This window comes from Brassica napus, chromosome C7 (assembly GCF_020379485.1).
Source record: "Brassica napus cultivar Da-Ae chromosome C7, Da-Ae, whole genome shotgun sequence".
In the NCBI taxonomy this organism is placed as follows: domain Eukaryota; kingdom Viridiplantae; phylum Streptophyta; class Magnoliopsida; order Brassicales; family Brassicaceae; genus Brassica; species Brassica napus.
Genome location: NC_063450.1, coordinates 17,918,587 through 18,061,914, shown reverse-complemented (window position 1 = coordinate 18,061,914; position 143,328 = coordinate 17,918,587). Strand labels below are relative to the sequence as shown.

Below are 143,328 nucleotides of genomic sequence, written 5' to 3'. Positions count from 1 at the left end.
CTAGACAAAGGTCCCGACCTTGCAGACGTCGCTGCCTATCGACGACTTGTTGGACGTCTTATCTATCTTGCTGTTACTCGTCCAGATCTTGCTTACTCGGTTCATCTCGTAGCTCAGTTCATGCAGAAGCCTAAACTTGCTCATTGGAATGCTGCTTTACGTGTTCTACGCTATTTAAAAGGGAATACATGCCAGGGTATCCTCCTTCGCGCTCATACTGATCTCAAGTTATCTGTTTGGTGTGACTCCGATTGGTCAGGCTGTCGCACTACGCGTCGTTCTCTTACTGGATGGTTTATCACTCTTGGTGGTTCACCCATCTCTTGGAAAACATAGAAACAAGACTGTGTGTCACGCTCCAGTTGTGAGGCCGAATATCGAGCTATGTCGTCCACTGTTCAGGAGGTCCTTTGGATAAGTAATCTTCTTCGAACATTTGGCATTAACTTTACTCTCCGATTCCTTTGCATTGTGATAGTAAGTCGGCGATTTACTTGGCTGCTAATTCAGTTTTTCACGAGCGTACGAAACACGTTGCGAACGATTGTCATTTTATACGGGATGAGATAGTCAAAGGTGTTATTGAAACCAAACATGTTTCTTCTCAGTCTCAACTTGCGGACATCTTCTCTAAGCCACTTGAACGGAAAGGATTCGATGAGTTTCTTCCCAAGTTGGGAGTTCTTGATCTTCACTCTCCAACTTGAGGGGGGTATTAGAGGATATAGACGAATATGTTAATATCATTTTGGATATATCCAAATATGTTAATATTCCTGTAATCTAGATGTACATATCTTCGGTTATTAGGAAACCTCGTATGTATATATACTTTGGTCTTTTGACCTTGATCAATACAAGAAAACCATTATCATATTCTAGGTTTCTTGACAGTAGTAGTTAGAGAAAAACTACTACAAGTATGTGTTGTATTGTTGTAAGAAAAGATATCCAATTCTAATAAGAAAAAGAGTTAGAGAAAGAAAAGATGTAGACAACTAAAGCTTACTCTTTTCTCTCTACAAGAACAACAAACACCAACGAGAGTCAAGAGAGAAGTACGTGCTTATGTGTTATGATGATACACAAGTAACAACAGAGAGTGAAACAGAGTGAGGAAAAAAAGGCCATGCCAAAGAGCAAAATGTCAACAAAAGATAATATTTTCTCGAGAGAAAGTAGACACAGCCAAGAATCGTTTCTCTGGGCGAAAAATTCTTACGCATTTGTGATTCCGGTATTTGGATCATAAGCACATAGTGTATGAGAAAAACACACTTAGAAGCAGGTATTTGATTGTTCACAATTTTAGCGATTAGATTTTGCTGCATAATAAGGTTATGTTGCAAGGGACGAAAGTTCGTTGTGAAGGGTTAAACGAAGATGACAATGTTGCTAGTTACAACTGCCTGCTCTGGCTTTTTATTTCTATAACATATACTTCTTTTTAGTCTTTTACCTTGAGGGGTAAAAGTTCAAGACAATAGTTTTTATTTTTACTAAGAGCTCAAGACACTGGATTTTTTGCTCAGGGATTATGTCCAAATGATAGAAAGTGAAGCTTGTTATCAGTGTTCATGAGATTTACCACAAGCTTCACTTACAATAGTCTCAAAGCACACACATGACAGCAAGTGAAGCTTGTTCTTTGTTTTTCTTAAACTTTAGGACCTCAATAGGGATTACGTCATCTGCTATATGCTATATGAAACTCCCTGTCTGTATTCAAGGAGACTCTTCTCATAAGATAATAGCTAAATTACTAAAGCTTGTAACCAAAATAAGAGAGAAAGGACCAAAATTTCTTAGATATAAATGACTCGTACATAGCTTTGTGCTGTCTATTTTGTTTCTTTTCTTATCAAACTTAGTTTTATTCTAAACAAATTGAAATAGTTTTTTTGTAATCCATGTAAGAAACAGTAACATCATGCGTGATTTAATTTAAGTGTATATATGTAACATGAGGTTTGGTTATACACTAAACAAACATCAACGAAAAGAACAACATTTATGATTTCGTATTAATTTGAAGGTATTCTGGATTTATGGAAAGGTCCGACTAATCTTTAAAAAGAAGTTGCATTTCACGAATGAACTTTTTCGGATATTCCAATGCACCATAAGCAATTGGCCTATAATGTGGCCACGAAATGGAATGTAATAAGGTGTTTTTGAACCCAGGTTGCTTAACAACCCAAATCTCGCTTGCCACTACACCACCTCACGTGATTAAACAACATCTATGATATGTGCTGCATTTTTGATAATCTTCAACCCAAATCATTTCAGTTCGATAAAATTCGTTGTTATAATGTTTCCTTTAACTTGTTTTTGTAAGTTACTAAGTTGTTTAAGTATATATAATTGTGTAACTTATCTCCTATATATTAAAAGAGAAGCATTATAACATTCACTACAAGAAAACACGCCGAATTCCGACGGAGGTTCCGACGGACACCAATGTCGTCGGACATTTGTGACGGATTTGTGACGGATTACCGACCAAATCCAAAAAATGAAGTCGTCGGAATTCCGTCGGTCATTTCCGACGGAATTCCGACGAAACAAGGGTCGTCAGAATATTCCGACGACTTTTCGACGACATTCCGATAAAAAATGTAACCGTTGTAGTCGTCGGAAGTTCGTCGGTATATTCCGACGAATTTCCGACGACATTCCGATTAACAGTAAAGTCGTCGGAATTCCGTCGGTATTTTCCGACGGAATTCCGACGAACCATGTGACCGTTGCCGACAAATATATATGACCGTTGTATAGCCGTTTGAGATTGGACAATACCGACGGAATTCCGACGGACTGCTTTACATCCGTCGGAATTTCGTCGGAAAGTCGTCGGAGGTCCGTAAGCAATTTCCTATAAATACAACCCCTCCTCATTCAACTCATTCACACTTCATTCTCTCTTCATTCTCTTTAGTCATAACAATTCCGTGAAAATCATGTCTTCAGAAGTTTATTATCGTTCGTGGATGGATAAACCTCATTTGGATCCGAACACCAATTTGCTTACGGAAGAATACGTTCAAGGGATTGGAGAATTCATGAGGCTTGTTCAACAGCAACCGGATGCAAAAAGTGGTATGTTAAGATGTCCCTGCTCTTCTTGCAATAATAATAAGGTTATAAAAGAATTTGATGTTTGGACTCATTTGTATATGAAAGGGTTTTCACGTAATTATAAAGTTTGGTACCTTCATGGGGAAACTGGTTATGAATATGGTAGTACTAGCGAACCTCAGCCTGTTAGTGAACTTCAGCCTGATATTAGGTTAGAAGAATCTAGAACGGATATAGATTATGGTGTAGGTACTGAGCAGATGGTACATGATCATTATAGAGGGGAAGAACCAAACCCCGAATCTAGGAGATTTTTTGACATGTTGGATGCAGGAAAACAACCTTTGTATCAAAATTGTAGAGATGGTCATTCAGTCTTATCATCTGCAACTAGATTAATGGGTATTAAGACAGACTATAATTTGGCTGAAGAATGTATGGATGCGATTACTGATTTTGTCAAAGGTATTCTACCTGAGGATAACCTTGCACCGGGTTCATACTACGAGGTTCAGAAACTTGTTGCAGGTCTTCAACTACCGTATGAAGTGATAGATGTATGTATTGACAACTGCATGATCTACTGGAGAGCGGATGAGACACGGAATGTATGCAAATTTTGTGGGAAACCTCGTTATCAGGAGACGAGGGGAAGAGTTCCGATCCCATTCAAAAGAATGTGGTATTTGCCTTTGACGGAAAGATTGAAGAGGTTGTATCAGTGTGAGCGCACAGCAAAAGCAATGAGATGGCATGCAGAGCATTCCACAAATGGTGAGATTAGACATCCTTCAGATGCAAAGGCTTGGAAACATTTCCAGTCAACATATCCAGAATTTGCGGAAGAGAGAAGAAATGTTTATCTTGGATTATCTACTGATGGTTTCAGCCCATTTGGAAAGCATGGAAGACAGTATTCTCTATGGCCAGTTATTGTGACACCGTACAACTTACGGCCGAGCTTGTGCATGCGACGAGAGTTTTTGTTTCTCTCAATTCTCGTCCCCGGGCCAGATCATCCTAAAAGATCACTAGATGTGTTTCTTCAACCACTAATATATGAGTTGCAACAACTATGGGCGCATGGTTTTGAGACATACGATGTTTCGCGCAAAGAAAACTTTCAGATGCGGGCAGTACTTATGTGGACAATAAGTGACTTTCCAGCATATGGTATGTTATCTGGATGGACAACACATGGGAAGCTATCATGTCCATATTGTCAAGATGACACAGATGCTTTCCAACTAAAGAACGGAAGGAAAACGTGTTGGTTTGACTGTCACAGACGATTTCTACCACCTGATCATCCATACCGCAGGAGTAAGACTTCGTTTACGAAGAACAAGCAGGTGTTTGATGGTCCACCTGAGGAAGTTAGTGGGAAAGATTTGTTGAAGCAGTTTAGGTATTTTGATGCAGAAAGGACGCCAGATGTAGGTGGACATGAAAACATTCGAGTCAATGCGGTTGGAGAGCTACATAACTGGCACAAAAAGAGTATTTTCTGGGATCTGCCATATTGGGAGAGTCATCTATTGCGGCATAATTTAGATGTCATGCATATTGAGAAGAACTTCTTCGATAATCTGATGAACACAGTCCTTAACATCCAAGGTAAAACGAAGGATAATTTGAAGTCAAGGTTGGATTTAGTCGATATTTGTGATCGTTCTGAACTTCACGTTGATGAGAACGGTACGGCCCCTTTTCCCATTTATCGGCTGGATGGTGCTAGAAAAGAAGAGTTCTTTGATTGGATTACAGATAAAGTGAAATTTCCTGACGGATATGCATCAAATTTGGGGAACTGCGTTGATAGAAGCGAAGGAAAGTTTACTGGCTTGAAGAGTCATGATTGTCATGTAATTATGCAGCGCCTCCTTCCGTTTGCTTTTTCAGCATTATTGCCACGTAATGTTCATGAAGCAATTGCAGGTATATTATATTTTTACAATTTAATTTATTTTTATATTTAACAATTATGCTTATAAAAACTTAATACTTACGAAAATTATGTCTTTTATCTATGTAGGGATTAGTTTTTTCTTCCGCGACTTATGCAGCAGAGTAGTGACTGAAGAGGGTATTAATAATTTGAAGACAAACGCACCAGTCAGCATGTGCAACCTTGAGAAGATATTTCCTCCATCATTCTTTGATGTAATGGAACATCTTGCTATTCATCTCGCAAGAGAATTGGAACTTGGTGGTCCTGTGCAGTACAGATGGATGTATATTTTTGAGCGTTATATGCATCATCTGAAGAAGATGGTCAAAAATCAAAGCAGGGTGGAAGGATCTATAGTGGCACAGGTGATCAATGAAGAAACTGCAATCTTTGCTGAAAATTATTTTCCACCAGAAGTGCATACAAAACACCGAAGACCTGCTCGGCATGATGATAGAGGGGAGAGAGCAACATATCATGTTACTGTCCCAAGCATGTTCAAGGAAATAGGACGACTTAGTGGAAAATTCACGAAGCGGAGACTTACGGACACTGAGCACGCTCATTTGCAAACATATTTGCTCACCAACTGTGAAGATGTTCTACAATATGAGAGGTAAAAATATTTATTCATTTATTGTTAGATTAATATTCAATAAATTTATTTCATATTGATAATATTTTTGTATATAGTGTATATATGGCGGAGTTGCGTATGACTCACAGGCATGCAACAGAAGATGAGCTTCGACAACTTAGAGATAACGGATTTGCTGCGTGGCTTCGTAGTTATGTGAGTCATATATCATATTACCCTATGCAAATGATTAGTTTAAATTTAATATATATAAACTAATTAACTTTTCAATCATATATGTTTTTAATTTATAGGTGAATGATGGTTTGGCCAGAGGTCTTGTGTTCGATGATTGGATACGCGAATTTGTGCAGGGACCTGTGGTCAAATCATATCCTAAATTTTGTACGCGAGGATATGCATTCACAAGGAAAGGTCATTCTAAGACAACATATGATGCTGGTGTTTCATCTTCTTCTGGTGACGATGTCTACTACGGCAACATAAAAGAAATATTGGAAATCCAATTTCCTGGAATGGTTGGATTGCATTGTGTAGTATTATATTGTGATTGGTAAGACACCACCCCAGATAGAGGAGTGAAGATTGATGCGTTTGGTGTTACATCAGTTCATTCGCGGCGGAAACTTCAATATTATGATCCCTTCATTCTTGGTTCGCAAGCTGATCAGGTATGTCAATCTATTCATAATTTTTTACCAATATAATTAATTAATGTTATATATTTTACTAATACTTGTATAATTGATATGTATAGGTGTGCTATATCAGTTACCCTCGGGTGACGTACAGAGACGATCCATGGGTTACTGTAACGCAAATCAACCCAAGAGGACGAGTGGATGGAACTTCTGATGATGATGAACCATTGCAACCAGAGTCTACCAGCAACGCCCAGGCAGTTGAAGATTTGGAAAATGTTCAACTCGTTGAGAATTTGACTGTGTTTGGACATGATGCTGTCGTACATTCAGAGCCAGAAGCCGAGGTTGGGGAGTTTGATGAAGATTCAGAAGATTCTGATTAGTTTTTTTTTTTTTTTTTTAATTGGTCCGTCGGAAATCCCTCGCAATATACCGACGACATAGCGACGACATTGGGTTTCATTGAAATTTGGAAAGGTCGTCGGTAATTCGTCGGAATATACCGACGACATTCCGACGAACTGGACAAGTTCGTCGGAATGTCGTCGGTGTATTCCGACGAATTACCGACGACATGTGTTTCTATAAAATTTCAATCATAAAAATCAATAAATTTAGGTGCCAAAACTATGAAAATAACACATAATAAGTGTTTAGTATAGTATTAGATCGCAACCGTTCAAATATAACAACTCATTAAAATATTTATGTATGCATATCATTGTTTTCATAACATCTCATCTTAACATTATATACTTATACAATCATATTTATATAAGCTTACACTACAAAAAATGTTGTTGTGTAAAATCGTGTTATAAAACATTTTTATTGTTAAATCTTTATGCAAATACTATATATATTATCAAAGATTTGGATTTTGCATTTACAAACTTGAAATCAACACCCTAAACACTAAGTCGTCGGAATTCCGTCGGAATTTCAATTTGCCCGGGAGAACCAAACCGCTTGAAAATTTTCGCGAATCGGCATTTGGTATATTTTAATTATACCGACGGAATACCGACGAACCCGTGTCCGTCGGAATCCTCGGATATAATAACCCTTCTTCTTCCTTCTTCGTTATCTCCGCGGCCTCTCTCTCTCAAAACGCAAACTCTCCGGCGATTTCTCCCCCTCTCCGGCGATTCCGGCCTTTCTCCACCTCTCTTCACCGGCGAATCCTCTCCTCACCCTCATATCTCTTCCCCAAGCCCCAAATCATGTAAGAATCATCCCAAACCTTTTTTTTTATCAATTGTTTAGGGTTTTGGAAGTTGATCTCGGATTTTAGGTTGTTTGATTGAAAATTTTAGGATTGAATGGATAGTTTAGGATATATAAGTTAGAATTGTTGTTTGGATTGTTGTTTTAGTTTTTTTTGGAACATTTTTTTATTTTTAAAAACGTTTTTTTGATTTTTAAAAACGTTTTTTGATTTTTTAAAACGTTTTTTTTTATTTTTAAAAACGTTTTCATGTTTCCAGTAATGAAATATATATAATAAAACGTTTTTTAAATTTTTAAAAAATATTTAAAAACATTTTTCTATATTTATAAATTTTTTATAATTTTGTATACATATATATATATATATATATAAATCATGTATAATAAAAATTTTAAAATTTTTTATAATTTTTTATAAGTTTCCACTAATAAACTATGTATAATAAAACGTTTTTTAAAAAAAATATAAATATTTAACAACATTTTTCTTCATTTATAAATTTTTAACAACATTTTTCTATATTTATAAATTTTTTATAATTTTGTATACATATATATATGTATAAATCATGTATAATAAAAAATTTTAAATTTTTTTATTATTTTTTATAAGTTTCTAGTAATAAACTATGTATAATAAAAGGTTTAATAGTTTTTTTTAAAACGTTTATAAAACCTTTTGTAAATATATAAATGAAAACATTAAAAATAGAAATGATTTGAAAATATGTTTGATGTATTAATTTTTTTTTTTTAGGGCCGAGGATGAAGCCCGCCCCGCAGCCCGTCTTCGACGTAGTTCGGTGAGCAGTTCCCGTGCATCGGGATCGTCTCATGACTCGGTTCCCGCATATATTCCCGCTCCAGCTCCCGCTGCCCCTCACGCTGCTGCTCAACAGGATCCGGGGGTCATGCCGGTTCATCTATTGGTTCAACAACCAGGTCGAGAGCATCTCCCGTTTCTCCAACCCAACCCACGACGAGGCCATAGCACTTGGTTAGTATTTTTTTATTTGTACCGTTATATTTTTTCCTTTAATTAACTTGCTAACTTGTATTTTTTTTAAAGGTTCACCAAGTCGAAAAATGGCATTAGCCGGAGCATCAACCAGATGATGTACTCCATGCTCCGTTTTGGATATCCAAAGTGGAGTGTGATCCCTTCCGACGAACGAGAGTTGTGGTTTCGTCAGTTTGCGGTATAGTAACTCTTCATTTTTTTAAAGTTTTTACATTTTTTAAAATATATTTACTTATTAAATTGTGTTTGTTTTGTAGCAAGAGTTCAACTGGCACTCCGATCTTACGGAAACAGTCCGTAAGAAATTCAACGAAAAGGCCATGGACTCTTACACAAAGCAGATAAACGCGTGGAAGACAGTTTGGCAGAAGAACAAGAAGCCACGGTTCATCAACGGGACGGTGTGGGAGCAGTTGATAGCTCATTGGGAGAAGGAAGAAACTGCAGAGACGTCTTCTAGGAACTCCAGGAACCGGAAGAGCGATCGTGGCGGGAAAGGTATGTATGTGCACAACCTCGGCGCTTGCTCTATGTCTACTAAGGAGGATGAACTTGTAAGTTTTTTATTATTATTTATCTTTATATTTTTTAAATAAATATTTTATATATTTCTTGGCTAATAATGGCGGTTTTTTTAGATCGAAGCAAATGACGGTAATCCCGTTGATCGTCTCCAACTCATTAAGGTGGCTCACACTAACAAGACGACGGGTCAAATTCAGGACCCCGTGATCAAAGGTGTAGTTGATTTGGTGGAAGCTGAAATAGTTTCTCAATCTCAGCCTCTCTCTGATGACGGCGACTCTACGGGAGCTTCAACCAACCTGTCTCTATTGCAAATAAATGAGATGGTTGAAAAGGTAATTTTTTTTATTAATATATTTTTTTTATAATGTCGATTACTTACTTGTCCCTATTTACTTACTTTAAATATTTTTGTAGGCGGTTCCTAAAAGGAAAGGAGGCCGTTTAGTTGGGTTGGCCCGTCGTGCTTCTTCGTATCCGGCATCTTCTTCGCAAGCTCCGTATGCCGATCCCATGATTCTCGAGGAGCTACATGACAAAGATGAACGGATTGGGGCATTGGAGGAGCAGAACACCACTATCCTTTCGGAGAATGCCACTATCCGTTCAGAGAATGCCACTATCCTTTCTGAGTTGGCATCCCAGAAGAAGTTCAACACCGAGATTATGCAGAAGCTAGATCGTTTGATGTCTTCGAGTTCATCTTAGTTTATTTCGGCTTTTTAAAACTTTCGGAATGTTTTTTTTTCTATCTCGGTTTGTATGAATTTTAAACTTTCTGAATGTTTTTTTCCTATTTCGGTTTGTATGAATTTAAATTCAATAATATTATTAGTTTTAAATTTCTGATTTTTTTAATTTATTAATATCAAAAAATATATAAAAATGCAAAATTAATTCGTAAAAAAAATGGGTATATACCGACGGACAATGGTCGTCGGAATATACCGACGGACATATATCCGTCGGAATTTACCGACGAACCACATTTCGTCGGAATATACGTAGTTTTTCCGATGAACTCTGGTCTCGTGTGTCCGCATCGTAATATCGTCGGAAGTTCGTCAGAATGACGTTTCTCGGTATTCGTCAGAAAGTCGTCGGAAGTTCTGACGAAATTTCGACAAATTTTTTTTTTTCCGACGAAACGATACCGACGGACGGGTTCGTCGGAAATTCGTCGGAATAGACCGATTCCGGCGAATTTCCGACGATTTCGGCCATCAGAATCCCCATGTTTTCTTGTAGTGATTTGAGGTAGCCACATGTCATCACCACAATGATTCTTAGATACTTTAGAAAAATATGTTGGTTCATCTAAATATATAATATTTTTTTTATTAAACTAACAATAATACTTAAATATATAAATAAATACTTAAAAATTTTAAAAATAGTTTAAAAATAAATTTCGATTTTCAAAAATAAATTTTGAAAAACAAATTCGAAAACAAATTAAAAAAAATATTATAAAAAGTTCAAATTTGAAAAAGTATAATTCGAAAAGATAAAAATAATTATTTTTCTTTTATTTTATTTTATTTATTTATTTAAATATTATATATATATAACAAAAGTATAAGAGTCTTTTGCCACTTATTGAAGAATGTATTTTTAAAAATGTCTCTTTAGTGGTGTTAAACATGAATAATGGTAACAAAAAAGTGGTAAACATGAAAATTCTCCAACCATATAATAAAATTTTAGATTTTTTCGTATATGTTATATTTAATTTTTTTAAAAAGTCTCACATTGAAATTTTTATGAACCATGATTTAAATTTTTTTATGACAAAATACAAATGATTATAAAATCATATAAGCAGGAAGACTCATTTAATAAATATAAAGATTAAAATATATATATATATATATATATATATATATATTTAATATCTTTTAAATTAAACTATATGCCATAGAAAATACATAAATATTTTAATTTTGAAGTTTTGAACAATTTGTTTTGATAAAATATTTGAAGAAATACTTACAACTTAAAATTTAAATTTTAAAATTTGCATTGAATGTTTTTAAAAATTAAAAATTACTAAAAACTCTTAAACATCCCATAATGAAAATTTTATTATCAATGATTTAAAAATTTTGTTATAAAAAGATGCAAATCATCAAAAAACCATTTGAATAGAACTCATTATTTATTATATATCAATATTAAAATGTATTATATATCTGTATATATATCATTTAAATTTAATTATATATAATATAAATAGAAAAAGTGATTGTTTGGATTAACAAAATTTATTTATGTATCCTCACAAATAATTATATATGTAATTGTGACTGACTCTTAATTATCAATTATATATATATATATATATATATATTATTTTATAATTATAATATATAAAATAACATATAATACGTAAAATAATTATATATACAATGTCTTAATCTAGTACTTTTATAAACATCAATAAAAGCATTAAATAGGACCTTATTTACCTCATAATCGTGGTGACTCGAGTAAGGTTGTGATTAGAGACACTCATGTGGTATGGTTTTATTATATATTTTTTGGTGCAAATGGTTTTATTATATTAATGGTGGAATTGAATAAAAGTTACCTGTTGTTCAAAAAAAAAATGAATAAAAGTTACCATTCAAACAAAATATAATGGGGTTTTTTAAATAGAACTCAAAACTTCAAGTCAAATGCAAATGCAAATATGACCTCACTTTTTTTTCGAAACTTTCCATTTTTCTTATTCATCTTAAAAGTTCAAGTTATTCTATTTTAGTATAGATCATGAAGAAAGATAATGTAACGACCCAAATCTCGACCCGTCCACAAATAGCCACCATGAAAGAGAAGCCATCCTCCCATCCGAAAAGAGAGAGTAGAGCTCTGCAGATACGTTTTGGGGGAATAGAAGAAAGATCGATCAAATATGAGTATTTCGAAGCTAAATTTTGAGGTTATGTTCTACACTCATAGATCTATGTGTATCAGAAAGCAGATCGTCATTTGGAACTTTTATCTAAGAGTTATGGTTGTTTCTTTGGGACTGATATCTACAGATCGGATCCGCGAACTTTCAACTTCATCAGCGTTTTACCGTTGATACAGAAGGAACCAGGGAACGGGCGAGATATCATTGGAAAGATGTCGATGCCAGCTTTTCAGACCATCTATCCGATCGTCAAATCGACATACAGTTAGAAAGTTATTGACGTTTCTTCTTGGCGAAAAATAAAGCTGTTGAGTTGCAGAGACAGTTCCGACCAGTCTCGGTGTAAGTGAGAAACGGTCGACAGAAACAAAATCTTTCAGTCTAGAAATTTTTCAGTAAGTATTTAATTCTCTTATCTATCATCTCCTGAAAGCGGATCGTTATTCCGAGTTATTTTCTGAGAGTTATGCTTGTTTTCGTGAGAGATGTAGGTGCAGTTTGCGTTTACGACCAGCCTGGAAATGAAGCTACTTTGGTAAAACAAATGGTGTTCGATCGGACTAAACTTAGTGCCTATGGATAGAGGACATATAGGACTACATTATGACCGGAGGGATCGAAAAGTTAACGGTCAGTTCTTGAGTTATTCATCTGTTTGCTCTATGGTTCAGTTCTGCCAGAATATCTTATTGATCTAATTTCAGAGAGTTCCGGAGTTGCTTTGTTAGAGCCGTCAAGGTCCATTCGGCGTTTCCTCAGGTTTCTTCAGAACATGTGGCAAAGGTGAGGGTCTATTCCGTAAATCCCGTACCAATCGTAGTTTAGATTTCGAATCATGATCCGTCTGTTTGAATTGAGTCTTGATTGTTAGTTAGTTCATTCACTGTAAACTGGAACTAGGGGTCTAGAGGATTCAACCGTTGATTGATTGCGTGATGTTAAGAGATGCGATATATATATGTATGTACACATAGCTATGAGTAGGGACTATGTGCGAGGGCGGGGGCTCAGAGATGTTTGGGCTAGCGACGCTACTTTGTTTGTGCGGGCAGGGGTTCAGAGACGTCTGGACTTGCGATGCTACTTGTGCGGGCGTGGGGTGCAGAGACGTTTGTACCCTGGACGCTACTTGAGAGGGCGGGGGTACAGAGACAGACTGTACTAGCGACGCTACGTATTATATATCCATATGAGGAGATGCGGAGTGTATGGACTATCATCGCATTGTTTGTGTTGTGTTTGTGTGATGCTTTAGGCGTCTTGTTTGTTCATGTTAGAGCTAAACTTCCATAGTGGGAGTTCTATTACTCAAGTCAGTGGTTTGCGTGTTTAGCATCCCATACCTCACGGAGTAACTCCCATGTTACTCATCCCTCCTATTCCTTCCCCTTTCAGGTGAGACTGACGAGCAGGAGTGATTGCTATCAGACTGGTGTTTTGAGAGTTTTATTTCCTTTCTTTTTCAGACTTGCGGTTTTATGCTTTTACCGATATTTTCGAGATTTATTATGTTATTTGGATTTATGGCTATTTATTGGATTTATGGCTTTGGAGTCGACGTTTGAGAAGTAATAAATGGAGATTTCAGACTTTTTATTTATTTAAGTTATTTCAAAAAATACGGGTGTTACAATTTGGTATCGGAGCGGGGTTCCGTCCCGGCTCTGACCCGGGATGGCGATTTGTTGGGACGTGGTTTCGACTCGGTTTTGACTCAGTTTTAATTCGGTTTAATCGATTTTAAAAGATTTTTGAATCTGGAAATTTGGGAGTTTTAAAAGAAGAAAAATACAGCACCTTTCCGTTCAGTGAATTTTAATCCAATTGTCTTTTTATTGACGATGAGTAAAACTCATCGTCATCCGCTCTCTAGTTAACAGGGTTTCAGCCAGATGTTCGAGAGATGGATGATGTCACAGTTTGATAGATTGCTCCGGTGTGTATCAGCTTCGTCTGTCGTGTTTGGAGATTGTCCGCATGTGGATATGTGATGTTGTTGCCACCACCCAAACTTCAAGCCATCGCTCCACGAGTTTTTGTTATTAGAGATTATGTGGTACGAGATGTGAGCCATGAGTTGGCATGTGTTATTCGTGTGTATGAGTATATTTACTGCCTTGGAGGCATGGTTATTTTGTAAACTCGTGGGGATCGCTTTTGGATTGGGTGCGACAGCTTGCGTTGTGTGATATTGGAGTTACGCTTGGTATGTTTTCCAGTTTTTGGCAGTGTTGATCATTTCAGAGATGTGTCAGCTCGGACAGCTGACATAGAAACGCTGGGAGCTATTTATATTGATTGCGGTGTACCAGTTATGCTTGGAGGGCCGATTGGTTCAGAGACTCGTCAGAGATGGAGTTGTGTTTTACGATATCATTCTTGGGATGGACTGGTTATCACAACATCGAGTACTGTTGGATTGCCTGAGGGCAAGAGTTCATATTTCTGGAGTAGAGCAGATTTTAATTGCATACATGCTACATGCAGAGGAGTTATTGGGTATGGGGAGTAAATGGATTTTGGTGATCATTTTGATGGTCAACATGAGTTGCAGAATCTTCTAGTTATCTCAGAGTATGGAGATGTATTTGAGGCCTTTGGAATGGCCGTCACCAGCCAGAGGAGATGTTCTTACGATCGAGTTGGAGTCAGGGACAGCAACGGTTTCACGAGTTCTATACCGATTAGCGCCAGCAGAGATGGCTGAGCTGAATAAACATATGAAAGATTCATCAGACAATAGATTTATCAGGCCGAGTAATTCGCCGTGGGGAGCACCAGTGTTATTTGTAAAGAAAAAAAAATTATGGGAGTTTCAGGCTTTGTATCGAATACATAAACTTGAACATGGTAACCATCATACTGATGAGTTGTTGAATTAGCTGAATTGAGGTTCATGGTTCTCGAAGGTTGTCTTGGCATCAGGACATCATCAGATTGCCATAGTTGAGGAGTGTGTACGGAATGTGGGTTTTTGTATACGTTATGGATATTATGATTTTTGGTGATATCATTTTGGATCGACGAATGCACCGAAAGCATTTGAGAAGCTTATGAATGATGTCTTTCGCGAACACTTGGACAAGTGTGCGATTGTACTCATCGATGACCCCATTGATTTATTCTAGGAGCAGAGGGAGCATGATGAGCGTTTGCGGATTGTGTATTGATGCATGAGGATCAGGTCATTCCATATACATTGCATCAGTTGAGACCTCACGAGACCCACTACCCTATTCATGATTCGTAGTGGCTGCAATGGTATTTGCATTATAGTTTTGGAGATTGTAATTGTACAGGAAGGAAGTTCAGATTCTCTAGGATCATTGGAGTCTGAAATTTATCTTCATTCATTAAAACTTGTACTTGGACAATGCAGGTTGATTGATAGCAGACTACAGTTTGGATATTGCATACCATCTGGTAATGCCAATCAGGTGGCAGATGCCTTGAGTAGACGCAGGAACGATGTTTCAGGAACCAAGGAGGTTCAGGAGATGACTGGGACACTTGCTAGTCTCAGATTGTGTGCAGTTACCGCAAAGGGAGAGACTGCTGGTCTTGAAGCATTGGAGCAGGCAGATTTATTATGAAGGATACACAGAGCTTAGGACAGTGATGATGCTTTGGTTAAGCAGATTGAGATCGAGAGTATTGGATATCATAAGTGTTGAGCGGGATAGTTTTGAGCGGGATGTACCTGTACCGAAACCGAGTTGTGTGTTGGACGATAAGCTGTTAAGAAAAGGGATCTTACAGAAAATACATCACTTGTGTTTCTCTACCCAACGGGAACACCAAAGGGTACAAAGATATGAAGTGTTAACTATAATTGGTCTAGTATGAAGAGAGTTGTAGCTTCATTGCGTCACAGTGTCAGACATGTCAGATGGCTATGTCAGAGGATCAGTTATCTATCATGTTATTTTTGAGCTTGCTTTTGCCGGAGTGGAAATGAGGCATGGTGATTATGGACATTGTTATTGGATTTTTAATCACTATATGTGGAAAGGATGCCACAAGGGTAGTTATGGATAGACTTACCAAGTCAGCCCATTTCCTAAGTAATTAAGAAGACAGTCAGAGCTAATCAGTTGGAGCAGGCCTACATTATTGAGTTTGAGAGGTTTCATGGATGTCAACATTGTATCGTATTGGGATTCGAAGTTCACGTCTACATTTTCGGAGCTATTCAGAAGGAACTTGGGACAAAGATCCACATGAATACAACTTATTATCATCATACAGATGGTTAGTCAAAGAGGACTATTCAGACTTAGAGGACATGCTCAGGGATTACGTCTTACAATGGGATAGAAGATCGGACAGCATTACACCTAGCAGAGTTTGCCTACATCGACAACTATCGTTCGAGCATTGAGATGACACCGTATGAGGCTATTTATGGTAGGCCTTGTCGTATACCACTTTGTTGTACCAAAGTGAGGGAGTGACATGAGTTAGAACTATTAATGGTTCAAGAGATCGTATAGCAAATGGACAAGCTCAAGGATTGGCTTTGGGAAGCCCATGACGGCAGAGGATTTATGCAGCGAAGCGCCGTAAGGATTTGGAGTTACATATGAGTTATCTAGTGTACCTGAAAATAATAACATTTCAGGGAGGACTTAAGGCTCATAAGCTGAAGCAACTAAAACCGAGGTACATTGGACTGTATCCTCCGGTGGAGCGAATTGGAGCAGTTGATTGCAGTTATTTTATCAGCAGTGTATCAGACTTCCATGACGTGATCCAAGTGAGATCAGATTCAGATGAGGATTGACTATCCGAGGTTTTTTTTTGTTTAGGACGGTATTGGACAGCTGACTCAGGATTTGAATTCGAGGTAAGTGGGGAAGAATTGTAACGACTCAAATCTCGGCCTGGCCACAAATAGCCACCATGAAAGAGAAGTCATCCTACCATCCGAAAAGAGAGAGTAGAGATCTGCAGACACATTTTGGGGGAATAGAAGAACGATTGATCAAATATGAGTATTTCGAAGCTAAATTTTGAGGTTATGTTCTACACTCATAGATATATGTGTATCAGAAAGCAGATCGTCATTTGGAATTTTTATTTAAGAGTTATGGTTGTTTCTTTGGGACTGATATCTACAGATTGGATCCGCGAACAGTCAACTTCATCAGCGTTTTACCGTTGATACAAAAGGAACCAGGGAACGGGCGAGATATCATTGGAAAGATCTCGATGCCAGATTTTCAGATCATCCATCCGATTATCAAATCGACGTACGGTTAGAAAGTTATTGACGTTTCTTCTTGGCGAAGAATAAAGCTGTTGAGTTGCAGAGACAGTTCCGACCAGTCTTGGTGTAAGTGAGAAACGATCGACAGAAACAAAATCTTTCAGTCTGGAAATTTGTCAGTAAGTATTTAATTCTCTTATCTTTCATCTCCTGTAAGCGGATCGTTATTCCGAGTTATTTTCTGAGAGTTATGCTTGTTTTCGTGAGAGGTGTTGGTGCAGTTTGCGTTTACGACCAGCCTGGAAATGAAGCTACTTTGGTTAAGCAAATGGTGTTAGATCAGAGTAAACTTAGTGTCTATGGATAGAGGACATATAGGACTATATTATGACCGGAGGGATCGAAAAGTTAACGGTCAGTTCTTGAGTTATTCATCTGTTTGCTCTATGGTTGAGTTCTGCCAGAATAGCTTATTGATCTAATTTCAGAGAGTTCCGGAGTTGCTTTGTTAGAGCCGTCAAGGTGCATTCGGCGTTTCCTCAGGTTTCTTCAGAACCCCTGGCAAAGGTGAGGGTCTATTTCGTAAATCTCGTACCAGTGTAGAATTCTCTCTATCGTAGTTTAGATTTCGAATCATGATCCGTCTGTTTGAATTGAGTCTTGATTGTTAGTTAGTTCATTCACTGTAAACTGGAACTAGGGGTCTAGAGGATTCAACCGTTGATTGATTGCGTGATGTTAAGAGATGCGATATATATATATATATGTATGTACACATAGCTATGAGTAGGGACTATGTGCGCGGGCGGAGGCTCAGAGATGTTTGGGCTAGCGACACTACTTTGATTGTGCGGGCAGGGGTTCAGAGACGTCTGGACTTGCGATGCTACTTGTGCGGGCGTGTGGTGCAGAGACGTTTGTACCATGGACGCTACTTGAGAGGGCGGGGGTACAGAGACAGACTGTACTAGCGACGCTACGTATTATATATCCATATGAGGAGATGCGGAGTGTATGGACTAGCTATATGCTATCATCGCATTGTTTGTGTTGTGTTTGTGTGATGCTTTAGGCGTCTTGTTTGTTCATGTTAGAGCTAAACTTCCATAGTGGGAGTTCTATTACTCAAGTCAGTGGTTTGCGTGTTTAGCATCCCATACCTCACGGAGTAACTCCCATGTTACTCATCTCTCCTATTTCTTCCCCTTTCAGGTGAGACTGACGAGCAGGAGTGATTGCTATCAGACTAGTGTTTTGAGAGTTTTATTTCCTTTCTTTTTCAGACTTGCGGTTTTATGCTTTTACCGATATTTTCGAGATTTGTTATGTTATTTGGATTTATGGCTATTTATTGGATTTATGGCTTTGGAGTCGACGTTTGAGGAGTAATAAATAGAGATTTCAGAATTTTTATTTATTTAAGTTATTTCGGAAAAAACGGGTGTTATAGATAAAGAAAGCAACTCCAAGTTTGAAGTCGGTATAGGAGCTGCAGAAGCTGCGGACCCATCGCCGCTGGTGCATATATTGTGGCGCTTTGTTACACACCCTATTATTTTATTTAACAAGATGCTTTAGTGATGTTATTTTTACCTTAATACATTATGATATAGTGCTAGGAATCATTACAACGATATTATGTATTCGTTTTTTATTACAATTTTGACTATGATTAGGGCTTGGAATCATTACAACAATAAATAAAATGCTTCACTTATGTTGTTTTTACTTTAATACATTATGATATAGGGCTAGGAATCATTAAAACAACTTCATAAATTCAAAACACTTGTTAAAAATATATTTACATATTAATATGGGTATGCGACAAGTAGCCTAATTAAGCATCACCATTGGTTGAAGACCAACGATGATATGTCGAACCAAGTTCCATGAATCTGCATGCTTCTCTAACTATTAAAAGAGTGGCATTCAACTCGTGACATTTTGCCTTATCCATAAACGATATAGTCAAACAAATTTTAAATATTTTCGAAAATGAATACTTGGACCACAACACATAACCATTCCTTATTTAACATTTTTGGAATTGGAGCCAAGCCAAACAATATTTCAACGTATAAGTTCATTGGTTTCAAGAGGTTACATGGTATTTATTTTTAAAATGATACTAAAACACACACAGACACACACTTTTCCACTATAATTATACTGAAATATTCTTATAACATAATTGTTTATCTCATTGGCAGGATAATGCATTTCAAAATGAAGTTGGAGAATGACAGATTCATAGTCCCAATACTATTCTATCATCCGAGAATGCTCGTCCAACAATGGGGTTTTTCCAAGTTAACTCAGAATTTGTTATCAGGAAAAAATGGTACAAAAAGTCGTGAATAAACTTCTTTTTGTGTTAGTTTGATTAATTTTGAAATTTTACGTCTTTTACTAATAACATCCAACTATATTCTCCTGACCCAAAAATCAAATCTATTTGGTAGTTTATCTTCATTTCAATATATATATATACGCATTACAAATAATTCTGTTTAACATATTACCATATTGAATGATGACATTACTTCTTACGGTTTTTCAAACTTTTAATTATCTTCTTTGATGTGTCTTCTCTCTCGCTAGATCGCAAATAGTCAGTGCAGATAAGATCTGTATAGAACTTTGAGGTGTGTACAAGAATTAATAAACAATATAAAGTAGTGAAACCCAAGATTTATAGTGACTAATGTCGGATGTATAATATACTGAACTATTTTCTCAGTTTCACGTGTTTATGTACTAGATTGTGTCAGTTTTTTTATTTTAAGGGTGATTTTGCCCTATATTCATAAGAGCTCAAAAAATTAAGAATAAAACCACTGAATAGTTGATGTGACAATTAGATCCAAACCTTGATATTTCTCTCCTTCCACTCTCGTGCGCGTGAGTATATGCGCGTCACATTGTGTGGCAAACATGACTGAAATATACTATACTATAAACCATATAATATAGTCGAAGCACTTATACAAATATACATGGTGAAAAGAGAAACATGTTACAAATGTTAACAAAAACACCACACCAACAATAATATTCTAGACTATACAATGTATAGGTTAGTCGAAGCAGAAACACACCAAAGCATCTACCAAATTTCTTATGCTACCAATCATAATAGAATGAAACAAAAAATACAATTTAGTTTATCTTTTTAGATCATTTTGTAACTGATAGCAGTAAAAGTGAATGTATAAAAATAAGAGTGGCTGATGAAGAAATGTTGTTGTTGCTACATAAAGTAAAAGAGAAGAATATGTGGTGGGAGGAGGAAAAGAACCTAATGGAGGTGGAAGAGATGACAAGTGGTGACAATGGTCGAAGAGAAGATGTTGGCAGCGACAAAACAATCAGTAATAGAGATGATGACAATAATAGGATCGAGGTGAATAAAGAAGAAAAACAAAAAAAACAAAAAAAAAATGCGCAAGTTAGATATGATGTTGCACAATTTGGGATATAAAATAACCTCAGGCGGGACAGAAGGTTAGCCGATACTATACTATAAAAGTATGTATTATAGTATCTACTAACGTAAACAAAACATCCTACCTACTTAATTCATTGGGGTACGTAAATGACGCCGCCAGAAGAAACACAAGAAACTACTTCGAACCTTAAGGGGATCACAATTGTGGAATTTAGTATAGAAGACTCACATATATGCTAGTTGTTGCGTAAGCAGTTGAAAGTTATTCTATACTATCAAAGATAATAGTACAGAAATGACACAGCTGGTATATAATACAAGAATATAAATAGTAAACAAGAAGATAGTACATAAAATGTTGATACAAATAACCAACTGAAGAGACACAGCTGGTGTACAAATATGACTGAAAATGTATGGGATCCCATTAGCATAATTTGTCTTTAGATGCGACTCAGCCAACTGCCCATGTTGAGCATCTGAAAGAGCTAATTTTATGATCGCTATCCATCCTAAATTGAAGTAATTGTTGAGTATTTTTCGCCCGCCTAGTTGGTTCGTAACTAGCCAACTGCCCTTGCTGAGCATCTGTGATTATAAAATAGAACAGAAGAAGAGAAGAAGATGAGATGATGAGTGGCGACGGTTTTCGAGGAAAAAACAATGCAATTGATCAAGTAGTGACAAAAAAAATATGAGGCAGAACAAGAGATACAATTTGTACAAGAAGAGAAAGATAAGTGTATCATACTATACTGTAATTTAAATATAGTATGGAACATATGACGTGAGATACTGTTCATCTTCCTCAGTCCAATCATCGTATTATTCTTCATATTCTTAAAGATATTGATTCATATGTTTATCTCACTGTCAATGAAATTGTTGATTTACCCCATAATTCTAGTCCTTTATGCTATAAAATCATCTTCGAGTTACCTTGATTTTCTCACTTGTGCTCTGCAATCGCTCACGCCGCTTTGGAAATGGAAGATACTTTGTAACCCTGACTTTGAAGAGCCAATTGATGTCGCTCTGAACAATCGTTATTCACCGACTCAACCATTTTTCTTTCTAACGCACAATCGTCCTATTCACCTAGATTTTATGTTTCGCATGCGAGAGGTTCGTAAGTAAACACACTTTCCAACTGCCAGATTAAAAAGCGACTTTCAACCTTTCACGCGCAGACAAAGGGTATGTTGGAATATTTCGTAAAATTATACAAAATATCGTGTAGCATATAAGTTGTAATGGTTATATAGTTAAATCTTTTTTGCTTTGTACATGTCGCCTAATTCCCTTTATTTTAATTATACAAATAGATTAACATTGATATAAAGAATTATTTTCATCGAATTATTTTCCACTGCACTAGAATCATTAACTCTTAATTATTTTCGTTCATATTATCTGTTGTATTTGGTTTCATTGTAATACGACCTTTTCTACTTGGACTTGTGAGTATGAGTTAGTAGTGTTCGCTCAATCAAATCAAGGTTAACGTTTCATATATCTCTCTAAATTAATTAACTTCACTTTCCCTGTCTTCTTAATATGAAAGAAAATTATGATTATCTAAGAAATGGATTGCCAAAATATTGTCACTTTTTACCTTTAATAGTAACTAGATCTCGATCCGCGCAACCGCGCAGATTTTTGTTTTCATTTATTTTTATATAAATATTTTGTTTTCAATTCTAAATTGGTATATATTATAATATATATGTGTCTATCAATTTCTAAAACATAATAAGTTTACTGTATATTTTTTTCATTGAATAGATTGTTTCAAACTTTTACATGTATTTGTATCTTCTTATATATATATTCAGATTATTATTTCATTATTAAAATCGTAACTATATATATAAAGATTAGTAAAATATTGTTTTATTGTCATATTCAAAGATATTGTAACATTCCACAAATTTATAAAGTTTTTAAAAAATTAAACTTTTCGCTTCATAGATTTATATTATCGAGTAAATAATTAAACATTTAGTTTTTGTTTAATTTTTAAAATAAACTATATAGTTTAAAATTTGTTTTCATTGGTTTACGGTAATAAAGATTAATCATTGTTAGATAATATGATTTTTGTTATTTAAATTTTTTTTTTATAATTTTAAAAGTTAACATCGATAAATATTAAAATATTTAGCATATAGAGGTATAGTATTACAACATTAAATTATATCTATTTAATTTATACTATCTATAAATCCAATAGATCATCTATTGTTTAAATCTAATTATTGATAGCCCAATAAAAATTTCTGGTAGGCCCAAAATTTAAATGATAAGATTAAATATTAAATGTAACATGTCTTTGTAGGAAGGTCCATTTAAAAAAAAAAAACACATGAATCAAAGTTATAACTTCTGTTTTAATATATAAGATTCTTGGCAAATAATGGATTGCCAAAAGTATAGTCACTTTTTTACCTTTGTAGTAATTCTAGGCAAACAATTGACGACTGATTTTTACAAATTATCGGTTGATCGGTACCTTAAACATAACAAGCCTAGTTTTAATGTTAGTTAGGTTTAACTTTTGTATATGTTTGACAATTGTTTTAAAAAAAAATCCCATTGGTTTATACTCTATCTCCCTCTGTTCCCGAAAATAGAATTTTCTAGATTTATTTTTTGTTCCAAAATAATAGATTTTCTTAAATTTTAAGGTATTTTTATTAGTTAATGTTGAAAAATTGTACACTTTTAAGAAATTTTAATTGAAAATATTTGAATTGGTTGAATACTATTGGTTGATATTTATTTGAAAATGTATAATAAAATAAATAATAAATTCAATTGTAAAAAATTAATTATTTTTTTAATATGCGTGAATACTCTATAAAATATTTTTTCGGGAACAGAGTGACTATATTTCATCATGTGCACAGAAAAAAAGGAAATTTCAGTGGATTAATACATTAATCGAGTACACTTACTTTCTGACAAACTTATCAGTGTTTTTATTTTTCATCATGTGCGCATAATAAAATGCAAATGTAATTATGACTCTTAAAAATAATAAATGAGATAAAAACTAATAATGTTCAGGTTGATTACAGCTTTAGTTCATTATTATGATTTGTGAGCTCTAATCTTAGGTACCCACTTGTATTTAATTTTGTATAAAGAGGAATAATTAGTGGAAAGTTAAATGAGAATATTCCCTTAAAGGTGAATGGGGTTGTAATCTTCTTTCGATGGATTATTATAATAACAGCATCTCATTTGTATTTGGCTGATTAAGAATGATTAAGCACTGTCTTCCACAGTTCCCTCCACATAGGATAATAAGAACTTATGTTTGTCTCGACTAATTAGTATTCCCTCCGTTTCAAAAATATGAATAATCTAAAAAAAAAATTGTGTCAAAAAGATATATATTTTATATTTTCAATGCATTTTTCAATGTTTTTAAAACCGGATCAAATACCGACTCGATATAGCTATTGGTTGAGTGGTTGGACCGGTTCAACCGGTCGAACCGATTTTTCTATTTAAAATAAATAAATATATATAATCATATATTTACATGGAATGTAATTTTACATATATTCTATGTTCTATTTTATTAATTAGAAAATACACAGTAACCATAAGTTTAGTTATATATACAGTTAACAAGTGGGTATTAAATCAACTGAAATTGATTAAAAAAACAAATGATGGACCATTTAAATTACATATTTGTTTATCTTTACTACTAAAATTCTTAAATTTTATAAATATGGCAAAATAAGAATAGACTATGAGAGTCAAAAAGAGATTTTTTAACATTTTTCTTTGAAAAATAGAATTAAAAGAAAACCAATTAAATAGTAAAAGTTAAACATTGATTATGAAATATTAAATTTTAATAACAATTGAAAAGACACTAATTATGTGTTGATTTCTTTAAAATCGGGTTTTGAAGTTGAACCGGGTCACCGGTTTTACCAGTTTTTAGCTGGTTTCACTGGTTTTTCTCAAAACTGGGGTTTAAACCGAACCGGACTCGAATTCTTCAATGAGTCACGGCCGGTCCGATCCGGTTTTCAAAACACTGAGTTTTTGTCGACTAATAATGAAAAATTGTGAAATTCAAGAATATTAATTGTATTTTTTAAAGTTTTATTGGTTTTAAAATATAGAAAATATAAAATTACAAAAAAACTATACATTTATAACTAAGTTTTAATAGGTTTTATTAAAAAGTGTGAAATTATTTTGAAACGGACAGAGTATTTACTACTTTTAACGGTGTCACAATTGCTGAGATTTGATTTATTGATACTCATTGTTCTTATGACGCCAACGAAGTAGAACAAGATCCGAAAGTACTGAAATTGTGATGTCTTCTATGTTATTAAATGATAACATTAGTGTCCAGCACGAGCTACGTAAATGTAGAGGGCGGATTCGACATCCCTCAAGGCCCGAAGAACAGACGGCCCAGCCTACTCAGAACGAAACGGTGTCTTGGCTCTACGGTTCGAAACGCGCGTCTAAGCGTCCTCGACTTAACGGTCACTCGAGACAATATGGGCTTCTCAGCCCAACGAGTTAAAAGCCCACGAAGACGACGCAAACTAGGTCACGGGAGAGTACGAGATCAACTATATAAAGGGAAAGGAACGCAACGAGAAAGGGATCCGAAATTACTGATACTCACTGGGCGGCTAGATTAGGGTTTTACCTTTGTTATCTCGCCTTGTTGTATCTCTCCGGTAAAGCCTTCGAGGCTCCGGCATCTTTCCGTTCACGTATTTCCTTTCCTTGTAACCGACGAAACGCTCTTCCGATCTATAATAAGACGTCTTTGCTTAAACCCACCTTAAAATTGAACGTTCTCTCGTTCCGTACCGTTTCCCGATCAAACAGTTGGCGCCGCAAAGCAACGTCGACAAGATGGCGACGAGTAACGACGGCTCTTCCTCTGGAGAAGATCGTAAAGCCACCGAAGTAACGCCGGCGTCCTTCCCTGTGACTCCGACACCACTTCAACCCGCTTCAATAGAAACTATCATGGCGCGCCTTGCGCAGCAAGACGCAGCCCAGAAAGCGGCGACCGAACAAATCGCAGCGCTTGCAAAGATCTTAGCCCCCTCGCTGCGAACGTAGAAGCTTCGACGGCACAGTACCGAAGACATCTGTTTAACACAGAAAGAGCGACTGGTTCAGCACCAATGCAGACCGCAAACCAAGATGTCGCCGACCTTGACGCGGCCCAAACCCCGGTCAGCCTTGATACGCAGACGATAAACGAACTCGCCGCGCTGAAACAATCAGTGTTGGATATAAGCTCCAAGATCCATCATGTCACTACGTCCGCCCCTCAGATCGAGCGAGTCCTAGCAGAATCTCTCCGGACACCATTCACCAAAAAGATAACGACGGTCCGCCTCCGAAAGATGGAAAAGCTCCGTCTTCCAACCTTCGACGGTGTATCCGACCCTTCTGCTCACCTCACATCCTTCAATATCGCGATGCGACGCGCGAACATCTCTGACGAGGAAAAAGACGCAGGCTTTTGTCAACTCTTCGTCGAAACCCTAGAAGGTATCGCTCTTAACTGGTTCACGGGTCTTCAGGAGAACTCCGTTGATAGTTTTCACGACCTCTCGACGGCTTTCCTCAAAAACTACATCATGTTCACCCGACAAGAAGCCACCGCCACAGATCTCTGGAATCTCAACCACGCGAATGGACAGAGCTTGAGAGATTTTATGGAGAAGTTCAAATCAATTGTCTCGAAAGTAGACGTACCAGATCATATAGCCGTGGAGTCGTTAATGAACACCCTCCCCATAAAGTCACCATTTCGGGCCGACCTTTACCGACACCCGACGAGGTCAGTACCAGATGCCATCGCACGATCCAATAACTTCATTCGAATGGAGGAGGATACTAGGGCCAAGGCGGCCAAAGAAGCTGCAGGGAAACAAACCCCCGCCCGGACGAACGACGCTCGTCAAGAACCGCGCCAACATTCCACGAGTGGCAAGCCTACCTAGAGGAAGGGCTACATGAATGCTATAGACGACGCCGAACCATCGGGCTCCGCCGCAATCGCACGAGAGAAGGGGTGGAATCATTGGGATCGAGACACCACCCAGCCAAGGTCTAGCTCCCCTGAACCTGCAAACTCGAACGCCGTCGAGCCGAGTAAGTGGTGTTCCTATCATGAGGTCAAGTCACATGATACGAAGGATTGCAAAGTCTTATACGGACACTTCCTCAAATCCATCGAAAGCGGGAAAATCGAGATTGAATCTCCGCAGAAGCCGAAAAATAACAAGAGTTGGAGCAAAAACAAAGAGAAGAAGATTAGAAATCTCAACCTCGAAGGCGAATCAACTGATGAAGAACCACCTAAGAACCGGCGACGGGTGGAAGTGATACTCCTCCGACAGGCCGATTCCTCGGATGACGAAATTCCGCCGGTACCAACGGACTTGCGCGAAAAATTGGGCAGAAAAACGGAGTCCAAGGATTTACGCACATATCTGAAGCGGAAGGCCGAAATGGTACATAAGAACGAGGCAGACCTCAGGACGTCCCTCGACGAGTCTAAAGCAAGAAAGACTATCCACGCCGGAGTTGCTCTACACCTTCAACCTCAGCCCGCAGATTTACGTGAGCAGATCAATTCCAAAGCCGAAGACTTGCACGCCAAGCTTGGTCAGCCCAAGCAACGTGATTTGCGACCGTGCCTCAAAGCAAAACGACAAGCGCAACGGGAATTGATGAAGGTCACGAACACCCCGCACCTCAACGTCATAATGGGTAGTTCACCCCCTTGCGGGGACTCGGTAAGAGCAGTTAAAGATTACAGGCGACAAGCCATAACCGCCCAAAAGTGGCCTTCGCAAGTCGAAGCAGACCATCAAATCTCTTTCTCGGCGGCCGACACTCACGGCATCAGTATGCCGCATAACGACCCACTCTTAATCGATATCGGAATCGGCGAATGCCAGGTCACGAAGGTTCTCGTCGACACAGGCAGCTCAGTCGACCTCATCTTTCGGGACACGCTCGACAAGATGGGAGTCGACCTGCAAGACATGAAGCCCTCCTCACGTACTCTCACGGGGTTCAATGGTTCCTCGGAACAGATGATTGGGACAATTCGTCTCCCGGTTTACGCAGGTGACGTGACTCACACCGTTAAGTTCTCTTTTATCCGGGCCAAGGCACCCTACAACGCAATCCTCGGAACGCCATGGTTACACTCCATGAAAGCCATTCCCTCCACCTATCACCAATGCGTTAAGTTCCCTGGGAAAGATGGAACGACGCAGACGATTCGCGGGGACCAACGAGCTGCGAGAGAGCTCCTTATCGCCGCGGTCAAGCTGCAACAATCACCTTCTCTCGTCAACGCGGTCACCAAACCAATACATAAGATCTACCCTCAGAAGGAAGAAATCCGCGAGGTTCCCATCGATGGAGACGACTCATCAAAGGTCGTGCGCATTGGCGCCTATCTCTCCGACGACCTGCAGTCGTTAATCATTTCTTTCCTCAAAGAAAATGTCTCGACCTTTGCATGGGTAACTTCTGATATGAAGGGTATAGACCCCGCAGTAACATCTCACGAGTTAAACGTCGATCCGACGTTCAAGCCTATTCGACAGAAGAGACGAAAGCTCGGACCCGAACGGTCCAAAGCAGTGAATGAGGAAGTTGACAGGTTGCTTGACGGAGGCTTCATTGCCGAAGTACGGTACCCGGAATGGCTAGCAAACCCCGTCGTTGTTAAAAAGAAAAACGGGAAATGGCGCATTTGTGTTGACTTCACGGATTTGAACAAAGCATGTCCAAAAGACAGTTACCCTCTCCCGCATATCGACCGTCTGGTGGAGTCGACTGCCGGCAACGAGCTCCTAACATTTATGGACGCTTTTTCCGGATACAATCAAATCATGATGCATGCGGACGATCGCGAAAAAATGGCATTCATAACAGACAGAGGGACGTATTGTTACAAGGTCATGCCTTTCGGCCTAAAGAACACAGGAGCGACTTACCAGCGTCTGGTCAATAGAATGTTTGCCGACAAACTCGGCAACACTATGGAAGTTTACATTGATGATATGCTGGTCAAGTCACTTCGCGCCAAGGACCATCTCAACCATCTACAAGACTCCTTCAAAACGTTGAACGAGTACGGGATGAAGCTCAACCCGGCGAAATGCACCTTCGGCGTCACGTCTGGAGAGTTCCTAGGTTACATCGTCACCCAGCGAGGCATCGAGGCAAACCCAAAATAAATAACGGCAATCCTCGGTCTCCCTAGCCCGAAGAAAACCCGCGAGGTTCAGCGTTTAACCGGAAGGATCGTGGCACTAAACAGATTCATCTCAAGATCCACAGACAAGTGAATCCTGTTCTATGAACTCCTGCGAGGAAATAAGAGATTCGTCTGGGACGAAAAATGCGAGGAAGCTTTCAATCAGCTCAAGCATTACCTAACGACACCTCCGGTTCTGTCGAAGCCCGAAGTCGGGGACACTCTATCCTTACACATCGCCGTCACCTCCTCGGCCGTTAGCAGCGTCCTGATACGAGAAGACCGTGGCGAATAAAAACCTATTTTCTACACCAGCAAGCAGATGACGGAACCGGAAACGAGATACCCAACCTTGGAAAAGATGGCCCTCGCTATCATCACTTCGGCAAGAAAACTCAGACCTTATTTCCAATCACACACTATCGAGGTGCTCTCCAACCAGCCCCTCAAGACGGTAATGCAAAATACTAACCAATCAGGACGGCTAACAAAGTGGGCAGTCGAGCTTAGCGAGCACGACATCGTGTACAAAAACCGCACAGCAGCTAAGTCGCAAGTCCTTGCTGATTTCCTGATCGAGCTAACGCCGGAGTTAGAACAAGATCTTGTGCTGCCAAGTCTGAACTGGATACTGCACGTAGATGGTTCATCTACGAACAAAGGTTCAGGGGCAGGCGTACAACTCCAGTCACCGACAGGCGAACTAATCCGACAGTCATTCAGTTTTGATTTTCCGGTATCCAACAACGAAGCCGAATACGAGTCTCTCATCGCAGGCCTTCGTCTCGCCAAAGCAGTAAAAGCTAAACGGATCAACGCATACTGTGATTCCCAACTCGTGATAAGTCAATTCCTCGGAGACTACGACGTCAGGAACGACAGAATGGATGCTTACTTGAACCTCGTCAAAGATCTCACACAAGATTTTGAATTCTTCGAGCTAACGAAAGTCCCTCGCGGAGAGAACGTATGTGCGGACGCACTCGCAGCCCTTGGGAGTAAGCTACACGACCAGGTGAAAAGGACAATCTCAATACGTAGGATTGAAAATCCAAGCATCAGCCCACCGACGGAACAACTTGCCATTGCAGCATCTGTCACCGATGCCATGGAAATCGACGAAGGGGAACCTCGCGCAACGGAAGGGCAACTCGAAGATTGGCGAACGAAATTCATCGCTTACCTATCCGACGGAATACTACCTACAGAGAAATGGGAAGCAAGGCGGCTCAAAAGACGCAGTGCGCATTACGTCGTCATGGATGGAACACTCCATCGATGGACTGCAACCAAAGTACTCCTTAGGTGTATCTCTGGAGACGAAACAAGGCTGGTCATGGCCGAAACACATGAAGGAGCAGCAGGCAATCATTCAGGAGGACGAGCTCTCGCACTAAAAGTGAAAAGCCTCGGCTTCTATTGGCCAACAATGAACGCAGATTGCGAACCCGATGTCAAGAAATACGATAGGTGCCAGCGACACGCTTCAACCATACACAGCCCGACAGATTTGCTCCACACCTTGACGGCGCCATACCCCTTCATGCGATGGGGAATGGATATAATCGGGCCAATGCCAAGTTCTCGACAGAAGAGATTCATCCTAGTCTTGACAGATTACTTCACCAAATGGGTGGAAGCAGAAGCCTACGCCAGCATTACCGACAAGGAGGTGCAGAAGTTCGTCAGGAAAAACATCATCTGCAGGCACGGGCTCCCGTACGAGATAGTCACAGACAATGGATCCCAATTTATCTCCCACAACTTCAAAGAGTTCTGCGACAGATGGAGAATTCGGCTCAACATGTCCACACCGAGAAACCCGCAGAGCAACGGTCAAGCCGAGTCCACTAACAAGATAATCATCGACGGACTCAAGAAATGGCTCGACTTGAAGAAGGGTTGCTGGGCCGACGAACTAGATGGGGTCCTCTGGCCCCATAGAACAACACCTCGTGGAGCAACGAAAGCCACCCCCTTCTTGATGGCCTATGGGGTCGAAGCGATGGCACCGGCTGAGGTAAACGTGACGAGTTTACGACGCTCCAAAATGCCGCAGAACATCGAACTTAACCAAGGTATGCTCCTCGACGCACTGGATGATATCGAAGAAAAACGCGACCAAGCATTGCTTTGAATCCAAAACTACCAGCACCAAATCGAAAGCTATTACAACAAGAAGGTTAAGTCCCGCCCCCTCGAATTGGGAAATCTGGTCCTCCGGAAGGTGTTCGAAAACACTAAGGAATGGAAAGCCGTAAAACTCGGAGCCAACTGGGAAGGACCATACAAGATCATCGAGGTAGTGAAACCTGGAGTCTACCACCTCAAAACCTCAACCGGCGAAACGGTACCACGAGCCTGGAACTCAAAGCACCTTCGCCTCTTCCACAACTAAAAGCAGCAAAGACAGGTGAACGACCAACGGTCACGTTCACTCTAAAAAAAAAAAAAAAAAAACCGAGTAAATGCGCTCCCAGCCACTTTTACTCGGAAAAACAAAGAACTACGAATGGCTTGATCTTCCGCAAAGGAAGTACGTAGGCAGCCTTAACGGGTCCAGCTATAATAAAAAAAACACACTTCCACGAGAAGTTGCGCAACTCATGCGATGCCTACATAAGATTCGCCCCGGCACTTCGAAACAAACGTACCGGCACTCGCACCCCACAGACGAGTATGTCCTTATCATACACATACTCGCGGGAATCCGGTCGTATCACAGTATTCACTGATACGTCCGAAATGATGACTCCTATCCATTTCATAATTTACTAAGTAGGGTTTTTGGCCGACCGAACACTTAGAAATTGTTCTAAAAGTCGAGGTAGGAACCGTTATCGTTTGAAAATTTATCTTTCACGGTCTGAAGTTATCCAATTTTCACTCGAACAAACCAGGAAGCTTGATAAACGACCCAACGACACCTGATCAACGAGTTGTCGAATTCACAAGTCCGTACGAGCCAACGTCGAGAAACGGCTATATCGCTGTCACGATACGGCATGAATCACAAATTCTATGATCGCTTGCAGTCAAGATATCTGCCGAGTTTCCTACACCTTCTCGGACCGTGACTCCCGGAGTTATCGAACGACCAGGAAGCAATATAAGTAAAACGGAATTCGCAAACAAGAAGAAACAGGCGGAGTCTTAACAAACGAGAGACCGCAATGGGTTAAGTCATAATACATAAAGGGGGGAAGGTTCATCCAAAGTAAAAAAAAAAAAAAGAGAAAAGAAAACAACGACGGAGTCATTCTTCAGGGTCCCTAGCCTGTTCCTGCGCTGCGGCATCGCGGTCGAGAGATGGTTCGGGAAGGTTGGAACGCACCGGTTGACCCGCATCAACGCTTTCAACGCGAGCCATCGCCTCTTCTCCGCGAACCTCAAGCGGACTCTCGGAGGGGTTTGCTTGATCTCCGATTATCTCCCCGCTCCGCGCCCCGTCGAGCTCCTCGCTGGCATCAGCTTTGTCCGGTTCACGACCCTGACCATCTTCCGAATCAGAGACGGAAGAATCAGAAATCTCAAGAACGTTGCTCCGATTCAGGTTCCCAGCAGATTTCGCTCCCCCATCAACGGCTCGCGAGTCAGTAGCGGTCGCGTCAGTCTTCGACGAGTCATCTCCCACGGAATGAGAGGGAGCAGCAGAGGTTCCAGGACGATCAGCGGGACTTTGGAGAACCCCGGCATTCCTTGGATCGATCAAGCGTACGTTAGACCCATGCGGGTCGAGACCCACGAAAGCTCGCATATCGACGAACTGAGATTCGAGGCGAAGTGGAGAAAGGACCAAGTCAGCCTCCGGGATCTCGCCGGGATCAAGCTTCAGAGCTTCCTCCTCGAACTGTTTTTCTCTAGCCGCGAACATGTCGATAGTCTCTTGAGGGATGTCGCGGCCGCCGGCCTTTAAAGCCTCGAGGCAGCTCTTAGTCCTGAACGCTTGACTTTGGGGTAACCGCACCGTGTCAAAAGGTCCACAACGGGTCCACCACTCGCGCAGATTCCCAAAATGCTTGTTGGACTTTGCAATCATCTCGGTCTCGGCCGTCACCCTCTCCTTCGTGACCTCGTAAATCCGCGAATCCCTAAGGCGGTCCAGTTCTTTCTTGTGCACCGCGGCCTTGGCTCCTATCTCCTCCATAAGATTGGCCTTCCGCAGCTCCAGAGCCTCGATGGTAGAACGAGCAACAGAAAGCTCCTCTTCAGCTGTGTCGGCTCTCTTCTTCTGAGCTTTCCTCCGAGCGACTGCGCGATCCCTCTTCTCAGCCATCCTCTCGAACTCCTCCTGCCACTCCGCCTTCCTTCGACGGAGGAGTCTGCTCTTACTCACCACCGTTTTCTTCAGCTTCTCTGACTCAGCAAGCGCTTCCTTCTGCGCAGAGTCATATTTCTCGATGACGAAGTTCGAAACCCCGTCACACTGCAAGACACGAAAACCAAAGAATTTAACAAAGGAAACGAGTACGTAGTAGAAGGAATGAAAGAACCGAAGCAAAATCTTACCAACAACTTGGTGCGAGCGGCGTCAACATACTCATCCTTGAAGATCATGTCAGCGACCGGCGGAAAGGGCTTTAGGCCGCACTTGATCTGGCTAACCAATTCCGCGCATTTGTGAGGAGCGTAGACAAGAGGAGTTGGCCCGTCATACTCAAACGAAACACGGTCAAGAAACTCGACTCTCAAAGTCTTCCTTACAACCGGAATACCACCAGTCGATGGACCAGGGACCGACGTCCCAGGGTTCGATGAAATAGCAACGGGGGAAACTTGGCGTTTGGTCGTCCCTTTCTCACCGGTTTGCTTCGACCTTTTCTTCTGAAGCGGAACCTCGGGTGAGACGCTTCGAGGTTCATCCGCTAAGGCCAAGTTGAGAGAGGGCCCGTCAGTCGGATCAGATGGAGCAGGGGGGAAGCGATTCCGCTGTCTCGACCCGTGACGCTATCCTCCAAAGATAGTCGCTTCTTCTTCTTTCTCTTCTTCGTCGGCGGCTCTGCACCCTCCGAACGATCGCCTCCCTCTGGAAGAGTTGCTTGATCATCATTGACAGGCGGCTCGTCATGGGCTCTCTTCTTGCTCTTTTTCTTCTTAGGAGCAGCGGCAACAACAAGCGAGGACTCGCGATGGTCAGAACTCGCGAGGTTCACGTCGTCAGCGACCAACTCGCTGGGAGGCACCAACGGCTCGGCACGCGACAAGCCAAGCTCTCCCGCCATCATAGCGCTCAGGTCCGGAAGGCCCCTCATTTTTCTTGCTGCGTTGATCTTCTTCTGCTCTTCACCGGTGAACAGCGAAATACGTCTCTTGGTCTTGTTAACCGACGGAAGGTAACTCGAATCCCAATCCCCAGCAAAGGATATGTTAAAAAAAATAATTCATCAAGGAGAGAGTAGAAGCCCACATCGTGACATATAAAAAAAAATGGACTTACTCCTGGAAATACGGTCGATCGAACGGCGAACCCTCTCCCAAGAAATATTTCCCCAGTGCTCTTGAGCGAGTCTCGCGATAGCACGAGCGTTCGCAAGAAACTCTTCCGGGTATTCACGAGAAGTCGGATGGTCGGCTACAAAGAAAAAAGACAGCGAAAATAGAAGGTAGTTAGTACGCGAAGAAATAAAACGAGTTAACGAAAGTGTTCTACCAAGCAAAGTGTTCCACAAGACACGGTAGTCGTCGTCTGGAGGGTCTTCGAAGGCAGAATCGTCGCATTTAACATAGAAATAGGACCTCTGCCAATCGAGCGTCTTATTAGGATGCCCCCTATCACGTTGTAGCTTGGCCGCATTTTTATCGATAGAAGGCCATCCTCCAACGAACTGACGGACGTCAATTCTTCAAAGGTACGAACGCTCAGCGAGGTATCGATCTCAGCAGCCATAACCATCAAAGCAACTGCAATACGCCACGAACCATTCAAAAATTGACTTATCGCTGCATCTCGGTGCCTCGTGTATGCCGTAACTAGTCGGGGAATTGGGAACCAAAGCTTCGTATCGTCACGAAAATAGGACTCGTAGACGCATTGATACCCAACCGGCAGCGACCAAGGCCTTTGGCTCGCCGAAGGAATCAAGAAAGTCACCCCAAATCCGCGGCGCTCCCTCAGGAGCCTCTTCACGCTGTTGGGAGTTGATTGCGTCTTCATAACGTTCTCCCAAGCCTGACTGCTCACATCCGGAGAGCGCAGACACTCGGGAGCTATCGCCGGCAGCTCTTCGAAGATCTCCCCAGGATAGTAGCACGTCGGCATATAGTAAGCAGGAAGGACCCCGTCTCTCGCACCGCCAGAACTGTCTCTATCGCAAGCCTGCGGCTCGGCTTGGTTTCCCCTTACTTCTTGACAGAATGAATGCGCAGACTCGGAAACCAGGATCCTTTGAGACAGATCCAGGCTCCCGGTGTCCATCATTGCGTCATGATGAACCCGTTCGAACTCCTCGAGCGGAACCTCGCCCGCGTCTCTCAAAGGACGAGATACGGTCGCGACCTCTTTCCCTTTCTGTTCGCGAGATAACCTCCCCCCAGATGACATATCACTATCTATATTACAACAACAACCTAGAGAGAGAAGTGGAGGGAAGGAGAGAGAGAATACCTGGATAACGCGGAGAAGAATAGAGGAGGAGAGAAACGATCAAGTATTTATAAGGGAGAGATGAGGTACTTCCCCGAGGCGTCATCATGATACCTACGTGGGCCTGGGAACAGTATTTTAGCCGCCTAGGAAACCGAAACGTCGATTCGGTTTCCCGAAATAACTGGCTCAACTCCTAGTCGAACCAGCGTCTGGGGCAGAATCGGATCTAACCAAACCAAAGCCGGTTTGGTTAGACTTGATCAAACCGCGCGACAGAGCGAAATACTTAACGATGCCTCGTGATGCCCAATCCGGAAATTTATCTTTGAGGCGACCCGTCTGTCCTTCCAAGCCATTAACCTTCTAAATTCATCAAGATCAACGGGACGTTCATCTCGATGAACTGGGGGGACTTACTGTAGAGGGTGGATTCGACATCCGTCAAGGCCCGAATAACAGACGGCCCAGCCCACTCAGAACGAAACGGTGTCTCGGCTCGACGGCTCGAAACGCGCGTCTAAGCGTCCTCGACTTAACGGCCACTCGAGACAATATGGGCTTCTCGGCCCAACGAGTTAAAAGCCCATGAAGACGACGCAAACTAGGTCACGGGAGAGTACGAGGTCAACTATATAAAGGGAAGGGAACGCAACGAGAAAGGGATCCGAAATTACTGATACTCACTGGGCGGCTAGATTAGGGTTTTACTTTTGTTATCTCGCCTTGTTGTATCTCTCCGGTAAAGCCTTCGAGGCTCCGGCATCTTTCCGTTCACGTATTTCCTTTCCTTGTAACCGATGAAACGCTCTTCCGATCTATAATAAGACGTCTTTGCTTAAACCCACCTTAAAATTGAACGTTCTCTCGTTCCGTACCGTTTCCCGATCAAAATTGACATTCATCTCGATGAACTGGGGGGACTTACTTTAGAGGGTGGATTCGACATCCCTCAAGGCCCGAAAAACAGACGGCCCAGCCCACTCAGAACGAAACGGTGTCTCGGCTCGACGGCTCGAAACGCGCGTCTAAGCGTCTTCGACTTAACGGCCACTCGAGACAATATGGGCTTCTCGGCCCAACGAGTTAAAAGCCCACGAAGACGACGCAAACTAGGTCACGGGAGAGTACGAGGTCAACTATATAAAGGGAAGAGAACGCAACGAGAAAGGGATCCGAAATTACTGATACTCACTGGGCGGCTAGATTAGGGTTTTACCTTTGTTATCTCGCCTTGTTGTATCTCTCCGGAAAAGCCTTCGAGGCTCCGGCATCTTTCCGTTCACGTATTTCCTTTCCTTCATTGTAACCGACGAAACGCTCTTCCGATCTATAATAAGACGTCTTTGCTTAAACCCACCTTAAAATTGAACGTTCTCTCGTTGCGTACCCTTTCCCGATCAAACAGTTAACATCCTAAAAACTGCTTTAATCATCGACATACTACTTTTTGCGTCAACACGTAAGCTTATATAGAAAGCTAAAGAGAGTAATAACTTGTTATACAAGTCTCTCTCCAAAACATATTTTAATGAGGGCTCTATCTGCGTACATACCATATACAAAGGAAATTTTTCGTATTCCAATACGGCTGACTCTGAACGCAAAGGCAATATCGATTCAAAAACTTCCTAGTCTACGTATTATAGTCACGACCTTAGAAGAGATGCGTTTAGAATTCGAATCTCAGCAAGCATATAAAAGAGGTGAGAACTAATGGTGAGAGACACGTGACGTGAAGCAGCTGTGAGAGGTTACAAGTGCATTCATATATTGCATTGGACTTGAAAACTAACAAATCAATCATTCATATTTGGAAGTTTGAAGTCACACTTAATCTTCTTCGACCTTGTTTGTTTAACTTACACCATACAAAACCATAAAGCATATTCTTCTTTGTTGTTGATTAATAAAAATAAAAGTTTTTTTTAAAAATTCTACAGACATTTGAACTTTAATCAAATCAGAAGAAAAAACAATTAAAAAGGGGAGGCTCCAGGTTTGATGGGAGAAGAAACAGAGCTGGCAACAGCTATTCACTGATAGATCACTCTCCTCTGTCCCGCACTCTTCTCTCTCTCTCTTTTCTTTTGTTTCTTTCTTTTCGACAGCTTTCATTTTTATCCATCTTCAATCTCCTTTTCGAAATTTGAATCGTATTAAAGTCATATAGATAAAATGTTTTTATGTAAATAATAAATGTAGGGAAAAAGAAAGAAAGTAAAACGCAATTAGTTATCTGTTTATCCACAACAGATTTGATTAAAACCCACAACTATACCATGCCTCTTACTTCTCTTAATAGCAATGTGTGTCCCATAATCGTTAAATATAAAATGACATTGTCCAATAATTGTTTCTTTATCAATTCTCTTATTTTATTTAGTCTCAGATAAAGTTACTTTTTCATCTGAGAATTGTGCTTTGTTTTGAGATCTATATCTCAAATCAATACATCTTTAATGACTGTGTTTTAGATGGAGTTTCAGCACACTTTACCTTCTTCTATGATGAGATTATTTAAGGCAAAGTATTCATCAAACTCCGAAAGACAATTCCTGTTTTATTCTTCTTCTTTTTTGTATGTTGTAGTTTACAATTATAAATTGAATTTGTAAATCTCCATCTTTTTATTGAATAACAGAAGAAATTAAACAAAAAAAAATAAAACTGGAAAAACAACTGTATAGTTGGCTTCCTAAGACTGCTTCACCTGCTCCTATAAATACCCTATCCCCTTTGAAAACCCATCTCACACATCACAATATCCCTCAGAACAAACAAAACATACGAAAACTCTTTTCTTCTACAATTTTAAAAATAAAGCCCTCAACTTTCAATTCTATCATCTAGCCCCCCCCCCCCCCCCCCCCCAAAATGGGCCAGTTCTTGAACCTCACCGTGTTGGTGACCGTTCTTGTTCTAACAACGGTCGGAACTGCTTACTCCGGTAGCTTCAACGAAGAGTTCGACTTGACATGGGGTGAACACAGAGGCAAAATCTTCGGCGGAGGGAAAATGCTCTCACTGTCACTAGACCGGGTTTCCGGGTCGGGTTTCAAATCCAAGAAAGAGTACTTATTCGGAAGAATCGACATGCAGCTCAAGCTCGTCGCCGGAAACTCCGCCGGAACCGTCACTGCTTATTACGTAAGCTTTATTAACGCTCTTAAAAAAATCAGAGACACATTTTTTTATGATTTTTAATTAAAAATAATAATGAAAAATGTTGCAGTTATCCTCGGAAGGACCAACACACGACGAGATAGACTTCGAGTTTCTTGGTAACGAGACAGGGAAGCCTTATGTTCTTCACACTAACGTCTTTGCACAAGGCAAAGGAAACAGAGAGCAACAGTTTTACCTCTGGTTCGACCCAACCAAGAACTTCCACACTTACTCCCTTGTCTGGAGACCTCAACACATCATGTAACTTAAACCTAACACATTTAAAAACTCAACATTTATTTTAATCTCTCTTTCTTGTCTCTAACGTATGTTTATGTTCTGTTACAGATTTATGGTGGATAATGTCCCAATCAGAGTATTTAACAACGCAGAGCAACTTGGTGTTCCGTTTCCCAAGAAGCAACCAATGAGGATCTACTCGAGCCTATGGAATGCTGATGACTGGGCCACGAGAGGTGGTTTGGTTAAGACTGATTGGTCTAAAGCTCCTTTCATAGCTTACTACAGAGGCTTCAACGCTGCTGCTTGTACCGTTTCTTCAGGGTCATCTTTCTGTGATCCTAAGTTCAGGAGCACATTCGCTGATGGTGAATCTCAGGTGCCTAATGAGCTTAATGCTTATGGAAGAAGAAGATTGAGATGGGTTCAAAAGTATTTCATGATCTATGATTATTGCTCTGATCTTAAAAGGTTTCCTCAAGGGTTCCCACCAGAGTGTAGGAGGTCTAGAGTCTAAGAAACAATGATGCCTATCTCTCTTGTTGTTTAGTGCAAATTCTCTTTGTTGTTGGCTCTTTTTTTTTTAATAAATTGATTTTTCTTCATTGGATTTGGTTATTGTTTCAATGCGTATTCATTCTTACGAGTCAATAAATGTGTCACGGGACTCAGGACATTGTCCTAAATAAATTAAAATAAAATTCAGATTCTTGGTTGACGCCAAAACAAACAATACACTTAAGTCTTGTTTTTAACCGAAAAAAAACAAACCAAACCAAAATCAGAAAGACCCAACCAGAACCTAATTGAATATAGTTTTTGTGAGGTATTAGTTAGTTCCTAGCTATATTATCTTAACTGAACCGAAAACCAAAAAAAAAAAACGAGCCAAACCAATCTAAATGTATATCTGACTAATTTTTATATATTTAATATCCAAAATACTAAAAACCCAAAATAACCGAACCAATGATCCAAGCCTATATACAAATATGAATTCCGTCAATAACAATCCAAATCAAAAGGCAAAAGGTATAAAAGCTCACAAGCAAACATGTGGGTTAACTGATTAAGCAACGCCCAATGTTGTTGTTATCTGCAACTTGGTACGAGATCACACGAAATTTGCTTTTGTAGGCTGTGTATGTACCATTGAAGAAGAGGTTATTTTTGAAAAGGTAAAAAAAAAAATTAAAACAGGGTAATAAATATGATCACAAGGACTATATGCATAACGACAACTTGATCTATGATCTATAGTTTCTCTCTTTTTGCTGAAGAGTGACAAATGAAAGTGACAGGTAATACCTTTCACTTTAAAAAAAAGAAGAACATGAAACTGGATAATCCTGAAGACAGTTGAAAAGGGTGCTAGTTGCTTAATAGTGGTTTAGGGGTCAAGTTGGGATGCTTGTAGGATGGTCTTCTCGTGGACGTAGTGAGCGAATTTCACTTTTGCTCGTTGTTCGTTCTGGAGACAAAACATGGAGAGTGAGAATCATGTGTTTCAAAATAGTTTCAACTAGACGTTGTCTTTCACATAAAGCAGAATGATTTTTTTTTTAACTCACGGGGATTCTGCAGTGAACTTGAAGGTCGTCGTTCATTTGATAGAGGCGGCTTTTTGCAAGATCTGCAGCCTCATTAGCTCTCTTTGCAGCTTCTCCAGCCTGTTAAAATAACAATTTTCAGATTCAGCAAAGCAAAGCATAGTATAAGACCATTTAACGGAGTAATAAGCACTGTTTACTTAAGTGAAGATACGAAACCAATAAAGAGATCGATTACTGTGACTAAACCACTAAGAGAACGGTTATGAAGTTTGTTATGAACTCACTTGAATTTTGTAGGATTCATTGTGATCTGCTGAACTCTGTTTCTCCAAGGACTCCTTGAGAAGAGATATTTCTCCAAGAAGATCCAAAACCATAACTTTATCTTGGAGTTGATTCCTTGAGAACTCGAATGCTCTTTCTGCGTTTAGACGGAAGGAGGAGCAGTTCAAACAAGAGCATATCCCTCTACATCCTCTTACATTCCTTTTCAGAATCCCTTTCGAGGGAGAGATGGATGTGGGGGTTCCGGATACAGCAGAAGGATCAAGCGGCTCAGCTGTTAGATCCGAACCATTTGCCTCTACTTGCTCTTCTCTGTTTTTAGCGTCTGCCTTCATAATTTCTTCACCCGCCAAGTTTTGAACAAATGGGTTGTTCAATGCAGATAAAGCAACCTCACTTGAATCTCCTGAGCCAGCAATAGGAGATGAGAACTGGACCTCAGAGCCCAAAGCATTCTGAGGAGTTCCCAAGTTCTTCTCAGTGTCTGGGATGACATGCTTAACTTGAGTTTCTTGTTCCTTGTCAGTATCAGAACGTTCTGGGGACTCAGAAACAGCTTCACACGGGACTAGCTCTTTGTCTTTGTCTTTGTCAGTATCTAATTCTCTAGTAACATTTTCCATCACCATATCCTCTGCCCCTTCGTTCACAGACACTAACATCGGTGATGGAGTATTCCCCCCTGTGTCCTTATTATGATCTGGATGATTAACTGTCTCAAGCACGCCTAGAAAAATCAGCAAAGGCAATGTACCATCAGTATCTAAGTAATCTGTATTGATGCAGCACTATTACCAACTTTGGCTATAAGAATCTAAGAGTTTGTTTATATTGGACTAGAGATAGGCTTACAAGGATTATCTTCTTGAATATCTTTGAGATACGGAAGCATTCTTCTGTAGTTAACGGAACCTGGTGTTTTGAACAACTTGCGCCTAGAGCATGCCTGCTTCGTATCCAAGCGATTCTCAGTGTTAGACAAATGGAACAAAAAGTTTATAACCCAAACATGAAACAACCCCTTGAAATGAAGCTAATAGAAGAAAGTTGTTCTGTGGATAGAATCTTACAAATTTTTTGTTGGGGCTGGACGCAATAACCTTCTTCGAAGGGCTGGTGTTTCCACCTACAGCTGAATGTTTATTGATAACTCCATCCGCTGATTGCTCAACAGCTTTGGTGGGCTCAACCTTCTTCAAAGGGCTTGTGTTTCCACTTCCAAAATATTTACTAACGAGTCCTTCCACTGATTGGGCAACATCTTTGGTGGGTTCAGGAAGTTGACATTCGGCTTTTATCGGTTCACTTGCTTCCTCCTTCTGAACTTCAGCAACTTCCACATTCTCTCCGTTAACATTAGGAGGATTCTGCTCCGGTTTAGAACACTGGCCGGATGGAGTTCCATCTGCAGCTTGCATCAAGTACGGAAGCAGTCTCTTGTAGCTGAAGGATCCAGGGTTCTTGAATAACCTAGCTCGAGAACATGGATGAAGTACCTGTGGAAAGAACAAAACACACCAACAAGAAGCTACTCAGTGAACCATCAACACAAAAAGAGGAGAAACCTTACAATTAACAAATCCACAAGAAATGCATACCGGTTTGTGACAGACAGTAGTACCACTTCTCTTCACTACTGATCCATTGCTCTCTTCACAGATGGGTCCACTGTCGGAATCAAGCGGCGTCGTTTTAAGGAAATATTTTACATGTTCATTTCCTAATCCACCAGCATCGACTTTGGTTCCTTCTTCACCAACTGTTTCACCACCAAAACCATCATCGATCCATATGAGAATAACATAACCGGTTTAACTTCTTATTTTATTGAGACACAATATAACCGGTTTAACTAAACAATGCAACTAGACTTGATTTGATTAATGTGACCGGGTCAGAGATTAAATGTTTTTGCTCGAATTAATCTAACCGTGATGTTATCATAATCACATAATCCACAGGTCATACAGAAATTGCTAACTTATTCTGTTTTTGCCTTACCCAATAAAATGATCCGGTTTCATTAAACCATGTAATTAGACTTGGTTTGATTAATGTAAACTGGATACAGCGATGAAAGATCTAAGAAACTCACCGTTGGAATCACAAAGATGATTTTCAGATTGTTGTTCCTTGGTTTTGAATTCCCAGATCGAGCTCGGGGTAAACACGCGTCTGAGACGCAGATCCTTGATGGTGACTCGAGGATACGTGCGAAGAACTTTCGGGGTAATTTTCCCGGTGACTGATGGCGACTGACTGAAACGCAGTCCGTCTCCGGTCGGTTCGATGCGGCCAGAGCGGTGTCTGTGATACTGTGATTTGCTTGCGAGTAGGGTCTCACTAGCTGAAGAAGACGAGAATCGCATCCTCTTCCGAGAGATCTGAAGAGATTCCGTCATCTTCGTCGACTCAAGAAGAGAGTGAGTGAGAGAGAGATTTATTTTGTTTTTTTTTTATTACGCAGGGAAGAAAGCAAGTGGGTTTATCTGTTGTGTGTGGATTTTTGGCGGGAAACTAGTTGGCGGGAAACTAGTTGGCGGGAAGAGAGTTACTTTTGTGCGGGAAAGAGTGTAAAAGGCCTAGAGAATCTTAGGCCCATCAAGCCTACTATAGTAATGTATTCCTACTATGATTTTTTTTTTTTTTGAACACAGTATTCCTACTATGATAATCACTGAAATTTATGTGTGGGACGGGTTCAATTCTGAACTGAATCCATTTTCTCAGTTTTATTTCAACCGGTTCAATTTGAAAAACCATTTGAACCGGTTCTATGTCGTTGACATTTAGTTCTTCGATTGATTTTGTTGTCTCATGTGCTAAACTGTATCACAGCCCACGTGTTCGAGCTAAATCCCTAAATTCTGGTTGAGGTTGTGGCGAATTTGGCAATGCCTTATACATATTAGGTCGAATTGGCACCATGGCTCACATACCTGAATTTAGTTTCCGGTTTAGTTGAGTCGATCGTAGCCGTGGTTCTAATGTTAGATAATCTCTTATATGAAAATTTACGAGAGTTAATTGAGAATTTATGAGAATTATTTGAGAGATTTTGGTGAAGAACTAAGAGAGATATGTGAGGGAATCTAATAGAGAGAGATAAGAATATTTGAGGAACATTTTTCTTTAGATTGATTTAGTGTATACAATAGTTACATAAATAGATCTAGCAAGGAGAATAAGACAATGATAATGAATAAACAAATGGAGATGAATAAACTAACGAAGACCAGATCTGAGGAAGTCACTTTCGGATAGTGACAACTCTCTTCTCTCTTCATTCTTTAGCATATCATGTGACTTTGGCTTGTTTCCACGCTCCAACAGCTCTATCCAGTTGCCTCCACTTGTTTAAATTCGTCCAAGACTTCAGGAAAGATATTTAAATCAGTCTCACACAATGCTTCAGTTTTCCTGTCCATGATTTCCTGTCCATGATCTCCTGTTCATGATCAATCAGGTTTTTCATGTCTTTACTCTTGCTCTTTATTCTCTTCATGTCAACACTCCCCCTCAAGCTTGACCAAGTCCCTATGGTCAAGCTTGGAAACCATGAAGCATTCCCTCATTAAAACCTTTACTTGGAAAAACCACTTGGGGTAAAAACCAAGCAAAGGAAAAAGAGTAGAACACTTCATGGCAAGAGGATCAGTGACAAGAGATGTCTATGAGTCCAAGCTTAGGATGAATGAACTCACAAACCTTGCTGCTAGCTGCCTTGGTGAATATGTCAGCTAACTGATCTTCACTTCTTGTGTAGCATGGAAGAATCACTTGCTGTTCCACTGCCTGTCTCACCTTGTGGCAGTCCACTTCTATGTGTTTTGTCCTCTCATGAAAGACTGAGTTGGATGCAATGTGTATTGCTGCCTGGTTGTCACAATGCATAGTCATTGGTGTGTTGATCTCAATACCCAAGTCCCTTAGTAGTCCCTTGATCCATATAAGCTAACTTGTGAGCTTCCTCATTGATTTGTACTCTGCCTCAGCACTTGAGCAAGACACCACCTTCTGCTTCTTGCTCTTCCATGTGACCAGGTTTCCTCCAATGAAGGTGCATTAGCCTGTAGTTGATCTCCTATCAACTCTGTCTCCAGCCCAATCAGCATCACAATATCCAACAACTTCAGTACTCTTGTTACATGCCACCATACTCCTTGGTCAGGCGTCTCTCTTAGGTACCTTAAGATCCTCTCCACCATATTCCAATGATGCACCTTAGGAGCTCCCAGGTGTTGACTCACTTGATTCACAGCAAAGCACACATCTGGTCTGGTGATGGTTAGATAGATGAGCTTGCCCACCATTCTTCTATACTTCTTGATATCTCCAAATGGTGTAGACTCATACTCCCCCTCTCTCAGCACCTTGTATCCTTCTTCTAATGGAATCTTGGCCTTTTTACTCCCAAGGTTTCCTACCTCATTTAAAATATCAAGTGTGTACTTCCTTTGAGATAAGAATAACCTCTCTTTAGAGCGTCAGATCTCAATCCCAAGGAAGTACTTCAACTCTCCCAAATCTTTGATATCAAATGCATTTTTAAGAAAGGTTTTAGTTGAGAAAATATCTTCCTTGTTGCTACCAGTGATGATAATGTCATCCACATAGACTAAGATGACCACAATACTTTGCTTACTAGTTAATGTGAAGAGGATGTGATCAGCTTCTGACTTTACAAAACCTCTTCCATTGAGGGTGGTGCTCAACTTATGGTATCAAGCCCTTGGAGATTGCTTCAAGCCATAAATTGCCTTCTTTAATCTGAGAACATTTCCTGGCTTCACCATGTTCTCAAGACCAGGAGGTGGTCTCATGTAGACTTCATCCTCCAATTCTCCTTGAAGAAAGGCATTCTTCACATCCATCTGCCATAAATCCCACTCAAGGTTGACAGCAAGAGACAAGAGAATCCTTATAGTGTGAAGCTTGGCCACTGGTGCAAAAGTGTCTAGATAATCTTCACCATATACTTGAGTATATCCCCTTGCAACCAGTCTTGTCTTATTTCTTTCTGATTTTCCATTGGCTCCATACTTGATAGTGTAGAGAAGCCGGCTTGTCACTGCCTTCTTTCCTTTTGGAAGTTCTGTCTCAAACCATGTATCATTCTTGATCATGGCTCCCATCTCATCTCCAACAGATTCTCTCCACTCCTTGTGTTGCATAGCTTCTTCATATGTTCTTGGAATGTATTCATGATCCAATTCACTGATGAAGACTTGATGCTCTTCTGGATATTGAGCTAGGGAGCATACTGCACTTATTGGGTGAGCTACAGTTTCAGCATTGAAGTAAACTATTGTGTTGATCCAGTGTGAAGGTTTCCTGATCCTTGTACTCCTTATCAAAGGTTGTATCTGCTCAGGTTCTGCTTCATTTCCTTCACTTGGCGCCTCTACTTGAGTCTCAGCATCTGATTCTGATGGCATTTCATCTTGATCATGAGCTACTGAATTCTCTTCAGGTTGAGCTTGTGTAGACTGCTCAACATTTCTACTGCCCCCCTCATGATCAGGATGAGTGTTCTCAACACTATCAGCTGCAGTAGATGGTACATTTTCAGGGACATGTTCCACCCTTGGTAAAGAAGGCATACTGATTCCCAGGCTCTCCATTACTCTCCTAAGGTTGTTTGTTCTATCTGAAGCTGATTGAGAAAGATCTTTGAGCTCATCCCAACTCTTTCCATCATAATAGCCTCTGGATTCTACAAACTTTACATCCCTTGATATCAAGACTCTCCTAGTCTCTGGAACAAAGCATTTGTAGCCCTTTTGGTGAGGAGAATAGCCAATAAACATTGATCTGGTGCTTCTATGCGCCAGCTTATCTCTTTGTTCTCCTGGAATCAAGACAAAACACAAGCACCCAAACACACGTATATGCTCTGTGGATGGTTTAATTTTGTTCAGTACCTGATATGGAGATTGATCTTGAAGGATCCTGGTAGGTATCCTATTGATCAAGTAGCAGGCAGTAAGGACAGAATCTCCCCAATAGCTTTTGGGCATGCTTGTATGGAACATCATGCTCCTTGCAACCTCCATGAAATGTCTATTTTTCCTCTCAGCTACTCCATTTTGTTGTGGGGTGTATGGACAGCTAGTTTGATGAATCATCCCATATTTGGCCAAGTGTTGTTTAAAAGCATTGCTTGTGTATTCTCCTCCATTATCTGATCTCAAAATTTTTATCTTGGCATTGAAATGGTTAGATACATAATTTTGAAAATTTATGAAAGCTTCTAAGACCCTATCTTTAGATTGCATCAGTGTGATCCAAGTATATTTTGATTTTTCATCTATAAAAGTCACAAAATACTTATGATGCTCTCTAGATAAACATGGGGCAGTCCATACATCAGAGTGAATGAGGTCAAAGCAATTTTCATAAATAGTACTTGATCTAGTGAAAACAGATTTGCAATGTTTTCCTAAGATACAAGCCTCACAATCACTCTTAAAGGAAATACTAGACAACATGATGTTTAAAGCTCTAGAATGGGGATGTCCTAATCTAGCATGCCACAATACATCTTTAGAGAAATCAGAAATGGAATTAAAAGCATGGGATAAATCGGCAACAAGCTTAGTATTTTCAAGCAAGTACAAGTCTCCCTTGGTGACACCTTTGCCAAGCAACCTACTAGTTTCAATATCCTGAAAGTGGACATCATTAGGAGTGAAAGTAACACTGAAATTCAAGTCATTAGTAGCTCTTTAACTGATAACAAGTTTGAGGTGAAGCTAGGCATATAGAAAGCTTTAGAATCTTTGTTAAACAATCTAAGATCACCTACTCCTTTAATTGGTACTCTTTCACCATTAGCTATTGTAACATTTCCTAAGGCAGGGACAATGTTTTTAATCAATTTTAAATCACTGATCATGTGGTGACTAGCTCCTGAATCTATAACTAAAGGTTTTGCCAAATTACATTTAGTTATCGCATTCAAGGAAGTTCCACAAGCAGTAGCATGTAAAGAGGTACCAAGTAAGTTACCAGAGTTATCCTTAAGGAGTTTGATGAGAGCCTCAATATCAGATCTCCTGATGGTCTCATCTTGAGTGTTCCTTAAGGTTGAGCCACTCCTGGAAGCTCTCCCTTTGTTCTCACAAGCTTCATTGGTCTGGCGCATGCTGCCTTGTATAGATGGCTCACCAATATCACTAGAGAAGTTTGCTTTGGCATCATTGTAACCTGTCCTGAACTTCTGTGGCTTGAGATGGGGATGGAGTATCCAACACTTGTCCTTTCCATGGCTTTTCTTCTTGCAATGATCACATATCCACACCTTCTTGTCTTCAGCTTTGTAAGAGATTTTGTTTGCTGCTCCATCAGCTTGGTTTGCAAGCACCAAATCTTTCTTTCCTCCACCAAAGAGACCAACTGAACCTTGCTCCTTGTGAATCTCAGAGCATACCTCATATAGAGAAGGTAGCTCCTTATTCCTTAGGATGTGCTTGATGAGGTCACAATAGCTTGGATGGAGGGTAAGCAGCAAATCAAAGACCTTGTCTTGCTCTCTCCTTTGATTAAGCACATCAGGATAAATAGTTGCTAGCCTAAGCATATCAAGTTCAGCCCACAAGGATCTGAACTTCCCAAAATGTTTATCAAAATCATTGTCCTCTTGACTAAGAGTATTGATATCTCTCTTGACTTCAAAGACTCTACTGATGTTGGAATTGTTTCTATACACCTTCTGAAGTGTATCCCATAGCTCCTTGGAAGTTTCACAATAGGAGTAACCTTCCTGAAGTGAGGGGTCAAGACTGTGCTGAAGAATGGACAACACCAACTGGTCCTCTTGACATTTCTTCTTGGCGCCAGCATCAGCAAGAACAACCTCTTTGCCATCCTCTCTTAAGATAGTCTTCTTTTGTGGCATGCCTTCTTCAACAATCTCCCAAAGCCCTCTGCCTCCAAGAGCTGTCTTAGCAAGCTTTGCCCAATGTAGATAGTTAGCTCCTTTAAGAGTAACTGGAATCAACACCATTTTTGAGTTTTCTCCTGAATCCATCAAGAATCACAAGAACAGAACAAGAAAAATCCAAGAACAGTTCAAGAACAGAGGAGAGAGACTGGTGTGAATGATAAGAGATTTTAAAGAGAAAAAGAGAAATAAAATCAGAGTAATTTGCGGAAGAGATTTAGGTTTCAAGAGCTTGTAGCTCTGATACCATGAAAATTTATGAGAGTTAATGAGAGTTTATGAGAACTATTTGAGAGATTTTGGTGAAAAACTAAGAGAGATATGTGAGGGAATCCAAGAGAGAGATAAGAATATTTGAAGAACATTTTTCCTTAGATTGATTTAGTGTATACGATAGTTACATAAATAGATCTAGCAAGGAGAATAAGACAATGAGAATGAATAAACAAATGGAGATGAATAAACTAATGAAGACCAGATCTTAGGAAGTCACTTTCGGATAGTGACAACTCTCTTCTCTCTTCTTTACTTAGCATATCATATGACTTTGGCTTATTTCTACACTCCAACAGCTCTATCCAGTTGCCTCCACTTGTTTAAATTCGTCCAAGACTTCAGGCAAGATATTTAAATCAGTCTCACACATTTCCTTGCTTCAGTTTTCCGGTCCATGATTTCCTGTCCATGATTTCATGTCCATGATTTTCTGTCCATGATCAATCAGGTTTTTCATGTCTTTACTCTTACTCTTTATTCTCTTCGCGTCAAATTCGTCACTCATATGATCAAATCAATAACGCAATCTTTGGCACTCGACAAAGCAAATTATATTCGGTTCGGGGCACACAAGAACATACTGTCACATGAGATGCTGATTATTGGCAATCTTCTCCCATCCACGTAAGTAGATAATGCATTTTTGTCATTTTATACATATGCATGCAAAATACATACACAAAACAGTACATCACAAGATTATACATTGACATGGATTTAGGACTTTTTTGTCCAGAAATCCAGCAGCGACGCCAAGATTCGTAATGACAGGGAGGTTAAGGATAAAATAAAATCAATTAAAGAGATAACCCACGTTGATTAACTGCTCAATGTTGATTTGGATAATTCTTTCTGTTAATACGTTTCGGATGAGTTAATAAGATCAACCAGTCATATATCCTCCACTCAGTACGTCTCCTTAAATTCTGCTTAAAATTTTTAACGACTTATTATTGGATTCACCCCCTAAGGTGAACCTGTCTCCTTAAATTCTGCTTAAAATTTTTAACGACTTATTATTGGGTTCACCCCCTAAGGTGAACCTCTAGGTTCACCAACCAATAGGATTGTGTTATTTTATATTTGATATCTCTTAAAAAAAGAAACAAAATATTCAAATTATATTATCTTTTTAAAATTAAAAGGTAAAAATAAATAAATAAAAAATAGTAGTAATTACGAAAAAAAATATTTTTAGCGTCGTCAGCAAAAAATTAAACCCTAAATCCTAATCCCTAAACCTTAAATCCTAAACCCTAAACCTTTGGGTAAACCCTAAACTCTAGGATAAATTTTAAACTCTAAATCAAAATCATTAAACACTAAAACACTCAGGGTTTAGCGTTTAGGATTTAGGGTTTAGAGTTTTAGGGTTTAATGTTTTTATTTAGAGTTTAAGATTTATCCAAGGGTTTAGGGTTTACCCAAGGGTTTAGGGTTTACCCAAGAGTTTAGGGTTTAGGGATTTAGATTTTTCAAATTCGAACCTTTTTTATAAAACTTTTTTTTGAATTTGTTTTTAATTTTTTTTTTTCAAATTTTCTATTTGTAATTCGAAAATAATTTTTGAAACTATTTTTAAATTTTTTATTTTCAAATTTTTAATATTTATTTTTTATTTTATAAAATTTTAAACCTTAATCCCAAATCTCCACCCTTTAACTCTAAAGGTTTGGATTAGATAACCCTAGGGGTATAAATGTATATTTACCTCTTTAATTAAACATTTTGGTCATTTTGATTCTTAAAGTCTATATTTGTGACCAAAGTTTTTTTAGTTCTATCGTTGGCTATTTATCTTATGAATTCCATTTTCTCCATTATTACAACCACCGCTTCAATAATTATCTCAATCGATTTACCTTTATTATATATTCGAAATTCAATACAAACGAAATCTCGTTTTACTTTTAATATTGGACAAATCTCCAAAATAGCACATTTCTAAGTTTATATCACAAAAATAGCACTCAAAAACTAAAATGACCAAAATAGCACATTTCTAAGTTTATCCTTTGAAAATTTTAATTTTTTAATTTTTCAAAATTTGAAATCTTATCCCCAAAACCTCATTTCTCAACTCTAAACCCTAAACCCTAAACTCTAAACCCTAAACCTTAAACTCTAAACCCTAAACCCTAAACCCTAAACACTAAACCTTAAACCCTAAACCCTAAACTCTAAACCCTAAACCCTAAACCCTAAACCCTAAACTCTAAACCCTAAACCCTAAACCCTAAATCCTAAACCTCACCCTTTAACTCTAAACCCTAAGTTTGTGACTTTTGATAAAACATTAAGTGCTATTTTTGTGACTTTTGACCTTGAGTGCTAGTTTGGAAACAAAAACTTGATTTAGTGCTATTTTTGTCTTTTTCTCTTTAATATTAGCGCCTATATAAACTCTAAATATACATACAAAAGGTGTATTAAATTAAGTATGTTTGATATGATTTGAAATAATTTATTTGTTATGAATGAAATTTTAGATGATTTTGGATAATCTGTAAATTTAATATTTTTTAATTTATCTAATTCAGAATCCGAAGAAAAATTGTATATTTGAATTTTTATGATAAACTATAGCAGAACTCTTTATAATTATTAAAATTCTTCTCAAATCAGTTTAAAAATAATCTTTATAGTAGATTTTAATGTACATTTAAATCAAAAATTCAATAACATTATTTTTTTAAAAGTTTCAAAATCAAGAGTTGAGTAACAAAAAATGTTACTCCCTCAGTTTCATTAAGTTAGATGTTTTTGAAAAAAAAAATTGTTTCACAAAGATAAGTTTTTTGTATTTCTATGAAAAATTACGATTTTTTAAAAAAATAATTGATTTTATTGAATTACTATTGGTTAAAAATTATTGAAAATTAAAAATTACAGCAAATGTTACATTGTAGTGATTTAATGTGTTTTCTTAATATATGTGAAAATATTAAAAAATTTATCTATGTGAAACAGACGGAGTATTTAATACTACAAAGTCCCGTACTTCTGTTATCAAAGTTTATAACTAGATATTTTGTCCAAAAAAAACATTTATTACTAGATAATACAATAACGCGTATTCTCTGGGTATTTTTTTTCTTTCGAGTGAACTAACAAACAAACTCATTTAAAATAGTAATAATCAGTTAAATAATAGTAAGATGATCTGTTGAATAGCGAATGACACCTCACTTTACGCTTCCTTGCCTTCCTCCATTCATCATCTCTCTCCTCCAACATCATCATCAGAAAATTTTCAAAAAAAAATCCAACCTTCTTCTTCCTCCTCCTCATTTCTTCTGCCTGTTCTCCAAGCCATGGAGGCTCCTACGCCTCACCTCCTCCTCTTCCTCCTCTTCGCCATCTCTTCTTCCCTCACCACGTCCACCGCAGATGACGGAGCAGCAATGCTCGCATTAGCTAAATCATTCCGACCTCCGCCGTCAGACTGGTCTACCACCTCCTCCACCGATTACTGCAAATGGACCGGCGTAAAATGCACCTCCGGCCGCGTCAATTCGATCAGCCTCGAGGACACATCTCTCTCCGGCGGACTACCACCAGAGATCTCCACTCTCTCCGAGCTCAAGACTCTCACTCTTCAACGTAACAAACTCTCCGGTAAAATCCCGTCGTTCGCTAAACTCTCCTCTCTTCAAGAAATCTACCTCGACGAGAATCTCTTCGACGGAGTTGAGCCCGGAGCTTTCGCCGGACTCACCAGCCTCCAGATCCTTAGCATAAGCGATAACCCTAACATCGCCGCGTGGAGCTTCCCTTCGGAGCTCGTGGATTCTACTTCTCTAACCAGCGTCTCCCTCGACAACACCACAATCTCCGGCGTCTTGCCTGACGTTTTCGACTCCTTCGCTTCTCTCCAGAGTCTCCGCCTCTCCTACAACAACATCACCGGCGCTTTACCTCCCTCGCTGGCCAAATCTCCGGTTCAGAATCTCTGGATCAATAATCAGGAATCCGGTTTAACCGGTACAATCGAAGTTCTTTCCGGTATGACGTCGTTATCACAAGCCTGGTTACAGAAGAATCAGTTAACCGGACCGATACCGGATCTCTCGAAAACCAATCTCTTCGATCTTCAGCTCAGAGATAACCAGTTAACCGGAATCGTATCGCCGTCGCTATTACCACTCGGAAGCCTCAAGAACATTACTCTTGACAGCAACAAGTTCCAAGGTCCTCTTCCTCTGTTTCCACCGGAGGTTGCGAAAGTGTCCGCCGAGCATAACTACTTCTGCACCGCCAAAGCAGGAGAGAATTGTGATCCTCAGGTGATGACGCTCTTAGCTGTGGCCGGAGGTTTGGGGTATCCGTCGACGTTGGCTGAGTCTTGGCAAGGAAACGATGCTTGTAGCAACTGGGCTTATGTTACTTGCGACTCAAGTAAGAAGAATGTTGTCACGCTTAATGTTGCCAAACATGGATTCGCCGGAGTTATATCTCCGGCGATCGCAAATCTCACTTCACTCAAAAACGTTTACCTTAACGACAACAACTTAACCGGTGTTGTCCCTATAGTTTTGACATTTATGCCTAGTTTGCAGCTTATCGATGTCTCGAACAACAATCTCACCGGAGAAATACCAATTTTTCCGGCTCAGGTCAAGTTTAATTACAAACCTGGCAACGTTTTGATTGGAACTGACATCGGAGATTCTACAAACGGTGGTGGTCCTGGTGGTGGTAGTAAAGCTGGTGTGATCATCGGTGTGATCGTAGGGGTTCTTGTTTTCCTTGCTATTTTAGGATTTGTGGTTTACAAATTCGTCATGAAGAAGAAGTATGGGAAGTTTGGAAGAACTGATCCTGAGAAGGCCGGGAAGCTTATGGTTAGTGATGATAAGAATGGATATGGAGCTAACAACTTCAATGCGTTGAAGAGTCCTAGTAGTGGTGACAGTGGTGGTGATCGTTTCCCTCTTGAAGGTGGAAACGTTACTATTCCCATGGAGGTTCTTCGTCAAGTTACTAACAATTTCAGTGAGGCTAACATATTGGGAAGAGGCGGCTTTGGCGTTGTGTATGCCGGAGAGTTACACGATGGGACCAAGACTGCGATTAAGAGGATGGAATCTTCGTCAATGGGTGATAAAGGAAGGAACGAGTTTCAGGCCGAGATTGCTGTGCTCACTAAGGTCAGACATAGACATTTGGTTGCTCTGTTGGGTTACTGTGTGAACGGGTACGAGAGGTTGCTTGTCTATGAGTACATGCCTCAGGGGAACCTGGGACAGCATTTGTTTGAGTATCAAGAACTTGGGTACTCTCCTTTGACATGGAAACAAAGAGTGAGTATTGCTCTAGATGTGGCACGAGGTGTGGAGTATCTCCATAGCTTGGCTCAGCAAAGCTTCATCCACAGAGATTTAAAGTCTTCTAACATCCTTCTTGGTGATGACATGAGGGCAAAGGTTGCTGATTTCGGTTTGGTTAAGAACGCACCGGACGGGAAGTACTCTGTTGAGACGAGATTAGCAGGCACATTCGGTTATCTAGCACCAGAATACGCCGGTATGTTCATACTTAATTTCACATTATGATGCATTAGTTCGTTAACTTACTATTTATTTTGCTATAATATGGTTGGTAGCTACTGGGAGAGTAACGACGAAAGTGGATGTGTATGCATTTGGAGTTGTTCTTATGGAAATGCTAACGGGAAGAAAAGCATTAGACGATTCATTACCAGACGAGAAATGTCATCTAGTTACATGGTTCAGAAGAATCCTAATCAACAAAGAAAAAATCTCAAAGGAACTCGACCAAACCTTAGAGGCAGACAAGGAAACACTGGAGAGCATTCACAGGGTTGCTGAGCTAGCAGGACATTGCACAGCCCGGGAGCCACAACAGAGACCAGACATGGGCCACGCGGTGAACGTGTTAGGCCCACTCGTGGAGAAATGGAAACCGACGAGCCAGGAACAAGAAGAGAGTTTCGGGATCGATATGAACAACATGAGTTTACCTCAAGCTCTACAGAGATGGCAGCAAAACGAAGGAACATCGACGTCAATGTTCGGTGGAGACTTCTCTTACTCTCAGACACAGTCTAGTATTCCTCCTAAGCCTTCTGGTTTTCATAGCACGTTCGATTCAACTGATGGTCGGTGACAACAAACTCTTGTGTGTTTTCAAATCGATGTTACTTTTGTGTGTGTGTGTTTTAATATTTTTTTTTTTTTTTTTTTTTGAATGAATGTTAAATTTATTCATGCAAAAACATATTTACATCATGTGCAACTGTTTATGAATCAAAGAATCAGACTCATGAAACTAGGAACAAAATTCCTAAGTTAAGGATCCACTCTAGACCCAAACCATGTTGCAAGCCCTCCTTCCATTTTTCCTCTACCTTGGAGTGAAAGCAACCAAAGCCTAACATTTTTATCTACAAGCTTTGCTAGACACTGAGCTTCTCTTTTTTGTTCCCTATGTCGTCGAGCATTGCGCTCTCTCCATATTGAGTGTACAGCTGCTTGGAAAACATATCGGACAAAGAAGTTTTTAATGGGAGTGAGCCCCGGCCTGGTGATGATCGCAACAAGTTGACTCCAGTCTGTGGTGAATCTGTCTTGTAACAATCCCTCCGCGAGAGCCTTCCAGATCTGTCTTGTGTACCTGCAGCCAAAGAAGAGATGTTCACGGGTTTCTTCGGCTACATTACACGGAATGCAGGTCGCGTTTATCCCAGTGTGCCAAAGCCGCATTTTATCGCTAGTTTGTAGTCTGTTGAGCGCAACTACCCAGACAAGGAAGGAGAACTTTGGAGTTGAATGGGTGAACCAGATGCCTTTGCTCCAGCTGCAAGCTTGGCGGCTGTGGCGAATCTGTTCCCAGGTTTTTTTTGCAGAAAATTTATTTACAAATCTGCCTTCTGATGTTAGGAGTTTTCAAGGCTCCTAAGACAAATGTTGTAGTATAAATGATTGTCGAACCAGTTCTGAGGGATATCAAAGCACTGAGAATGCAAGTGCTCACTTAATCTAAGTGCAACCAATGATTTAGATGAGTTTTAAGTTATGACTAAAACTAAAAAGCAATAACAGAATGATACTTTCTTGACTAAGGGAAAAGAGAACTCATGGGCATAGGGATTAGACTTTGGGTGATCAAGTTTCGAACTAAGGATGACAAATGATCAATCAAACTATCGACCTTAAGCCTAGACACAATTCTAAGCAAGCTCTATGTCTAGATGAATGCTCATTTGCTAACATATCTCAAACATCAAATGTCTTTGGTTGAATAATATGAAAGCAATCATTACTAACAAGTCTATTAGCTATCTTAGCACCTTTAACAACAAATGTCTTTGGCAAAGTATACTAAAAGCCTAGGAGAGTTGTCTCAGACATTTCATCAAACACCTTTTGGGTGAGAAATGTCTATTGATCAACTTTTGAGTGGCCAACTCAGAAGATGCATTATGAATACTCTACTAGCAAGGAACAAGAATGATCTACACTAAAACATCCTAGAACTAAACCTAATCACCCTTGATCTCCCTAACCCATGAATTCAAAAGGTGATTACTCACTAATCTCCCTGATTCCTCTTAAACCCATATTGGATTTCAGATTAATCATGTAGAGAAATAGATAAGAAATCAACAATAACACAAGAACATAACAATCAAAATCCAAGAGATGAACTTCTCAAGAGAGTTTTTTTGTGTATTTCTCAATAGATCCAAAAGATCCTCTGCCTGCTGGCTACCCAAGATGTTTAAAACATAGGTTTTAGAAATGTAAAACGTGCATAATGAAATGACCAAAAGGGCCTAAAGTAAAATAGGAATCAACCCAACAATAGACGCGGAGCGACCTCGGCATGTCGCTCCGGCCTTCGGGAGCGACCTCAGCGGGTCGCTCTGAGAGGTCGCTCCGGGCTTCGCTTCGTGTCGTCTCGCCATAGAGACGCGAGCGACCTCGGGGTGTCGCTTTGGGAGGTCGCTCCGAGAGGGGTGTGAGATGCGAGCGACCTCGGTGCGTCGCTCTGGGCAAGTCGCTCTGGGCTTCCAACGGGATGAATATGGCGAGCGACTTCATGGGGTCGCTCCAGCTAGGTCGCTCTGAGAGGTGCTTTGGAGCGACCTCATGACGTCGCTGCGGAACCTCGCTCCCATCCTCTGCTCGTCCAATGATCACCTATTTCACCTCCTTTGAGCTCCAAATGCATCCAAATGTCCCCAAGAACTCCATGTGGCACTCCAACACCTGATAAAGACTCATGTATGCAAAATGTAACCTAAACATGGCTAAATCCTAGTCTATATGATCAAAATGCACATGGACGAATGGATAAGATAATGGAAATATGCAAGATATCAACTCCCCCAAACTTGTTCTTTTACTTGTCCACAAGTGAACTTTCTAGAACTCATAGGGAGAGAGGTTTGAAGGTGAGAACTCATAGCCAAAAGAAATACACAAAGCACTCAAATCAACATCTAAATTCAGCATTAGTACACCCTCTCTTATTATACTCTAGCTTCTCTAGGCCTATTCAACTCTTTTCATCCCTACACTCATCGTCATGCATTCACACATGCAAATCAGCCAACTCTCAAGTTCATTAAGCATAGCATCAAGTGAATTCTTGCAAATGGTCAATTGGTCCAAATCATTTGGTTGAGTAAGGGAAAGCTTTTATTCAAGTGGGTCAAGAGGTTCAAAATCCATGATCTTTTTAAAGTGGTTTACTCTCAAAACAAGTAGCCTTGACATTGCACATAATATATCTAAGAAATAGATCAACTCATGCATACAATGCTCAATCTCCATTGTTCTACCATTTTCCCAAACATACAATTACACAATCATTCCCAAATGTCAAACCCAACTCACATCTCTCACCAAAAGATCCTAAGAACTTTAACTCCTTCTCTTTGAAATCTACAAGGGATTTTCCACAACCTCCAAACATTACTTAGCTCCTAACAACTTTGCTAGCCCCCTTTTTCTTTCTTTTTCTTTTCTTTTTATATATATATATATTTTTTTTAGATGGGGGCCAAGACTTTTCATAAATTGAGCTAGAGGTTTTTCTACTTATCCCAATAAGACAATTCACTTAAACACAAAGAGTCATTTCTTTTCCTTTTTCATTGCTCCCAAATCATAATCACAACTCTCACCCCCCCCCACCTATAGCTAGACAATAGAGTGCCCAATCTAGTAAGAATGAAGATCAAGCATTGTCGTTCCCGATACTCTCAACATTATGCACATGTAAGACTTTCCAAAGAATGCCTCACTCATCAAACAATGAAAGCTTAAAAGAAGGGAAAGGTTTTGGGAGTGGTCTACCACTAGAGTTTGTCAAAATAAGATTGGCATAAAGAATGTGACAACTCAAGTGTGTATAGCCATGACTCAGTACACAAGGGACCATGAGCAAGAAGCATTAAGTTCGTTCAGTTCAAATAAGGTTGTAGTTGGCTTCAAAGACTGTGTTTCAGCAATCAACAAGTTTCAGGAAGAGTCTTCAAGGCTCAAACTTATCCCAATAAGACAATTCACTTAAACACAAAGAGTCATTTCTTTTCTTTTTTCATTGCTCCCAAATCATAATCACAACTCTCACCCCCCCCCCCCACCTATAGCTAGACAATAGAGTGCCCAATCTAGCAAGAATGAAGATCAAGCATTGTCGTTCCCGATACTCTCAACATTATGCACTTGTAAGACTTTCCGAAGAAGGCCTCACTCATCAAACAATGAAAGCTTAAAAGAAGGGAAAGGTTTTGGGAGTGGTCTACCACTAGAGTTTGTCAAAATAAGATTGGCATAAAGGATGTGACAACTCAAGTGTGTATAGCCATGACTCAGTACACAAGGGACCATGAGCAAGAAGCATTAAGTTCGTTCAGTTCAAATAAGGTTGTAGTTGGCTTCAAAGACTGAGTTTCAGCAATCAACAAGTTTCAGGAAGAGTCTTCAAGGCTCGAAGCATACAAGTGTTTTTGAGAGGTGCATAAGCTATTCAGGTGCAAAGTAATGTTCTTTACAAGGCATTTCAAATCATTGCTCCCAATGCAAGTAAATGCAACCTATATGCTCTAGACTCTCCTAGAAATGCCAATGATGCAAACTAAATGAATTTTTTTTTATGCAAATATATATGTATAATGCAATGCATGAGACTCAAAATCATCAAAGCAAACGTGATCAAATACTTGGTACCTCCCCCAAACTTAAATGACACAGTCTCTGTGTTGTCAAGGAGAGAGAGATACCCAAAAAGAGAAAACTAATATGCAAAAACGAAATGGTATATACAAGGGAAAGTAGTGGGTTACCTTCTATGGAGAATGAGTAGAGGGAGATGCTCCCTCCTCGTCGTCCTCAGGTGGTAACTCTTCAAGGTGCTCATCAGTAAGAGTGCCCATCTCTTCAATGTAGAAGGCTTGCCCGAACACAGTTGGTTTCTTCATTTTCTCCTTGATGTCAAAGTGGAGAACATGCCCTTTACCCAAATGGAGATCAATCGTGCCCTCTTTCACCTTAACAATTGCTCCTGCTGTAGCTAAGAATGGCCTTCCAAGAATCAATGGGTCCTGAGCCTCCTCACCCATCTCAAGCACCACAAAATCTGTAGGTATCTCATACCTTCCAATCTTCACAGGTAGGTCCTCTAAGATGCCCACAGGGTACTTCACTGAACGATCAGCTAACACCAGAGAGAGTTTACACTTCTTGTACTGAGTGAATCCAAGCTTCTTTGCAACAGACAAAGGCATCACGCTGACACTAGCTCCCAAATCGCAGAGACATTTCTCAAATACCATAGGTCCAAGAGCACAAGGTAGTGTAAAGCATCCTGGATCCTCTAACTTCTCTGGAACATCAAGCCTTTGGATGATGGCACTGCACTCATGGGTAAGAATCATCATGCTTTCCATTTCCTTCTTCTTTGCAGCTACAACATCTTTCAGGAACTTGTTGTATTGAGGAATCAACATGAAAGCATCGATGATGGGCATTGCAACCTGAGCTTCACTCATTTGCTTCTCAAACAAAGCCTTGTACTTCTCTAGCAGCTGCCTCTTGAATCTACCAGGGAATGGTAGTTTGGGTTCATAGGGAGGAGGAACAAAAGAATTCTCACTTGCTGGAGCAAGAACTTCACCATCTTTCACTGTTCTTCTTCGCTTCCCCAACCTTTCCTTTACCCTTGGCTTCCACAATCTTCTCCAAGATTTCATCATTGATTTTCTCATCAACAATCACCAGTTCATCATCTAAGTTGATGGTCACCTCTTCACCTAGATTTTCAGCATCCCTGGTGAGGGTTGTAGGAGGTAACTGCTTACCACTCCTAAGGGTGATAGCTTTGGCCTCCTTGGGGTTTTGGTCAGATTTTCCAGGTAGAGATCCTTGCTGGCGAGTCTGGTGAGTGTTCATGGAAGCAAACTGATTCTCTAAATTCTTGACTGTAGAAGCAAGATGTGAGAACTTGTTGTTGAGCTCATTGTAGCTCCCATCAATCTTGGAATGAAGGTTCTTCAACTCATAACCAACATGCTTCTCACTTCTAGTCTGAGACTCCAAGATTTGTTTCAGCAGGTGTCAGTGCTGCTCTCTTGAGGAGCAGAGGAACCAGATGAGGGGTTTTGCTGAGGTTGATAGCTGCCTTACTGGTTGTTTCAAGGCGGATAACCACTCTGTTGGTTGTTGGGATATGATTTCTGTTGGTAGTTGTTGTACTGAAAGTTGGGCTCTTTTTTGTACCAGCTACCATTGTTGTTGATGAAACACAGCTCTTCCTGACCTTCCAAACCCTCAACCTCATGGACAACAGGTGGTGTCTCTTGGCTTGGGTTACCAACAAAGTGCAGCTGCTCTTGTGTGGCTTTATCAGCAAGGAGGATGTCTATCTTATCTTGTAGAGCTTTCAACTCTTTCCTCGTCTGCTTATCATCTGTTCGACTGCCTCTGTCGTGGTCTCCACTGTAGATTGCATCACTCTTTACCATGTTGTCAACCAACTCCTCTGCATCTTCCTCAGTTCTCCCGAAGAAGAACCCATTGCTAGCTGTATCCAGTCTGGCCCTGTACTTGGGAAGAGCACCACAGTAGAATGTGCTCAGCAAGCTCTCTTTAGAGAAACCATGGTGTGGGCATTGAGCTTTGTAGCCCTTGAATCTCTCCCACGCTTCGCTGAAGCCTTCCAAGTGGAGACTGCTCTCTAAGAATGCTCTCTTGCAATCATCCCAAGTGGTGATAGAGTCGCTGGGTAGAGACTTCTCCCACTGACGTGCCTTATCCCCCAAAGAGAAAGGGAATAGCTTGAGCTTTACGGCATCTTCGGACACACCATTGGTTTTTGACAACCCACAGTAGCTGTCGAACTTGTCCAAGTGGTCAAATGGGTCCTCTAGAGCTAAGCCATGATACTTGTTGTTCTCGATCACGTTGAGGAGCCCTGACTTGACCTCAAAGTTGTTGGCTGCCACAGCCGGTGCTCGGATTCCTAGTCTATGACCATGAATGTTGGGCCGGTCATAAGTACCAATGGGTCGAGCTGCCCGCGGTTGGTATTCTGCCCCTTGCGGTGGATCTGCCATATCAATATCCAATCTCTGCAAGTGGGCTTGTTGTTCTTCTTCTCTTCTAGCTCTAGCACACTCCCTCTCGAAAGCTATGATGTCTGCTACTATTGGAACTAGGTTTGATGGACCTCTGCTCCTCAAGTTCATACACCTGAAAGTGAAAGGTAGGTGAAGAAGAAGAATCAGTAACAAAACAAAATTAAAATGACTTAGTCTCAAGCAAGTGACTAAATCTCAATGTTTAAATCTACTCAGAATTTGGCAACGGCGCCAATTTGATGTTAGGAGTTTTCAAGGTTCCTAAGAAAAATGTTGTAGTATAAATGATTGTCGAACCAGTTCTGAGGGATATCAAAGCACTGAGAATGCAAGTGCTCACTTAATCTAAGTGCAACCAATGATTTAGATGAGTTTTAAGCTATGACTAAAACTAAAAAGCAATAACAGAATGATACTTTCTTGACTAAGGGAAAAGAGAACTCATGGGCATAGGGATTAGACCTTGGGTGATCAAGTTTCGAACTAAGAATGACAAATGATCAATCAAACTATCGACCTTAAGCCTAGACACAATTCTAAGCAAGCTCTATGTCTAGATGAATGCTCATTTGCTAACATATCTCAAACATCAAATGTCTTTGGTTGAATAATATGAAAGCAATCATTACTAACAAGTCTATTAGCTATCTTAGCACCTTTAACAACAAATATCTTTGGCAAAGTATACTAAAAGCCTAGGAGAGTTGTCTCAAGCATTTCATCAAACACCTTTTGGGTGGGAAATGTCTATTGATCAACTTTTGAGTGGCCAACTCAGAAGATGCATTATGAATACTCTACTAGCAAGGAACAAGAATGATCTACACTAAAACATCCTAGAACTAACCTAATCACCCTTGATCTCCCTAACCCATGAATTCAAAAGGTGATTACTCACTAATCTCCATGATTCCTCTTAAACCCATATTGGATTTCAGATTAATCATGTAGAGAAATAGATAAGAAATCAACAATAACACAAGAACATAACAATCAAAATCCAAGAGATGAACTTCTCAAGAGAGTTTTTTGTGTATTTCTCAATAGATCCAAAAGATCCTCTGCCTGCTGGCTACCCAAGATGTTTAAAACATAGGTTTTAGAAATGTAAAACGTGCATAATGAAATGACCAAAAGGGCTTTAAGTAAAATAGGAATCGACCCAACAATAGACGCGGAGCGACCACGGCATGTCGCTCCGGCCTTCGGGAGCGACCTCAGTGGGTCGCTCTGAGAGGTCGCTCCGGGCTTCGCTTCGTGTCGTCTCGCCATAGAGACGCGAGCGACCTCGGGGTGTCGCTTTGGGAGGTCGCTCCGAGAGGGGTGTGAGATGCGAGCGACCTCGGTGCGTCGCTCTGGGCAAGTCGCTCTGGGCTTCCAACGGGATGAATATGGCGAGCGACTTCACGGGGTCGCTCCAGCTAGGTCGCTCTGAGAGGTGCTTTGGAGCGACCTCATGACGTCGCTGCGGAACCTCGCTCCCATCCTCTGCTCGTCCAATAATCACCTATTTCACCTCCTTTGAGCTCCAAATGCATCCAAATGTCCCCAAGAACTCCATGTGGCACTCCAACACCTGATAAAGACTCATGTATGCAAAATGTAACCTAAACATGGCTAAATCCTAGTCTATATGATCAAAATGCACATGGACGAATGGATAAGATAATGGAAATATGCAAGATATCACCTTTCTGTTGCTTCCACAGAGCAATATCATCACCCTGATTCGCAGCTAATCGTAAAGCCTCTATTTCAGTCTCCACTTCATTTAAAATACTCACTCTGTGCCTTCTCCTTCTTCGCTGCCTACCAAGAACATCAGACACTAAGGCATTATCACCAATGCCTAAGTCAATCAGACTGCGGTCACCAAGAGAAACTTTGAGGCAACCGATCTTGGACCAGACATCATACAAGAAGGAGGTATGTTTCCCATTCCCAACTTCTATCCGAAGGAACTGTGTTGCAAGTTCTCGATGCTTGAGGAGTTTTCTCCAAACCCATGAGCCAGAGGCTGTAGTATTACTTACTGACCAAAATGATCCCTTCCTGATGAGATAGCAATGAATCCAACAGACCCACAACGAAGCTTTTCCAGAGGAGATGTGCCATATTAGCTTTAAGCAGAAGACTGTGTTCATTTCCTTCAGTGGCCTTATTCCCAATCCTCCTTCACTTTTTGGCAAACATAGATCTTTCCAACAGACTTTGGCTTTTGATGTTTTGAGGTCCGGACCTGACCAAAGAAAAGCCGAACAGAGGCTCTCGATCTCCTTCAGACAACTACTAGGCAAGGTGAAAGCTTGCATCCAGAAGTTGGCCATACTGGTAATGACCGAGTTGATGAGTTGCAATCTACCAGCATGGGAGAGAAATCTTCCGGTCCAAGACTTCATGCGCTTTCTGATCTTCTCACCTAGAGGCATGTAGTCAGCGATCGTCATGCGTTTTGTGAGCAGGGGAAGACCCAGGTAGCGAACTGGTAGACGACCAGATGCCAAAGGAAAGTTGTTGCGGATCTCTGTTTCTGCATCTGCTGAAGTACCAGCAATGTATAACGTTGACTTCTCCAGGCTGATGTTTAAACCAGATATGGCAGCAAACTCTTCAAAAACTTTGAGTACTCCTTCTATAGAACGTTTGGTCCCATCGGTGAACACCATCAGATCGTCAGCGAAACACAAGTGTGTTACCTGAATGTTCTTACACTTAGGGTGATAGCCCACTAGATTTCTCTCCACGGCCTTGTCGAGCATGCTAGATAGGACGTTGATGCAGATAACGAATAGATAAGGAGATAAGGCACATCATTGTCTTAGTCCTCTTTTGCTCTGGAAGTATCCCGCAAGTTCCCCATTGACCTGAACTGAGAAGGATACTGTGCAAACACAAAGGTCCACCCAATGAACAAACTCTTCAGGTATGTTAAGCGCTCGCAGGGTGTTTAATAGGAAAGGCCAATGAACAGAGTCAAAAGCCTTCGCTATGTCGATCTTCATTGCACAGCGGGGTGAGATGTCTTCCTTGTGATAGTCCTTAACAATCTCCGTAGCTAGTAACAGGTTCTCCACAAGCAGCCTGTCTTTGATGAACGCCGACTGATTGTGGGAGATACACCGGGGAAGAGACCCTTTTAGGCGGTTCGCAATGATTTTTGAGATCACTTTGTAGATGACATTGCAGCAGGAGATTAGCCTATAGTCTTTCATCTCAGTTGATGTGTCTGAGAATGGTTGAGTTAAGTCCCTTCGGGAGGAAGCCTTTACTGAAAAAAGACTGGACCGCAATAAAAAATAAAAAATTGGTTTTTTTTTTGAATTGTAAGCACATATATGATGTATTTGCGTCTGACCACTTGTGCTTTTGCATTTATTCATTCTTTTAAAGAGAATTTGTACTAAGTAGCTTTGTTTTCTAAAATCTGTAAATGATTCATGAGTTTGAAGTTGTGTAACTTGGAAGCTAGAATGTTCACATAGTTGTCATTTGTCCTTGAGTCTTGTTTCTGTTTATTTGTTTTTGTAAGTTTCCTACCGCGTGAAATAAAAATATGAATTTTAAAAATGTAAACATCAAAATCATTTAATGAGGTTTACAGGCTGTGTTTCATGGTGGAGCTGTATAGAAGCCAAAGACTCATTGCCATTTGCCACCTATCATGACTCAGATTTTGGATAATATTAGGGAGGTTCTTCTGTTGATAAGCTCGACTCACGCATCTTTTGTTTTGGTTTAAAGATAGTATGATATAAATGATTGTGAAAGGTTAGAATAGATTGGGTTGGAAAATTGATTTGGAAACAACAGCTAAAGCCTACAAGTTTAGGTGAAGCATGTGGTCTTCTGTTGTTGTAAAGAACACAAAAGAAGTAAAGCTGTCAAGAAGCATGTTACTATGTTCCCATAGGTTTTAGTCTTTTTTAAAAGGTATAAAAGTGGGGTTTTATGTTCTTTTGTTGTTGGTTGCTCAAAAAAAAAGTTATTTTGGTGTTGTTTAAAATCCCAAAACAAAGGCTGGTTTACGTGTTAAAAAGTTATTCAGAATAGACATTTACTTCTTCTATCAATATCATACTATATAAAAATGGATTTCCTAAGAAGAAAAAACAAAAACGAGCTGCCAATATCTGAAAATGTCCTGCCTTTATTCAACGTGCGCTGAATTTTTTATACAATATTTTGCCATATATCTCATATCTGAAAGAGAAGGTTATATTCAAAAGAAATTATAATAGCAAGACAGCAAGAAGATTAAGATGTTGAGTTATAATGGATGTATTAAGATTTTAAATAAACTCGTAAGAAATGGACTTCTAATTCTTAGTAAGAAGATAAAAATGTCCAAAAAGAAAACAACCTAAAAAACTATTTTTGGTCTGTCTTAATATCTATAGAAACCAATTAACATGTGACATTGCTCACTTGGTCTCTCGACTTTATCCTCTTTAGGATCAAGGAATTGAGGTGGGGAGTCTGGGGACAACGATTAAAATTATCCAAGCTAATGCATGACATCACATAAATTCGCTTTTGAATGTGGTCGGAGTATTACTTTGGTCCCCTTCTTAATTGCTATATTTAATTTGTCTTTATTCTACTAACCACAACTTTTAACAAGTAAAGATACGTTTAGGGACCAAATGTGAAAGTACTTGCTTCTTATAACTTATCCACATAAAAAAGTGAGGCCCAGTAAAGGCCTGTGTATTAAGAAGACATCTACTTTTATTTATGCTCCACGAAAACAACTCTGTATCTACTGCATGATAAAAGATGAAAATGACTACTTAATGAAACGTTTGATTTCTTGAAAGATTTCGAAAACTCTACATATAATGAAAACGCAGTTTCAAATTCTTCAATTACTCACTGCTTTTGTTTTCATTGTGGAAACAATAGACTGGAGCCTGCCATTTTTCGTCCTCTAGGACAGCTCCGACCTCAAATGTCATCACATGAGCTTCTCTACCTGCAATTGTCTTTCAATAGTTTGAGTTAATATGACTGAGAGACCACGTTAAGTAAGACATAGGTCCTTTGACAAAAAAAAAAAAGGAAGACATGGGTCCTTTCAATATAGTATTATTATAGTATATTATCCATCACTCCTTAACCTGTATAGAAGATCCATTGAACAGGTCTCTTGGTGACAACATCTTCATAATACCATAAGAAGTCAACCTTCTCCCATACGTTGCAGAGAAACCCACTCACATTTCGTTGACCCAAATAGTTTGCTCCATCCAGCCAGTTTGGCCTCAAGATTCCAACCTTGATGGGATTAAACAAAAATTCCAAGACTAGTCTCAGCAACTTACTAGAACAGTTATGTTTCTGAAACCAATAAAGATCTACAAAACCGATTGTACATGCACTACAAGAAAACAGCGGCATACTGAGGGAAAAAATCGTCGGTATGTCGTCGGAATAACGCTATTCCGACGACATACCGACGAAAAAAATCCTCGGAAATAACTCCTCGGAAATTCATCTTTCCTCGGAAATCCCTCGGAAATTTCCGACGGAATTCCGAGGAAATGAATTTCCTCGGAATATTCCGAGGACTTTTTTCGTCGGAAATTCCTCGGAATATTCCGAGGAATATGTCGTCGGAATATTCCGAGTGATACACTTCCTCGGAATAATTCCAAAATTCAAAAAAAAAATTAAAAATTTATTTTTTTAAATTGAAATTCAAAAATATAAAATTAAAATTGAAATAGAAAACATATTTAAAATACAAAAAATAATAAAATAGTTTTTATAAATAAAAAAATGTTTTATAAATACAAAATTAGTTTTAATAAATATGAATATTTTTATAAATATGAAATCATCTTTTTATAAATACAAAATAGTTTTATAAATACAAAAAATAATAAAATAGTGTTTATAAATAAAAAAAATGTTTTATAAATACAAAATTAGTTTTAATAAATATAAATATTTTTATAGATATGAAATCATCTTTTTATAAATACAAAATAGTATTTATAAATACAAAAAATAATAAAATAGTGTTTATAAATAAAAAAATGTTTTATAAATACAAAATTAATTTTAAAATATGAAATCATCTTTTATAAATCCAAAAACGAATTTATATACAAAGAACGTTTTGTATATTTAAAAATAGTTTTTATAAATACAAAAATAAAAAAATAGTGTTTATAAATCAAAAAAATGTTTTATAAATACAAAATTAGTTTTAATAAATATAAATATTTTTATAAATATGAAATCATCTTTTATAAATCCAAAAATCGAATTTATATACAAAAACGTTTTGTAAAATCGAATTTATATAAACGTTTTGTAAATACAAAAATAATAAACAATTTATAAAAAAAATTCTAAATCAATTCAACACAACCAAATCACAATTCTAAACCTATTACACAACAAATCACAATCCTACCCAATCACCCTAACAAAAATCTATCAAAAAACTTCTAAAATCATCAAATCTACTTCAAAACCTAACAAATAGGACCTAAGAGAGTGGGATAAGGTCCTTACATGATTTGTAAAGGAATGGAAAGGATTCGCCGGAGAGATCGTCGCGAGAGAAGGTGGAGAACGCCGGAAGGAGAGAGAGATCGCCGGAGAGGAAGAAGAGAGAAATGGGGAAGAAGAGAGAAATGGGGAAGAAGATGCGGTTCGAGTTTATAAAACCTTGGGTCTGACGGATATTTTCCGTCGGAATTTCCTCAGTATTTTCAATTTCAATTTTCGCGAAATATTTGGCGGCTTGTTTGCCCGGTTAAATGAAAATATTCAGAGGAAATTCCGACGGCCACTTAAATATCCGTCGGAATTTCCTCGGAATATTTTCATTAATTCGAGGAAAAAGAATATCCTGTGCATGTATTTCTATTAATTTATATTGTTCCTCGGAATTTCCTCGGAATATTCCGACGAAATACCGAGGAACTAGTGTTTGGGGTTTCAAAACATCAATTTTTTTTGCCGTATTTCATTTCTTATACAATTGTAATGCATACCATTGAAGATTCTTTGTATAGATGAGCATAAACCATGAAATAACAAATTTCAAAACGAATTGTAAGTATTCCTTTTACCGTTCATTAAAGTGTATAAGTGTTTCTCTTATGTTGTGGGGATTTCGTTCATACAATCGGAAAAGTGTTTATTATAGGGTAATGAACAAATTTTTGACTTTATAATGAATGTAAGACACTTAATAAGGGTTATATAGGTGTTATTCAAACCGCAAAACGTTATTTTCGGTTTAAAAACCCTATTTCCTCGGAATTTCCTCGGAATTTCCTCGGAATATTCCGAGGGAATTCCGAGGAAACCCTTTTCTTCCCCAGAATTTCCTCGGAATATTCCGAGGAAATTCTGAGGAACTAGTGTTTGGGGTTTCAAAATCTCGAATGTTTTTTTATAAACGGATCGATCGATGTATTTATGTCCAAAAACGCATCGATCGATCACTATGATGGACCAAAGCGTAACAATGTGATCGATCGATGAGATTATCCCATCGATCGATCAAGGATATCAAGTGTTCCTCGGAATTTCCTCGGAATATTCCGAGGAAATTCTGAGGAACTAGTGTTTGGGGTTTCAAAATCTCGAATGTTTTTTTATAAACGGACCGATCGATGTATTTATGTCCAAAAACGCATCGATCGATCACTAAGATGGACCAAAACGTAACAATGTGATCGATCGATGGGATTATCCCATCGATCGATCAAGGATATCAAGTGTTCCTCGGAATTTCCTCGGAATATTCCGAGGAAATTCTGAGGAACTAGTGTTTGGGGTTTCAAAATCTCGAATGTTTTTTTATAAACGGATCGATCGATGTATTTATGTCCAAAAACGCATCGATCGATCACTATGATGGACCAAAGCGTAACAATGTGATCGATCGATGAGATTATCCCATCGATCGATCAAGGATATCAAGTGTTCCTCGGAATTTCCTCGGAATATTCCGAGGAAATTCTGAGGAACTAGTGTTTGGGGTTTCAAAATCTCGAATTTTTTTTTATAAACGGATCGATCGATGTATTTATGTCCAAAAACGCATCGATCGATCACTATGATGGACCAAAGCGTAACAATGTGATCGATCGATGGGTATATGTCCAAAAACGCATCGATCGATCACTAGTTCGTCGGAATTTCCTCGGAATATTCCGACGGATTGATGTTTCCTCGGAATTCCGTCGGTATATTCCGAGGAAATTCCGAGGAAACTCAAATTTTGGGTTTCCTCGGAATTTCCTCGGAAATTCCTCGGAAAATTCCGAGGATTTCATTTTCCGTCGGAATGTCCGTCAGAATACCGATGTTTTCTTGTAGTGATGATCATTGCTTATACTCGATTGTATCAAAAGACCCTAAACACTCCTCACTATGCATGCATTCCCATTGTGGCTCGTTGCAACTTATCACCTCACTTGAGTGAATTGTTAATTTCAGATGAATGTAGGAATTCATTAATCAAGAAAGGAAGGAAGAAGGAGGAGTAGGCTAGAACAAGAGAGCGCTCATCTTAACATTTTGCCCAAAAAAAACAAGAGAGAACTCAAACGGATACATTGAATGAAATGAAGTTACCACCACCTCTCCACAAAACTTAAAGACAGTCTCTCCAGTTTTCTTTTAGGGTAATTCAGTTCAACAACAAAGCTAAAACACTACAAACTGCAAATCTTTAAAGAGTGAATTACAGTTTGAACAAACTCATAGAGTCCCATAGTCACACTGATACCTCAAGATCAACATACTAACCGCAAGAAACACACATCAAACCTAATAATCCACATTACTTTCCAATAGTCACACACTTATTAAAGTGGATAGTTAAAAAGACACTGACCTCGAAATGAACGGTGCGGCAAGTTTTGGAAGCGTCGAGTGTATAGTAAAAAGATGTCCCATTGTTCCATTCAAGGTCGTAGGTTAGTTTGCCAAGCTGCTTCTGAATGATGTTAAAGTTACGGCCATTGATCCAGTCGTACCATAGGTCAACAATCTCAATGGAACCAGATTTATTCATGAGCATCAACGCGTGGAACTGCTCCGGCCATGGCGCAGGAACAGGATCGGTCTTCGGCTCATCAGCGACGGAGATTTTGACTCCGCCGGAAAAGGCGAGGAAGAGAAAGATGATGGAGTGGAATGGTGTGGAAACCATGTCGATTGGTTCAAGGCCACGCTCTGGTTCACACAGATAATGATAACTCTAAAGCCACCGTAACTGTTGATATATCTTTCCACGGTTGGTGGGATATCTTATTAGATAATAGTATCCGTGTAAATAAATATTATATTTCTGAAATTTTCTCTTTAATAATTTTCAATGTACTACAAGAGTTTTTTTTTAGCGATGATAAAATTTACATTAAAATTAAGATCAGCAATGTAAAAGAAAACTTTTAACACGGCTCAAGTGATACAGTTAGGCGTAGGTTTTCATAAGACAGTTAGTATTGTCGGTTGTCGAATCGTCTATGTAATATTTCCTATATCATAATTGTAGATCATAATAAATCAGTGTTAAAAAAAAAAAACTTTTTTTTTGTAAAAGTATTTATAAAAACATATTTCTTTTTTGTCTGGCAAAACATGTTGTTTTGATCAAGTTAAAAATGTTGTTTAAAGGGTATGGCAAATTTGTCCAAAAAATGGTATATAGAACTCTTCATGTAAGAAAATATTATTTTTGATCAAAAAGTATATAATGTAAATAATAAAACTTTTCTTGATTAGCAATAATTTAAAACTCGATAAGAGAAACAAAAAGAACAATTAGCATTACATCTACAATCTTTGAGTGAATACTAATTGGCAAAGCGGTTCTTGGTCACCTTTGGACAAGTCAACCAACTAGTCTTCTTTAATCTCTCATACTCACTAAGACAAATTAAATAACCAAGCAAAAAAAGAAACACCAAAGAACTGCAAGGGTTCAAGAAACAATTAATAGTTTGATGAAAAGCTTTTCTTGCATGAGTGATTGCTTATATCTTAATCCTTAAAAAAACACAGTCCCATTATCACCTCTTAAATACCCCTTCAACAAGTCTCTTCTTCTTCATCCTAAATTCAACTTACCAATCCAGCATGTCATCTCCAATGGCTTATTTTGTTCTGTTCCTCTTCACTCTCATTGTCCTATCAAGTAAGTCTCATTGCAATTATATTGCGATTCAAGTATCAAAACACACTTCACTCACCATAACTATGTCTTCTTTTTAATCAGGTTCTAGTTGCTACGCAATTGGTAACAACAAAACATTGTCATCACTCGCAAGTAGAATTGGGATAAGCTATGGAAGATCAGGAAACAATCTCCCATCTCCTTACCAATCAATAAACCTCATCAAAACCCTTAAAGCAGGCCACGTCAAACTCTACGACGCCGATCAAGAAACCTTAACGCTCCTCTCTAAGACCAATCTTTACGTCACAATCATGGTCCCTAACAACCAAATAATTACAATAGGCGCCGACCAAACCGCCGCAGACAATTGGGTCAACACCAACGTCCTTCCTCACTACCCACAAACAAGAATCAGATTCGTCCTTGTCGGAAACGAGATCCTCAGCTACAACTCCGACCAAGACAAGCAAACCTGGGCTAACCTTGTCCCGGCGATGCGTAAGATCGTGAACTCTCTTAGAGCAAGAGGGATACACAACATCAAAGTCGGGACACCACTCGCCATGGATGTTCTCCGATCAAGTTATCCTCCGTCGAGTGGTGCATTCCGGGAAGAAGTCGCCGCTCCGGTGATGTTACCGTTGCTGAAGTTTCTCAACGGAACAAACTCTTTCTTCTTCCTTGATGTTTACCCTTACTTCCCTTGGTCCACTGATCCGGTTAACAACGATTTGGATTTCGCTCTGTTCGAATCCAATTCAACTTATACCGACCCACAAACCGGCTTGGTTTACACCAATCTTCTAGACCAGATGCTCGATTCGGTTATCTTTGCGATGACCAAGCTCGGTTACCCCAACATCAGTCTCGCAATCTCTGAAACCGGGTGGCCTAACTCCGGTGATATCGACGAAACCGGAGCTAACATTCTCAATGCGGCGACGTATAACAGGAATTTGATCAAGAAGATGACTGCTAACCCGCCTCTTGGTACACCAGCCAGACCCGGTTCACCTATACCGACGTTTTTGTTCTCGTTGTTCAATGAAAACCAGAAACCCGGTTCGGGAACAGAGAGGCATTGGGGAATTTTGAATCCTGACGGTACACAGATTTACGACATTGATTTCAGCGGGACAAGACCGGTTTCTAGTCTTGGTTCGTTGCCTAAACCGAGTAATAATGTTCCGTTCAAGGGCAATGTGTGGTGTGTGGTGGTTGAAGGAGCGAGCGAGGAGGAGTTAGGGCAGGCGCTTGACTTTGCTTGCGGAAGAAGTAATGAAACCTGTGCAGCTTTGGCGCCGGGAAGAGAGTGTTACGCGCCGGTTTCGGTCACTTGGCACGCAAGCTATGCATTTAGCTCGTACTGGGCTCAGTTCCGGAACCAAAGCTCTCAGTGCTACTTCAATGGCTTGGCCCGTGAAACCACGACCAACCCTGGTGAGATAGATTTCTTTTAAAAACATACGAAAATACCCTTGATCGTAGATTCGTAATTGTGGTTTCCTTATGGGCATTTATGGAATAATTAATGATTGTTTATGGCTATTTCTACAGGAAATGAGCGTTGCAAGTTCCCTAGCGTTACCCTGTGAGATTTTCTGAAGTGTCAAAACTAAGGCGCAAGGAAGAAGGATCGAAAACTGGATCATTCGTATTAAGACGATCAATCTTATTATAGATTTTAGACCCGAAGATAATAATCTTATTATAGATAATTATTAATTTCCTTTTTACTCCAACTTCTTACTCCTTGTTTCCCATTGTTGAAAAAGATCCAATAAACAATGAAAGCTTGTTACTAGTATTTTAAAACCAAGAGTGTATACTTTCTTATGTTTTATCTTTGTAAGAATATATAATAGCGAGGAAATGATATAAGACGTTATGGAGAAATTATTAGGAGAAATTCTAATTTTACCTTAGTTTTGGTATCATTATTCATTATTCATGTTCTTTTCTTCAGAAGAACATTTTCACAGATACCTAATGTATGAAATTTCATTAAAAAGCCAAAGACTCTTCTACCATAGATTTATAAATATATAAATATAAATAATTATGTAAATAAATAATAAAATAATTTTTTAATAATTTTAGAATTATAAATTTTCAAATTCAAACTTTTTTATAATTTTTTTTTCAAATTTTAGTTTTAAAATCCGAAAATTCTTTTTAAAACTATTTACAAATTTTATTTAAAATTTAAATATTTATTTATTAAAGTTCTAAATCCCACCTCTCATATCTAAACGGTAAATCTAGATTAGTTAACCATAGAGTTAGGAGTGTCTATTACCTCTTTAGAATTAAAAGTAAATATGGTTAAGCTATATATGAAAAGTGGTACTAAGAATGCGGTAGTTTAATCATTTTCTCAAATTATAATCAATTGAACCAATTCAAAAACTACAATATTTTTTTGGTTAGACTAAAATTTTGAGTATCACATGGGTAGACTAAATTTATTTTAATATCCTATTAGTAATTGTTGGTATGTTGGTTTATAAGGTAAGATTCAGAAAAAAAAATTGTAAGAGAAAAGTTCATATCACTAGAGGCATTGCTTCCGTGCAAGCGCGAGGTTGTAGACAGAGTTCTTGTTTCATCTCAATATTTGTTAGGTTTATTGTAGTTGTAAATTTTGCGTTTTGGGTCCATCATTGTTTTTCAAGTTTTTTTATTGTTATAGGGCTAGAGTTGTGATGATGAACTGTGTATGCATTGTTCACCACTTATGAAAGACTAAACTATGTTAGTAATGTGATTGATATAGTCCGTGGTGTTGTCACTGAGATTGTTTGTTTGTCTTTTTAATTTGTTTTTTGTACTGTTCAGAGTACATAAATTATATTAAGGTTGTTGAGAATATCTTTTTTTTTCTGGATATTTTTTCTCCAGTTTAGTTACGTAAGTTGTGTGTATTAAATAATTATTTTTATTATCCTTATTATGTTTGTTATATGTTTTTTATTTTTAAAATTGTTGCTTTTACCGGACCTTTAAAACAAATACATGAAGACTTGTAGTAATAACTATAAAATGAGTGACAATTTTGAGTATTTGGACCTTAATGGGTTTTAAACAAAATTATGTATTTCTCATAGGAAGATGATAGCATTGGCATGTTGACATTGGGCATGTAAGCTATTTTCATAAGACAAGAGAAGTGAGCAGGTGGAGATGTTGTTGCCGCCTTTGTGTCTGTCGGGATTGTCTCTTGTATCTCATGGTGTGGCTGTGTTTGTTTCTAGTTTATTTGATGGGTAATATGTACAAAAAAATCATTGTTAGTTGTATTTATCAGAGTTCGTGACTTACTCTGTTTTTTGTTTAGGTAATTTCACTGATCTTGGTTGTCGTCTTCATCTTCTTCGTAAACATCTACAAAAGTAAGTTTGTAAATTGTTAAATAACTCGCTGTGTAGCTTGTATTTGTTTTGCTGATTCGATGTATGTGTCGTTGAGTTTTAGTTGAGGTGATTGGTTTGATATAGTTGTTTGAAATTTATTTGTAAGATTAGACAAAAAAGAGAAGTGATCATTAATGATTCGTCTTTTTGGGATTTTAGTTTTTGGTGTTTTGATTGTTTGGGTTGTTGTGTTTTTTTAAGCTGTAAAATAAAGGTTTGTGTAAAATTAGTTTGATAAGTAAGTGAAATAAATAAACGACCACAGATCTTGGGTATGAAATATTTTTGATCATTGATGTTAACACAATATAGACAGTAATATAAAGGAAATTGTGTGTTGATTGTTTCTTACGGATCAATGAGGAGACGGATAATGACTCGAATTGTTTCTTTGGTGAGATCAAAGCCCTGGACATAACAGATTTGCCCAAATACATCTGCGAGTTTAAATATCAGTTATGATATAAAACATAATATCTCAATAACCCGTGTTCGAACCATGGGCTTGACATTTTTTTACATTTTTTAAAAGTGGGATCCATAAAACATTGATGTGGTGTGCTGAGAAGCGAGAAAAACTCAACTATTATAATATAGATTGCGTAAGTATCGCTTGTGGTTATTTTCTTTAGTAATTTCTGAAGTTGCAATGCTTCTGCAGCGGTGCCAACTAGACCAACTATTTTTAAAAATAAAAATTACCTGTGAGATTCCTAATCAGGATAAATAAAAAAAGTTCCCTTTTGGTCTGTGGAAATTAAAAATCGCTCCTTTACATTGATTTAGAAGTTAAGCAACCCAAAGAAATATTTACTGAGGATTATTTGGGGATTGTCAAGTTCAGCTGTTGCACTAAACCAGACTTAATTTTCTTTATGATTGGGGGGGGGGGGGGGGGGGGGCAAAAGATCAGACTTAATTTACATAATTTACAACGAGAAGTACTCACTCTTTTTAATTTGAGAAATTGCACTGCACACACAAGGAATATGTGCATATTAGCTATATACCCTATTTTGTCGTCTTGTATAATTAACGTTTGAGTCTTTTACCATGTTACTCCTATAATTAACGTTTGAGTCTTTTACCATGTTACTCCTAACGTACACTTTGGTTTTAACGGAATCAACTTCCTTTTTTTTGCGTATCTTTCCTTTTCATTATACAATGCTACACGCAATATAACTTGTGTCAGACAAGTTGTTATTAATCTCATTTTATATAATAAATTAGAAATTCCTCTGTAACGTCGCGACCGATGCAAGTGAGAGAAACATTTCCATTTTCTATTTATAAGCTACTGTTCTGTTCTTACACTGGATTACAAATCAGACAGTTATCATATCTTTTACTCAAAATTCTCCTCTTCCTGTTCTAATCGCAGAAATGGACACAAATCATGGCGATCCGCCTCCACTCTCCTTCCCGGACAGAATGTTTGCGATGGGCGATGAACCTCTAGGCATTAGGGTAACACCCTATCACAAACCCTCTTGCATTTCTAAGATTCTAAACGCCCTAGACGAAGAAGAGTTACGGTTTGTTAGAGAATCTTCATTCGGTAAACTCGTAGAAATCGCTGAGAAACCTGCCTTTTCCGGCCGTCTTGGGCGCTTATTGTTTTCTCGTCTACTGAAGATCCGGAAGAAGCACAAAGCGTGGTTTCTTTTTGCCGGGAAACCAATTAGATTTTCAATCAGAGAATTCGCACTAGTCACCGGCCTCAATTACCGTAGATACCCACCGCACAGCAAGAAGAGGAGCAAGAAGATCTTATCGGAGAAGCCGTACTGGGGGGAGCTTTTTGGGGCCATGACTGAAGTAACGGTCTCCTCTGTTGTAACAATGTTGAAAAAGAAGACGGTGATCGACAGAGGAATGAGGATTAAGTACGCACTTCTCTCATTGCTCTCAGCCGTAATACTCCCAACATCCCACAACCCCCGCATTTTACATGCGGCCGCTGAGAGGATCAACGATTTAGATCAGTTCCTTTCTTATCCTTGGGGACGTGAATCTTTCTATATGCTGATGGACAGTATCAAAGAGAGGAATGAAATATCTCTATCGCAGAATACAATTTCCTTCAAAGGGGTTTGTGATGTCGATTCAGCTTGTGCTAATCGAAGCCGTACCTTCCCTCAATGGGGTTGTTAGAGATGGAGCTTCCTATGGTTCCGAAGCAGAATCCGAAGCAGACGAAGAATCCGGTGTTGTTGAAAGGGAAGGGAAGATTAGTATTAACATGGGACACATTCGTTCCATTGATTCTGCTTGCAAGGTATTGTATCTCGATCACTTAAAATCCTGCTCCAAATTATTTCGGTTTTTAATCTTCTGACATGTTTTACAGGTAAACGTGGTTTCTATCATATCTGATGGCGCTGACCTATCGAATTTCGAGTCGGACCTGGGGTCAGACGACAAGGAAGATGTGCTTGTTGACAATCTTGTGAAGGCAGCTCGAGAAGGATTCTCTTTTTCCAACTTAAACTTCAAAGGTGGCGCGACTAAAGCTGATGTTAGCCGTATGCGTGAGGAAGCCATCAAGGAGAACAACAACCGGAAAACCGCAAGTCAATCGGAAATTACCTGCGACCGAAGGTGTCGACGCTGAGTATGTTGCCTCTGTTGTCAAAAACAGCTTATCTGCAGATCTATCCAACATGGGTGATCAAATAAAGGACCTTGCCTTGCTCTGTCTCTATGCAACTCGCAAAACCTATTTCAGAAGAAGATGGAAGACCTTATGAGAATCTCACAGAAGGAAATTTTGGACACCATGACCAAGTACTGTACTCGTTCTCACGCTCGACCACCGGTTGATCGTCCACCCGATAACACCGGAGAATCAAATGTACCGGGAAGAGACTCGAACCCTTTTGTTGTGTCCGACATAATCCAGGAAGCTATGCGATTTGCGAACAAGGAGTCAGCTCATACACGTCAAGTAAGTGTTAAGGACAATTGATATCATGCAAATATTCCTGGTACGTTTCTTAGGAAACTCGAGAAAATGTGGTTGGTGGTCAAAGGGGACAACCTTGCGATGAGGTACAACTTTAGTTTCTCCTCTTCTACCAAGGAATCTCTCCATTTAATATAACCATGAATTGTTTTGTGTTGATGCGAATGCAATTTTGGTAGGATATTTTCTCCGAGTCTCTCAGGTCTGAAGAACACGAAGCTATGGATCACGGCGGAGGGGATGAGTTAAACCCGAATCACGGAGACCGGGAAGAGGTAAAATTCCTATAAAATTTCTCTATGTAATGTTCGGTGAGTCAATACTTTATGCTTAGGAAGAAAATTTAGCGAGGCATATATGAACTACAACTCTGTAACACCCAACATAGCTTGTATAATCATTAACTTAACACCACTCGTGTCTTTTTTGGCCGTACACTCGTGTATATTAATCTGATACAAAAGGCAAATCCTCGTTTTTTGTTATAATGTTTGTGTCAGGACCCACTTGTAGCGTACATGTTCAACGGAGAGGCTGACGACATCGGGGATGTTGGGGCTTGTCAAGATACCGTAACAAACCCCAACGTCGACAGGGAAGACGCGGTACTTAAATCTTTTTGCTTATCTACGAACTACCCTGCTAGCTTTTATCAACATAACGTTGACGTTATCTGTGAAAATTGTACTGGCTAAGAAACGCTTGTCTATCCACACAGATAGCTTGTAGCAAACAAATCACCAATTTTATCCACCTGCTATTTTTCCAACCCAAATTTTGTTTCAAATGTGCAGGTGGAACAGATAATTGCTCATCCTTTTAACAGGAGCTAGACAATCATTGAGGATCCCACTAACGTCATCAATGCAAATCAGGTATTTATGGTCTGGTCTTTTTAGTGTAGACGACTCTATTCATTCATATATCTGACAATGAAGGCTCTTTTATATGTAGGAAACGGTCGCAACTGGACTGTCCTTTCCAGATCCTTCATTTTCTATTGGCCTCACCCAAATGGACAAATCAAACGCTCAAGCTGTGGATCATGGAGCACACCCAAAAAACTGGGAGGATCCATTACCGGAGTCCAACGTCGATAAAGAAGCTCCGATACTCAACAGGAAAAGCAAGCGAGCTAAAATTGTGCCAAGAAACCTTGTCGGGGATTACCAGTGCGACAAACGGTTCCTCACTCGTGCATGGGAATCGTTTGTTAATGCGATCCGCAGCACCCCAAGCATCGACTATGCCGCAAAATTTGTGTTGCTATTGGAGGTACTCGGCGGATCACCATTGTAAGTTTCCTTACTTGAGACACTAACTAATAATTTACTCGGATAAACAACGCCTAACCGGTAAGCTTTGTTGCTATTGTTTTTATTTGGCCACTAGCACTGTTATCGATTTTGGTGGCATAACTGTCGAATCCAGTGAGTTGTCGGCAATTGTTGATAGATCGTCTCATTTACCTTCCACGGTATATCTTTTCATCATAATATATATGTTAGCATACCAGAGGCATTCGTAACACTAACAAATCTAATCATTTACCCTGTTTTGGATTGGTGGAACCTTCGCCTTTTGTTGCACAGAACATTGCCAACTTCACCATCGGAGCAAGAGTTTTACTTGCGGTTGGTTCGGTCCCCATTGGAATATCCCCCTCCACTGGTGTAGTAGTGGCCAACACCAATCCACGAGCCGCCTCCAACTCTGAATTAAAAATCTTGTTTCGTTAACAATCTTTATTTAAACAACATAGATATTGGTAATCAAACCTACATACCGTCACTTGTTGGCTGTGTTAGGGGCCCAATGTTTGCATGCGTCGAGTCCGTGTAAGAACATTCGCTTTCTTCAAGACCATCTGGAGATAGGCTCAAACCTCGTGTGTCCTCTTGGCGACCAGGCTCAATTCGCTCTCCCACTATGGACCCAACATCATCATTTATGTTCACTTTAGCGCCACGTCCACCGCCTGCCAGACATTCTGTCGCCATACGAGCCCAAAACATCATACCATCATCAAGTCCCTCTGTTGGCGTTGCATGCGCCCTTCGATGCTCTTCCATTGCCGTCATGTCCATACCAACATTCCATAATACAGGGGGCGCATCCCCTCGACCAACAGGCCCAACGACTTCGTTACCAAGCCCGGTTACACCTTCAACCAAAATTTTAATTTTGTCAATTAATATTCAGGTAACCTGCTAAATATATAGATTTACACTACAATTTAAATTTTTAACAGGCTAACTATGACACATAGAACCTTTTTAACGGGATAACTATGACACATATAGCCCAAAAAAATTTAATAACTAAAACAATCTAAATTTTAGACTCACCCAGGGTCGCATTTACTTGAACAACAGGTCCAACGCCTTCGTTACCTAGCCCAGTTACACCTTCAAACAAAAATTTCAATATTGTCAAATAATATTCAGATAGCATGCTAAAGATACAGATTTACACAATTTTTAAAATTATTAACGGTCTATCTCTGACAAATAGATCATTCACCCAACAATTTTATATTGTCAATTAATTTCTATTAACCTGTTAAACTATTTAAATACTTCACTCACCAGGGGTCGCATTTCCTTGAACAACAGGTCCAATGACCTCGTTAAGAAGCCCGGCTACACCTTCAACCGGAAAAATTTAATATTGTCAATTAATCTCATGTAGCATGCTAAACATTAGCAATAGCACTACAGTTTAAAAAATTAACGGGCTAACGTTGAGACATATATCCTTCTACCCCAAATTTTTAGCCATGCCAATTACTTTCACATAACCGGCTAAACAATTTAACTATTTGACTCACCAGGGTTAGCATTTCCTTCACCAGCAGGTACAACGGCTTTGGTACCAAGGCCAGTTATACCTTCAATTGAGAAAATTTGATTTTTTGTCAATAGTGTTCTGATAACCGGCTAACTTTAAAACCTTATACTACAATAAAAAATACTAACAGGCTAGGTACGATACATAGATACAACACTCACCAGTTGTAGCATTTCCTAGTGCTACTTCATCCATTTCGGTGTCATTGTCGTCAAGTTCGATTATCTCTCTAACTGGCTGTGTTCCTCCCTGTTGGTTAGCCAGAAAGTTGTCTGCGAAAGCCATCTCCAACGAAACCCTGTGGAAGAGACGCAAGCTGTCTTGCGGAAATAAAGCATCCATGACCCGCTCGGTCTGTGCTGCATGATTACCAAAGACTAAACATGTTGCATTGTAAAACAAATATTATACATTAATTAAAATCAGTTTGCAAGGCAATTGATATCACTCTATCTAGGGTTTAGATTATTACTTTCGTAAGCGGCTCTTGAGTTCTCGTTTGCTGTGTGATCAAAGACATACGTTGTATTGCCTATTGCAAAATTTGTACGGCAGTGAAACTCGTATTCAGCTACGTCTTTTGGACCCATCATTATGAGAATAGGAAGCTCACTTATCCAGGTTCTCCCATGGAGAAGCCAAGACAACTCAGCCGTGCTCGAGATCGTCGCCGGCGGTATCCGGTTACCTTGGGGGCCGAGCATCCAACTAGGAAGCCGGTGAGAAATGACAAGAGGTGTATTCTGGCTGAGACCGTAGCTCTGTCTTAATATCTGGTCAATCGCATTGTAGCTCACAGTTTCATAGACCACCACCCTATAGCCTATGTCCTCTGGATGGGTTATGAACTCCCACTCATCTCCACTCTTCTTCTATTGGCCTCGCCAAAATCGTACACAGCGAACCATCTGAGATGGAAACACACAATCTAATTACAAACAAGAATTTGCATGCATCCATATTTCAACACTAGATTTGTTATCAATTTACAAATACTAAATTACATGCATCTATATATATACGAAGAATGTATTGCATGCATAGCTTTTTTTACACATAAGATATGTTATAAATTGCACACAAAAATAGCGGTTTTTGATGAAAGTTCAACGATCTCTGCAAAAATTTACTATAGCATGTACGGATGAAACAAGAGCATGACAAGAATGAAACCAAATTAATGCTGACAGAAGATCATGGTGATGATTAGATAGTAAATGCAGGACTAACGGACTTAACAAGAATGAAACAAAATAAATGCAGGTATATGTAATGACCCAACCCCAACTCCAAAGGCCAAAGGTAATGTCTTTAAAACCCCACCACCCCCACCTTCTCCCATTTCACCAAAAACTTAGAAAATAAAGAAAAGAATTAAAGAGAGCTAAGAAGAAGTGTGATTATTTTATAGTCAGAGAGTCGCCGGAGCTCGTTGCCGGAGCTCGTCGCCGTGATCACATTCAGCTTGCCACCACCGATAAACGCCCTAGGTAACCGCCGAAAACCGCATTCCTTAAGCTCATTTTCGTTTCCGTTTAGTAAATCACCCATAACTTCCTAACCATTGATCATCTCGTACATCCAAGGCCATCATGGTGTTCCTCTCGTCGAGACGAAGCCGTAGACACCAACCACGCCTCAAACGGAGCCCGGACGAAGCCGCACGCGCCTCCCGAAGATTCGCCTCGGCGCGCGCGTGAAACACACGCGCCACCGCCGTCCGCCGGAGCCACCGCGAGTTCCGGCCACGCGCCGCCGTATCCGACCAACATTCGCCGGAGCCGCCGTGACCGACCACCGTCCGTCCGCCGCCGAGAAGCCGCCGCCGCGTCGCCGCCTCGCCGCCGTCGCCGCTGTCGCCGCCGTCGCCGCCGTTGATTTTCCGGTAAGCCGCCGCCGTCGCCGCCGGCGACCGACACCGGTGACTCGCCGGTGACTCGCTAACTCGGCCGAGTCAACCCGGTGAGTCAACTCGGTGACTCGGTCAACCGGTGGTTTGACCGGTTTAAATCGATTTCGATTCGGTTTGATTAAACCGGTCGGTTAAAATCAATTGGAAATCGGTTAGGGAAAACCAGATTAATTAATTAATTAATTAATTAATTAAATAATTAATTAAATTATTAATCTTTGACCAGCAGGTTGACTTTCCCGTAAATACCCGTTTTAAACCGTTCGAAAGGTGTTCTGACTCGAAATTTCGATCTGATTTCAGATTTGGAGTCCATTTGAGCAGCTGGAGTTCATAGATACCACCTCTTATTGTTGCTAAGGTGAGGGTCTATTCCCGAACTCCTCTTATTCGGCTTAGGACCTCGAATAAGTATAATTTATTTTTAATGTGTTCCGTCTGTGTGAAATCGAGTCTGTCATTGCTTGTTTAGTTTTAGGTTCTTTGCATAAACCGGAACTAGGGGGTTAGAGGATTCAACATTGATTGTTTCACTTAATGTAAATTCTTAGCTAGGATTGTTTTTGTTTGGAGACGGATACAGAGTCGGACTGCTGTATGCCGGATTGTATGGAGGTCACGGCCAACTTTAGTCGACCGGTTGAGCCGTAGACTGGAAGTGTCGATAAATCGTCTACGGGCGTGTGTTACCGAGCACTTTTTCGGTGTGTGTATGAACCGAGCACCTTTTCGGTAGTGTTTTGGCCTGTTAGTGGGCGGCGAGTGCGCACCTCGCTAGGACCATTGTTTGTTGCTTGAGTACTTTAGGTACTGTGTTTGACATGCATTAGAATTAAATTATATTTATTCGGAGTGCTATGTCCGGGTCCATGGACTTCGGGGTAGCATCCCATACCTCGCTGAGCGATTCCCCTGTCGCTCACCCCTCATTCTTTCCCCCTTTTAGGTGAGACCGATGAGCAGGAGTGATTATCGGACCGGTGCTATTGGGCTTTTGGGCTTCTATCGCTTTTACCGCTTTTATCTTTATCGGGCCTTTAGGCCTTTGGACTTTTATCGTCTATGTTATTCCTATTTCAGACTTTCGGTTTATATCGTATTTTATATTTCGGATGTTATCGATGTTGGGCTTTTAGGCCTTTTGTTACCGTATTGACTTTTATATTATATGAAGATTATTATTATTTGAGTTGTATTATTATTTTATTTCCGCTTTTATCAATTTATTATATTTTGAAAGTGGCGGGTGTCACAATTTGGTATCAGAGCGGGTTCCGTCCCGGCTCCGACCCGGGATGGCGATTTTTGGAGACCTGGTTTTATTCGGTTTTGACGGTTTTACACGATTTCAAAATATTTTCGGGGATTTGGGAATTTTGAAAATAAAAATAAATAGCACCTTTTCGTTCGATATCACTGCTCCTTAAAATGTTGGTATCCAAAGTTCAGCGTAAGTTAACTTTTCGCTTTCCTTTTAGATGCCGCCAAGGAGAAGAACCACCCGTGCCCAGACCGCCAGAGCCATTAGAGACAATGTAGATGAGCATGAGCAGCCCGCAGTTCCACCACCCGCGGCTCCACCAGTTGATCAGGATGCATTGAGACAAATGGTTCAGGATGCCGCTAGACAGGCCGCTCAGGAAGCACTTCAGCAGATTGCCCAGGAGGCAGCCAGGCAGGCCGCTCAGGAGGCCGCCCGAGTAGCTGCTCAGGAGGTTGCTCGTCAGATGGCTGCCGTTCAGCAGGGACCGCAGATTCAGGTTCAGCAAGTTCCACTGGTTCATGTCCAACAAGATCAGCAGATTCCAGCTCAGCATGATCATCAGGATCCCGTTCAGCAGGTTCCCCTTCCACAGGTTCCTCTGCAGCAGGGTCCAGTTCAGCAGTTTGCTCATGGTGTTCAGGATCTACCGCCACCACCACCGCGACCTCATGTTTACCCGGTTTATAATGAGAGGTTCTACAGGCTGACATGTCAGATGAGAAACATGGAGATGGAGCATTTTAGCGGGACAGTGGATGCTGTAGCTGCACACGATTGGAAGTTAGCCTTGCAGCGGAAGCTGGAGATTATTGAGTGTCCACCAGAGTTGTCGCTCAGATTGACTATGCAGTACCTTCGTGGAGATGCTCTTATATGGTGGGAGGGAATACGATTGAGCCATTTTGGGCCAGAGAGACTTACTTTCGCTGATTTCATTCGAGAGTTCGATAGGAAATACTTTCCGAAGGAAGCGATGGATAGGAAGAAGTGCGAGTTCGAGCATGTAAGCCAGGGAGAGATGTCTATCAGGGAGTATGAGGTTGTGTTCAACCAACTTCGCAGATTTGCAGGAGTGGGCATTTCAGAAGAAGACTTGATTAGAAAGTTTTTGAGTGGGATGCGAGTGGAGATTCGTAACAGGTGTCGCGTAGTCACTTACCACCGGTTGGGAGATTTGGTAGAGAAAGCTGCCGAGCAGGAGGCAGGCTTGGCGGAGGAGAAGGAACTCGCCAAAGCAGTTCATGTTAAGTCTGGAAAAGCTCCAGAGTCTCAAAGGAGAGCAGGGGACCCGTCGGGATTACCGATATGTCCTCGTTGCCATCGCAGTCACAGTGGGCAGTGTATGAGGTGTCTTACTTGCGGTAGGATTGGACACATTGCGAAGTTTTGTCGAGCTAGGCCATTGGATACGCCACCAGTCAGACAGATTGCAGCACCAGCAGCGGCACAGGTTTGCTTTGGCTGTGGTCAGCCAGGTCACTTCATTAGAGATTGCCCGAGGAAGGACAATGCGGCACTTCCACCACCACCGAAGCGTCTAGCCATCGCTCCACGTGTGTTTGCGGTTGGAGATCCTCAGGGAGCTGAGCCGATAGCAGGTATGAGTCTTTTCCATACTTGTTTGTGTTTGGGTATTTTGGCTCGTGGTTGTCATGTGTAGTTAGTAAAAATCTCGTGTAGGATCGGTTTTAGTTGGAGGAGAGTCAGCTTATACCTTATTCGACACGGGAGCCTCTCATAGTTTTGTGAGTCCGCGCTTAGTCCAGTCTTGGTCTTTTCGGGGAGTCTTTGAACCGAAGGCTAAGCAGATCCAGACTGCCGGCACGGAGAAGTTGGGTGCAGTTGGCATTCATCACGATGTACCAGTTCTACTTGGAGGAGTCGAGTTGCTCGGAGATTTGACGGAGATGGAGATGAGCTCCTACGATGTTATACTTGGGATGGATTGGCTGTCGCGACATCGAGTAGTCTTGGATTGTCCGAAGGCAAGAGTTAATATCCCTAGAGGAGAAGGAAATATCATTTGCGAGGGAATTCAGACACACCGGGAAATTTCTATCGTCTCCATGTTGCGTGCAGAAGAGTTATTGGAAAGTGGAGCAGAGGGATTCTTGGCAACCATTTCGATGGTTAAGGAGGACGGTCAGCAGAAGCTGCATGATATACCAGTGGTCGCCGAGTACGAGGATGTTTTTGAGCCTTTAAAAGGGCCACCACCAGCTAGAGCGGACGTTCTTACAATAGAAGTAGAGCCAGGAGCAGCACCAATTTCACGAGCTCCATACCGTCTCGCACCAACTGAGATGGCAGAGTTAAAGAAACAATTGGAGGAGCTATCTGATAAGGGGTTTATCAGGCCGAGCACGTCACCGTGGGGAGCACCAGTGTTGTTTGTGAAGAAGAAAGATGGGAGTTTCAGACTTTGTATAGATTACAGAGGTTTGAACAAAGTGACCATCAAGAATAAGTACCCGCTCCCGCGTATCGACGAGTTGTTGGACCAGTTGCAGGGAGCTTCATGGTTCTCTAAGATTGACTTGGCATCGGGATACCACCAGATTGCGATAGCTGAGGGAGATGTGCGGAAGACGACATTATGTACCCGTTATGGACATTACGAGTTTGTGGTGATGCCATTTGGGTTGACGAACGCACCAGCCGCGTTCATGAAGCTTATGAATGATGTATTCCGTGAGCACTTGGATAAGTGTGTGATCGTTTTCATAGACGACATCTTGGTTTATTCTCGGAGTAGAGAAGAGCATGCTGAACATTTGCGGATTGTGTTGGGTAAGCTTCGGGAACATCAGTTATTTGCCAAGCTGAGCAAGTGTAGCTTTTGGCAGAAGAAGATTGGATTTTTGGGTCACGTGGTTTCAGAAGCAGGAGTTGCCGTAGATCAGGAGAAGATTAGCGCCATTTCAGAGTGGCCGACACCTAAGAATGCGACGGAGATCCGCAGTTTTCTCGGTTTGGCAGGATACTACAGAAAGTATGTCAAAAATTTTGCTAGCATTGCAAAGCCAATGACACGGCTAACAGGAAAAGACACCGAGTTTGATTGGACAGAGGAATGTTCGGGGAGTTTCACTGAGTTGAAGCGACAGCTGACCCATGCGCCAGTTTTGGTACTCCCGAGGCCAGGGGTACCATATGATGTTTACACTGATGCGTCAGGCACCGGATTGGGATGTGTACTGATGCAGGAAGGTCAGGTCATTGCCTATGCATCACGACAGTTGAGGCCTCACGAGACCAATTATCCTACTCATGATTTGGAGTTGGCAGCAGTTGTATTTGCATTAAAGATCTGGAGGTCATACTTGTATGGAGAGAAGGTGAAGATTTTCACGGACCACCAGAGTCTGAAGTACATATTTACGCAAACGGACTTGAATTTGAGGCAGCGTAGATGGATGGAGTTGTTAGCAGACTACAATTTGGAGATCACATATCACCCGGGAAAAGCCAATCATGTGGCGGATGCCTTGAGTAGGCGCAGAAGCGATATATCGGGAACCAAAGAGGTCCAGGAGCTTACTGGGACACTTGCTAGTCTAAGATTATGTGCAGTTACTGTAGAGGGAGAGTCAGTTGGCGCTGAGGCTGTAGAGCGGGCAGACTTACTATGGAGGATACGCAAAGCTCAGGATAGTGATGAAGCTTTGCGTAAGCAGATCGAGATGGAGAGTATTGGTTTTCATACAGCCACCAACGGGATGTTCATGTATCGAAACAGGATTTGTGTGCCCAATGATGAGTTGTTAAGAAAGGAGATATTACGGCAAGCACACCACTCGAGTTTCTCTATTCATCCAGGAAATACCAAGATGTATAGGGATCTGAAGCGATATTACCATTGGCCTGGTATGAAGAGAGATGTTGCTTCAACTGTATCGCAATGTCAGACGTGTCAGATGGTTAAAGCCGAGCATCAGGTTCCTAGCGGGTTATTACAAAACCTGCCATTACCTGAGTGGAAATGGGACATGGTAACTATGGATTTCGTGACGGGTTTACCGACTACATCAGGAGGGAAGAATGCCATATGGGTAATCGTGGATAGACTTACGAAGTCAGCCCATTTTCTAGCAGTTAAGAAGACAGACAGAGCTGATCAGCTAGCACAGACTTACATCAGCGAGATTGTAAGATTGCATGGAGTTCCGGTCAGCATTGTATCGGATCGGGATACAAAGTTCACGTCTGAGTTTTGGAGAGCCTTCCAAAAGGCGCTTGGGACGAAAGTTCATATGAGTACGGCTTATCACCCGCAAACAGATGGTCAGTCAGAGAGGACTATTCAGACTTTGGAGGATATGCTCAGAGCTTGTGTTTTAGATTGGGAAGGTAGTTGGGTGAAGTATCTACCTCTAGCCGAGTTTGCCTACAACAACAGCTATCATTCGAGTATTGGGATGGCACCATATGAGGCTCTATATGGTAGGCCTTGTCGCACACCACTTTGTTGGACGGAAGTGGGAGAGCGACGTGAGATAGAACCAGCCATGGTTCAAGAGACAGTCGAACAGGTTGAGATGCTCAAGATGCGGCTTAAGGAAGCCCATGACCGTCAGAAGAGTTATGCAGATAAACGGCGAAGAGATTTGGAGTTTCAGGTTGGCGACCTGGTATACCTAAAAATGAGGACATTTCATGGAGGATCTAAGACTCGGAAGCTAAAGAAGCTTAAACCGAGATATATGGGACCATATCCTATTTTGGAGCGGATTGGAGCAGTTGCTTACCGACTAGATTTATCAGGAGAGTTATCAGATTTCCATGACGTGTTTCATGTTTCCGTTTTGAGGAAAGTAGTGAGAGAGCCAGAGCTCATTTTGCAGCAACCACCTAGAAACCTTGGCAAAGGGTTACGTGGGTTGTCCCAACCAGTAGAGATATTGGATCGCCAAGTGAAAGCAGATCGTGGAATGATGACCATGTTGATCAAGGTTCGTTGGGAGGGAGACGGAATTCAGGAGGATACCTGGGAATCCGAGCCCCAAATGAGGATTGATTATCCAGAGCTGTTTCGGGGTGTCATTGGAGAGTTTGGTGACGTGAATTCGGGGTCGAATTCCTTGTTAGTGGGGGAGAATTGTAATGACCCAACCCCAACTCCAAAGGCCAAAGGTAATGTCTTTAAAACCCCACCACCCCCACCTTCTCCCATTTCACCAAAAACTTAGAAAATAAAGAAAAGAATTAGAGAGAGAGCTAAGAAGAAGTGTGATTATTTTATAGTCAGAGAGTCGCCGGAGCTCGTTGCCGGAGCTCGTCGCCGTGATCACATTCAGCTTGCCACCACCGATAAACGCCCTAGGTAACCGCCGAAAACCGCATTCCTTAAGCTCATTTTCGTTTCCGTTTAGTAAATCACCCATAACTTCCTAACCATTGATCATCTCGTACATCCAAGGCCATCATCGTGTTCCTCTCGTCGAGACGAAGCCGTAGACACCAACCACGCCTCAAACGGAGCCCGGACGAAGCCGCACGCGCCTCCCGAAGATTCGCCTCGGCGCGCGCGTGAAACACACGCGCCACCGCCGTCCGCCGGAGCCACCGCGAGTTCCGGCCACGCGCCGCCGTATCCGACCAACATTCGCCGGAGCCGCCGTGACCGACCACCGTCCGTCCGCCGCCGAGAAGCCGCCGCCGCGTCGCCGCCTCGCCGCCGTCGCCGCCGTTGATTTTCCGGTAAGCCGCCGCCGTCGCCGCCGGCGACCGACACCGGTGACTCGCCGGTGACTCGCCAACTCGGCCGAGTCAACCCGGTGAGTCAACTCGGTGACTCGGTCAACCGGTGGTTTGACCGGTTTAAATCGATTTCGATTCGGTTTGATTAAACCGGTCGGTTAAAATCAATTGAAAATCGGTTAGGGAAAACCAGATTAATTAATTAATTAATTAATTAATTAAATAATTAATTAAATTATTAATCTTTGACCAGCAGGTTGACTTTCCCGTAAATACCGGTTTTAAACCGTTCGAAAGGCGTTCTGACTCGAAATTTCGATCTGATTTCAGATTTGGAGTCCATTTGAGCAGCTGGAGTTCATAGATACCACCTCTTATTGTTGCTAAGGTGAGGGTCTATTCCCGAACTCCTCTTATTCGGCTTAGGACCTCGAATAAGTATAATTTATTTTTAATGTGTTCCGTCTGTGTGAAATCGAGTCTGTCATTGCTTGTTTAGTTTTAGGTTCTTTGCATAAACCGGAACTAGGGGGTTAGAGGATTCAACATTGATTGTTTCACTTAATGTAAATTCTTAGCTAGGATTGTTTTTGTTTGGAGACGGATACAGAGTCGGACTGCTGTATGCCGGATTGTATGGAGGTCACGACCAACTTTAGTCGACCGGTTGAGCCGTAGACTGGAAGTGTCGATAAATCGTCTACGGGCGTGTGTTACCGAGCACTTTTTCGGTGTGTGTATGAACCGAGCACCTTTTCGGTAGTGTTTTGGCCTGTTAGTGGGCGGCGAGTGCGCACCTCGCTTGGACCATTGTTTGTTGCTTGAGTATTTTAGGTACTGTGTTTGACATGCATTAGAATTAAATTATATTTATTCGGAGTGCTATGTCCGGGTCCATGGACTTCGGGGTAGCATCCCATACCTCGCTGAGCGATTCCCCTGTCGCTCACCCCTCATTCTTTCCCCCTTTTAGGTGAGACCGATGAGCAGGAGTGATTATCGGACCGGTGCTATTGGGCTTTTGGGCTTCTATCGCTTTTACCGCTTTTATCTTTATCGGTCCTTTAGGCCTTTGGACTTTTATCGTCTATGTTATTCCTATTTCAGACTTTCGGTTTATATCGTATTTTATATTTCGGATGTTATCGATGTTGGGCTTTTAGGCCTTTTGTTACCGTATTGACTTTTATATTATATGAAGATTATTATTATTTGAGTTGTATTATTATTTTATTTCCGCTTTTATCAATTTATTATATTTTGAAAGTGGCGGGTGTCACAGTATAATGGACTTCTTTCACATATACGATGACAACAAATTAAATTCGGACATCAACGACAATCCAAATCAGAAGGAAACAAATTTATTGCAGGTGAGAAGATGATTCTACAGTAATTGGATCACAGATACACAAGAGAACAAATTTATTGCAACTGAGAAGAACATTCGAACGACAAAGAGAGAAGTACATTTATTTTGTGTCAGGAATAATCACCTTGATTTATTTCCTCAAGTGTGAGGAGTAGCTCAACGTTGAGCTCCCTTTTATACACAAACCTCTAGTACATGTTTTTGAAACCCTCCCCCAGAAAAACTTTTCGCTTGCAATCCAATATCTTTTCTTTTGATCTTCCTGGCCATGCAGTGGCTGTGTCAGGTTTTCCTATGTTTCTACTGGTTCGTGATGCTCAAACAAAAACACGTAAAAGATATAGGAAAAGTGCAATCATTACTAACCCCCCAATTATAATTATAAACATTTTAGCTTGCTACCTAAATACGGCCTACCCTAAATCACGAACACAAAACGTCATGAGGCTAGTTTGGTAATTGCTACATCACCCGGATTGAATCTGATCCCCACACATAATTATTTTGGGCAATTACCTAATTATGCACTTCTTAGTAGATATTGACCCAATTCACCCTTTTAATTTTTATCACCAGTTTTTGAAGAGCTTTTTTTTTTGTAAAAAAAAGTGCTTATTATTTTTCGTTTCGTTGACATGTTGATACATATTCAGTACTATGTTATTGTAACTGTTATCCACAAAATATTCTGCATGATCTGTAACATAAATAGATAAGTCATTTGTTAAATCAATCTAGGAAGTTAAATGACCGGTTCTGAGATTTTGAAGTACCACAAATAAACATTAGTAATTTTAATTTCTTATAATAGTTTAAGAGTTTTTGTTTATACATATTAACTTTTAAAAATGAGAAATTTGCTATGATAGCCTCTTTTAATTTATTTTCACAGAAAGAGTCTCTAAAGAAAAATAAGACCGAAAGAAGGTTTATTGAAAGGTAAATATACAAGTATACCCTTAGGATTAACTAAAAGTATACCCTTTGGATTAACTAACCCTAGATTTTGGATTTAGAGTTAAGGAGTAAGATTTAAAATTTTAAAAACTAGAATTAAATATTAAAAGTTTTATTTTTTTTAAATAGTTTCAAAAAGTATTTTCAAATTTCAAAAAGAAAAGAGAATTTGAAGAATAAAAATATATATTGAAAAAAAATCAAAAATATATAAACGTTTGAATTTGAAAACATGTAGTTCAAAATTATATATAATTTTTTTTTCATTTATATATCTATAAATCAAAGAGTAGAAAGGTCTTTTGCTTCTTTAATGAAAATTTTTTAGACATTTTCTTTTTTGAATACTATTTTTGTGACAAAATCTTAAAAATGATTGTTTGATAAAATTGTCCTTTATAAATTGAGAGCAAATATCAATATTTCATTTGGCTATGTCTCGAACTAGCTCCGTGTAGCAACATGTGTGGAGCTGTGATTTCTTTGACTTCACTAAAGTTATAAATTCTAACCCCACCACTTGTGGTGCTATCAAATAGGTAAGATAAGATTGAAATGACCAATTAGTTTACTTTTCTCACTTTCATGGTGTCTATTCAAAATAAAGTGATGATAAATAAACACATTTTCTTATTTAGGTCTAGCTCTATTTTGATGCGGGACTTCTAACATGTTAACATGCCCACTTGAGCAAATGATTTTTTGGCTCATGACAAAAAAAAGTCCACAAAATGTCCTATTTTTTTTGTAACTAAAAAGGTTAAATCCAGATCTATTAAAGACACATACCTAACTCCCGGGTGGAAGTACAACCCACGGATAGATCTTCTCCGGAGCATTCAAATGAGCCGAAAGCAATAGCACATATCCGTGTGGTCAGCAGAGTTCGAACCAGGGTTCAGCGTTTTGGGTTTATCTCCCTCAAGCGCCACTGGACTACCACCACTGGTTAACATATCCTATTTAAAGCACCATTCAGATATATTGAGTATAGCTCTAGTACCTTATTTAGTTCTACATTGAAGGATCTCAAAATCCACTGAGAAAATGGGGTTAGGCTTTATAGTAATGTGTCTAGGAAGTTGTCTATGAAAAAATGTCGAATGATGATCTTGTATGAAAAACGTGTATATTATTGATACTAGGTGGCTTTCACTCCGCGCAAGCGCGCAAGCGCGGAGTTAGTGAATTTTCTATGTCATTTAGTTATAAGTGCATGCTATATACAGTTTGCGTCTATGCGCCTTATATTATTTTATAATTTGCATGTACTTGCAAGGTCATATTATTTGCATGTTTTATATTTGTATTTTGTACGTTTTATGGTATTTGTAATTCCTTTTCATATATTGATGGCACATATATGATTTATCTGTCAAGTTTTGTACAATATAACTTTGTGTTCTTCTAGTCTTATCTTAATCTTTTCCTATGAATAAATTGCAGGTACCTGCGTACAACTCTGAGCCGGAGGTCAAAAGTGTGTGAATGTTAATTAGAATATTAGAATTATGTAATGTCACATTAAAATAATTTTGTCTCTTCCTATGTCTACATTTCCTTTGACTACAATTCATCTTTCACAGTACCACCTTTTGGTTTTAACTTTCGTTTATGAATACAGCCATGTCCTGGGAGCTCAATTTAATTAATAGTTTTAACTGCAAATCAGACTTGTTAAGATACACCAAAAAGTAGTAAAAGCGAAAAGGGTTTGAGCTAGTGAAGCTCTATGAAAAAGGTTATTCTGCTTCTCATTTCTACCAAATTTGTAGAGAAATGTCGTCAGATAATCATTAACCTGTCATTAACAAAGATCGGGTCATGATTTGGGAATCACATATCTTGGTTTTAGGTAAGATTTAATTCACATGTAGTTTAGGCTGCTCATTTTCCGATGCATAAATTCTTACAAATAAAATTCTCAAAGCCTTTGAAATGCTTAGCCAACTTCACGACATGTGCTTCTCAGTGCCTTACAATTCAACACTATGGTTTATGTACCTGTTTTTATTTTTCCCCACACGATCCATGAGTTTTTATCTCGGTTTCGATTAATAAAATCTTTGGTTTAGCAGAGTGGTCTTTTGGTTTTACTTACCTCAAGATGAACATTATCAGGACAGTTTGATACCAACTGATCAAAAGTCTTTCTTACCACAGTCACCACACTTTTTTCCTACAGATTTCGTCGGTTAGTTAATCTTAGTTAATATAGGGTCCCAAATATAAACATAAGCTGCACGTAAAAATATACACATGAAGACGAAATCAAAGAACTAAATCTTTCTGACAAGATTCAACATTTACTAAATACCTTCGGTTTAAGCCTTCTTGCAAAATCTTCAAGAGGTTGAGCCTGATTTTGAAGGTCATCATCCTTGGCAAATATATTTACCTAACCAAGGAAAGAAAAACAAAAGTAGGATTCAATCATAATCGGGAAAATATATAATCGAAACTGCTAACCTATACAAACTTGTATGACAAAAATTCTAACCTGAAGTTAATATATAGGTCTGGAGTAAACTCAAAGAATATTGCTTTCGACCAGTCTTGTGATCAACTAAAACTTGTTCTAGCCTAAAAATTCTAATATGTTCTCCATCTGATACGATACATCAATATAACCACGTAATACTTGAAATTATTATTCCAATAAAACATCAGAGTATCTCATCGAGCTCATGGAAAAGAAGTTTCGCGACATCGCTGAGAAAATCAACATTAGGCATAACTGGGAAGTGAAAATAGTGAGTGAAAATAGCATTATTTGCCACATATTTATAGTAGTGGACCGATGGATACCTGAAACGGTATAAGGTGGGAAAGTATGCTTAGTTCAACATAGTGAATACCTTTATTAGAAGTGATGATAGATGTGACGGAGGCTGGATGAACTCTTCTTTTTTTTGAGCAAAGGCTGGGTGAACTCATGAAGCTCTAAATTAGAGTTCATACGGAACGTCAGCATGATTGACAGAAAGGCAAGAGTGATGACGACCCGTAATTTGCTAATTATCAATATTGGTGGGCTTGAATGATAATTTGGTCGATTGAGTGTTTTTACATAGGTCCATTTAAAAATAAAACAGTTGATTTTCATAAATGTATATTAATTTCGGTCATCAATGTACAAAGTATCCTTTAGTCTAGTATAAATGTTGGCGTTTATATCACAGTAACCCGGATTTGAACCACAAACTTGACATTTTTTACATTTTTTAAAAGTGGAGTCCACTTACCTTCTAACGTGTCGCATCAGGAGTGATGCAACTACCCTATTATAACGTAGATTTCAAGCTGATATAACTATTGTGACCCAAGGGGTATTGGAAAGAATGAGAGTACAAGAATATTTAGACTATAGGTTTGATACGAAAGAACTGAGAAACCTTGTCTTTCTTTTTGGTTCTTATTTTTAAATGATTGGGGAGGATTATAACGGCGATATGATTTACAGTGTATTATGTGCCATTAAAATTGTCTTTAATGCCTTGATTTTTTTTTTTTTACGTTATGGTTTAATTATACTACCTTGGTCTGGATAATATTTTTACCTTCGATTTTTGTGGGCCTATTGTCTCTCTATCGGAATTTAAGATAATAGACTATGTTCTTGGACCAGGTTTGAAATATCAATATCTTACTTTCAAACCAAATTTGGCGAATACTTGCGTCTGGAGTAGTCTCTGTAATAAGATTTCTCGCTTAGGGAATGGAAACTTGTCATCAGCAATGAAATATACATTTTAACATATATGGATATATTTAAATACATTGTCAAGATATGGAATATAACCGTGACACAAATAGAAAATAGTTTCATGACACTGACAATAACACGGGACAAGGTGGTCGATTGATACAAGGGAGATAGGTAGGATTACAAGTAGAGCAGACGACATTTTGGCATCCTCATTTTATAAAGATTTGCTTTGGTTAGAGCAACCTAATTCATGAGATACTCTTTGAGGTTTTTATTAATATTTAAGTATAATGTAAGTAAAAAATTAAAGTTTAATTTTGAAATAAAAATTGGATACATAAATAATTAATAAGTGTTGGATAGGATTCATACCAGAAAAAAAAAAAAGTGTCGGATAGGATTCATACAAAATTCTTATAAAATCTTATTTGAGAACCCATTTCTTGCTTTCTCTTAATTTTTTTTTTTAAATACTTAAAGCTCTCAATGAGAACCATGGGCGAATCTAGAATAAATATTTTGTGGGTGAAAAAATTAATAATGTTCTAAGGGGAATCGAACTTGAGCCATAAGAGGGTACACAACTCTAATAAACTAACTCATCTAGCTGATTTCTTTTGTATATTTACATTCAAAAAGTTTAATATTTATAAAATTACGGGTGCATACATGCCGCCATAGCACTGGCTCCGTCCCTGATGAAAACCTTCCATTGGAAATGTTCTAAACGTTAGCAAAAATCTCGACCAGCTCTTACTCGACTGTTGATATAAAACTCCACGAATAGTAGAAGTGACTAAACCACATCAGTTCATGGACCATTTCGGTATAAAGTATAAACTATATCTAAGCTTATGTGTTGGGTCAAGGGTGAATTGGTGGTGGTTGTTCAGACAATACTGAAACGTGATTAAAGCTCCTATTTAAAATCACGTAGGTTTTGTACATTACTAATCATTTGTTGCAAGGATAGTATTTCTTTTATTTTTTTTCATATAAAAAGATCACATTCCACTCTCACCTTAAAATAATACACTTACTAGGATAAGATCCGCGCCTTGCGCGGGATTAAGTTATTATTTTTATTATATTTTGGAGAATGAAACAATAGTTTGGCTTCATTTGGATTACGGGTGTTCAACCCGGATATCGGGTTAGTTTCGGTTCGGTTCGGTTTTTTTCGGTATTTGGTTAGTAAAATATAACTACTATTCTAAATCAATATTTACTTTGACTTTAGTCTTTCACATACTTTTGAAAGATTTCAACTGGACGACTAAATTGATCAGCCAATCTTGTTGCTTTAAATCATTAGTGTTTATATATATATATTATTTAGTTTGAATATTTATTAAATAAAAATTCATATGCGTTATATTTTATGATCATTTGTAACTTATTATAACAAAAAATAATCTATTGATCACAAAATTTTCAGAGTGGGAATATTCAAATTTCTAATAATATATAGACATTTTGAAAAATTCAAATATAACATATAAGAAAAAATATAAATGTTTTTATTATATATTTAATGTGATTTTTTAATATTTTCAATAATATAAAATTAAAAAAAAGAACTAAGACACAAAAATTGTTATCAAATATTTATTATTCATAATAATTAATTTTCATATATACGTTAATCATATAAGGTAATTTCGTAGCTTCTAATTAAGGAAAGTGCAAAAAAAATTTTGGTAGATTATTTATCAATTAGATAGTTAGTTTAATAAAAAATATAATGTAAGTCAAGATGGACCAACCTATTTTTCTAAGAATAGTATATTTTATATAGTCATTTATTAAATGAGAATTTATAATCATACAGTTCTATGATCATTCATATCATTTTATAACTGAATATTTAAATAATCGATAACAAAAATTTCAATGTGAAATCTTTAATAAGTTTATAATTTATAAATGTTTTTGAAAATTCATTGAAAGTTTTAATATTAAAATATTTATGTAATCTTATGGTATATAGTATAATCTATATATATATATAAATATATATGTTTTATTATTAAATGCTATTTTTTACTCATATGGTTTTAAAATAATGTGTATCTTCTTATAATATTAAATAAAAGTTCATATTAATACAATTTTATGATCATTTGTAACTTATTATGACAAAAAAAATAATCTATTGATCACAAAATTTTCAGAGTGGGGATATTCAAATTTCTAATAATTTATAGACGTTTTGAAAAATTCATAATATAACATATAAGAAAAATTATAAATGTTTTTATTATATATTTAATGTGATTTTTAAATATATTTTAATAATATAAAATTAAAAAAAGAACTAAGATACAAAAATTGTTATCAAATATTTATTATTCATTATAATTAATTTTCACATATACGTTAATCATATTAGGTAATTTCGTAGCTTTTATTTAAGGAAAGTGCAAAATATTTTTTGGTACGTTATTTATCAATTCGATAGTTAGTTTAATAAAAAGTGTAATATAAGTTAAGATGAACCAACCTATTTTTCTAGGAATAGTATATTTTGTATAGTTATTTATTAAATAAGAATTTATAATCATACAGTTCTATGATCGTTCATATCGTTTTATAACAAAATATTTAAATCATCGATAACAAAATTTTCAATCTGAAATCTTTAATAAATTTATAATTTATAAATGTTCTTGAAAATTCATTGAAAGTTTTAATATTAAAATATTTATGTAATCTTATGGTATATAGTGTTTAATATATATATATATATATATATTTATTTATTTTATTATTAAATGATATTTTTTACTCATATGGTTTTAAAATCATGTGTATCTTCTTATAATAAAAATGTTAAACCAATTGATCATTAATTTTTAACATAATAATTTTAATAGTTTTAGTCATTTATTGTCGTTTTTAAAAATTCAAAATATAACATATACGAAAAAATCTAAATTTTATTTTTATAGCTAATTTGATTGTTTAATTTATTTTAATAATATAAAATTAAACAAAAAAATGATGGAGGAGATATACATTGTTATCAAATCTTTATTATTAAACTCATTAATTGTCATATATATATTAGTCATTTATGGTAATTCCGTAGGTTTTATTTAAGGAAAGAAAATATCATATCATATCATTATATCATATAGTTTGACCAACTTATGTATCTAACAACATATAAAAATCGAATGTGGACCTACTTATTTTTCAATTGAATGTAATTGACTACCTAATTTAGTGCCACCTATGCATTGGGGCCTCTTTTAATTAATACAAAATTGAGGTTACATCTTTTCAAATGTTCCTCAATTAATATATAAGGGATATAGAAATCATTGCATAATATAATAATCTTTGAACAATATTGATGACTAGTTCAGCTTCGGATTTTTGGTGAGGTAAAAAACAAGCTCTTTATTTATGGGAATAGAACCCAGAGCAAGCAAGTTTATGCCTTACCCTCGCCTAATTCCAGGGCCGATCATGGCAAATCCGGATGAAACAGTCGCTTAGAGTTTTCAATTTTTTGAAGAAAATTACATAGATATGAACTCCCAAATTTTTTTTAAAAGACCTCTAAAATTGTAAAAAAAAATTTTCTTATTGAAATATTTATTAAGGGCTTAAAGATCCCAAAATACTAATTTCTACCACAAGGCTGCCACTGCCTGGATTATTATCTTCAAGGTGAAACGTGTTTGAAAAAAGTATATAAACAAGCTATAGTAGAAACTAAGAATAGCATCCGTAAAACAAAATGATTTGTAACGTACAAAACATGCATGATTTTAAAATTGAAGATGATGCTCCAGTAGGTATATTCGTTTAAATATTTTATATGTAAGGTATAAGAAAAAGAAAAGAAATATTATTCGTGAAAAGTTATCAATAATGTCCAAAACTACGTGAAAAATTATCAGTAATGTCCAAAACTACGTGATTTTAAAAATATGATGCTCTAATACACAGTGTTAAAGAAAGCGATGGTGACTTAAAGCAGACAGCGACCCAACGCTTATCGCCTAGAATGATTAAGCGAATGCATTATTAGTTAGGTGACTAATAGATGTTAATTAGGATTTAAGATTTACCCAAAAGTTTAGAGTTTACCCAAAAATTTAGAATTTACCCTTGAATTTAGGGTTTAGAGTTTTACTCACTGTTAACAATGTTTTAAAAAAGTTTTTTTTGGCAATTACTACTACTTTTTATTCATTTTTTTTTGAGGTGAACCAACCAATAGTATTTTGTTATTTCATATTCAATATCTTTTAAAAAATAATAATAAGAATTTGGAAAGTTTATTATGCTTTAAAAAAAAGATAAAATAAAATAAAAATAGTAGTCATTGTCAAAAAAAAATTGAAATATTTTTAACGCCGTCAACAAAACACTAAACCCTAAACACCAAACACTTAATCCTTAACCTTAAACTTTAAACTTTTGGATAAATCATAAATCCTAGTGTTTACTGTATATGATTTAGGGTTATGATTTATCCAAAAGTTTAAAGTTTATCCAAGGGTTTAGGGTCTAGTATTTAGGATTTAAGGTTAAGTGATTTAGGGTTTAGGATTTATCCAATGGCTTAAGATTTATCCAAGAATTTAGGGTTTAGTATTTAGGATTTAAGATTTAGTGTTTAGTGTTCATGATTTAGGGTTTAGGATTTATCCAAAGATTTAGCGTTTATTTAAAGATTTAGTGTTTTGTTGACGGTGCTAACAATGTTAAAAAATAATTCTTTTTTTTGACAAGTACTATTATCTTTTATTTATTTTATCTTTTTATTTTAAAATATAATATGACTTAGCAAATTATTATTATTTTGTTTTTTTAGAGATAGTGAATATAAAATAACAAAATATTATTATTTGGTGAATCTACAAGTTCACCTTATGGGATAAATCCAGGTAAAATTCTTTTTTTTTTATTTGTTTTTACTTTAAAAAAAATTGATAAATTTTCATTAGTTATTATGTCAACGATGAACCTAATGGATGAATCCAATAATTATTCTTTTTAATATAAACAAGCTAGAGTATAAATACTAAATAGCATCCGCAAAACAAAATGATTTGTAATGTACAAAACTTACGTGATTTTAAAATTGAAGATGATGCTCAAGTAGGTATATTTAAGGTATAAGAAAAAGAGAAGAATTCTGTGACAAAAAAAAAAAAAAAAAAAAGAGAAAAAATATTATCCTTAAAATGATTAGTAATGTCCAAACCTACGTGATTATACCAAAGGTGGAACGCAATCAAGTCGTGGTATTCATGTGGTAATTTTTTGGGATTGTTATCAAGTTGGTGAAGATGATTTCAGAACCAGAAGAATAGCCAGCATTTGCAAGTTATTTGGAAGATATAAATAATCTGAAAGAGAGTTTTTTTCGAGTAGAAATCTATGTACTAAGAACGCAGAACAAGAAGGCGGATAGCTTAGCCCACAGTACTAGGAAGGAAACGTCTTTTGTAGTTCACATGGATCAAGATCTCCCAGTGTGGTTCACAGAGTCAATATGAGTCTGTAAAGTTGATGACAAAAAAAAAATGACTAATGAATGATGTAGAATAATGCATTCCCTAACGATCCTGTAAAAAATTATCATTTACAAGGAATAATAATTCCCTCTCATTTCCATTTCGTTCTTTTTTTATAGAGAATTAAAGGACAAAATTATTCCTTGTTAAATTTGAGAAGAAATAACCATTCTTTTTCATTCCTGCTATTTTATTTCCGTATATTTTTTTTCTGTTCGTTTCTCTTGTTTTCCGAATGGTCACTAGTCAGACCCATAGATTCGGTTTTTTTTCTGGGAACTAAATTACCACAACTTGGCAAGTTTGGGCATGGGATTCGGTCCAAATGGTTTATCAAAAAAAAAATGTGGAACACATGGGTTTTAATATAAGAAAAAGACAAGAAATATTAATTTATCCGTAAAACAAAATGATTAGTAATTTACAAAAAACTACCTGAATATATTAAGTATAAATGCGAGCCAATAACGAAGTAGGAACATCACTGCATAACTAATGACGATGAGCAACCACGGTGGAGATTGCTGCAAGAGCGGGCCAGGTTACGCCACGCCTCTCCTCGCGATGTCTGGTTCGCGCGAGAATCTCATCTATGTCGCTGCCATATACACTGGTAACTAATATGAACTTTATAAAATATAAATTCTTGAATCAAGAGTCTTATATCAAATACGGTTATTAAGTAGTAATATCAGTAAATATTCAAACTTCTTTGTAACGTTTCTTGTATAGGAACCGGCCAAGACAAGCCAGATTACTTAGCGACAGTAGATGTTGATCCTAGTTCGTCGACATACTCAAGTGTCATCCACAGATTATCAATGCCTTTTCTTGGAGATGAACTTCATCACTCAGGCTGGAACTCCTGCAGCTCTTGCCATAGTGATCCTTCTTGCGAAAGACGTTATCTCATCTTGCCCTCGCTTCTGTAAGAAACTAAACAACGAACAACATCCTTTCCTCTGTTGTTTTTTTGGTTCTGAAAATTTATTTGTGATCTCCTCTGAAACGTGTTGGAAAAGGTCTGGCCGCATCTACGTGGTCGATACAAAAACGAACCCAAAGGAACCATCTGTGCACAGAGTTGTAGAGCCTGCTGAGGTTCTGGAGAAGACGGGATTGGCTTACCCGCATCAGCCACACTGCTTAGCTTCCGGAGATTTGCTTGTTTCTTGTCTTGGGGACAAAGATGGAAACGCAGGAGGCAGTGGGTTTCTCTTACTTGATTCTGAGTTTAACGTCAAAAGAAGGTAACTTCAAGAATAGGTTCATACCGTTTCGTGGATTGCAAGTCAAAAAGAGCAAAACCTAATTCTTAATTAGAACTTTTAGTAACAATTTTTTACTTTTTTTTTTTTAAAGGTGGGAGAAAGAAGGAAGTAGTCCTTTGTTTGGGTATGATTTCTGGTACCAACCTCGGCATGAGACGATGATCAGTACCTCTTGGGGAGCACCGGCCGCGTTTACCAAAGGGTTTGATCTAAAAGACGTCTCTGATGGCTTGTATGGAAAGCACCTACATGTCTATAGTTGGCCTGAAGGCGAACTGAAACAGATACTTGACCTTGGTGATAACGGGCTTTTACCCTTAGAGGTAAACCATAGTCTCCCAACTAATCTCAGCTTATAGATACTGTTTTCTTCACCCAAAAGTAACCAAACCGTGTCTTCCTGGTGCAGATAAGATTCTTGCACGACCCCACCAAAGCTACGGGATTTACAGGATGTGCTCTGTCAAGTACTATTGTGAGATTCTTCAAGAACGAGGATGAAACATGGAGCCACGAGGTAGGTTTACTTATGATGAATCTTGTTGATTTAATTTCTTTTGATTTATCTTAACAACAAGCTCCAAATTCAAGGTGGCCATCTCGGTGAAACCTCTGAAAGTTGAAAACTGGATTCTCCCGGAGATGCCAGGGCTTATTACTGACTTTCTAATATCTCTTGACGACCGGTTCCTCTATTTTTCCAATTGGCTTCACGGAGATATTCGTCAGTACAACATTGAGGACCCGAAAAATCCTGTTTTGACTGGACAGCTACATGTAGGCGGGCTAGTCCAAAAGGGAAGCCATGTCTTTGCCTTGGGAGAAGAAGACGAAACCTTTCAGTTCGATGTCCCTATGATCAAGGTACGCAGCAAAAAAAGTCAATTCATGGTCCTTGTTCTACACGGTATTGCAATTATTAGTGGTTTTATTGTTTTTTCGTAGGATCAACGTCTGAGAGGAGGTCCGCAGATGTTTCAGCTGAGCTTAGACGGGAAGCGACTGTACGTGACGAACTCGTTGTTTAGTGTTTGGGACAAACAGTTTTATCCAGAACTTGTGGAGAAAGGCTCACACATGTTGCAGATTGATGTTGATACGGACAAAGGTGGTCTCTCCATTAACCCTAATTTCTTTGTGGACTTTGGGTCCGAACCGGATGGTCCTTCTCTCGCTCATGAGATGAGGTATCCTGGCGGCGACTGCACCTCCGATATCTGGGTTTAGGTTGGACACTAAACTTACGGTTTCTATGGAAGTTGTCTTTTACTTTTATTAATGGGTTTGTGTGAACACAATAAATGTTGATACTTCATATGCAAAACACACTTGTGAGTAATGATGCCCAAAGCCGCAATGAAAATTAAGCGAACAAAACCTTGAAGAGTCCAAATGAAAAACTATAGAGCTCGCCTAATTGATTTCCACAATACTAGAAATAAAAAGGATAAAACTGAAACTAAATCTTTGAATATGTTGGTTTAGCAATAAACAATAAATGCTTTTTTTTTTGTTTTAGTAAATGTTACTCTGTATTATGCACTCTTTGATATCATTACGGTGGCACTATACTATAAGTTGTGGAACGTAATTCTCATTAGAGGTAACATAGTACAATATATACAACTCTAGTATCTTCCCTAACTAGGGTTTTATCATTTACAGTATAGTCCTTTCCATATATATCTTCATTCCTCAATACACCCCCTCAAGATAGAGGGACTCTAGTGATTCCAATCTTAGACGTTGCTGTTACGAATTGTTGTCGGCTTAGTGGCTTCGTTAAAGCATCCGCAAGTTGGTCCCTTGTTGAGATGTGTGCGACACGAACCAGTCCTTTTTGAACCAGACCCCTAATGAAGTGATAATCGATGGCAATGTGCTTCATTCGCGAGTGAAAAACAGGATTTGCACATAAATAAGTTGCACCAACGTTATCACAAAAGATGACAGGGGAAACTGGAACCGTAATACCAAGTTCTTGGAGCAACGAGAAAATCCATCGTACCTTGGAGGCAGTATTTGCGACTGCCCTATACTCTGCTTCCGTTGATGATCTAGCGACCCCATTTTTCTTCTTTGAAGACCACGAAACCGGTGTTGATCCAAGATAGATGACATACGCATTCGTGGAGACGTAGTCATCACTATCACCTGCCCAGTCCGCATCTGTGAATGCATGAAGTGTAAGAGGAGAACCTGCTTTCATGAAGACACCATGGCTTGTGGTTCCCGCTAAGTAACGCAACACTCGCTTAACTGCCTGCCAATGACATTCCGTAGGTTGGTGCATGAACTGGGATAACCGGCTCACCGCAAATGAAATATCTGGTCGAGTAAACGCCAAATACTGCAGACTGCCGACTATGGAGCGGTATTGTGAAGCATCCGACAGAGGAGGACCATCGTTCAGTTTCAATTTCGCAGTTGTTTGCATCGGAGTATAGACAGTCTTCGAATCTAACATGTTTGTACGCGCCAGTAAATCCAAGATGTATCTTCGTTGCATCAAATGAAGGCCAGCCGACGATCTTGTGACCTCAACACCCAAGAAATAGTGTAGGTCAAAAGGGTCTTTTATGGAGAATCGATGCGCCAGAGACTCAAGAACAGAGGACACTAGTCGCGGATCACTACCGGTGACAATGATGTCATCTACATATACAAGAATGTATGTTTGATGATTACCGATAATGTGAATGAACAGAGACGTATCCGCTAAGGAATTCCGGAAGCCAATCTGTAACAGGTGATTCTTCAACGCCATGTACCAGGCCCGGGGCGCCTGTTTGAGACCATAAATTGGTTTCTTCAATCGACATACATGTTGCGGTCGATCTCCATCTACGAACCCTGGTGGTTGCGTCATGTAAACTTCTTCCTGTAATTCTCCTTGCAGAAACGCATTATTGATATCTAACTGCTTCAATGGCCACCCTTTATTCACATCAATATCCAGAACTAATCTTATTGTTGTTGTCTTTATCACAGGACTGAAAGTCTTACCGTAATCAACTCCATACCTCTGTGTGTTACCTCGTGCGACAAGACGAGCTTTGGGTCTTTCCTCTTCTCCATTTGCCAAGTATTTGGTAGTATAAATCCATCTACAACTGACCATATTCTGTGAGGGATCAGGTGGAACCAAGTCCCAAGTCCCATATTTGATCTGTGCGTCATACTCGGTTGACATAGCGCGACGCCACCGTTCGTCTTTGAGTGCCTGAGCAACGGTTCTGGGTTCACGATTAGTTTGTTGTCTGGAAACAGTGAGAGTGAACTTCTTGTTTGGTTTAAGAATTTGATTCTTAGCTCTCGTCTTCATGGGATGTTGGTTCAGTATCTGTTGTTCATTGATATCGGATGTGGCTGTGTTTTGTAGGTTTTGGGAAGTGGAAGATTTTGACGGTGGTGAAATTTCAGGTTCACTGGTTTCAACGGCACGGGTTTGGATATTTGGTGAAGATGATTCAATATTCTGTTGTGGGTTTTGGGCTGTATTTGTGTGGTTAGGTGTCTGGGCCGTGGGTTGCGGCCCATTTTCAGTTGGAGCAGTGGGCTCAGAATTAATGGGGGAGAAAGAATGTGACGGAGAGTTAGAGGAAGAAGGCGATACCTGAGATTGTAGAGGCGACGGCGAGTCGAGGTGTGGTTGCGGGTGAGGATCCGAACACGGGGTCGTAGAAGCCGGCGGAGGAGCTGGAGTTTGGACAGGGACCCGAGTAACAGGGTGATGATCTGGAGCTACGGAGATCATGTCGTGAGCTTCAGAAGGTGAACTCGAGCTCGTCGGAGACTCAGAGAACGGAAACCTTGATTCTTGGAAGGTCACATGGCGTGATGTGCACAATCTTCCTGTTGGTTTATGGAGACACAGGTAATCACTCTGGCTCGTCGAGTAACCCAAAAATACACACGGTTTTGACCTGTCCTCCATCTTATGTTTCGTATAGGGTGGCAACCATGGGAAACATAGACAGCCGAAGACTCTGAGACGATTGTAATTTGGAGTCTTCTGAAACAGCTTCTGATAGGGCGATTGAAACTCTAAGTTTGGTGTTGGGAGGCGGTTGATCAAGTAAATGGCCGCGGAAAACGCAAAAGGCCAATAGGTCTTGGGCATTTCGCTTCAGACAGGAGAGTAAGACCAGTTTTGACAACGTGACGATGCTTCCTTTCAGCAACACCGTTGTGTTCTGGAGTGTGAGGAGGAGAAGTAAGATGAGAAATCCCATGCGCTTGGAGGTATGCTTTCAAAGCCAAAAATTCTCCACCATTGTCAGAGAATAGTGTCCCGATCCTGTGTTGAAAACGATTTTCCACTAGTTCCTTATAGGCAACAAATATCTCCTTGACCTGAGATTTTAGTTTCAGTGGATAAAGCCATGTATATTTAGTGTAATGATCAACAAGGACGAGATAGTATTTGAATTGATCTGTGGATAGTATAGGAGATGACCAGACATCTGTGAAAATAAGCTCAAGGGGTCTTGTTGAGGTTAAACTTGAAGTAGAAAAAGATAGTTTGTGGCTTTTATTAATCATGCAATCTGAGTAAGACAATGTTTTTGTAGAAATTGAAGAAACAGGCAGAGAAAACTGAGAGATAGTTTTGTGAAGAATGGAAAAGGAGGGATGACCCAAGCGAGAATGCCAAGAAGATAAAGGAGCCTTAGGAGATGGTGAAGCAAACATGGCCGCAGGTGATGACTGTGTTGTCGGCCATTGATACAGCTGAGCTTCAGCTTTGCCTTGGATTAATCGGGTCTCCGTGTTCAGATCCTTCACCTGAAATGAAGAAGGAAAGAATTCGACAGAGACTTGATTAGTATTACATAGGCCATAGACTGATATGAGGTTTTTGTTAATCTTAGGCACACACAAAACATCATCAAGCGTAAGAGATTTATGGTGAGAAGGTAGTGTAGTAGAACCAGTATGTGTTATGGTCTGATTTGAACCATCAGCGATAGCAACTGTCTCACCTCCTTCGTATGACTGATGCAGGGACAGGTTCTGAAGATCAGAGGTGATGTGGTGTGTGGCCCCACTATCAAGCAACCAGTTATTCGCATTGTAGGATGCTGCAGCAGATACGTTGGCGCGAGGTTGTCCTTGCCATGGCGTGAAAGGGGATTGCTGCATAGTGGACTGAAACGTCTGGAGCTGAGGGCAACGCTTTGCTCCATGGCCCTGAGTTCCGCAAATTTGACACTTTCCAAGGTATGGTCTCGAACCTCGTGGTTGCTGTTGCCAACCTGTGTTGTTGTTGTTGAAATACGGGCGCTGCTGATTGGTATTTGTGTGAGTGCTACCTTTGTTCTTGTTATGATAGGTAGACTGAGATCTCTGTTGCACATGATTTGCAGAGACATGAACAATAGTCGCAGGCACGGTAGAGGCAAGTTTGGCTTCATGATGCAGAAGCTTCTCATGGATTTCAGTGAGTGTTGGAGGTGTCTCACGTCCTTCAATCTGGTCGATCACCGGTTTGTACTCTTCAGGTAATCCTTCAAGTAAAGCATCAATTTGATCCTCATGATCCATCGGCTTTCCCAAAATTGCAAGTTGATCCACTCGAGTTATGATGCCTTGCACGTAGACGTCAATCGTCTTGGTTTCTTTCTTCCAGTACTTGAGTTGAATCCTCAAGTTCTTGATATGTACACGACTTGGTTTGATACCATGTTAAGCTAGATGGGCTTCCAACCTAAAACCAATTGGTTCTAAGTGGAGTGGCCCATCCATCTTATATATTGCTAAGGATCCCTTCCAATATTCGATGTGGGACATTTATCCCTAATACGCCCCCTCGAGATGATGGCTCTTTGAGCGTCAATCTCGAAATGTTCGGGCAAGGATCGATGAGCCGACTTTGGGCTGGATCGATAATGGATCGGATTAGACTGCATGGATCGGGCTCTGATACCATATAAGTTGTGGAACGTAATTCTCATTAGAGGTAACAGAGTACAATATATACAACTCTAGTATCTCCCCTAACTAGGGTTTTATCATTTACAGTATAGTCCTTTCCATATATATCTTCATTCCTCAATATATACGACATGAACTTATGTTAGACGGTTCTATCTAGAACTTCACTCCACCAAATATGATCTTTATAAATTCTTTTCAAATTCCACAAACAAGATTGTGTACAACTTTGTATTAACAGGTGCTTGTCAGTTCATTCCTCTGTATCTAAAATCGAATGGATTGACACACCCCGTGCTTGTCAGTCCAAAACCAAATACTCCCTCTGTTTTTAAAAGATGCATATTCTAAACTTTTCACATATATTAAAAAAACTTATTAAATATGCATTGTTTTTGTGAATAACAATTTTTCATAACTTTTAGCCAATGAAAATTCAATAAACACCATTAATTTTCAAGAAACTTACAATTTTTCATAAAATCATTCATTGAAAAGGTAAAAAATGTATCTTTTTGAAACATTTTTTTTCCAGAACATACATCTTTTAGAAACGAAGAGAGTATAAACTTTATAAATTCTTGTGAATCCATTCCTCTGTATCTAAATCGAATCATCTAAATGTTTCATCCAATGGTTGTTCTTTTTGGGGGGACAAACCAAAATTTTACAGTTCCTCCATAACAACCAGATTGGGAGATGCCTATGTTTTTGTGAGAGTGGCTGTAAACTATGATGCATAGATAATCAAAAGTCATAACTAGCTAGCTATAACTAACTATTCGCCTATTGCTACTTTAAAATCCTAAAATTCGTCTAAACATCATGCTCTTAATAAAATAATAAACCCTTCATATATAGAAAAATTATCAGTCTCACTCTAATTGCTTCTCTTGAAATCCAGTTACAATTGATATATTCAATTAATCTGTTTGTTTTTCTTCTGTTTCTAATACTTATGCTAGTCTAACTCACTTGCAGCTTATTTTTTGTTCTTTCTGAATAATTTTGGATCTTTGGAATTTTAGTACTTGTTTGGCATAATGTGTGTTTGTATTGGATTCTCTTTTGGGGTGATATTCTAAATGTTTTTTAAATAGTGTGGGACATTTGTAAATCAAGGTGGGCTACATTTACTCTATTTATTTAAGAGTGCATTCATTACCTTTTCAAACACATTTTTTTCTTTTTTGTCATGATATGACACTTCCCACTAGAGGGACATATTGTCCTCTTCCAATCCATGTGGTTTTACAGCAGTACTCCTCACGCTTGGTTAAGGAAAGTAAAAAACTTCTTGCTTTTTGTTTGTTTGATTCTATTTAGTTAGTGGGGACCATAGCTTTTAAGTTACAAAAAGAAATTATATATTTTATCTAAAAAGAAATAGAAAGCACGATTGACATCTAAAAAGAAATGAAAGCACATACAAAAAATAAAAGAGAGCGAATATGTATTAAAAGTAACTTTTTAAATTCTCCAATATGTTATATGTGTCATTATTTTATATTATACTGTATAAATAAATATATAATCACATAAATAAATCATTAATTTTTTTCTTTATATTTTGATATCCATATGTATATATGTATTTTAATATTTTTAAAAATTAAATTTAAATTTCATACGGTGTATTTTGATGTTTGTGGATACAGAATTTGTGGATACATTTCTTATGTACACATTTGAAATAGTTGTGGACATATGTTTTGTGGATAGTTTTTTAGTATTTTGTAGATACATTTTTGATGGACAAGTTTAAAACATCCACTGATATGGCAGAGACATCTTTATATCTTTATATATAAAGAAAGCTTTGGATCCCTCCCAGGTATGCCAACAAGGACGCCACGTCAGAAATTCGCGAGTTCCTGTTGCGACACGTCAGAAACGCATCGTTTCATTAAAGTGTTACGGGCTTCGTGATGGGCTTCATGTTGCGTTCGTATGCGGCCCGACAACCACAAGCTTCTACTGAAACCCTAATCAGCCTCTACGCTCTCCTTCGTGTTCTTCGCTCACCTTTGATCGGCGCAGATGCGATCCAGAATCTGTAACGGTTCTCCGAGAGTTAATGGTCTTAAATCGTCTTCAATCGCCATCCCACTACGAAGCTCTCTCCTGCGCCGTTCGGCTGCTAAAACGTGTATAAATATGCTGCAATCTCACCGGTGCGTATCGTTTCTTTATTTTTTGGTTCTTAGATGTTATATGATTGTTTGCTTTAAAATTCTGGTGAATTTCTTTATGTTACTGCGTTAATAGATGTTCGATTCTGAGATGTTTTAAAATCTGTTACAGAGGACATCAAGGAGAAGATTCCCTATGTGGCGTTGGATTATGAGCAGGAGGTTGAGACAGCCAAATCAAGCTCTGCAATCAAGGTGACTTATGAGCTCCCTAATGTGATCAGTAGTTTACAAGGATTAAACTTTTTGGCTGTCCAAATTTTTTTCATATACCTACTCTAAATTTACTGAAGGTTAGAAGAGTAGACTTTTTTCAGTAATTGTTTTTTCATTAAATTTTATACCTTAACTTTTTTATGTTAACACTGTACTTTTTTGTGATCCCAAGGTAATGTTACGTGAGACTTTCAAGATGGAGCATCCTAAGGAACAAATATACTGTTGCTTGGATGCTTGATGTGAGGGGCTCCTTCTCACCTTGCAGGTTCTTTTGTAACTTAGCCTCTTGATCTTAAAGGCACACTGACGTTGAATTTTAATCCAAAACCAGGTTAGAATGTTTACTGGAGACAATGCTATACTTCCTCTCAGCACATACTCATAATTGTTTTATTATCTCAGTTGACATGTTCTTAAACTAACTGTAATACTTGCATTTCACACTAATTCAGAAGGCACTTTATGTTGCAAAAGTTGAAGAACATGAAAAACTACAACAATTACCTGGTAAAACAAGTGCCAGTGGAGTGTCAGTTTATATATTGGCTGTTATTTGAGTCGCTGACCAGTCATTGATCTGTTGCGATTTAAAGGAGGAATGTCGGAGTGAAGATGAGGCCGTTCAGTTTTATTTTCAGAGGTTAACAATGACAACGATGCTTAGGAGGGTAGTTAAGAGGTCAGTGGCTGATTTTGTTTTCTTAGTTACTACGCATCATACTCATGGCATATTAGAAACTTTTTCGTATATGTTCAGTTTATGTTGCTTAGGATGGAAGCCAATGACTAAGAAGTTGAAGTTTGTAGCATGAGTAAATCTCTCTGCTTTAAAAAAAAAAGGTTTTCTCAAATGTTTATGGAGCTGATGTCTTTCTTTTTCTTTTTTCCTGCTTTTGTACTTCCACAATACATATTTTAAAACTGTAAGTTTGTTAATTCTCTCATCAGATCTCATTCGTGTTATGTCTATTTGGCAGCTGAGATTTTTCATTGTTTTTATGAGTTGCTTCGTGTTAATGAAGTAGATCTCAAAAGACCCAGGGATTTCAGAATATTACAGACAAGTTCATGGAGCTTAGTACTAAGTTACTAACAGCAAGATCTGCCTGCTGAGCTTTGTTGTGTTACTGGAGGATCAAGAAGTCAACAAGATGATGCGCTTTCTTGGTGTAATGTAGAATACATTCTTCCTGGCGAAGTCAAGTTGTTGTGAAAGACATTCTCAAGTTCGTGGAAAATATTTGATTGAGCATGTTGAAAACCCCAAGATGCTGTTGAGAAGACAACTATTTAGTATGTATCAGATATTCAGATGGAGAAGAAGTCAAGGATGGAACTTTCAGACATGAAACAATATTGATTACTATGTACCCACACAATACCAATCTTTTTTTTTTGTGTACCAATTATATGTATGTATGTATGTTGGGTTGTACCTAAAAATTTGATACTAAAATATTATACAGATCTTTTATATAATAGATAAACTTACATATTAATAGCAAATAAATTTAAATATTCAAAATAAAATTTAGCTTCAAAATTTAAAGTTTCCTGAGTCAATTTAATTGATCATCAAAATTTAATATGTTCAAATATTCAAAATATTTATATATTTTTGAAATATATATATTTATCTAGGATGAAAGGTATTTACATTATCTTCAAATGAATATTTTAAATTAAATTAGATACTTTAATATAAATATAATATACATATAGATCAATAAAAGTTTTATAGAATAATTACGTATGTCTACATGTAAATATGTATTAAAATATAAATAATGATATTTCAAGCAAAATATTTATAATTTATGAAGATAAAGGGAGGAGTTTTGAAAGCAATACCAAGATATAAACATTGTATGACTATGTTGATTCACTTGGATTGCTAGAAACGGAAGAATATATAGCTTAATCACAAACTTTCCAAGAACAGTGTATGGAAGACACAAAGAGTCAATGTCACTCTAAGATGAAGGTTTGCATCCTCAAGCAAGTCTCTTCGTTGAGATAAATTAAGTTTCAGATTCTTCTGTTTTTTTTTCCTTAAGCCACTCTTTTTCCAGTTTTTTTATCTCTTTTAAAATAATTAGTAGTGTTGCTTCAGTGATCCGATGAACAAAATAACATATATACACATATATTCAGAAGTTGTGTCACAGATTTGATATATTTAGTTCTTAAAATGATGAGGTTTCGCATTATATTTTTTTTTTTCTTGGTGTCATAGTGAAGACATCAAGATCAGTCTTTGTTTCTAGCTGCAACAAATAATTATTTAGCTGGAGAAATTTTGTAGATAAAAATGTGTTATATATTGTGAACTGGAAGAGAAAATGTATGAAAAATACAATCGACTAACATTTTTAAAAAGGTCAAAAATAAAAATATTGATAACAAAATAAAATACTTATATATTGATGGTAGGCTAACTAAATGATTTCTAACAATGATAATATAATAAATAGTAAAAATTATAAGAGAAAATAGAGAGAATAATACGAAATGATTTTTTGGATAAGTCATCATAACTTAATTACATCATTAATCATAATAAAATAAATACTATAATAAGTTCTGACAATTTTTTTTGCTGCTATCTCAACAAACGAGAAAGGAAAACATGATACATCAGTATAAATTTTTAAAATTTATAATAAAATTCACATTTTAAACATTTGAGTTTTCAACCATATATATTAACAATACATCAAATACTCAATAAATAATCTTTATAGCTAACAATACATCATATAGTTATGGTTGTTTGTTATCTTTTTGGTTTAGCCTAAACTTTGGTAGTTAAAAAAATAAAAAGAATTGAAGAAACACAAATAAAAAAACATGAATATATTTCATTATCTTAAACTTTTTGTTCATGTGAGTTTGAAGAAACACAAATAAAAAAACATGAATATATTTCTAAAATATAATAATACATAAATATATAACCTAACATATATTTTTAAATATTAAACAATAACAACTAATATCAATTTTTTTTGCTACTTGACTATTTTTTAAAAAAATTGGCTTTTCATTTTCGATTTTTTAAATTATATAATTTGAGAAGATATGTATTCAAAATCCATTAAATTCAAGAAAAGCAAATATAGTGAACAAAGTAAAATATTTATATTTTAGTGAATAGTTTAAATATAGTTACAAATGCATAATTTCAAAAACAAAAGAAATAGTAAAATTTATAGTAAAAATAGTGAAAATTATATTAAAATAAACTAAATTTTTATTAAAATTTAAAATATGTTTATATTGTTTCGTTCATTTGCTTACCCGTCCGTAGGCGGGTCCGACCCTAGTTTAGTGTACAATATTTTATAGACAAAATTTTGTGGGCAAAAATCTTAGCCTTACAAATTTTATGTACAAAATTTTTGCCCACAAAATTCTTAGCCTTACAAATTTTATGTACAAAATTTTGTGGACAAGATTGTTTGTAGACAAATCATACAAATATTCAAAGCTTCTTGTTCCAAATCAGTAGCAGACTCTTACATCTTTTATAGTCACAAAGTATTTTCCATTCAAATGTGTCTCGGATTATGTTCTCTTTGTCCCTCCAAACGTTGTGTTAAATTTTTTGAACTATATTGTGCTACTCTTTCAAAATGTTCTTCAAAGTTACAAACTTTCAACAAATTAAGAGAGACGTTTTCAAGTATAAGCAAAAAAATGACAAAGAAAATGATGAAAAACTCACTCTTTGTCGCTATTATTATAGATCTATAGATCTACAACTCTTGAAAGGAGAAAAGAGTTAAGGTAAACAAATACAATTCTCCGATGACGAGCTCATGTGAAGTTGGTTGACTAAGGCCATGTTCGTTTGTACATCTGGAAGATGCATCCAGATGGTCCATCTAGATGTCTTATCCAGATGCTCCATCTGAGTGTTGTTCGTTTCTTCATTTTGTTCATGAATCATCTGAATGCAACTATGTTCGTTTGCTTTTTATTTTTTTAACTTTCATCTCCATCCAGGTGGACTTGTCAATAAAATGACTAAAATATAATTTTTACGTTTCGGCGGAAAAATAGCATTTTTACGGTTTTGGCTGAAAATATTTTTACGGTTTTTGAGAAAATAGGTGGTTTTCGCGAAAAAGTGCATTTTTATGGTTTTGGCGGAAAAATACGTTTTATGGGTTTTGCGGAAAAATAAGTTTTTGCGGTTTGGACGGAAAAAGTGTGTTTTGAAGTTTTAGCGGGAAAAGTGTTTTTGACGGGAAAAGTTTTTTTTCACGATTTTGCGGGAAAAGTTTTTTTTCGCAATTTTGGCGGGAAAAGCATTTTTGCGGTTTTGGCGGGAAAATACAGTTTTCGGTTTTGGCGGGAAAATGCGTTTTTCCGGTTTTGGTAGGAAAATGCATTTTTCGATTTTGGCGGGAAATGCGTTTTACCGGTATTGGCGGGAAAATGCGTTTTTCCGGTTTTGGCGGGAAATGCGTTTTTCCGGTTTTGGCGGAAAATGCGTTTTTCCGGTTTTAGCAGGAATATGCGTTTTTCCGATTTTGGCGGGAAAATTTCATTTTCCGGTTTTGGCGGTAAAATTGGGTTTTTCAGTTTTGGCGAGAAAATGCGTTTTTCCAGTTTTGGCGAGAAAATGATTTTTGCAGAAATATGCATTTTTTGGGTTTTGGCGGAAATATGCATTTTTGGGTTTTGGCGGAAATATGCATTTTTTGGGTTTTGGCGGGAAAATGCGTTTTTTTTTACGGAAAATGCATTTTTTCGGTTTTGGTCGAAAAGTGTGATTTTACAGGTTTAGCCGAAAAATATGTTTTTATGAAAATGTGTGTTTTATGTTTTTTTTGGGGAAAACGCATCTTGCGGTTTTGGCGGGAAAGTGTGTTTTTCAGTTTTTGCGAAAAAATGCATTTTTTGGTTATAGCGGAAAAAATGTATATGCAAAAAAATAGAATTTACGGTTTAAAAATAATATTTTGATTTTGAAAGGTCATTTTTGTCATTTATCATTTTGGACTGAATTAGATGCACCATCAAGTCTCACCTTCATTTGGGTGAGAATTTTTTAATGAATTTATAAAAATTCAGCTGGGTGATTCATCTGGATGTAGCATTATAATGCACAAAACGAACATCAATTTGCATCTTCACCCAGATGGATCACCTGGGTGAGCAAACGAACATGGCCTAACAAACTTCTTTTTCTTCTTCGATTTTGATTTGGCCATGGTTCACGATTTACAGAGAAAAAAAAAAATAACAGTAAAGTGAAAAATTAAAATCAAACAATATTTTGCATCTTTTATTTCTTCATGATATGATACAGAGATAAAAAAGGTCTCGATGAAAAGTAGACGAAAATGGAAAAATATGTAAAAAGATAGAAGAGGTGGAGAGAAATAACAAAATTAGACATGCGGTAAAGGTAAAAGCTTAATCGTAGTCTTCAACAATTGATGAATAAGAAGGAGAGAGTTTGGTGAAATTAAAGTTAGAGAACTCGGGATGAAAAAGTAGATCTGAGATTGTAAATTGATATACAAACTTTTGGAAATTCAATAATAAATTAATTTTGAAAAGTGTAGATGAAGGCATCTAGGACAATACATATAGAGAAAATATGTCTCCAGCAACAAGTGTTTTAATGTGTAATTGGAAAGACAAAATGTGTCCTAGAGAGTAAAAATTTCTTTGTAAAAATTTCTTTATTTAAATTAATGCAAAGAAAAAACTCATATAACAAAATTTACCAGTGTCTGGGACTCTGGATTATATACTTATCAGTGGGCCAGTCGCCTTTATCCGGTTCGTATTTGACCCGATTGTTCATTGATTTAGCTCAACCATGATTTGAGTTAAAGACTTGACTTTTGGGAACAGATAAGAGAAAAAATAAGTCAATGAAGCATTGTGAATTGAGTCTACTAAGACTTGACTTCATTTTCTTTTGTTATTTGCATTTTTCAACAAAGTAAAAACATAACTTTTTTGTCTCCAAGTTTCATAGTTTTATCGGAATAAATGATATCATGATTTGATCTTTTCCCTATTAAAATAAAATACACTAACTGTGGGCCTGCACCTTGTGAATGAATATATATAACCTTAATATTAATTTTTATACTTATGCTAATTTATTTATTTAATTAAATATACATATTAAATCTTTTTGTGAGTTTTTTTTTCGGTTTTGTTAACCAAATCACAATTACTTATTCTTTTTCTTATTGTTTATACATGACTTTTTATCTAATTTTTTTTTTTGCTTGATTGAATCTAAATTCAACCGTTTCTTCTAATTTTAAAGAGCGGTAATATTTGTCTATTTTAACATTTTGGCTCGATCTTGCATCAGTTTTTTAGAGTTTTATTTATTTATATGGAGTTCTGAATAGGGCAAATCTCCAAAATAGCACATTTCTAAGTTTATATCACAAAAATAGCACTCAAAAACTAAAATGACCAAAATAGCACATTTCTAAGTTTATCTTTTGAAAATTTTAATTTTTTTATTTTTCAAAATATGAAATCTTATCCCCAAAACCTCATTTCTCAACTCTAAACCCTAAACTCTAAACTCTAAACCCTAAACCATAAACTCTAAACCCTAAACCCTAAATTCTAAACCCTAAACCCTAAACCCTAAACCCTAAAATCTAAACCCTAAACCCTAAACTCTAAACCCTAAACCCTAAACCCTAAATCCTAAACCCCACCCTTTAACTCTAAACTCTAAGTTTGTGACTTTTGATAAAACATTAAGCGCTATTTTTGTGACTTTTGACCTTGAGTGTTAGTTTGGAAACATAAACTTGATTTAGTGTTATTTTTGTCTTTTTTTCTTCTGAATAACAGTTAGATGGTAGATCTTTTTTTAAAAAACTTAAAGTTTATTTTTGGTGGTTCATGTGCAAGGGCACTCATCTCTCACACTGTAAAAAATACTAAGGAAAGAATCTTTAATTTTTTGGTACATGTTCTTGGAGACGTAGAAATATGTAGATAATTTGGATAAAATTCAATAATACATATCACCGGTAATTTTAAGGATCGATTTATAGAAATCTCATTGCATACCTAGATTATAGTGTGCATGATAATGCGTGTCATTAAATATTAAAATTTCAAAATTAGTATCATGTCATAAAAATAAAATAAAATTAAATAAAATTAAATGCTGAATAAAATCTACATTGTGTCACGAATAGATAATTTTAACTTAAGTTTTTTTTTTTTTGCAATGAAATCTTTTAAAGGTCCAATATTAACACATTGACCAATAATATCTAAAACACACCAATAATGTTTCAAACACAAAATGTTAGAATAAAATATCATACGTTAAAACAAGGGAACAAGAGAAATGAGCTTTCTTTTCAAAAAGACATCGTTTGAAAGTGTTTGTATTATTGAAGATGAAGTTTTGTATGTATTGCCCATAAAATATATGATGAGAATGTATATGTATTATCATATAGTTGGAAAATTATTATAATATAATATAAGATGGATACTAAGATAAGGTGGATATCATAGTTCTTTGTTTACCACTTACATACTAATATTTTATATAATAAAAGAATGTTTACTTTATCCTGGTTAGGACAATTAGGATGTCATATCACAAAGTCATGTTTCCATAGACGCAACAAGTGTCTCATTCAGCAAAACACACCTTTTCATTTATTTTCGAATTGTTTGTGCGGGCTTTGTTATTGTTATGGACCTCATGTTTGGATGAAGAGACCATCTTAATATCCCGATAGGCCAATAGGAGTCGACCCTAATCCTCTCTTTTTTCCGTCTCATCGGACTTTAGGATTATAATATGACAAAGACTACAATAAATATCACTTAGACATTATATATAATATTTTTAAATTATAAACTATAACAAAAGATTAATTATGTTTCATATCCACTCCACTAACAAATATGATTTAAAAATATCCAGTAACAAATATTATTTTAAAACAGAATAATAAGAATTGATGTAAAAGTTGCAAAATTAATAAAAATAGTTATATGTCCAATTTAAAAGTTTGAAATAGTTATACTATTGAAATTAGTAAATTAACGATTCAGCTAAAACTAATTATAATCAATAATTTAGCTAAAAACTAATAAAATGATAAATAAACAAAATAAACTAAAATAATGGAAAAGATGACAATCAATAATTTAGCTAAAATATAATAAAGAGATGAAAATGAGAAAAATAAACTAAAATTATGGAGAAGATGATAAACTATAATACAAGATTGACTATGTTTCATATTCAATCCAGTAACAAATATGATTTAAAAATATCGAGTAACAAATAGTATGATTTTAAAACAGAATAATAAAAATTGGTCTTAAATCGTGAAATTTACAAAATTTTGGAAATAGTTATATGTCTGATTAAAATGTTTGAATAGTTATATTATTTAAATTAATGATTCAACTAAAACTAATTATAAATCAGTAATTTAGCTAAAACCTAATAAAATGATAAATAAACAAAATAAACTAAAATTATGGAAAACAAGACAAATCATCAAATTTACTTCTCAAATAATAGTATAGATATGACAAACTGAAAACAATGATACTACATTCAACAATATTATGCATTTATGTTTCTTTGATCTTTTGCTTAAGGCATCTACAAACCCACTCTATTTTTTCCTCCAAAATGGAGTAAAAGAGAATATAGAGTAAAAAATATTCTAACCATACTCCATTTCTCACTCCATAATGAGATTTACGTCATATATAGAGTAATCTTTTTTTTTTGTTCAATACTCCAAAAATGGAGTAGGGTTGGAGAAAAAATGGAGTTTTACATTGGAGATGTTCTAAAGCAATGAGATGAGTGAAACCATTGATGCTTTGGTATGAAGTGAAACAGAGATCTGAGCCAAGTGGAAAAAAAAGAAGAAGATCTGAGCCAAGTGGATCAATGAAAACAACTCAGCAAGATATAGATGGGCTGTTGAACTTATTTGGTGGCAATTAATTATCTCTTTACCCAAAGCCCCACACTAATCATAATGGGTTTTGATGATTCTCAAAATTATTTACTAATTAAAATTTCATACAAATTATATTCATTTTAAACATAAAAGTGTACCATATATTCATTCAAATGCAAAACCAATCTAAATGGTCGTAAAATTACTATTTAAACCTTATGACCAAACAAAAAACCAAAAAGTTATTTTACGATTCTGCTCGGAATTCTACACGTAATAGAAAGAAGTCTACACATATGCAAGAGCATCTCCAACTCCACCCCATAATTTACTGCAAAATGGAGTGATGACCAAACAAAAAATCCATTACTCCAATGGAGTAATCATTTTTTTGTTTGGTCATCACTCTATTTCTCACTCTATTTTGCAGTAAATTATGGAGTGGGGTTGGAGATGCTCTAAACCTACGAAGAAGTCTACTCTGTAGATTTACTCTGTAGTCTACATCGTAATTTAATCTAATAATTTAATTTTAAAAAATGTATAAAAATAGTTTTTGTGAAATTTTTAATTAAGCATCAATATAAAAGTTAATATGAAGTATATAAATTAAAATTTTATATAACTGAACAATTTAAAAGAATATATATTGATTTGGTAACCATGTGTTAGATAATGTTTATGGTTTAGCAACAAAATGTTCTACCATGTTATGTCTTTAAGGGTTAGAATCTTAGGGTTAGATTTTAGATTAAATTTTCTTTTTGTTTTACTGACTTAAATTTTCATTTTAATGTTGAGTAGTTTATAATTTGTATATGTCAATATTTGATGCAATAATTGAGATTTTTTTATTATCAAGCAAACATTTTGGGTTCAAGATTTGTGGTTTAGGGTATATTAGACATACAATAAAGTCTACTTCATTGTAGATGTTTTTTTCAGTCTACTTTGCTGTTTCAAAAAAAAAACCCTTATTTTAAATTTACTTCTTTATAAATAAAAATGTAAAATCATATATTATAACTATTAAAAAATAAAGAAATAAATTTAGTAAATAATATATTAAAATTAAAACAATAAAGACAGAAGAAAACAAGAAAAATCGTTGCAGACTTCTAAAGAAGTCTACTCACTGGTAGCAATTTAACCCAACCGGAATTAACAAATTTAATTTTAGCCTAACCGAACTTAAACCAAAATTTTAACATAATGTGAAATCATATATTAAAATTATAAGAAGACTAAGGAACAAAATTAAACTTATATATTAATTTTTCTAAAACAATAAAGAGCAAAACAAATGAAGTAGACTAAGTTGTAAGTCTACCAAATCGGAAACCATTTGAGTTTACAAAAATCAAAATAATTTTGATTAATTTTAGTTTCTGTATGAATAATTAAAATTATAGTCTTCAAATTAATACTTAAAAATTGTAAGATCATATATTAAAATTAATAAAACAATAAAGAATACACAACAATAATAAAATTATCATAGTAACCTTCCAAAAAAGTCTTCTACGTAGACTTACAATAAAGTATATTCCAAGATTTTAATGTAAGTAGAAGAAGTCTACAGTTTCGTAAAATGGGCAGAAGTTTTTAAAAATCTTTCACTTCTCTCTAAAACTCTCTCCGTTCTTTCTGAAACTTTCTCACTCTCTGTAAATTCTTTGAATGTGAAGAAAAGTTTTGTTTAAATTGTTTATCTTTTATCATGTCTTTCTCACAATATTATCTTGTTTTTGTTGGTACTATTATTCATGCTTTTCATTTTCCCCTCTAATTTTATATCTTTAGATTTTAAATGTTTATTTTTATGTTTATATTCAAATAAAGTTATAGATTCAAACTCTATGTGTTTACTTTACTACTATTTTATCTTATAAGTTCTATTTTTGAAGTTTTTTCAGATTTAAAATTATTTTTCATATTTCAAAATGTATGATTTTTTCAGATCTGAAATAAGTTGATAGAGTAGGAAGTCTGCTTATAAGTTAAAGTTAGTAGACTTTAAATGAAGTCTAATAAACCAAAAGTTTTAAGCAGAATTCATAGGAAGTCTATAAAATATTCTATAAAATATTCTTAATTTTTTTTTTAGATCTAAAGTTACTCATGCTTTTAATGTATATACTTTTTGATCCAAAAATTAAAACAGAAACACCACTCACGCCGCCGACCAGAGATATCAGATAGCGAAGGGTAAGTATCAAAACTTCTTCTTTAATTAAAAACTAGAGATTGACCCGCACAACCACGCGGATATTGGTTTTTACATTTTTATACATTAATATCTGTTTTTCATAATTTGTGCTATATATTTTAGATGAGTCGTAATATAACTAATTGTATTCAAAAGACCTTGACCGAATCAGATAATATAATTATATTTGATACAAATATCTGAACTCATTTTAGATAAATTTGTTATTTAGCTATACATCAGAACAAAATTCATCCAGACCCCGAAGAACCCAAATCAAAACCCACACATAAATTTATAATATTCAAACGGAGCATAATTTCAAAACAAAAAAACGATACCCGAAAAGAATAACCCGTACTTAAATGGATAGCCAATATTCATGTCTAACTGATTTTATAAACTAATAAAAAAGATTCTTTCTATGTGTTTGGCTAAATTAAATGAAATATAAATTTTTTTATTTAGTATAATTAGTTATATGAACTGAAAAACTAAGTGATAATAAATGTAAAACTTTTTTATTATTTTGATTTAAGTTATTATTTTATTCACAAAAATATGTATTTGAATTATACTTTTGCCAACGTAATTTTCTACCGATTGAAAATAAAATTAAAAAAAATTAGTAAAACAAAAAAGGGGTTTTTGCCAAAACTAACCCACAACTTGATTTTAATCCCAAACCTATACCCAAACTTGAATCAAATGCAAAACTAACCTAAAAGCCTAGTGAAATTACAGCTCAACCCCTTGTGACCAAACAAAAAAACAGAAGCCATTTTTACGAATATAGCCCCAGTAAATCGTCTGAGTCGTCTGAGATGTTGGAAGTCGTCTGGACGACTGAAGTGTAAGTCGTCTGGTACCAGTTTATTTTAAAAATAATTTATAAATCTTGTAAAAAAATATTTTGATGCGTGAAAAATAAAAATCAAGTAATTATAAACAGTTTTAAGTGATATAAATTAAGATATGATAAAATTGATTTGTTTTGAAAATAGATGAGTGGAAGTAGTGAATCATGAAATACTTTGGTTTAGGAGTTTGGCAAACATATGTTGTAGTATTGTATGTATTGTTAGGGTTAGATTTTGGAAAACTAAAATGTTTTTTTCAAAAATTAGTTTTCACCTATATGTGTTTATTTCTGTGTATAGTAAACACTTTTCAAGTTTGATTTGGTTTTATGAAGTGCTTAATTAGATAAATAAGTTTAGGGGTTATGTTTAGGGCGTGGACGACTTATATTTCAGTCGTCTGTTGAATAATTTACCCGGACGACGTATATTTTAGTCGTCCACATCGTACCGAACCTTTAATTTTACCAATGTACGTTTTAACCTAACCGGATCATTTTACTCGGACGACTTACATTTCAGTCGTCTGGTGAAGAAATTAAAATAGACGACTTACATGTAAGTCGTCCAAATATTCCCGCCTAAATTTTTTTAAAAAAATTATTTTCCCGCTTAAATAATTTAAACCAGAGGACTTACTTGTAAGTCGTCTGGAAAGTCTTCTATTTTAGTTTCCCGCTAAAAATATTTAATTTCCCACTAAAAATATTAAACTCTTCTAGACGACTTACATGTAAGTCGTCTGTTTTAATTTCTTCAACAGACGACTGAAATGTAAGTCGTCTAGGAAGTCGTCTGAGTCAAAAATATTTAACCTAATTGGATTTTTTGTCTCCCTATATAAAGAAAAATTTACACATTCTCTCTCCTCCTCTCAAATGGCTGCAACAAAAATGTAATGTTCATCATTCTAAAACTCTCCAACCTCTCTCTAATCTCCTTGACTTGAAAACACCAAACTTTATATGAATTTTTCAGTTTTGTCTCATGTATTTCTTACTAATCTTATCTCTTTTGCAGGTTTTTAATCAAATGGTACTCATCTTCCACTAATTTAAAGGTAGATCTATTAATTTTAGATATGTATTTTTGTGTGTTCTATAAATGTAGATTTATCTAATTTTTCACTCATTTTCTCTATTTTTAAGTCATTTGAACGTTTTTGGATATGCAGGTTATTCAGATCTGGATTTGATATGCAGGTTTTTCAGATCTGGAAGACTTTTGAGACGACTTACATGTTAGTCATCTGGAAGTCGTCTGGACTTCTTGGAAGTCTTCTGACAAAGTCGTCTGGACTTCCAGTAAGTCGTCTGGACTTCCAGGAAGTCGTCTGGATTTTTCTGAGCGTTTTGGTAAGTTCTTATGTCTGATTTTTCTTCATTTGGTAACTTCTTGTTGTATAAAGTTCTTACTTTTTTCCCAAACTAAAACTCTCCTAACCCACTCTAATCTCTTTGACTTGAAAACACCAAACTTTATATGAATTTTTCAGTTTTGTCTCATGTCTTTCTTACTAATCTATCTTTTTTGCAGGTTTTTAATTAGATGGTACTCATCTTCCACTAATTTAAAGGTAGATCTATTATTTTTAGATATGTATTTCTGTATGTTCTGTAAAGGTAGATTTATCTAATCTTCCACTCATTTTTCTGTTTTTACGCCATTTGAACGTTTTTGAATATGCAGGTTTTTCAGATCTGGATTTAATATGCAGGTTTTTCAGATCTGGAAGACTTCTGGGACGACTTACTTGTTAGTCGTCTGGAAGTCGTCTGGAAGTAGTCAAGAAATCGTCTGAACGTCGTCTGGACTTCCTAAAAGTCGTCTGGACTTCCTGTAAAGTCGTCTGGAAGTCGTCTGAACTTCCTAAAAGTCTTCTGACAAAGTCGTCTGAACTTCCTGGAAGTCGTCTGGACTTCTTAGAAGTCGTCTGGACTTCTTAAAAGTCGTCTGGTCTTGTCTACTCAAGTGGAATCCAAGCTTGTCTTTGTAGAGGAATGATCTATAATAGTTTTGTTTGTGGTCTGTTTTGTGAACTGCATGTCTACTCTTTTAGTTGTGAATTTTTTGTAAAATCAGTAATAATGTTTTCCAAGATGTATTAAATGTGCTAACAATGTGTTTACACATTTACAAATCAATGAAATAATAGACTTCAGTTGCCTTTTTCTTATCTTTGGATCTCTCATATGCAATAATAAACTCCAATGGCCTTTTCTCATCTTAATAAACAAGAATGTTGGTAGCTTCATATTTTTTTATAAGTTTGCGTTGAAAAACTTAGTCAAATTTAGTAAAATTAAGGGAGAGAACATATTTTGTAAATATGAGTTTTACATATCTTGAAGTTACTTATCACTCTTAAAAATACAAGTTATTCAAAAACTAACGTAGAAGACTTAAAAACTAGCGGAGAAGACGCGGACGACTTCAATCTAAGTTGTCCAGACGACTAAACTATATGTCGTCTGGTCAATGCAGAGGTTATTTTTGCAATTGACTTTGAAATCTGTTATTTCGGACGACTGAAAAATAAGTCGTCTACTATTGTTTGGTTAAAAAAAAAACTCCAAAAAAGCTAGACGACTTACATTTCAGTCGTCATAGGTTAGTTTTGCATTTGACTGGATTATTTCAGAAGTTTGACTTTTCTGGACGACTTACATTTCAGTCGTCTAGTGAAAATTAAAATAATAATATTTTTTTTAAAGTAGACGACTTACAGTTAAGTCGTCATAGGTTAGTTTTGTAATTGAAAAAAAAAACTTCAAGATTTAATTATATACAGACGACTTATAATTCAGTCGTCCACGAGACGACTGAAATGTAAGTCGTCCAGGATTTACGAGGTTTGACCAGAATCTCGGAAAAAAATCCTCGACGACTTACAAGTAAGTCGTCTGGTGGATGACTGAATTATAAGTCGTCTGTGTATAATTAAATCTTGAAGTTTTTTTTTTTCACTTGCAAAACTAACCTATGACTACTTAATTGTAAGTCGTTTACTTTAAAAAAAATATTATTATTTTAATTTTCGACAGACGACTGAAATGTAAGTCTTCTGGGGAAGTCAAACTTCTGTAATTATCCAGTCAAATGCAAAACTAACCTATGACGACTGAAATGTAAGTCGTCTAGGTTCTTTGGAAATTTTTTTGAAACCAAACAATAGTAGACGACTTAACTTTCAGTCGTCTCAGGTTACAGATTTCAAAGTCAATTGCAAAAATAACCTTTGCGTTGACCAGACGACTTCCAGGTAAGTCGTCTACAGCCAGACGACTTCCAGTTAAGTCGTCTACAGCCAGACGACTTCCCAAGTAAGTCGTCTGACGAACAGATCTGGAAAAAAACTCGATGTCATACCTTAAATTGGTGAGATAAGTTCCTTAGCATACATAAGGCTTCTCCAAGCACACAGAATCACAAACGAAAGTCACCCACCCAGAATCGTTAGCTTCTTTGACTCTATGAACCATAAAAATTTTAGAATCAAAATCTTGGGTTTTTTTAGCTCATTGTGGAGAGAAAGTGAGAGATATGTTGTGTTTAGTTCACAAGAATGGAAAAAGAAGAAGGGTAAATCGATTTTGGGAGCATTAAGAGCTTCAAATTGGTTGTTCATGGTGGTTGTGGTATTGATGACAATGACAATCTTGTAATTACTTGAAGATGATGAGGGTGAGAGAGTAAAGATGTCATTTTCGAAAAAAAAAGAAAAAAAAAATTGATGGCATTTTCGTAAATTATATGAACTTGTAGGGTGAATAGGGCAAAACCAATTTTCAAAAAAAAAAGAGGTTAGTTTTGTGTTTGACTTTAAGTTGTAGGTCAATTTTGCAAAAAGCCCAACAAAAAAAACGAATGTTTATCCATATGCAAAACCCAACTATTTTATTATATTTGGCACAAAGTTAATGTTGATTAACTAATAAATAAGCATCTCCACTATTATTATTATGATAATATAATTAATAATGTTATGTATTGTTAAGATAATATAATTAATGAAATTGTTAAAGTAAGTGAAATATGAAAGGAAAATTAATGTAATTATATTATTGAAATTACTAAAAATAACTATACTTCTTTTTTTTATATAGACATCCATGCTTCCAAACAATTCTCATTTATACTGCTATCCATGTTTCTAAAGAGTAACAAAATGTACTTCAGTTTAATAATATAGATAAGGGTTGATAGAAACAAACTAACTCATTGTAGTTTTTGTTGCTGATCAAGTTTAGGTAGTATGATGAAGAAGGATTTTTAGGTAGCATGGTTTGAACGTTAATTTTATACTATATGTTTTCTCGTACCATGTGCATAAATATAAACATTAAAATTTTAAATTATATTTTGTTATTTTCTAACAATATTTAATTTTAATTTTAATAATATGTAAATTTTAAGATATATATATTATTTAAATTTAAATTTAATAATATATATATATATATATATAATTATAATCATGGAAAGATTTTGAATCTATTTCTTTGGGTTAAAATATATTAAATCAAATTTTATAAAATTAAGAATTTTTTTGTTAGGTATATAACTATCAAAACATAAAACAAATAATATTCTAAAATTTGTAAATATTAAAAAGAAACTAATGGTATTGAAATTAAGAAAATATGTTTTTTTAAAAAAGTGCATAAACTTTGGAAGAATTGTTTTAGTAATAAAAATTATATAATTATAAAATATAATTAAATAATATTTCAAAATTTTTAATATATTATTATATTTCTATATATCTATTATTATATTATTTGTTGTTATATTAATGATGATCTATGATTTATTACTAAATTCAAGAAAACTTACCAAAAATATAAATCAACATTAAATGTAAAATGTCTATGTCACAATTAGCTTCAAACCATGTCACCATTGTTAGTATGTCATGTCATCACAAAATCATTATGGTGATGACACATGAAAAATTAAGGATATTCATATAGTATATGATCTTTGCCTAAAAAGCATTTTTCATATGGTGAAGTATATATTTAACATTAGCATAAATTAAACATAAACTATTTTTTCTTATAAACTGATTTTTTTTCATTTTAACATGATTTATTTAACCAATTGTAGTTTTTATAAGTAATTTTTATCTTATTTTGATGAGTTTAAATTAACACCAATTTTATTTATTTAAATCAGTTCGGAGACTTGGGTTAAATGAATCTTTTTAGATAATTTTATTAATATTGGCAAAAAATATCTTGAACTTTTAAGATCTCATATATATATACTATATGGTAAAATGTATTACAAAATTTTTTGACCAACCAATTTTTGAAAAAAATGGCACAATTGTATCTAAACTCATAAGTCATTAGTAGAACAAATTATCTCTTTTGTGTTAGTAGTTTTGTTTTGTAATATTTTTTTTTATTTTGTCATTCAATAGTTTTCTTTAGTTTCCTGGGACTAATATAACCTGCAGAAACAGAAATTAGAAATAATTATATTATCAATATTTTTGTTCGATTTAACATGAAATTAAAACTATAGAAATGCTCACAAACTTTCTATATAAACTTTTTATAAAAAAAAATTATTTCTTCCTTCCCCGAACTTCCACAGATGCCATTTCATATAAAGTTCTGTCTGGGAAAATAAAAAATATAAAATTTATTGGTAAATTTATTGTGTAAACACTAATAATACATATAACAAAAGGAGTAAAAACATTAGTACTTAGATGGAGGAGGGGGTCCTCCTGGACCATGAGGAGGGTTGGGGCCACCACATTTAATTTTACAACGTTCATAACAATTACCGTCGTTAGGCTTACAAGGTTTAGAACATTTGCGAAAACATTTAATCCAAGCATTTTGCTTCTTTGCTTCTACTGTGACCGTAGCAGCAATCACCACCATCATTATCAACACTAAGGCACTCCATTTTGCCATTCAAGATCTTAACAAACTTTGTTCTACCCTTTTCTCTCTTATTTTTATCTTATAATTATGATTGTTATATAAATTCCAATAAATCAAACTCTATTTATAATACTTTTGTTTGCATCTTTTTAAATTTGAGTAGATTTTCTTACTAAAGCTTGTTTTTGGTTTTAATTTTTTTTTCATTTCTTTCTATAATTAAAATTTGATATTTTTTTATAGCATTAAAATTTATTGATATAAGTTAATAGATGTGTTTACATATATATATAACTTTTAATGTAATTATATATATAAGTAGTTGTGTGTGATATAATTTTTTGTTTGCATATAATTGAATTCAATTTCTTTTTCAACATTTTTCAAACTGACTTTTTGTAATTTGATATTTTGTCTTCAATAATAAATAACAATCAATTTTAGATGGAAATATTTATGTTAATTAAATAAATAATATTAAATTTTAGATATAATTTTATCCAATTTGTTTTCAAATTTTTTTTAAAATTGAAAATTTTTAATTCTAATTTTATCTTTGGTAATAAATAATAATAAATTTTAGATGAAAATATCTCTGTTAATTAAGTAAAGGTTTTTAATTATAAATTTTCCTCTTTTATTTTTTGTTCCGAAAAAGATATCTACTAGCCTTAACTTTTAAGTAGATTTCATTTGAACTCTACTCGAATATGATTTTAATTTTTTATCTTGTACTTTTTTATAATTTTATCCTATTTTGCAAGTATTATCTTCCAAAGTTTCAAATCATCTTTCCAAAAAGGTAAGATTTACATCTATTCATTCTAAATCTGTATTTTGTGTTTATATTGAACTAAATTAATAGATTTAAACTCAATGCTTTTGATTTGCTATTATTTTATGTTAAAAATAATTTATTTTTCAGAACAAACTATTTTCAAATTTTGAAAATGTAAAATTTTAGATCTTAAAATTTTTAGTTAGTGTACACTTCTAATAAAGTCTACTTATAAATTAAGGCTAGTAGACTTCAACTAAAGTCTACTAAACCATAAACTTTAGGTAGTCTTGAACTAAAGTCTAATAAACCATAAATTTAAGTATACTTCATAAGACGTATACTTAAAATATGATTTAAAACTTTTATCTTATGTTTTCTCATAATTTTATCTTATTTTGTAGGTACTCTTTTCCAAGATTTCATTTAAGGCATCAAAATTATGAATAGTCACACACACTCTATAAGTTTTTAATAGAATGCTTTGTAATAATTTATCATTATAAAATTTTCATTTGTAAATAATTATTTAACGCATAATCTATGAACATTGTATTCATTTTTAGCTCTGTTTCACTTGTATGATATTATTAGTTTTTGTTAGCTATCCAGTTTTCACAAGATACTCTAATCAACCAAACAATTAAAACCACCATGAGGTAATACAATAACTAACACACATGTGAGAAGAAGAAAATCTATACAATATTTTCATTAAATTTCAAGAGTAAAACTAATCACAAAAACTTTGCAATATGTCTTGAATATATACTTCAAACAATAAAAATGTCGAAGCATACTTCTATGTAAGTCTACACTTGTTAGTCAACAACTTAATCATACAAGAAATTTCTTAGTTCCAATGTTATAACACATTAACTTTTGAAATTCATCCAAGACCATTAAGATTTGTTAACACACTTTGTAAAACATTTAAATCATGGAAATATGATGAATAATACATAAATGAGCTTTTAATAGAACTTTTGACATAGACTTCAACTGCAGTCTACATTTGTAAACTTACAAATACGTCTACACTTATTATCTAACAACATATATAGTCAAACAAAAAAATTGATAGTTTCATAATTATAAAATATTATCTTTTGAAAATCATTCAAGACCATTAGGATTAATTAACACATACTATCATACAATAAAATCTTGAAAAAACTTAATGATATAATACATAAATTAACATTTAATAATTTTTTTCTGCGTAGACTCCATATTCAGTCAACAAAATAGTAGATTTTCTTTTTAGTTTAGGTATGTACAGTGTCATATATGTCTACTATTTGGGTTAGTTTTTGCAATTCCAAAATTCACCGGTTATTTTCTGTATTTAAAAAAATTGTGATTTTATATGTGTAGTCTTCCTTTACAGTCCACAGTTTAAAAATACTAGTTTTTGCAATTGACCCGACTTCACCCAGGATTTGACTTTCAAAAGCAGACTTCATATGTAGTTTACGTTTCTAAATTATTGTTAAAGATTTTAGTTTTCCAATTGACCAAATTTGAATTTTACGAGTATAGTGAAATGATGTCTGCGAATGTGTAGACTTTATTTGAAGTCTTCTTTAAAATCTGACGAGTTAGTTTTGTGTTTGAGCAAAATAAAATAATATACTTCATTTGCAGTTTGCATTTTTTTCTAAGATTAGTAGACTGCATATGAAGTGTACACTTTAATTTATTTTTGATCAACTTTTTGACATTTTAGTCAAACACAAAACTAACATATTCAACAAAGTCAAAGTTTTGGTCAAATGCAAAACTTACATTTTGTAAACTTCCCAGGAAATCTACATTATGTAGACCGATGAAGTCTACTATGAAAAATCAAAAGTTTGGTCAAATGTCAAACTAACCTCTTTTGCGTAGACTTCTTCGTAAGTTTACTAATTTTTTTTCAAAGGCAAAAACGTTGACTTCTAAGGAAGTCTGTGTTGCAAAAAATAAAAATTTGGTCAATTGCAAACTAATATGTGTGTTGACAAGTTGACTGCATCGTAAGTCTCACATATGCATAGACATACAAAACATTTTACTATTGAGACACATATCTGAAAAATTACGAAAACCATGTAAATAGTTATCTTTTCCGATGTAAAATTGTTTTAAGCCTTTTCCACCGTCCATACTCCAAATATGAGCAAAAAAAAATATTTTTGACGATGCTTACTGAAGAAACTTGAAAATATGGAGTTTGAGTTTATGAAAATGAAAGTAATGAGAACTTTTAGATAAAAATGAAAAGGAATGAAATGAAATGGAGATTTGTTGGTGTAGAAAGAGGGAAAAGTAGATATAAATCAAATTTTTGAGCTTTTGAGCTAAAAAATGGGTAGTTCATGGTGATTGAAAAATTTGATGATAACAACATTGTTGTAAATAAGAAGAAATGTTTAGGATTCATTTTTTTTTTGATATTTTCGAAATAAATAAGAAATTAAATGATAATGACAATTTTGTAAATATTTCAAAAATTTAAGGAGGGTATGGGAAATTCACGGGTGAATAGTATTGACAAAAAAGTTGTTTTAGATTTTGAAAATCATGTTGATTTTAAAACTATATTCTATTTTTAAAACAATTTTTTGTCAACAATAGAAAGGAAAACTAATATGATTTACATAGCCAAATCAATCTCTATAATATTATTTGAGAAATCAGTTTCCTACGTGTCGTTCTCAAGTTAACTCTGTTGATGGTTGATTACACTGATACCCTTTAATGAATTAAAAATATTACATTCAAAATCTATTTTTTTATTTAGTTTCCTTTTTAACATTTTCCGAAAAACATATACATATAATAAAAAGGAATTTTTTATAAAGTTTAAAAAACGAATTGAAAAAATATATGTATATATAATATGATTTCATAAAAAATGGAAAGTTTACAAAATATTAATATTACATTAAAAAAATATTTTTAAATAACATAAAATATAATTTTGAAGTAATAAAATACTTTCTTTATATCTACGCTTTCTTAGATGGAAATTATAAATTTGTATATAATGTTATTAGAAAAATAAATATTATATCTTTTAAAACATAATTTTAAACAATACAAAAAAATTCAAATTAATAGAAATATTTTTATATATCTATCTATTTTCTTAGATGATTACATAAAATAATTAAGTAACATAAACTGATATATGTTTAATTGACTAAAAATAGTTTATAATTAGTATTATTGAAATGTTGAATTTATTTTTCATATATTTAGTTGACTATAATATATTAAATTACAGCAAAAAAAAATATTGATAAATTTTTTTACTTATATAATATTATTTTTAAATACAATCACAATTTTGTTTACTGTTTATTTTCAAGAGTTATTAGGAAAAAACTAAAAATAAAATTTAAAATAACCATCACTTAATCAAATAGTTACAAAATAGTTCAATGAGGTAGATATATTATATTTTATCATTATTAAAGTTATTTGCTTTCTTAATATTAAATTAGATTTTAAATTTTATGTTTTTGTATTTGTGGAACTTGATAGAACCATAATCAAAATACCAAAGCAAATCTGAATTCCAATTTTTAAGATTATTTAAATAAATTTCAGTTTTCATTCAATAAATCAAAGGCATAAAAGTATTTAGAATTTATAAAATATTTTAATTATTGTAAATATTGATATGTGTTCATGAATTTCCAAAAATGTATCAGCTACTTATACAATATAACTTCCTATTGATGATTGCTTTATTTTTCTAATATTTGTTTAAAAACATCAACATATAATTTGATAAATATTATGAAAATACATGGACATTTCAATGATAAACAAAATCAATTTGATTTGACTTGATTATAATAAAAATAATTATACTTCATTTTGAATTTGAAAGAATATATGTAACTCAATATACTCACAACATGAATGACTCGACTAATCCAACTTAAATCTAAAATCATAGATTTAAATATGATAAGAATATATAATTTATAAGAATAGTAATTTATTTTATAAATATAAATCATAGGACAATTCACATCTTAAAAATGAAAATAAAATATAAACCAACTATTTTAATTTAGTTTTTTTAGTAAAATTTGTACATATATGCATGAGACTTCTGAATATTATCGTTATAAGCACAATATATCTTAAGTTATACATAATTTTCATAAAATATATTTACATTTCTAAGACAAAAACTACCTATATGCAAATAAGAAATTAATCAAAATTTTAATATAGTTAGAATAAAAATATTACAGTTGAATTCAGAGATGCAATCCAATTTATCCAAATGATAACTAAATCGACTGTAAAAACAACAAAATCGATTGGATATAACATATATAAAATCATATGTATAATTAAAATAATATACTATTATTATTACAAATGATGCATACAAATTATAAATTAATTTTTTTTTGGGTCAAAAATTATAAATTAATTTAAAATTAAAAGTAAATAGTATGAGTACGGGAAAATCACCTAGTGGTACATTATTTACGAAAACAAAATAAATCGTTTGCATCTGAATATTTTGTTATTTTTATATTTATATATTATCATCCTAAGTTAAATAAAAGAAAGTTTAGGATATTAAAAAAGAAATATTTTCACTCTAGGACACATTCCTCATCTTTATTTACACTCCAAGACACATTGTTATACTGACACACTTTTCTCAACTAATTCTCTTCTTTTTCGTTAGAACTCAATCATAAGGCAACTAACTAGATTTTCCTTTGGCGGGATTAGCCCACAACCATTGATCTTCTTAAAGCTCCAACGGCTGAGACTTTACTTGGCAGATCTGGAAAACACAGATATCTGCTATTTAATAACAACCATTCGATTAATATCCCTCTCTCTTATTTTCAACGGTCGAGATTTAGTTCTACCTATAACATTATTCTCTTAATTCTCTACCCCAATGACGTCGAATTTTTCTGTGTTCATCAAAGAAAAAAATCTAAACTTTGCTAACTAATCCAAGAATTTTAATCCTGATTATTAGATTTTAAGTGGTGGTTTGTGAGATAACTTTGTTTAACAATTTGTTTTACTGTAATTCCAACATCTTAATTTTGGTTGAATAACAACTCTGTTTTTTTTTTGTTTTAGGTATCTTTTATGGTGGAGCATTGTATAATTATCGCCGGCGAATAGAAGTCGTCCGGCGACGGCAGCGGGAATGTGTTGCATGAGTTATTTGTCAACCCCGAAGCTCCTCCCCTCCCCCCCTCCACCTAGCTGAGCTATTGACCGCATAACACCAAGGAACTTACAACCAGACTCTTCACCGTACTTTTTTGATTCCTAAATTTAGCCGAACACCACATGATTTTTTTCAACCTCTCACCTTACTACTATCTTCATACTCCGATCGTGTACACTTTGTAAACGAATCTCAGACTGTCCATGTGTACAATAATTCTTTACGCATGTACACATTACCGTGACATACATAGCACACACAACTACACTTGAATCATGTTTCACCTGATAATTTGTAGACATTCAAGAATCAAAATCAGTAGTCACGGATTTACACTTTGCCATTTGAATTTCCAATAGGAGTAGCATGTATATTTTTGCTGCCGAGTTGTCCATGTGTACAACCTCGATTCTTTGTACGTGTGTACACGTTAGCATGTCAAACATAGCACACACAGATTTGAATCCACCTAACAAATCGTATAAATTTAAGAACCCATACAAGTCAAGCATAGCCCACACGAATTTTAATCCATTGTACACTGCCACAGATTTGAATTCCCAAAATCAGTAGCCAGTACATTTTACTCGAATGCTACTCGCTGTCCATGGGGACAACTATGCGCTATTGTATACATGTACACAAAACAACAATGTACACATGTTTTAGCCAAATAAACATCATCTTTACACAATTCGATTATCATATTGCAACAAGTTTAGTAAAACACCAAACATGTTTTAGCAGCAACATCAAACATGCTTACATTAGGATTACACATACAACACAACTACCATGATATTTTAGCCGAATAAAACCATCATTCTTACAGCCATGATACGTCCATATCATACAATCAAACCGCAAAATAAAATCTTACACCATCCGATTAGCATAATATAATAACCTTCAGAATGCAAACACAACACCTAACATGCATACATTAGTCCTCTAACTTCTCACTTCGTCTCATCCTCCACATAAACTGGTACAATCCAATCCTTGTACTAATCCATAGCAAACTGCTTCCTCATTATGTCCACCTAATCATCAGTCATACCATCCATGGATGTGGGTTTCCTAGAGCATTTAGCTCATAAACTTTATCGCAACTGGCTCACAATCACCACAACGCCTATTACACAAGGTACAGAGTAAAATCAGAGCTGGTTCACCAGGTTCAGAGTACAAATGTACAACTCGAAGCAATGTCCATATGTACACGTGCGAATCAGTGTCACAGAAGTGTACACATGTACACACACATAAAAATGTACACACGTACATAGAAAACATCATCATTAGAAAATCTGAAATCGGAACCCTAATTCCAAAATTAAGAAAGCTTCCTTCATTCACCCCTTCCTCTTATGCCTACGCCACCTCTGTAAAAACTGATACCAACAAAAAAACAAAACTTAGAAAACTCTGAAATCGGAACCCTAATCGCAAAATCGAAATCCTGAATCCCAAATCTCAAAATCGAAATCCCAAACCCTAATCCCAAAAACGAAATCCCAGAATTGAAACACTAACCCAAAAACTTGGGAATCTTTAACCTCACATGAGGATTGAGATGGAAGCAACCGTAAATACCCAAACCAATCGAGATGTAAACAATAAATGGATTTAACCTTTTGCTTTTCCCTTGAAATCTCTCCTCTTTTGTGACAACATCTTCTTCTCCATCAGTCTCCACCGTTAAAACGTCCTCCGTTGGAAATTTCTTTTGTCACTTTTTCTCTGGGTTTTACTATTATTGAAGAAAAAAAATTAATTCAACGAGAGTTTCCCCGGGCCCGTGTGAAAAACAAAATTCAATTTCACCTATGTTTCACGTCCAACAGTCTAAACCTTAATTTTTTTTAAAAATTCAAATACGTAACTAGCCCAACTAAAAAGAATCGTCCAATTATCTCATTATCCCTCTTGGTTTTGCTTTTTGGAGGGTAAACAAGTCTTCAACTACTGAAAAGTATCTCAGTAGCATAATGTGTTTTCAAGTGTAATAAAAAGACACAATTGTCTATTTATGTTAATATCTCATTAAAAAATGTTCATCCTATTTGGCAAGAAAGAACAACAAGAATTATGAATTATCAAAAGGAACCAAGTGTTTGTCAGTGGACCACAATAAATAAGAGAATTGGAGTAGGAGTCCCACTGACAAAAAATATAGATATGATGTATTTTTTTTTGTTTGTTTGTTCAAATAGATAAGATGTAATTAAATACTTGACGTTACAGTTCAGAGTTAAATTCTATCAATCTCTAAACCAACTGGTTTAACAGCAAGAACTAGCAACTTGGGAGTTGTAAAGCAGAGATCACCACATCTACAAAAAATCTCCCACACCGACATGTCGAGATCCTTAGCTTTCGTTTACTTATCCATACTTTTCCTTCAGACCCATCTCTCGATCTCCGTCGAGGTTCCGGTTTCGTCGGTGAACGAAGAAATAGACGCAATGCTTGACCGGAAAGGCGTAGTCGGGGAAGAAGGAGAAGAGATGATGCCGTCGGATATAAGCCGGAGAGTGATGATGATGCGGAAACAGTACATAAGTTACGCAACGCTAAGGAGAGACATGGTTCCTTGTCAGAGGCCAGGCGCTTCCTACTACGCTTGTCGCTCCGGACAGGCCAATTCTTACAGCAGAGGATGCAACATCATTACTAGGTGTGCTCGAGACACTAGCGACATCAAGACCTGAAACATTTTTATCCGGTTTTCTTTTAAATGCGGATCTTGATAATGCGATTAAAATGCTCTCTCTCCAAGGATGAGGCAAGTAAAATCTTTAATTCATTTTGTAATGTTGTTGTTTACATTAGAATAAGGCTTACGTAGTTTATATGTAATCAATATTGATATAATTGATATCTGTATTGTTGGGAGTGTTGAGTGGATTGATATATGGAAGATTGTGGACTTTTGTAGGAAAGAGTTGAAGTACTTAAGCTTGTTTAGGGGGTACTTTTGTACTAAATTAGAAGTTTCTGGCAGATTTTGTAAATAGTTGAAATGGTTATTTATGGGAAAATTTAGATTTCTAGATTGCATTTAGACTTCTGTTGACTGGGGGAGAACTAGCAATAAGCTGCAAAATAACTTTTTATTTCTCAAGTTAGAAAGCTTGGTCTTGTTGTTCTTGTAAGTTCAAGAACCTGACTCTTGGGTTCTCCGTTGAAATCAGTGAGTTTCGGCTGAGGCATGGCTTTAGCTTTGTGTGGCTCAGAGAAGGAATTGGTTCATTAATGAGCTTTTTCTTGACGAAAAGCAACAATATACAGAGTCCATTTTTAAGCCATGCGTCTTCTGGATCAAGTTCTCTGCCTTAATCCTCTGCTTTGTTGCGGGAAATGACTTGTCATAGTAGACAAAGACATCCTAATTCAGAAAAGATGAGTCGCTGTATGTATCGTGTAAAGTTAGAGGAAGAAGGAAAAGCTCAAAAAGTTGAATGTTTGGATTGACCATCTCAGTATACAAATTCAAAGCAGACAAAAGATCTCTAATAACATGAAGCCGAAGATAGCTTTACGTACGTTGTTTCCTCACTTGTTCGAAAAGTAAAACCAGTAAAAAAAGAACATCAATTAGATAAAGCCTAACAAGAGTGTAAAAACATAAACTAATTCATCTTGAGATGATATAAAATGAAAAACAAAACAAAGAAACAGCCTCTCAAAGCCAATAACAACAACCCCTTATTCATACCAATATTTGGTCAACCTCATAAGAAGACCAATATCTCATGTTTTTCCCAACCAAAGCTTGGTCCTTTTTTCTTCTCAGTACCTGTAGTGAACAGGCTTGTAAGGACCTTCAACGGGTATGCTGACGTAGTCAGACTGGTCCTTGGTGAGCTTGGTGAGTCTAGCACCGAGCTTGCCCAAGTGAAGTGCAGCTACCTTCTCATCTAAATGCTTAGGCAGAACATACACCTTCTTCTCATACTTCCCACTCGACTTCTCGTTCCAGAGCTCAAGCTGTGCAATCACCTGGTTGGTGAACGAGCACGACATCACGAAACTTGGGTGTCCAGTAGCACAACCCAAGTTCATCAGACGACCCTCTGCTAGCACAATGATGCCTGTCTTGGTGTCGGGAAACACCCACCTATCAGTCTGCGGCTTGATGGTGATACGTTTCACACCAGGGAAAGTCTCGAGCCCGAGCATGTCGATTTCGTTGTCAAAGTGACCAATGTTGCAGACAATGGCGTTGTTCTTCATCTTCCTCATGTGGTCGACCATGATGATGTCTTTGTTTCCAGTGGTGGTGCAAAAGATGTCAGCTTCTGATACAACGTCCTCGAGGGTTAGAACTTGAAGGCCTTCCATGAGAGCCTGAAGGGCACAGATTGGATCGATCTCAGTGACGATGACACGGGCACCAGCGGTTTTCATGGCCGCAGCACAACCCTTTCCGACGTCACCATAACCGCAGATAACAGCGACCTTTCCGGCGATCATGACATCAGTGGCTCTCATGAGACCGTCGGGGAGAGAGTGGCGACATCCATACAAGTTGTCAAACTGCAAGCAAGTAGATCCTCAGTTATATATATAACACATGGAGAAATACAGTAAATGCAACCCAAATGGATCAAAACATATGAAACACATTGAAAAAATCATCCGCATTTTCGGTAAATGAAACATGTCATTTACACGAAAATTTATCTAGCAAAGCGGATGAATGTGGATAAGCTCTAAATTAGGCATGAACATTCAGTTTTTTTAGTTTAGTTTCTTGATTAATATCCTTTTATTATATTTTGGTTTTTCATTTTTTTGGGTATGAAAATACAGAGATTATTTCAGTATTTATAAAACCTTGTTAATATTGATGCACTTTGAAGCGTGTTTCATGCAATTTGAATTCAGTTTAGTTCTGATTCAGTTCAGGTTCTTCTGCTAATATTGGATAATTCAAATAAAAATATCAAACAATTCCGGTTGTTCGGAAAAAAGAAATAATTATGTTTTTGGATTAAATTATCCGAGAACTAATTTCATATAATTCAAATAACAAATTCTAGATAATTGAATTTCTTATTATATTAGATATTTAGGAACATAACTTTTTGGTTTATAAATTATATTAAGTACATAATTATTTTAAAATTAAATATAAATGATATTCTCAGTATATAAATTATATTTTTGGTAGTCACGTACCATTCCATTATTCCATTATCGGTTTAGTTCCAGTTCTGTTTAAATTTTTAGGATATAGAATAACAAGAAAATTATTTGTAAGGTGTAGTCATGTTCTGATTTTTAGGTTCAGTTTTTTGGATATTTGGCCAGAAGAAAGCGATACCTTGCTCTTAGTGACGGAATCATTGACGTTAATGGCAGGGAACAAAAGAGCTCCAGTCTCCTGCATCTGGTAAAGCCTCTTAACACCAGTGGTCGTTTCCTCAGAAACACCAACCAATCTCTCCTTCATCTTATGGTACTTCTTGGGATCAACTTGAAGACCATCTTTAATAATCGACAACACAATCTGAAACTCAGGATTATCAGTAGATGTCGGATCAGGGACCTGACCGGTCTTGGCAAAGATCTCTTCAGCCTTAACACCTTCATGGATCAAGAGCGTCGCGTCACCACCATCGTCAACAATCAGGTCAGGACCACCTCCCGGACCCCAATCAAGAGCTCTCTCCGTGCACCACCAGTACTCCTGGAGAGTCTCTCCTTTCCACGCGAACACGGCGGCGGAGTCACGGGCGATGGCTGCGGCGGCGTGGTCCTGGGTGGAGAAGATGTTGCAGGAGCACCACCTGACCTCTGCGCCGAGAGCGGTTAGCGTTTCGATGAGAACGGCGGTTTGGATCGTCATGTGGAGAGAACCGGTGATCCTAGCGCCTTTGAAGGGCTGAGAAGGTCCGAACTCGGTGCGGCAAGAGACGAGTCCAGGCATCTCGACCTCGGCGAGCTCGATCTCGAGACGGCCGAAGTCGGCCTGAGACATGTCCTTGACCTTGTACTCACGCCCACTCGACGTCTTCTCTACAAGCAACGCCATTTTTTGAAAAGTTTCTTCTCGGATGTGTGAGATATGTGAGAAGGGAGCAGAGTGTGCGAGGAGAAACGAAAGGTGGCGAGTGATGTTAAATAGATGGAAGCGGGAGATGAGATGGACGGTTAAGATTGGTTGTGGAGAGAGTTTGGTGGATCTGGTGAAAGAATTTGACTTTGCATCTTTTTTTTTAGATTTTCCGAAAAGGGTGGCAATTCTGTTTTCGATTTCACTTGAGAAAATAAATTGGTAGCATAATCACTTTGAAAACAACAATAAATGTCTTTTTTTGTCACAACGAATATTATTAAGTAGCAGAAACACTATGTTAGAAATCATATATGCTCTAGTTAATGTACATATACTATAATTTATTAATATATAAAAATAATTATATACTATAATATATAATGAATAATAGATTTACTCTTACATACTATATTTATATTATATATGTAATTTTCTTAAATTATAATTTAAATTTTATATTCTACTAAATTATATTTAATTTAATATATAATAAATAATAGATTTACTCTTATATACTATATTTATATTATATATATATATATATATATATATATATATAATTTTCTAAAATTATAATTCAAATTTTATATTCTACTAAATTATATTTAATTTAAAATAATAATGCAGTGGTAAATCTTAGTTTTAAGAAGAATGACTTTACTTTTTAATTGTATATTTTGATATCATCAAAAACTATAGAAATAAAAATTTATTTTTATAACTTTTAGATGTTTTGAAAATTAATGATCTTCAAAAACCTTTATATAAAATTAAATCATATAAAAGTAAAAAGGAATGGACATTTGATCATCATTTACAATTTCTAAATGTTTTATCTTATATATTAAAACAGAAGGAGAAATTTTATGTTTACCATTTTCATGATACCATTTTTCATTTTTACCATCACTAAAGGGACATTCTCAAAAACACCTTATTCATTAAGTGGCAAAAGATTTGTATGTCTTTGTTCTTTATGTATATAATAAATAAATATTTAAATAAATAAAAAATCTAAAAAAATAATTTTAAACCCTAAACCATCAAACCCTATTTCGAAATTCAAACCCTAAACCCCAAAACTCAACTCTAAACCCTAAACCATCAATCCTAAACCCTATATTTTTATTAAATACGAACCCTAAACCCCGAAACATCAACTCTAAACCCTAAACCTCAAACCTTCAACTCTAAACCCTAAACCTCAAACCTTCAACTCTAAACCCTAAAACATCAACTCTAAACCCTAAACCCTAAACTTCAATTCTAAACCCTCAATCATCAACACTAAACCTTAAACTATCAACACAAAAACCTAAACCCTAAAAAGTAAACTCTAAACCATAAACCCTAAAAATTAACCCTAAACCCTAAAACATCACTCTAAACCCTAAACCCACCTTCAAGTCTAAACCCTAAACCCTAAACCCTAAAACCCTAGAGTTGATGTTTTAGGATTTAGATTTGAAAGTTTAGGGCTTTAGGGTTTAGAGTTGATGTTTTAGGGTTTAGATTTGAAGGTTAAGGGTTGTACGGTTTAGGGTTCGAATTTCAAAAAAATATAGGGTTTAGGGATTAGAGTTTATGTTTTAGTGTTTAAATTTGAAGTTTTAGGGTTTAGGATTTAGAGTTGATGTTTTAGAGTTTAGGGTTTAGAGTTGATGTTTCATGGTTTAGGGTTTAGTGTTGATGATTTAGGGTTTAGAGTTGATGTTTTAAGTTTAGATTTAGGGTTTAGAGTTTATATTTGATGTTTTAGGGTTTTGATTCGAAGGTTTAGGGTTTAGAGTTGATGTTTCGGGGTTTAGGGTTTATAATTGATGTTTCGGGGTTTAGGGTTTATAATTGATGTTTCGGGGTTTAGAGTTTAGAGTTGATGATTTAGGGTTTAGAGTTGATGTTTTAAGTTTAGATTAGTTAACTTTATTTTTTTGTCTAAGTTAATTCAAAGGTTATAAATGTCTTTTACCCTTCATTAAAGATGAATGTAAAATTGGTTAATGTAAACATGAAAAGTGGTACTTTGAAAATGGTATTTTTGGTAATTTCCCAAAACAAAAGTCACAACCTCGATTCATTTGTGATTTTTTAAAAATAGACCTAATGGACATATTCTTAGAAATTCATGTTACATTTAATCTCTAATCTTATCATTTCAATTTTGGGCATACTAGAAATTTTTATTGAGCTATCAATAATTAGATTTAAACAATAGATGATCCATTGGATTTATAGATAGTATAAATTAAATATATATAATTTAATATTGTAATATTATACCTCCATACGTTAAATATTTAAATATTTCTCGATGTTAACT

General features: G+C 36.9%; 15 protein-coding genes, 1 long non-coding RNA gene and 1 pseudogene across 18 annotated transcripts; 12 read left to right on the top strand and 5 right to left on the bottom strand.

Moving 5' to 3' along the window:
- Window positions 1–25,810: 25,810 nt before the first annotated feature.
- On the top strand, window positions 25,811–26,638 carry LOC125590461. Its single transcript, XM_048764035.1, has one exon. It carries the CDS (start codon window positions 25,811–25,813, stop codon window positions 26,636–26,638), a length of 828 nt encoding a protein of 275 aa, XP_048619992.1.
- Window positions 26,639–29,278: 2,640 nt separating this feature from the next.
- On the top strand, window positions 29,279–31,054 carry LOC125590460. Its single transcript, XM_048764034.1, has one exon. The coding sequence runs from the start codon at window positions 29,279–29,281 to the stop codon at window positions 31,052–31,054; it is 1,776 nt and encodes a 591-aa protein (XP_048619991.1).
- Window positions 31,055–38,254: 7,200 nt separating this feature from the next.
- Window positions 38,255–39,513, top strand: LOC106381804 (probable xyloglucan endotransglucosylase/hydrolase protein 16). The gene is made up of 3 exons (XM_013821736.3): window positions 38,255–38,650; window positions 38,736–38,929; window positions 39,017–39,513. The coding sequence occupies exons 1-3, from the start codon at window positions 38,378–38,380 to the stop codon at window positions 39,423–39,425; spliced, it is 876 nt and encodes a 291-aa protein (XP_013677190.1). The 5' UTR covers window positions 38,255–38,377; the 3' UTR covers window positions 39,426–39,513.
- Window positions 39,514–40,097: 584 nt separating this feature from the next.
- Window positions 40,098–43,217, bottom strand: BNACNNG38040D. 2 transcript variants are annotated; one of them, XM_013821734.3, is made up of 7 exons: window positions 42,842–43,217; window positions 42,345–42,505; window positions 41,817–42,242; window positions 41,599–41,695; window positions 40,746–41,473; window positions 40,480–40,578; window positions 40,098–40,379 (listed from the first exon to the last, which is right to left on the bottom strand). In XM_013821734.3, the coding sequence occupies exons 1-7, from the start codon at window positions 43,146–43,148 to the stop codon at window positions 40,299–40,301; spliced, it is 1,899 nt and encodes a 632-aa protein (XP_013677188.1). In that variant the 5' UTR covers window positions 43,149–43,217; the 3' UTR covers window positions 40,098–40,298. The 2 variants fall into 2 exon arrangements, with proteins under 2 accessions (XP_013677188.1, XP_013677189.1); XM_013821735.3 differs by having other exon boundaries at window positions 41,599–41,692; window positions 42,842–43,216.
- Window positions 43,218–47,455: 4,238 nt separating this feature from the next.
- Window positions 47,456–48,754, bottom strand: LOC111203140. The gene has a single exon (XM_022696605.1). It carries the CDS (start codon window positions 48,752–48,754, stop codon window positions 47,456–47,458), a length of 1,299 nt encoding a protein of 432 aa, XP_022552326.1.
- A 3,373-nt stretch (window positions 48,755–52,127) lies between these two features.
- On the top strand, window positions 52,128–55,216 carry LOC106381801 (receptor-like kinase TMK4). Its single transcript, XM_013821733.3, has 2 exons — window positions 52,128–54,493; window positions 54,573–55,216. The coding sequence occupies exons 1-2, from the start codon at window positions 52,282–52,284 to the stop codon at window positions 55,094–55,096; spliced, it is 2,736 nt and encodes a 911-aa protein (XP_013677187.1). The 5' UTR covers window positions 52,128–52,281; the 3' UTR covers window positions 55,097–55,216.
- A 5,876-nt stretch (window positions 55,217–61,092) lies between these two features.
- LOC125590929 lies at window positions 61,093–61,182 on the top strand (annotated as a pseudogene).
- Window positions 61,183–66,221: 5,039 nt separating this feature from the next.
- LOC106356234 (uncharacterized protein At4g14100-like) lies at window positions 66,222–70,878 on the bottom strand. Its single transcript, XM_048763781.1, has 3 exons — window positions 70,441–70,878; window positions 66,695–66,851; window positions 66,222–66,549 (listed from the first exon to the last, which is right to left on the bottom strand). The coding sequence occupies exons 1-3, from the start codon at window positions 70,756–70,758 to the stop codon at window positions 66,443–66,445; spliced, it is 582 nt and encodes a 193-aa protein (XP_048619738.1). The 5' UTR covers window positions 70,759–70,878; the 3' UTR covers window positions 66,222–66,442.
- A 608-nt stretch (window positions 70,879–71,486) lies between these two features.
- Window positions 71,487–73,534, top strand: LOC106356232 (probable glucan endo-1,3-beta-glucosidase A6). The gene is made up of 3 exons (XM_013796022.3): window positions 71,487–71,745; window positions 71,827–73,167; window positions 73,285–73,534. Exons 1-3 carry the CDS (start codon window positions 71,688–71,690, stop codon window positions 73,320–73,322), a joined length of 1,437 nt encoding a protein of 478 aa, XP_013651476.2. The 5' UTR covers window positions 71,487–71,687; the 3' UTR covers window positions 73,323–73,534.
- Window positions 73,535–76,047: 2,513 nt separating this feature from the next.
- LOC111207717 lies at window positions 76,048–78,070 on the top strand. Its single transcript, XM_048761859.1, has 2 exons — window positions 76,048–77,421; window positions 77,494–78,070. The coding sequence occupies exon 1, from the start codon at window positions 76,527–76,529 to the stop codon at window positions 77,295–77,297; it is 771 nt and encodes a 256-aa protein (XP_048617816.1). The 5' UTR covers window positions 76,048–76,526; the 3' UTR covers window positions 77,298–77,421; window positions 77,494–78,070.
- LOC125590459 lies at window positions 77,386–79,407 on the top strand. Its single transcript, XM_048764033.1, has 7 exons — window positions 77,386–77,421; window positions 77,494–77,716; window positions 77,825–78,090; window positions 78,144–78,194; window positions 78,288–78,383; window positions 78,609–78,713; window positions 79,063–79,407. The coding sequence occupies exons 1-7, from the start codon at window positions 77,386–77,388 to the stop codon at window positions 79,405–79,407; spliced, it is 1,122 nt and encodes a 373-aa protein (XP_048619990.1).
- A 2,831-nt stretch (window positions 79,408–82,238) lies between these two features.
- LOC125589579 lies at window positions 82,239–86,501 on the top strand. Its single transcript, XM_048761858.1, has 3 exons — window positions 82,239–82,448; window positions 82,545–82,843; window positions 83,174–86,501. The coding sequence occupies exon 3, from the start codon at window positions 84,349–84,351 to the stop codon at window positions 85,792–85,794; it is 1,446 nt and encodes a 481-aa protein (XP_048617815.1). The 5' UTR covers window positions 82,239–82,448; window positions 82,545–82,843; window positions 83,174–84,348; the 3' UTR covers window positions 85,795–86,501.
- A 15,339-nt stretch (window positions 86,502–101,840) lies between these two features.
- Window positions 101,841–104,019, top strand: LOC111202961 (selenium-binding protein 3). The gene is made up of 7 exons (XM_022696288.2): window positions 101,841–102,022; window positions 102,142–102,337; window positions 102,432–102,659; window positions 102,772–103,003; window positions 103,090–103,197; window positions 103,272–103,544; window positions 103,626–104,019. The coding sequence occupies exons 1-7, from the start codon at window positions 101,905–101,907 to the stop codon at window positions 103,905–103,907; spliced, it is 1,437 nt and encodes a 478-aa protein (XP_022552009.1). The 5' UTR covers window positions 101,841–101,904; the 3' UTR covers window positions 103,908–104,019.
- A 6,194-nt stretch (window positions 104,020–110,213) lies between these two features.
- LOC125590276 lies at window positions 110,214–112,547 on the top strand. Its single transcript, XR_007326606.1, has 2 exons — window positions 110,214–110,791; window positions 110,922–112,547. It is a non-coding gene; the product is annotated as an uncharacterized LOC125590276 (long non-coding RNA).
- A 15,974-nt stretch (window positions 112,548–128,521) lies between these two features.
- Window positions 128,522–129,058, bottom strand: LOC111202627. Of its 2 annotated transcripts, none has more exons than XM_022695470.2 (2): window positions 128,767–129,058; window positions 128,522–128,672 (listed from the first exon to the last, which is right to left on the bottom strand). In XM_022695470.2, exons 1-2 carry the CDS (start codon window positions 128,979–128,981, stop codon window positions 128,624–128,626), a joined length of 264 nt encoding a protein of 87 aa, XP_022551191.1. In that variant the 5' UTR covers window positions 128,982–129,058; the 3' UTR covers window positions 128,522–128,623. The 2 variants fall into 2 exon arrangements, with proteins under 2 accessions (XP_022551191.1, XP_022551192.1); XM_022695471.2 differs by having other exon boundaries at window positions 128,522–128,676; window positions 128,767–129,057.
- Window positions 129,059–137,062: 8,004 nt separating this feature from the next.
- On the top strand, window positions 137,063–137,999 carry LOC111197924 (protein RALF-like 24). Its single transcript, XM_013797562.3, has one exon. The coding sequence runs from the start codon at window positions 137,302–137,304 to the stop codon at window positions 137,653–137,655; it is 354 nt and encodes a 117-aa protein (XP_013653016.2). The 5' UTR covers window positions 137,063–137,301; the 3' UTR covers window positions 137,656–137,999.
- A 525-nt stretch (window positions 138,000–138,524) lies between these two features.
- LOC111202962 (adenosylhomocysteinase 2-like) lies at window positions 138,525–141,053 on the bottom strand. Its single transcript, XM_022696289.2, has 2 exons — window positions 140,274–141,053; window positions 138,525–139,483 (listed from the first exon to the last, which is right to left on the bottom strand). Exons 1-2 carry the CDS (start codon window positions 140,982–140,984, stop codon window positions 138,737–138,739), a joined length of 1,458 nt encoding a protein of 485 aa, XP_022552010.2. The 5' UTR covers window positions 140,985–141,053; the 3' UTR covers window positions 138,525–138,736.
- Window positions 141,054–143,328: the final 2,275 nt, after the last annotated feature.

Coding starts and splice junctions, on each gene's coding strand:
- LOC125590461 (XM_048764035.1), top strand. CDS start 25,811: ATGCAGACCGCAAACCAAGATGTCGCCGACCTTGACGCGGCCCAAACC.
- LOC125590460 (XM_048764034.1), top strand. CDS start 29,279: ATGGCCCTCGCTATCATCACTTCGGCAAGAAAACTCAGACCTTATTTC.
- LOC106381804 (XM_013821736.3), top strand. CDS start 38,378: ATGGGCCAGTTCTTGAACCTCACCGTGTTGGTGACCGTTCTTGTTCTA. Junction 38,651..38,735: donor GAACCGTCACTGCTTATTAC/GTAAGCTTTATT, acceptor AAAATGTTGCAG/TTATCCTCGGAAGGACCAAC. Junction 38,930..39,016: donor TGGAGACCTCAACACATCAT/GTAACTTAAACC, acceptor GTTCTGTTACAG/ATTTATGGTGGATAATGTCC.
- BNACNNG38040D (XM_013821734.3), bottom strand. CDS start 43,148: ATGACGGAATCTCTTCAGATCTCTCGGAAGAGGATGCGATTCTCGTCT. Junction 42,243..42,344: donor CTACTGTCTGTCACAAACCG/GTATGCATTTCT, acceptor TTCTTTCCACAG/GTACTTCATCCATGTTCTCG. Junction 40,579..40,745: donor ATGAATCCTACAAAATTCAA/GTGAGTTCATAA, acceptor TTATTTTAACAG/GCTGGAGAAGCTGCAAAGAG.
- LOC111203140 (XM_022696605.1), bottom strand. CDS start 48,754: ATGGTGTTGATTCCAGTTACTCTTAAAGGAGCTAACTATCTACATTGG.
- LOC106381801 (XM_013821733.3), top strand. CDS start 52,282: ATGGAGGCTCCTACGCCTCACCTCCTCCTCTTCCTCCTCTTCGCCATC. Junction 54,494..54,572: donor TCTAGCACCAGAATACGCCG/GTATGTTCATAC, acceptor TATGGTTGGTAG/CTACTGGGAGAGTAACGACG.
- LOC106356234 (XM_048763781.1), bottom strand. CDS start 70,758: ATGGTTTCCACACCATTCCACTCCATCATCTTTCTCTTCCTCGCCTTT. Junction 66,852..70,440: donor GCCGCACCGTTCATTTCGAG/GTCAGTGTCTTT, acceptor AATCCCATCAAG/GTTGGAATCTTGAGGCCAAA. Junction 66,550..66,694: donor TCAATGGATCTTCTATACAG/GTTAAGGAGTGA, acceptor AGACAATTGCAG/GTAGAGAAGCTCATGTGATG.
- LOC106356232 (XM_013796022.3), top strand. CDS start 71,688: ATGTCATCTCCAATGGCTTATTTTGTTCTGTTCCTCTTCACTCTCATT. Junction 71,746..71,826: donor CACTCTCATTGTCCTATCAA/GTAAGTCTCATT, acceptor CTTTTTAATCAG/GTTCTAGTTGCTACGCAATT. Junction 73,168..73,284: donor TGAAACCACGACCAACCCTG/GTGAGATAGATT, acceptor CTATTTCTACAG/GAAATGAGCGTTGCAAGTTC.
- LOC111207717 (XM_048761859.1), top strand. CDS start 76,527: ATGGACACAAATCATGGCGATCCGCCTCCACTCTCCTTCCCGGACAGA.
- LOC125590459 (XM_048764033.1), top strand. CDS start 77,386: ATGGGACACATTCGTTCCATTGATTCTGCTTGCAAG. Junction 77,422..77,493: donor CCATTGATTCTGCTTGCAAG/GTATTGTATCTC, acceptor CATGTTTTACAG/GTAAACGTGGTTTCTATCAT. Junction 78,195..78,287: donor GGGGACAACCTTGCGATGAG/GTACAACTTTAG, acceptor CAATTTTGGTAG/GATATTTTCTCCGAGTCTCT.
- LOC125589579 (XM_048761858.1), top strand. CDS start 84,349: ATGCCGCCAAGGAGAAGAACCACCCGTGCCCAGACCGCCAGAGCCATT.
- LOC111202961 (XM_022696288.2), top strand. CDS start 101,905: ATGACGATGAGCAACCACGGTGGAGATTGCTGCAAGAGCGGGCCAGGT. Junction 102,660..102,771: donor GAGTTTAACGTCAAAAGAAG/GTAACTTCAAGA, acceptor TTTTTTTTAAAG/GTGGGAGAAAGAAGGAAGTA. Junction 103,545..103,625: donor TCGATGTCCCTATGATCAAG/GTACGCAGCAAA, acceptor GTTTTTTCGTAG/GATCAACGTCTGAGAGGAGG.
- LOC111202627 (XM_022695470.2), bottom strand. CDS start 128,981: ATGGCAAAATGGAGTGCCTTAGTGTTGATAATGATGGTGGTGATTGCT. Junction 128,673..128,766: donor GGACCCCCTCCTCCATCTAA/GTACTAATGTTT, acceptor TTTCCCAGACAG/AACTTTATATGAAATGGCAT.
- LOC111197924 (XM_013797562.3), top strand. CDS start 137,302: ATGTCGAGATCCTTAGCTTTCGTTTACTTATCCATACTTTTCCTTCAG.
- LOC111202962 (XM_022696289.2), bottom strand. CDS start 140,984: ATGGCGTTGCTTGTAGAGAAGACGTCGAGTGGGCGTGAGTACAAGGTC. Junction 139,484..140,273: donor ATTCCGTCACTAAGAGCAAG/GTATCGCTTTCT, acceptor ACTTGCTTGCAG/TTTGACAACTTGTATGGATG.